At 42.6% G+C, this 133,260-nt stretch overlaps 2 protein-coding genes across 5 annotated transcripts; one reads left to right on the top strand and one right to left on the bottom strand.

Annotated features, from left to right (window-relative positions):
- The first annotated feature begins 15,570 nt into the window (after positions 1-15,570).
- On the top strand, positions 15,571-52,805 carry LOC143815037 (interferon-induced GTP-binding protein Mx2-like). 2 transcript variants are annotated; one of them, XM_077293839.1, is made up of 16 exons: positions 15,571-15,869; positions 16,709-16,863; positions 28,467-28,700; positions 28,792-28,826; positions 32,480-32,675; positions 35,793-35,930; positions 39,639-39,793; positions 40,601-40,739; positions 45,832-46,030; positions 46,183-46,261; positions 46,487-46,609; positions 46,752-46,893; positions 47,459-47,617; positions 49,139-49,215; positions 49,913-50,137; positions 52,334-52,805. In XM_077293839.1, the coding sequence occupies exons 1-16, from the start codon at positions 15,847-15,849 to the stop codon at positions 52,562-52,564; spliced, it is 2,310 nt and encodes a 769-aa protein (XP_077149954.1). In that variant the 5' UTR covers positions 15,571-15,846; the 3' UTR covers positions 52,565-52,805. The 2 variants fall into 2 exon arrangements, with proteins under 2 accessions (XP_077149954.1, XP_077149955.1); XM_077293840.1 differs by having other exon boundaries at positions 15,618-15,869; positions 16,790-16,863.
- A 4,738-nt stretch (positions 52,806-57,543) lies between these two features.
- TMPRSS2 (transmembrane serine protease 2) lies at positions 57,544-102,176 on the bottom strand. 3 transcript variants are annotated; one of them, XM_077293842.1, is made up of 14 exons: positions 101,885-102,176; positions 84,320-84,391; positions 83,281-83,482; positions 78,185-78,262; positions 76,522-76,632; positions 74,156-74,285; positions 73,599-73,709; positions 73,127-73,170; positions 72,661-72,832; positions 71,696-71,862; positions 71,020-71,118; positions 67,750-67,892; positions 60,616-60,768; positions 57,544-59,243 (listed from the first exon to the last, which is right to left on the bottom strand). In XM_077293842.1, exons 2-14 carry the CDS (start codon positions 84,326-84,328, stop codon positions 59,232-59,234), a joined length of 1,431 nt encoding a protein of 476 aa, XP_077149957.1. In that variant the 5' UTR covers positions 84,329-84,391; positions 101,885-102,176; the 3' UTR covers positions 57,544-59,231. The 3 variants fall into 3 exon arrangements, with proteins under 3 accessions (XP_077149957.1, XP_077149959.1, XP_077149956.1); XM_077293844.1 differs by having other exon boundaries at positions 57,774-59,243; positions 101,890-101,997; XM_077293841.1 differs by lacking the exons at positions 84,320-84,391; positions 101,885-102,176 and adding an exon at positions 83,602-83,932 and having other exon boundaries at positions 57,774-59,243.
- Positions 102,177-133,260: the final 31,084 nt, after the last annotated feature.

Raw genomic sequence — 133,260 nt, 5'->3', positions numbered from 1 at the left:
CTGTCTTGTACATGCAATAAAGAATTTTTCTATATATTTTTGGGATCGTCTGGTCGTAAATGTGGTTTCCACACCCCCGTTGTACAGGGAGGGACTAGGTAGAAGGTGTGGGTGGAGAGAGTGGCAGTTGTGAGGCGTCAACAAGAGGGAGGAGTTATTGAGTCAGAGAGAGGAGGGAGGAGTGAGAGGAAGCGTTTGAGAGAAGCTCCTGAGAGAAGGAAGAAAGGAAGGGGTTCTAGGGGCCAGGGAAGTGAGGATTCCACCCTGGGCGCCCGAATCCACGCAGACCGTCGTCAGGTGGAAGGACCAGGTTGCAGTGGGGGAACCGGCCCACAGACTAGTGGAGGAACTACAAGGTTCAGCTAGCAAGCCGGAGGCTGTGGTATCTGTATGTGCCACAGTCACATCCACACACACTTGCTGAAAAGCTAGCCACATAGGGTCAAGGGGACCAATTTCACTTTTATTGGATATAAAATCCCAATAATTGAGATATCTTCTCAGCATGCTCTATTAGTAAATACCAATAACTAAAATGTTTTGTAATTTTTCTACCTGGAGTGTTAGTTAGTGCTTACCTGCTATTATTGTGATTTTTTGCGCTTACCTGCCATTATTGTTATTTTTCTGCGGTTCAGAGGCATTATTTTAAATTATATGTGTAATGTTTGTATTAATAAAGTTATAACTTTTTAAACAAAAAAAGAAACAACACTTTTTTTGATTTAGCGCGCAGTTAAATAATTGCATAGTTGGTCAGTATGTTTATAGATTTAGTAGAGTGTTACCCATCCCAAGTGTGAGGTAATGGGTCTGGGTTATAGGTTTACATGTAAAAAAGATAATAGTAGAATAAAAATACAAGGGAGACCTCAACGGATGAGAAAAATAACTGGATAAGCTTAAAGCAAATGAGGTGTTTCAGTGCTCTGGGCGTGACAGAGCACTTAAGAGTCTGCATCACAAACTTTGTTTCCCAGCTCCAGTCGCTTTAGTTTAATGTATAGCTCAGGTGCGAGGAAATCAGACAGAAAGCTATCAATCAGGCTGAAGCACTTAACTGGGGAAATGCATATCATAAGAAGTTCAGGGAGCAGTAAACATGGTCAGTTAAATCTATCTGATAACACTGACTCGGACTTAACAAAAGTTAACTCATTAGGTCCCAAATACTTTGATTGCTAATATTTCAGCATCAGAGAGATGGAATTAAAAAAACAAACAAACATTTTATTCCTCTATGAGAACATTATTTCATTGTGTGTCCAGTTCAACATGAAATATTTGTTGAAAGGTTCTCCTTAAGATTGCCAATTGTATGTGATGCCGATACTACGCGTGGGCTGTTTTTGCATTATTCTTTTTTGGGGGGACGCTTTGTGTACCAGACCTAGCATTTTTGGTTGAGAAGTCCCGGAGACTGCAGTCAACAACTGAGCAGGTCAAGGCGTATGGAGCAAGCCAGAGTCTTAGCAACACTGAAGTCTTCAAGACACAGATGTGTGTCCTGGTGAGCCTTATATAGACCCAGGTGGATACTCGCATATGATCACATCGGCCATCTGCAAATTCCTTCGTGGACACAACAGAGTTCAGAGGACTGAGATGAGGGGAGCAAAGCACGGATCCAGGACAAGTGCGTAACAAAAACGAGTTGTGGTTGTGTCTACAAACGGTGGTTGTGTTCTTCACAGCTGGTATCTACCAATGTATGCTCACTGTATGGTGGTAATATCATGGTTTTTGTACAGTAACAGCATGGTCATCTGCTTAAGATCCCCAGTACCCAGTATGAATAGAGTACACCACCGTACTTGACTACATGGTTACCTATGTTTGAAGCCCACTCAGATGTTTCATCTTACTCTGTGCTGAACCAGTAGCTACGTCTCGGGCCCCAGCATTTACAAGCCAGAAACTGCATGTATAATGCCAGTCCTCATTATCAGTGCAGTATCTGAAGTTGGATGACCACTCTGTGAAAGTATGGTGGAAAAAAAGAATCCAATGATCTGGAATTCTCCTGTAGCCATACACTCATCACAACAGACCGTAGGGCACAGATCAGAAGTTCAAAGTTGGACATTTTTCCATTTATTTTGAAAAAATAATCTCAGTTAGAAATTGATGGCAGTAAAACATCTATAAAAAAGTTGTGCTCAGTCCTTGTCCACCATTGTGAAGCATCTCCTCTTCTTCTTACAACACTCGTATAAACATTTGGAAGTGAGGAGATAATTTCTGGAGCTTTGGCACAGGAACATTGTCCCGTTTTTGTCTGATGTAGGATTCTCGCTGCTCCACAGTCGGAGGACTTTCGCGAAGTTTTTATTTCACATTGCGACAAATGTTTTCTATTGGTGAAAGGTCCAGACTGCAGGCGGCAGGTTCATCACTCAAACTCTTTTGTGAAGCCATGCTGTAGGATTGGAGGCAGTATGTCTTGCTGAAATATGCAATGTCTGCTCTGAAATAAATGGTGTCTGGATGGAGCAGATGTTCTAAGACCTCTATATAATGCTCAGCACTGATGGCGCCTTTCATGTGTGTGCTGCCCCTGCCATAGACATTATTATCCCCTGTACCATCAGAGATTCAGGAATTGTGCGCTGATAACAAGCTGGCGGGTCCCTCTCCTCTTGAGTTCGCAGGACACGGCATCCATGGCTTACATAAAGAATTTCACATTTTGATTTCTCTGACCACAGAACACTTTTCCATTTTGCTTTAGTCTATTATGAGTAATCTTTGGCCCAGGGAAGACAGCAGCTTTTCTGTATTATACTGATACTTGGCTTCTTTCCATGATGGAGCTGTATTCTGCATTTGTGAATTGCACGGTGAACTGAGTTCACAGACAATGATTTCTGAAAGTATTCCTGAGCCCATGCAGTGACTTGTAGGGTTGACGTATGCCTGTGTTTAATGTGGTGCTGCCTAGATCAAAATCATCCAATACTGAGCACCGGCCTTGTCCATTGCACACATGGATTTCTCCAGAATCTCTGAACCTTCTGATGACATTATGTGCTATAGATAGTGAGACATTCAAAGTCTTTACAATTTTACGTTGAGGAACATTTTTCTGAAATTGTTTCACAATTTTAGTACCAGTCGTTCACAGATCAGTGACCTCTGACCATCTTTACTTCTGAGAGACTCTGCCTCTCTAACGTGATCTTTTTATACAGTCATGTGGCATAGTTGAAAATTGACCCTCCCGCTATTTTTTATTAGTACCTCTTTTTTTCGGCCTTCTCTGACCCCTCTCCTATCTCTTTTTGAGGTGTGTTGCTGCCATCAATTTCCCAATTACTTAATTTTTTTTTTAAATATAATGGAAAAATGTAGAATGTTCACCTTCTGATCTGTTCTATGTTCTTTTGTAAGTGAAATATGGTGATAAGAGATTTCCAAATCATTGCATTCTTGTTTTATGTACATTTTACACAGCGCCCCTACTTTTTGGGAATAAGGGTTGTATGTAACATGTATTGTGTGTGTGTACATGTGTGTGTGTAACATGCAGGCACACATTCACACTAGAGAGTTTATTGGCAATTACCAAAGAAACTAGAAGAATGATGTTCATTCATCGGGCGATTGGGTCATTTATGTCTGAATGTTTTTGTGTGATGGTACAATATGTTAGCAACTGGGTCTCACTTTTAATTTTTGCCCAGGGCCACGCTTTGTCTAGGACCTCTCTTGCCTAGGACCCGACAGCTCCTGTTCTCTCCCGACACCCAGTGAACAAATGACCGCTTTGTCCGAAGGAGGAGGCACTTCCTATTAAATGTAGACACAAGCGCTTGTTCAGCCTTGTATATACAGTGATAGAGAAGGCAGCGACCGTAATAAACCATCTCTGCCCTCACTATGGGGAGTCCGGCTGTGGTTAACAGCCGGCTCCATGCTCCCACAGCTGTTCTACTTTCCATTGATGTTTTTGAACGTCGCTGCAGGGTAAATCGAGGAGTGTCAAGAAATTTATAGTCTATGGGCTTTTCAGAAATATTTAAACAAGCCGTCCCTGGCACGCGAATATTTATGGATATTCTTTTTTTTTACCACTCAGACACTATCGGGAACGTGAATATTGCATTTTGTCACTACTTTCTTTATTTCATTATTATCTTTTGCTAAAAAGATTATATTTATTACTCCTTTCAGGAAATGTTCCTTCCTATCTGCAGTTTGTTATATACAGTTGTGCTCAAAAGTTTACATACCCCGGCAGAATTTTTGTTTTCTTGGCCTTTTTTCAGAGAATATGAATGATAACACCAAAAACTTTTTCTCCACTCATGGTTAGTGAATAATCAAGGTTTATTCCAAAATTTATGGAACGGTACTTTGGGATATTTGCACTTTAGATTGAGTTGAAAGCTCATTGTTAACAATAATATTTATTGCTTGCCGTGAAAGTTGTTGCATACACTCGCTGCCATATAGTCAGTAAATTTTTGTGGACTTTAAAATCAGCCTCCAACTTTTCAGTATCGTTTTTTCCTGTATTTGAAATGATTTTACTGATGAATTAATAATTTCAATATTTTATATCTATTTTGTTGTCACTTTTAAAAAAAATTTTGGTTCCTCAAAACATCAGTCAGGTAAACGAAAAAATATAAATTAACAGTCTGAAAAAACATGGGAAAAAACGTCTATTCATAAAATCCACAAACACAACCTCAATGTGAGTATAGAGGTACGATGATGAGTATTGAAGATTAAAAAATGAAATTTTTATTGACATCAGGAAAATTTCTAAAATATAATAGAATGAAGTGAAATCAAGCTTCTGGAACATACGAGGAGTGCGGGAGCATCGGGACACAAAATGAATAGCTGCACAAAGGATATTGCACTATATAAAATGAGAAAAAGGAATTCCCATACAAAAAAATTGAGACATGAAAACAGTTCCAAATCATAGATATCATGTAAATCTCAAATATAAAGCGCCCGCTTTTTCCCTTTAATGAGGCATCGCATCCAATCATCACTTCATTATACCGGAGGTATTTAAGACACTACATCATGGCCATGTTACACACGCCCCCATAGAAGAAGCATAATGCGAAACGGCACTGTCGGGGTGAGAGCGCCAGGCAGCAGGGACTTTTTCTCATCCAGCACTTCATAGCTATTGTACTGCGTATAACATTATGAGCTATACACTATATTTGATATAGCCTATATTTGAGATTAGGCTAAGCCCATGCACAGTTCATGATAAATGTTAACATTTGCACTAGGCACTATGCACTTTACATGATATCTACGAATTGGAACTGTTTTCATGTCTCAAATTTTTTTGTATGGTGGCACGGTTCATCATCCCCACCACTCACACGAATTTGTCATGAACCGGGGTTGTTTGGTTGCTGAGTTCTTTTCTGAAGGGGATTTATCTATATCCCACTTCCGGTTTGGAACTTGCAGCTCTCTGACACCCCCCCTTACCCTCAGGTCAGAACGGGTACTGCACCGAGGATAATTAGTCGTCAGAAAGGCTGACTTAAAGGGAACCTGTCACCTGAATTTGGCGGGACCGGCTTTGGGTCATAGGGGCGGGGTTTTTGGGTGTTTGATTCACCCTTTCCTTACCCGCTGGCTGCAATATTGTTTTGAAGTTCATTCTCTGTCCTCCAGAGTACACGCCTGCACAAGGCAATATTGTGTGTACTCCGGAGGACAGAGAATGAACTTCAAAACAATATTGCGGCCAGCATGCAGCCAGCGGGTAAGGAAAGGGTGAATCAAACACCCGAAAACCCCGCCCATATGACCCAAAACCAGTCCCGCCAAATTCAGGTGACAGGTTCCCTTTAATTTGTACTGGCTAATGGGCACACTGCAGCGAGAGCGATATAACTACTCCCACTCAGGCATGAACAATAATTATCAACGCCGCCAGTCGCTACAAAGCCTCACAAACGCACAGGACAACTCCGCTGCCACCAGCTCGGATTTCTTACGTAGTAACGGGTCCAGAGCCAACCCAAATTAGTAGCGTAATTCACTTCAGAGGACATGACAGTTCGTTATAGAGCAAGGAGAGACAAAGCTAGCAATTTTATATATTTTACTCCAAAAAAGGTAGGTAGTGTTTACAGAAGTATAAAAAGATATTATGAAGAAGACAAGTCTGTCATGATCTCTGCAGACAGAGATCATAGCAAGCCTATAGAGGGACAAGCTCTCGGAAGATGGAACTATACTGACCATGAACTAAGCCTGCCGCGCAACTAGAAATAGCCAGGTAGCATTTCCTATTAATCGCTAGATGCCCAGCTCTGGCCTAAGACCTAAATAGCTAGCAGAGGGAAATATAAGACCTGGCTCACCTCTAGAGAAATATTCCAAAGAAGACAGTAGCCCCCCACATATAATGACGGTGAGTTCAGATGAAACAACAAACGCAGCAGGAAAATAGTCTTAGCAAATTTGAGGTCCGCTTACTAGATAGCAGAAGACAGATAGTATACTTTCATGGTCAGCAGAAAAACACTAACAAAACACCATCCAGAGATTACCTTAAACTCTGGCATTAACTCATAACGCCAGAGTAGCAATCCCTGATCAACGAGAGCTTTCCAGACACAGTAACAAAACTTCAGCTGTGAACTGGAACAAATAGGCAAAACGAAACATGGACAAAAGTCCAACTTATCTAGTAGTTGTCTAGAAGCAGGAACAAGCACTGAGAGGCATCAGATAACATTGTTGACCGGCAAGAAACCACCAGAGAAATGAGCTTAAATAGCGACACCCACTACTGATGGAACCAGGTGAAACAGGAAAGAGGATGACAAGTCCAATTCCACAAGCGGCCACCGGGGGAGCCCAGAATCCAAATTCACAACAGTACCCCCCCCTCAAGGAGGGGGCACCGAACCCTCACCAGATCCACCAGGGCGACCAGGATGAGCCCTATGGAAGGCACGAACAAGATCAGAAGCATGAACATCAGATGCATTGACCCAAGAATTATCCTCCTGGCCGTAACCCTTCCAGTTGACCAGATACTGGAGTCTCCGTCTGGAAACACGAGAGTCCAAAATTTTCTCCACAACGTACTCCAACTCACCCTCAACCAACACCGGAGCAGGAGGCTCAACTGAAGGTACAACAGGTACCTCATACCTGCGCAATAACGACCGATGAAAAACGTTATGAATGGAAAAGGACGCAGGGAGGTCCAAACGGAAAGAAACAGGATTAAGAATCTCCAATATTCTATAAGGGCCGATGAACCGAGGTTTAAACTTAGGAGAAGAGACCCTCATAGGGACAAAACGAGAAGACAACCACACCAAATCTCCAACACAAAGCCGAGAACCAACACGACGATGACGGTTGGCAAAACGCTGAGTCTTCTCCTGGGACAACTTCAAATTGTCCATAACCTGCCCCCAGATGTGATGCAATCTCTCCACCACCGCATCCACTCCAGGACAATCCGAGGATTCCACCTGACCGGAGGAAAATCGAGGGTGAAACCCCGAATTACAGAAAAACGGGGACACCAAGGTGGAAGAGCTGGCCCGATTATTGAGGGCGAACTCTGCCAATGGCAAAAAAGCAACCCAATCATCCTGGTCAGCAGAGACAAAACACCTCAGATATGTCTCCAGGGTCTGATTAGTCCGCTCGGTCTGGCCATTAGTCTGAGGGTGAAAAGCAGATGAAAAAGACAAATCTATGCCCATCCTAGCACAGAATGCCCGCCAAAATCTAGACACAAATTGGGTACCTCTGTCAGAAACAATATTCTCAGGAATACCGTGCAATCGGACAACATTCTGAAAAAACAGAGGAACCAACTCAGAAGAAGAAGGCAACTTGGGCAGAGGAACCAAATGGACCATTTTAGAGAAACGGTCACAGACCACCCAGATGACAGACATCTTCTGGGAAACAGGCAGATCTGAAATAAAATCCATCGAGATGTGTGTCCAAGGCCTCTTAGGAATAGGCAAGGGCAACAGCAGTCCGCTAGCCCGAGAACTACAAGACTTGGCCCGAGCACAAACGTCACATGACTGCACAAAGACTCGCACATCTCGTGACAGGGAAGGCCACCAGAAGGATCTTGCCACCAAATCCCTGGTACCAAAAATTCCGGGATGACCTGCCAATGCAGAAGAATGTACCTCAGAGATGACTCTGCTGGTCCAATCATCCGGAACAAACAGTCTATCAGGCGGACAACGATCCGGTCTATCCGCCTGAAACTCTTGCAAGGACCGCCGCAGATCAGGAGAAACGGCCGACAAAATTACTCCCTCCCTAAGGATACCTGTGGGTTCAGAATTACCAGGAGAGTCCGGGTCAAAACTCCTAGAAAGGGCATCTGCCTTAACATTCTTAGAACCCGGTAGGTATGACACCACAAAATTAAAGCGAGAAAAAAATAAAGACCAGCGCGCCTGTCTAGGATTCAGGCGTCTGGCAGTCTCAAGATAAATCAAATTTTTGTGGTCAGTCAATACCACCACCTGATGCCTAGCCCCCTCGAGCCAATGGCGCCACTCCTCAAACGCCCACTTCATGGCCAAAAGCTCCCGATTCCCAACATCATAATTCCGCTCTGCGGGCGAAAATTTGCGAGAAAAGAAGGCACAAGGCCTAATGACGGAGCAGTCGGAACCTTTCTGCGACAACACTGCCCCAGCTCCGATCTCCGAAGCGTCAACCTCAACCTGAAAAGGCAGATTCACATCAGGCTGACGCAACACAGGGGCAGAGGCAAAACGGCGCTTAAGCTCCTGAAAGGCCTCTACAGCATGAGGGGACCAATTAGCAACATCAGCGCCTTGTCTGGTCAAATCAGTCAGTGGTTTAACGACATCCGAAAAACCAGCAATAAATCGGCGGTAAAAGTTGGCAAAGCCCAAAAATCTCTGAAGACCCTTAAGAGAGGAGGGCTGAGTCCAGTCACAAATAGCTTGCACCTTGACGGGATCCATCTCAATGGAAGAGGGAGAAAAAATATACCCCAAAAAGGAAATTTTCTGGACCCCAAAAACGCACTTAGACCCCTTCACACATAAAGAATTAGACCGCAGAACCTGAAAAACTCTCCTGACCTGCTGGACATGAGAGTCCCAGTCATCAGAAAAAATCAGAATATCATCCAGATATATTATCATAAATTTATCCAGAAAATCGCGGAAAATATCATGCATAAAAGACTGGAAAACTGAAGGGGCATTAGAAAGACCAAAAGGCATGACCAAATACTCAAAGTGGCCCTCGGGCGTATTAAATGCGGTCTTCCACTCATCCCCCTGCCTGATCCGCACCAAATTATACGCCCCACGAAGATCAATTTTAGAGAACCACTTAGCACCCTCTATACGAGCAAACAAATCAGTAAGCAATGGCAATGGGTATTGATACTTAACAGTGATCTTATTCAGAAGCCGATAATCAATACATGGTCTCAAAGAGCCGTCTTTTTTTGAGACAAAGAAAAACCCAGCTCCCAAGGGAGAAGAAGATGGACGAATATGTCCCTTTTCCAAAGACTCCTTTATATATTCCCGCATAGCAGCATGTTCCGGCACAGACAGATTAAACAAACGACCCTTTGGATATTTACAACCCGGTATCAAATCTATGGCACAATCGCACTCACGGTGCGGAGGTAACGACCCAAGCTTGGGTTCGTCAAAGACGTCTTGATAATCAGAGAGGAACTCAGGGACTTCAGAGGGAATGGACGACGAAATAGAAACCAAAGGTAAGTCCCCATGAATACCCTTACATCCCCAGCTCAACACAGACATTGCTCTCCAGTCCAAGACTGGGTTGTGAGACTGCAACCATGGCAATCCCAGTACCAAATCGTCATGTAAATTATACAGCACCAGGAAACGAATAATCTCCTGGTGATCCGGATTGATACGCATGGTTACTTGTGTCCAGTATTGTGGTTTATTATTAGCCAATGGGGTGGAGTCAATCCCCTTCAGAGGAATAAGAGTCTCCAAAGGCTCTAAATCAAAACCACAACGATTGGCAAAGGACCAATCCATAAGACTCAGAGCGGCGCCAGAGTCAACATAGGCGTCCGTGGCAATGGATGACAAAGAGCAAATCAGGGTTACAGACAAAATAAACTTAGACTGAATGGTGCCAATGGAAACAGACTTATCAAGCTTCTTTGTACGCCTAGAGCATGCTGATATAACATGAGTAGAATCCCCACAATAGAAACACAATCCATTCTTCCGTCTAAAATTCTGTCGCTCGCTCCTGGACAGAATTCTATCACACTGCATACTTTCTGGCGTCTTTTCCATAGACACCGCCAGATGGTGCACCGGTTTGCGCTCCCGCAGGCGCCTATCAATCTGAATAGCCATTGTCATGGACTCATTCAGACCTGCAGGCACAGGGAACCCCACCATAACATCCTTAACGGCATCAGAGAGACCTTCTCTGAAAGTTGCCGCCAAGGCGCACTCATTCCACTGAGTAAGCACAGACCATTTACGGAATTTTTGGCAGAAAACTTCAGCTTCGTCTTGCCCCTGAGATAGTGCCATCAAAGTTTTTTCTGCCTGAAGTTCCAAATGAGGTTCCTCATAAAGCAAGCCCAAGGCCAGAAAAAACGCATCCACATCGCGTAACGCAGGATCCCCTGCTGGCAATGAGAAGGCCCAATCTTGAGGGTCACCCCTGAGCAAGGAAATCACAATCCTAACCTGCTGAGCAGGGTCTCCAGCTGAACGAGACTTCAGGGACAAATAAAGCTTACAATTATTTCGGAAATTCTGGAAGCTAGCTCTATTCCCTGTGAAGAACTCCGGCAAAGGAATTCTCGGGTCAGATACCGGAGCATGTACCACAAAATCTTGTAAATTTTGTACTTTCGTGATGAGATTATTCAAACCCGCAGTTACACTCTGGAGATCCATTATTGTCAGGTGCACACAGAGCCATACAGAGATTAGGAGGAGAGAGAGAAAAAAGACTGCAGCAAGGCAGACTGGAGGGAAAAAAAAAAAAAAAAAAAAAATTTCCAGCAGACTTCTTATAACTCTCCTTTCTCAACCTGGGTCTTTAACACTTTACTGGCCGGTCAAGCTGTCATGATCTCTGCAGACAGAGATCATAGCAAGCCTATAGAGGGACAAGCTCTCGGAAGATGGAACTATACTGACCATGAACTAAGCCTGCCGCGCAACTAGAAATAGCCAGGTAGCATTTCCTATTAATCGCTAGATGCCCAGCTCTGGCCTAAGACCTAAATAGCTAGCAGAGGGAAATATAAGACCTGGCTCACCTCTAGAGAAATATTCCAAAGAAGACAGTAGCCCCCCACATATAATGACGGTGAGTTCAGATGAAACAACAAACGCAGCAGGAAAATAGTCTTAGCAAATTTGAGGTCCGCTTACTAGATAGCAGAAGACAGATAGTATACTTTCATGGTCAGCAGAAAAACACTAACAAAACACCATCCAGAGATTACCTTAAACTCTGGCATTAACTCATAACGCCAGAGTAGCAATCCCTGATCAACGAGAGCTTTCCAGACACAGTAACAAAACTTCAGCTGTGAACTGGAACAAATAGGCAAAACGAAACATGGACAAAAGTCCAACTTATCTAGTAGTTGTCTAGAAGCAGGAACAAGCACTGAGAGGCATCAGATAACATTGTTGACCGGCAAGAAACCACCAGAGAAATGAGCTTAAATAGCGACACCCACTACTGATGGAACCAGGTGAAACAGGAAAGAGGATGACAAGTCCAATTCCACAAGCGGCCACCGGGGGAGCCCAGAATCCAAATTCACAACACAAGTCATACATACAGTACAATTACAAATAAAATATGATTAAAGTTGAAAAACACTTACATTTCGTTCATATCATCTCATCTCATTGCTGACCATGTGCTGTGGGGGTTGGGCGAACATAAATCGAGATGCATATCACACATCTGTCTCGCAGCTGGACTCAGGACAAAAGACTAGGGATGACTGCTGTCTCACTGACTTATCTCCGTGCCCAAAACCAAGACACTCCCCCTGTGGTGACCTCACTCAGAGGCTGAATCTTCCCCTTTCTTAGAGTTATGACAAACCATTAATATACCTAACTCGCTAGATGAACCTCGTATGACAACGACAACATGATCAGGATGTTCACCACGTCAGGGGGGTTCTTTTAAATATAATCACGGCGTAGATACATGACCCGCTTATGGAGAAATCCACTCCTTGCAACTCGTTGGGTTTAGCTCCTAGCGATTTCAGTGAGCTATAGATCTCTCGATGGACATCTGAAATATACAATCCTTATATCTCTAGCCCGGATTGGTGCCAGTATACATAACTTGTAAGAACAATAGAGTCCCATACCCTTTGGAACAGGCTGTACCAGTTTTGGCTGGTATTAGGCGGGAGGAGGGAATGAGGGATTTAGGGAGAGCTGGGCTTTTCGCAGCACAGGGCCATATAAATTCTTCAGTAAAGCTGGCAGGCTGGTCTCAAATTACGGCTGTATAGCAGGGGGGAGAAAGAGTGGCTTAGAATACCAGCCTTGTGCTGGCAGGCAGAGGAAACTGCAGCTGAGAGCTCTGTATGTGTAACTGAAATAATCAGAACTTCTTTCTATTTCCTGACATATGGGAAGTCTTTTTTCTCATTTTATATAGTGCAATATCCTTTGTGCAGCTATTCATTTTGTGTCCCGATGCTCCCGCACTCCTCGTATGTTCCAGAAGCTTGATTTCACTTCTTTCTATTATATATAATTTTACCTGATGTCAATAAAAATTCAATTTTTTAATCTTCAATACTTTTGCAATTCATCGTCATACATCTATACTCACATTGAGGTTGTGTTTGTGGAAACAAAAAAAAATATGTTTTGATAAGTTATTTCAAGAAAGTGCCGCCTATGATTTATGGGCAAATTATATACAGTTTATAGACAATTGGTAGTATATATCCAATCATAACTAGGCAGCAACATACTAGAGAGAGAATACACCCCCACTATAGCTTCAGTTTCTCAGTGTGTGAGATCTGTAAGGACACGGCTCGGAACTCCTGGTCTCACCTCCTACACGATTAGACAGTGCTGGGCATAGAGCACAGATGACTCGCAACTTTCAGATAAGGTCCATGTGTAGCTGTGTAACATTGCAAACCCTTCGATCAGCTCTGCTGTACTGCCTTTCCCACCTAACTGCCTGTCCAGAGGGGAGAGCTGAACTTGTAAGCTCAGGATGAACATAGCCATAAATCCCAACCAGATAAACTGATGAAACACTACACAATGAAATTCATAACTGTAACCACAGAGGATAAATGGAATATGAATCTCCCCTGATACATAGCAATACAGGTGTCATTCTATTATTTTACGCCTGATATTCCATTTGTGAACCAGGAAGCTCAGGATTAGCATGTGTAAATCACAAGTAGTGTTTTGCTGACCGGCACAAGCAAGATTTTTGGATGGATTGAGTGTATGAAAAAAAAAAAAAAAAAATCGCAGCATGCAGTATTCTCTTCCAAATTTTGGTCTAAGGATGCGCAAAAAATACATTTTTTTCTGAATGAAAATCGAGCAATTTTCCAAATGCTCAATGGCACCCAACCTAAGCCTATGATCACACATTGCATTTTTGCAAATTAAAAGCTGCTTTTTACAGTACCAGCAAAAGCCATGAGATTTCAGAACTCTCCTGCACACGATTGTTTTATTTATTTTTTCCTGATAATTGGAAAACTGCAGGTTTTTTTTCGTAAAATCTGCAACACGTCAATTCTTTCAGTGTTTTTTTTTTCACCCATAGAAAGCAATGAGAAAGTGAAAAAACGCAATAGGGTTTTTTTGCTGTGTTTTTTTCAGTGAATAACAATTACTTTATTATTACACATGTTCTGTTGGTACATGTAATCTGTAGCCAAAAAATGCTGCAAAAAAAAAAAAGCGTCAAAAGATGAAAAATGGTCATTTTGAACGCAGTGTTTTTACTGCCAAGAGCAGATTTAAGCTGCAGAAAAAAATGAAAAAAAAAAGCTGAAAAAAAAAATCTGTTTCCTTGTTTTGAGAAGAGGGTTATTGGTATGTGTGCCCATGATGTCTTTTTTAGGCAGGTTTCGCTCGGAATCTACCTGAAGAAGCACCCCATAAAATGTGTGCCCATGATGTCTGTATCAGGGAGGTTTCGCCCAGAATCTACCTGAAGAAGCACCCCATAAAATATGTGCCCATGATGTCTGAATCAGGGTGGTTTCGCCCAGAATCCGCCTAAAGAAGCACCCCATAAAATATATGCCCATGATGTCTGTATCAGGGAGGTTTCACCCAGAATCCACCTGAAGAAGCACCCCATAAAATATATGCCCATGATGTCTGTATCAGGGAGGTTTCACCCAGAATCCACCTGAAGAAGCACCCCATAAAATATATGCCCATGATGTCTGTATCAGGGAGGTTTCACCCGGAATCTACCTGAAGAAGCACCCCATAAAATGAAGCAATGACACAATGGTACTTTGTACACATGTCCGTCTCATGTCGCTTATTTTAAACCTTCGGTGTTTGTAAAACCGGATTAGAAGAAGTCACATGGTCATTCTGCTCATTTTTCAGGCGGAAGTTGCCCCATCTCTGTATTTAATGGTATAGAGGAAGAAAAGCCGCAAAACGGCAATGAAGCGCCCCATTAAAACTACAGCCAGTGTTCTCCTAAAGTGGCTTCGCCTGGTGTCTAGAAGCTACGCTGGCATCTAGAAGACTTAGGCCTTGTTCACACATTCAGCATTTGGTCAGTATTTTACCTCAGTATTTGTAAGCTAAAACCAGGAGTGGAAAAATCAGATGAAAAGTATAAGGGTATGTTTCCACGTTCAGGAAACGCTGCGTTTTTGACGCTGCGTTTTTCCGCAGCGTCAAAAACGCAGCGTCCAGATGTTACAGCATAGTGGATGGGATTTCATGAAATCCAGACTCCACTATGCATTAAAAAACGCATGCGTTTTTGCCGCGAAAACGCATGCGTGGTGCGTTTTTCCGAAACGCAGCATGTTGCTACTATGAGCAAAACACGCAGGTACACCGCAGGTGACCTGCCAGTGACCTCAGGTGCAGTTTTGGTCAGGATTTTACCTGCATAAAATCCTGACCAAAGCCTGAAGCAAAACTGAACGTGGAAACATACCCTTAGGGTAAGTCTCCACGTTCAGGATTGCATCAGGATTTGGTCAGGATTTTCCATCAGTTTTTGTAAGCCAAAACCAGGAGTGGGTGATAAATACAGAAGTGGTGCATATGTTTCTATTATACTTTTCCTCTAATTGTTCCACTCCTGGTTTTGGCTACAAATACTGATGTAAAATCCTGACCAAATCCTGATGCAATCCTGAACGTGGAAACATACCCTAATAGAAACATATGCACCACTTCTGTATTTATCACCCACTCCTGGTTTTGGCTACAAATTCTGATGTAAAATACTGACCAAATACTGAACATGTGGACATGGCCTTAGAATCAGGAAACACAAGACCGCTTTCTCCCAGTAGCCAGTACCACACCCGTATACAGGTTTTACTGACGCTGAATATAGACTGCAGTGAAGCCGAGCAGCAATACCAGACACAACTAACGAGAAGGTGGGGCAGCCAGGGCCAGGCTTGGAGGTCCAGTGCCTAAGGGCGGCTCTTTTTATGAGGAGGTACCAAATAACAAGAGAAAAAAAAAAAGAACAGGAGGAAGAGGAAGGGGAAGAGCTATTTCCTCTTCCTTCTTTTACAACATAGCATAAGCACAAAGCTTCTGATGAGTTTTACTATGATGGGGAAACATGGCGGCTCAGCCCTGGCACAGGTAATGAGGTGTTACACCCTGGTAGCAGTCTCTGGCACTACGGTTTGGCTCTGCTATGGCGGAATTTATGATTGGCACAGTATACCCTGACTGGCACTGTTTATAGGGATTTGTTAATGAACGTGTGGGTGTTCTCCTCCCACTGATTCTGTGTTGCACAGGTTTACCACACTTCACCATTTCAAAGAGGTAGAGTCACCTGGGATGGCTGGAGAAGGAAAGCACAGAACTCCGAAAACTCAATAGCTAAAGGGATTTTTAGGGTCTTAAATATTTATGGTCTATTGTCTGGAAAGGTCATAGATATTGTATCGGTGGGGGTCCGACAACCGGCACCACCAGCAATCAGCTGCTGTTAGCTCTGGCAGTGTATGGCGCTGGGACATCTTGGCTCCTTACAGCATGTAGTGGCCATTCCTGGTACTGTAGCTTGGCTCCTATTGCAGTGAATATGAGCTAAGCCACTGTACAGTGTATATGACGTTGTGCTGTTCCAGCTCCACTCAGTGTACATCCATCATCCTTCCTCCACCAGGGCAGCACATGGGGCTGGCAGTCGGCCTCACTTATCCGATATTCATGGCCATTATGAAAGTTGTGGACTTGGAGGTCCCCTCCCCTCCTTTATTAGCTAAAAAATATCATAGTAAGATGACTGCAGATATTTGACTCCGCAGTTTAAACCGTATATACTATCAGATCCTCTGTGTTAGATGCCTTAGCCTACATTGTTTTATTTTTATGAGGTTTTGACTGTGAAGCAACAAAAATAAAAAAGTCATATGTAAATGTGTCATTAGGAAAAAATGACTAATGTGTGAATTCTTCCCAACGGTCAGGGCACAGAGGAGGCAGAGAAGGGGTTACAGAGGGATTAGTCACAGTTTCAGTTTCGTTTCCTATGAATTGAATCTCTGCAGATGGAGAGGAGTATATAAGCCCAGACACTGTGCAGATCTCCAGTCTCCTGGAGGACACCGAGCTCGTCACACCGGTAAGTGCCCGCACCTCCCTGTAACATTACACCTGGGGCGGCACAGCACCTTCATAGTGACCCTGCACTGCTGCTCTCCGTGCACACTTATGCTGTAGCATGACTGCGCAATATTTCTACACCGATGAATTAGCTGCATTCAGAACTTGTGATTACTTTAAAAAATATTATGTGGCGCTAACTGCACCTGCACTGTATGCAGCGAGGATATTGCTTGAAGTTGTGCACACGTCAGGATTTTGTCAGGATTTTTCCTCAGGTTTTGTAGCCAAAACCAGGAGTGGGTGATAAATGCAGAAGTGGTGCATATGTTTCTATTATACTTTTCCTCTAATTGTTCCACTCCTGGTTTTGGCTACAAATCCTGAGGAAAAATCCTGACCAAATCCTGACGTGTGCACATAGCCTACGAGGTTTTTTTTGTTTTTTTTTACACACTTTGCATCACTTGCATTGTTGTTTTTTTTTAAGTCCCTTATCTTTTTCATCATGTTGTTCACTGCTTTTTTTTTTTTGCGCCTATGGGTATGTGTCCACGGTCAGGTTTGCTTCAGGCTTTGGTCAGGGTTTTATGCAGGTAAAATCCTGACCAAAAATGCACCTGAGGTTACTGGCAGGTCACCTGCGGTGTTCCTGCGTGTTTTGCTCATTGTAGCAACATGCTGCGTTCTGAAAAAACGCACCGCATGTGCGTTTTTGTGGGAATAACGCATGTGTTTTTTAATGCACAGTGGAGACGGGATTTCATAAAATCCCCTCCACTATGCTGGAACATCTGGATGCTGCGTTTTTGACGCTGCGGCTCAGCGCTGCGTCAAAAACGCACGTTTCCTGAACGTGGACACATACCCTACGGGTATGTGTGCACGGTCAGGAAACGCTGCTTGTTTGACACTGCGCAGAGCTGCAGCGTCAAACACGCAGCATCCAGATGTTCCAGCATATTGGAGGGGATTTTATGAAATCCCGTGTCCACTATGCGTGGAAACACGCATCCGGCTTCCCTGCGACTACGGACATGCTGCGCGTCTTTTCAGATCGCAGCATGTCCATGTACCTTGCGGGGACGCTGCATCCCCGCAAGGCATAACACAGGGCCCTATGGGAGGGGTGCGATGATCCCGGATGTGTACAATGAACACATCCGGCATCATCGCGTCCCAGAAGGACGATACCGCCGGCCATCCTGATCGTGGACACATACCTTAAGTTTTCAAACCAGCGCACACAAATCCTACATTTTGGTAACTCAAGAATTTCTTTATTTTTGTCCGTTTTTTTTAATTCTTTTTTCTTTGCGATGCTTAAAGTTGCTCGTTGTGCGAAATGATGGTACAAATTTCTGACATATATAAAAAATAGAAAAAAAAGTCATCTGTGCAAAATTTTTTGTTTTCCCTGTAAAATTGCCCCCCCCCAAAACTAGGAGTAAAAACAACAAAAAATAGATTAAAAAAGGGCAATAATTGAATTTCTATTTTATGCATTTTCAAAATCTCCGATTGCTGTTAGTGAATAGGAAACTACCAGTGTTCATTCACAGGCCGAACACCTGAACATGAACGGATCTAAGAACTTCTCACAGCTGAGGGTTCGTCATTAAACAGCCTGGACCCCGCACTGATACCTGCTACCAGCATCAAAGTGGGCACCGAAGGGCGTTAGTGAAAGGGTTAAATGACTTTGGGTCTCTGATCTCGCTCAGATATTGATCCCCCTCATCAAACCCAGGTCCCTCCAGCTTGACCCAAATGGGTTATGGGCATCAGAATTGGCATCAATGTGGGCAAACAGCCAATTTTCACAGATTGTGATGTGAAATCAGTGGCCCAAAGTCATTTAACCCCTTAAACACCAGTTACTTATTCAAATCTGTGATAATTGGCTGTTTGCCCACTTTGATGCCAGTTCTGATGCCCAGAACCCATTTGGGCCAGGCTGGAGGGACCTGGGTTTGATGTGAGGCTCCCTGTTCTGTATGTCTGCAGTGTGATATCAGTGGCCCAAAGTAATTTTAACCCTTTGATTAACGCCCTTTGGTGCCCATTTTTGTAGCTGTTTTAAGTGTATTCACATCAGGGCTCCTCGCTGCATTGTCTTTTATTATTGTGATGATTATTTTTTGTTGTTAAACCTATAAAAAACAATTATACAATTACAATTATAAGAAAAAATTGGCGAATAAGAAACCAACTTCAGCCTCATCAAAGCTGTGATGTTCTGTAAGGAGGAGGACCAGACTGCAAGTACCTGTATTGGGCTGGGTCCGGAATAATGATGGGTCGTTTGTGACTGATCCGGTACAAAGAGCCGGCTCCATTCTGTGAATGATGGGAGCAGGCACCCCAGTGAGAGCCACTCAATTCTCTAATTGGCCCTCACTGGGCGTAAAATTCCGGTGTTTTGCGGATGTAACTCCGCCCACCTGTCCCAAACTCCACCCATATGATAGTAGCCGACATCCCAGTGAGAGCCACAGTGTGTGTGTGGCACTGCTGTGGACGGGATGCAGTGTGTGTGTGTGTGTGTGTGTGTGGCACTGCTGTGGACGGGATGCAGTGTGTGTGTGTGTGTGGCACTGCTGTGGACGGGATGCAGTGTGTGTGTGTGTGGCACTGCTGTGGACGGGGTGCAGTGTGTGTGTGTGTGTGTGTGTGGCACTGCTGTGGACGGGATGCAGTGTGTGTGTGTGTGTGGCACTGCTGTGGACGGGATGCAGTGTGTGTGTGTGTGGCACTGCTGTGGACGGGGTGCAGTGTGTGTGTGTGTGTGTGTGTGTGTGTGTGTGTGTGTGTGGCACTGCTGTGGACGGGGTGCAGTGTGTGTGTGTGTGTGTGTGTGTGTGTGTGTGTGGCACTGCTGTGGACGGGATGCAGTGTGTGTGGGCAGTGTTGTGTACAGGATGTGTGTGGTGTTTGTGGCACGGTTATATACTGTATACAGGGGGACAATATGAGAATTTTCCTTTCTTCATATGGAAGATAAGGATGCAAGGGGGGTGGCAATGCTGGGGAAGCGTCCATGTCATTCTCTGTGCTGTTTTACATGGAAAAGAGAATAAAAAGTGTTACACAGTTGGATCGCCCCCCAAGGGCCGTGGGGTACTCGGTACCGGGTCCGATGTTCACTGGGGGATGTCACGGTGGCTGACCTGGTCCGTGGCCCTGGGACGTCCAAATTAAAGGGAAAGGTCTTTAAAGGGATAAACTTTCTTAGTGACGCCACCTATGGTATTAGGTCAGGGTGACCGCTGCTTTAAGGGGTCCGCTGGGGGTGATGTTATGGCAGCTAGATGGTATACCTTCCCACAGGTGAAGTGTATCCTCCAGGGCTTCCCAGTATGTAGATGGTGGTATGCACCACCTACATGCAGTCCCTTTACCTTTACTGAAGACTTCAGAATCCACAGTCCAGGGCACCAGATCACAGGGCAGGCAGAGTCCGGCCAGTTTGGAGGCAAGTCCAGAGTTCCCTTGTCCAGGTGGAAATCAGTAGCCTTCCCTTGCGCTGCAGTGGTGTAGTCCCTTATTGCCTATGGCTTCACATAAGGCTGCCGTCACACATTTAGTATTTGGTCAGTATTTTACATCAGTATCTGTAAGCCAAAACCAGGAGTGGGTGATAAATACAGAAGTGGTGCATATGTTTCTATTATAGTTTTCGTCTATTTGTTCCATTCCTGGTTTTGGCTTACACATACTGATGTAAAATACTGACCAAATACTGCTAGAGTGACGGCAGCCTAAGGGTCTCACAGATGTGGTGTTTCGCTCTCTCTGTCCCCATATAGGATAGGACAATGCCCATATGACTGGTGACTTGATGCTGTTTATAGGGTCTCTTAGATAACCTGGCTCTGTAGGTGTCACCGTGCCTCCAGGGTGTAAGTGCGGACAGGTAACCTGCAATTAGCTGTCCTGCCGGTCTCTAAAATAAGGTGTAGAGGTCCTTACTCCCTCGGTGTTCTGGCTACCGGGATTCTGCGCCTCAGAAGGAGGCAGCCTGAGCGGGCGCTGGTCCCCTTCTGGTATCCTCTCCTTTGCTTCAACTTCCTTCACTCTCGCTGTAATGCAATTCTGCCTTTCAATGTCTTTCTGGGAGCTGCAGCTCTGAGGGCATGCACAGCTCCGATAACCTTCTGTCTTCCTCAGACTCTGGTCTGGAACTTACTGAGCTGAGCTCAGCCAGCGACTAACTACTGTCTGGAACTGACTAACTTTCCCTACAGACTACCATATACCATTTGTTAGGATAGAATATATATATTCTATCCTAATAAATAGGAGCAGAAGCTCCCCCTGGTGGCCTGCAGAATGAAATGCGTTGCATGTTTCTGATACCTGGATGCAGTTATCTTTTCCTGCCTCCAAACGTAGCATCACTGTCCCTGAGAGGAAAGCAATACCACTGATATATGCCGGGTGTTCACTTCTTGGGTGAAGTGTGTAGATTTCGGTTGGATTTTAGTGTAAGAACATTGTGTGACGGATGGAATGTGTCAGTCTTCGGTCACAGGTGTGAGAGTATTCTAGAAGGCTGGATTTTGGTTGGTAGCCATAACTGTGTTAGAAAGAGAACCGCATGGGACCGACTCAGATCGAGACAAGCTCAGTGGTTGGCTATGAAGCATATGGCCCAGTGTCTGGTGGGAAGGTGAACCGGACAAGCATTGTTCCTTGTTGCTAAAAGTTAGGCCGTGCTTCCCAGCCCAAGGTGCGTCATATGATGGCAAGTTCTGCCCGGAAAAATTCCTGTTGATAGTTATAGTATTGCATTGTTACTAAGAATAAGGCGGCCATATTGAAAGAGAACTATTGTAAATAAAGTTAACTTATTTTTAAGTTGCCTGGTGTCAAGACATCTTGTAGAGGGAACCCGACCCCTTCGGCCACAAGGGCGAGTGATCCTAAATGAGGAGCTGCGCCACGCGTTCCCAGTTCATATGAATATATGCTGCAAAAGCAAAGAGCCGATGACTTCTGGGCCGTAAACTGGAAAGACTGGTAGTGATCACCAGTAGTCATGTCATGGAGGCCTAACAGAAGAGGAAGGAAAATTGCTTCGATTAGAGAAAAAGCTTCTTGTAAGTGACTTGGTGTGATTGTTTATTGTCCCCGTGACTACAATGCATCAGTACGGGAATAAGGTCTGCAGTGATGATACTTGACGATTGTTCAGGCCATACTGAACATATAAGCTGTAGTTATACATTTATGTACTGATCTTATTATTGGTATTTTATCTATGTACTAAGCTTGGGCCTGTTGCTATGTACTGAGCATGGTACTAGTGCTGTATGTGTGTACTGATCCTGTAACTGGTGCTGTGTTTGTGTGCTAATTTTGGGGATGTTAGTATAAGCTGGTTGCCATTTCTTTGTAATGATCTTCATGCTGGTTCTGTATTTGTATACTGATCTTCTTACTGGCACTATATGTGTTGGGCTTGGTACTGGTGCTGTATTTATATACAAAGTTTTGGGTTCATTGCTTCATTCGCTAACAACAAGCGCAATTCTTAAGCACTGCTGCAGTTAATCGAGATTTCTCCTCCTCATAAATGTCTGTTGCTTGTTTGTCAGCTTTTCCAATTCATGTTGTTATACATGTGTATAATCCAAACCTACAGATATAGTACTACTTACGGTATATCTTAACCCGGGTGTAATCAGGAGAGCGCTAGAGCAAAGTCAGAAAAACTTCAACCACATACTAACTGTTGGAGGCATAACTACCGCGGTCACAGAGGTCGCCCGGTGGGTGAGGTGCCTGCTGGTGACAGCAAATACTTAAGATGGATGGGCATCCTCAGACGCACATTCAGTTGAAGTGTATTGTGGAGCACCAACACCTTGGGTCCATAAGCTTTAATACACGCTGCCAGCCAGTCAGTCCACCAGTTGACATTGGCGTGCATGTGACTGGGGGTGCTTGGCAGTGACGTCATGCGCTTCTGTCATTTGCGTGCTGCTAAAGTTGGCTGCTTGCTCCAGAAGAGGACTCCTCACGGCGGGTGAGTGGATTGGGCTGTGCATTATTATAAATGGATGACTATGGGCTGTGCATTATACTATATGGATGACTATGTGGGGCCCACTTTACCATATAGAGGACTATATAATTTATTTATTTATTTATTTTTTTTTTGGGGGGGGGGGTGAATTGGAACTTCTGATAAGGACCCAATGACTTCTATGAACACCACTGGTGAGTATAATGAGTCCACATTATAAAGCCACACAGCAGAAATCCATTTTTTTTTTTCTATGAAGTTACTGTAGGCCCAACTATCCGCTAGGAATCATTGTTGCTTCTATGCAACTAATTGGGTACTCGTTGGGTATGGTCATTACATCCCTGCTTACCGCAATGCATAAATAATGAAGAAAAAAAAGATTTTGTAGAATCAAAATCTCAAAATTATTATATTGAAATAATAAGAAAAATCATACATAAATGACCTTTTTTTTTTTTTTTGTATGGGAATTTTCAAAGTGAAAGCATAAAGAAATCAAAAACACAAAGTGTGTATACTCTACAGCAAATAAATGCATCTTTTACATAAACAGTATATACTAAAATCTATCTATCTATACAAGAACTACAAATGTAAAACCCATAAACAAAAATGTCCATAAACATAATACTGCTAGTCACAGGGTTCCTCCACCAGGATAGGAAATCCCATAGGAAGCATATAGGGGGTGTGGAAAGCTTACATTTACCCAATAGGATACAAAGTATCAGAACACACCACTCAGAAGATGGTATAAAAGAGTAACAATTTTTATTGAAATAACACATATACTAAAACAATTAATAATAAACAAAAGAAACAACAGTAAGAGGAAGGATGATACCCGAGTAAAGTGCACAACAACCAAAGAAATGAGGTAGAAGGATAATATTGCCGCAGGCTATGGGGATGAAGTAGATATCCATAATATATTGACTCAGTAATAACATGCATAAAGATTAGCCATCTTAGCCAAGATATAAAGTGCTAGTGCAAAAAGAGCCAATATGATTGTAAACACATACCCATAAAATCCGCCTGTCTGTCCTCAGCCTCAAGAGAGCCCCGACGCGCGTTTCGCGTACTTTGCTTTATCAAGGGGAGAGAAATTATGCGTGTCCTGTCTCCATTACAATCCCCAATTTATAATGTCCATTAATTACTGCACCTGCTACCGTTGCGTCGCGCATGGCACCGCTGCCCCCGGGTCCCAGGCATAACTGTTTCCGGCACTCACAGTCGGCGTGCGGGGAGGAAATCCTCCGTGACGTCATATCGGCACAGCCGATGGTAAAGAGGCCTTCGACAAAATGGTGGTTCCCGGGCGCGATGCGCATGCGCGTCGCCATTTTGTTAGAGTCAAATTTCAAACAGGTAAAATAACCAGCCGGTCATGCTAGCGTAACAACCCGGACCCCAGAGGTAAGGACCGCATCGTATAAAGGAAGGAACGAGGTAACACCACCACCATAAGAGACATTCTATTGTATAAATACTTTGAAAAACGTCCTATATCAAGAAAATCACATCGTAAGCAGTGAGAAACCACACATGACAGGGGAACAATGTTGTCATATCATCACAAAACAGAGCATATAAATATATATTCAAAAGGAGTCCTCATTCAAACTCTCCTTGTCTCCAAGTCATGATTTGTGCATGTTTCTCCAGGTTACCGAAAGATGCAGTGGTGTTCTCTTCCAATACAGAGCATTAAACCAATACGGATATCCTAGTATTGTGAAGTGGCAGATGCTTTAAGCCAGAGCATTTATTACTGAGCAATTTTCCAAACTTATTACTAAAACAAAAACATAAGGGAGAAAAAATAATAAGTTAAAGACAAAAACACAGAAATTTAAAAAGCAGAGATCTATAAAAATGGAGCGAAACTCAGTTTCTCGTTAAGCCCTACAGGGAACATAGTGCCGAGTTCCACAGTCCACCTCGTTTCTGTTTGTGCCAATAGCTGTTTTAAGTTGCCCCCTCTGATCTCTCCCCCCCCCCCCCCCCCCCATGAATCCTATCAATGCCTTTAACCTTAAGGCCTCGGGGGTCAGAATTGTGATATGATAAATGTTTGGGCAACGTTTTTAGCATAGACACATCCTCCACCTCTTTCGCAGCCAAAATGTCAGGGGCACTGTGCAAAGTATACAACATATGAGGTGGTGCAGGATATATAGTGGACAATATTGTATTCATGCGTCCCAGCAGCATTTTTAAAGGTCTTATCCCTCACAATGTTGGATAGATTACATGCCATGCAATTCCCACATGGGAAGCAGCCCCATCTCTGTTTGGAATTTACAAAAAAACTCTTGTGTGGAGCCACATAGTGACTTCTCACTAATTGGTCCTTCAAATTTTTGCTCCTTCTCGCAGTGATGAGGTCTTATAGAGATTTCTTTGTTTTAATATGGGGTCGGTTTGAAGAACAGGCCAATGTCTATTCAGAATCTGGCACATGGTGTCCCACTGACAGTTAAATGTTGATATAAATCTAACCTGGGTATCACCTTTGCCAGTCTGAACGCCCGAACTGCAGAGCAATTGTTGACGTGGGGTATATTTAGCACGGTGATAGCCGTGCTTGATGTATCTTTGACTATACCCTCTTTCTGAAAAACGATTGTTTAGATCCTTGGCCTGCGCTTAAAACCTATCCACCGTGGAGCAAGTGCGTTTTGCTCTCAGGAATTGGCCAATGGGGATAGCTTTAATAGTTGAATGAACGTGTCCTGAGGAGGCATGAAGAAAGGAATTGACAGATGTTTCTTTCCTGAAGATGTCAGTGTGCACGGACCCCAAGTCATCAACAGACAAGGCAATGTCTAAAAAATCGATCTTACGTTTATGCCATTTATATGAAAGCCTAATGTTATAGGCATTGTTGTTTAAAGATGACATGAACTTCTCCAGCTCAGGGACCGGTCCCTGCCAGATGATAAGAAGGTCATCAATATAACGAAACCAGCACTGCACATGGTCGGCGGCGCATGCCCCATCCACACCAAATACCTCCCTCTCCCAAAATCCGAGGAAGAGGTTAGCGTAGGCGGGCGCACATGCTGCCCCCATGGCAGTGCCACGCTTCTGCAGGTAGAACCGGTCCCTGAAAGTGAAGAAATTATGATGCAATACAAACTGTAATAGTTCCAATAAAAGATCGACAAAGGGTTTGTCTAAACTGCTCATCCCCAGAAAATACCGTACGGCCTCAAGACCATGTTGATGGTCAATACACGTGTAAAGGGACTCGACGTCTGCGGTGACAAAAAGCATATCTGATTCAAGATAAAGGCCATCCACCCTAACCAGGACATCCACAGAGTCCCTGACATAGGAGGGCAGCGTTTCGACCAAGGGTTTCAAATAATAATCGATGAATTTACACACAGGGTCACACAACCCTCCTATGCCAGAGACTATGGGACGCCCAGGCGGGTCGACCGGATCCTTGTGGACCTTAGGAAGGAGGTAAAAGGTAGGGACCTTAGGAAATTTTGTCATTAAACCATCCAGAATTTTTTTGAAACTGAGTTTCGCTCCATTTTTATAGATCTCTGCTTTTTAAATTTCTGTGTTTTTGTCTTTAACTTATTATTTTTTCTCCCTTATGTTTTTGTTTTAGTAATAAGTTTGGAAAATTGCTCAGTAATAAATGCTCTGGCTTAAAGCATCTGCCACTTCACAATACTAGGATATCCGTATTGGTTTAATGCTCTGTATTGGAAGAGAACACCACTGCATCTTTCGGTAACCTGGAGAAACATGCACAAATCATGACTTGGAGACAAGGAGAGTTGGAATGAGGACTCCTTTTGAATATATATTTATATGCTCTGTTTTGTGGTGATATGACAACATTGTTCCCCTGTCATGTGTGGTTTCTCACTGCTTACGATGTGATTTTTTTTGATATAGGACGTTTTTCAAAGTATTTATACAATAGAATGTCTCTTATGGTGGTGGTGTTACCTCGTTCCTTCCTTTATACGATGCGGTCCTTACCGCTGGGGTCCGGGTTGTTACGCTAGCACGAGCGGCTGGTTATTTTACCTGTTTGAAATTTGACTCTAACCAAATGGCGACGCGCATGCGCATCGCGCCCGGGAACCACCATTTTGTCGAAAGCCTCTTTACCAACGGCTGTGCGGATATGACGTCACGGAGGATTTCCTCCCCGCACGCCGACTGTGAGTGCCGGAAACAGTTATGCCTGGGACCCGGGGGCAGCGGTGCCATGCACGACGCAACGGTAGCAGGTGCAGTAATTAATGGACATTATAAATTGGGGATTGTAATGGAGACAGGACACGCATAATTTCTCTCCCCTTGATAAAGCAAAGTACGCGAAACGCGCGTCGGGGCTCTCTTTTGAGGCTGAGGACAGACAGGCGGATTTTATGGGTATGTGTTTACAATGATATTGGCTCTTTTTGCACTAGCACTTTATATCTTGGCTAAGATGGCTAATCTTTATGCATGTTATTACTGAGTTAATATATTATGGATATCTACTTCATCCCCATAGCCTGCGGCAATATTATCCTTCTACCTCATTTCTTTGGTTGTTGTGCACTTTACTCGGGTATCATCCTTCCTCTTACTGTTGTTTCTTTTGTTTATTATTAATTGTTTTAGTATATGTGTTATTTCAATAAAAATTGTTACTCTTTTATACCATCTTCTGAGTGGTGTGTTCTGATACTTTGTATCCTATTGGGTAAATGTAAAACCCATATATTAAATAAGGAAACGCAGAATAAAACAAACGCATACGTAAAAGAGGAAAAATATTGCTAACATAAAACATTGTGTGAGATCCACAACCGTTGAGTAACAAATAGTTTTTCTTTTCTATTCTCAGAGTAGGATGACCACTACCTCTACTAGCGCCTTTTTTTTTTTTTTTACATTCATGTCAATTATTCGTAGTATAAGTTCTAAAACATTTTATGTAACCACATTCCAGGTGGTGTCCATGACCAATACTGAACACCACCAGTAGATGGGGGGATGGCGCAGTTTCTGGCCTGAAAAAAAACAAAACAACGCTTTTTTTGTGGAAGTATGACCGATTGGGTCCTATTCCTGAAACACCTCTGCTCAAGATTTCGAAAACCTATAACTTTTTATATTTTTCCATCAAGCTATATTGATTCATGGGTTCTCACAGTCCTTTTGACTCTTGTGTACTCTGCACTTGATGTAAAATAGTGCTTGGCTATATCTGATGGTCCCCCTAGATATTTATTAAATAAAATAGTAGACTACCTTCCCATACAAATTGGGACACGTGACCCCCGTTCTCGGTATCGAGGACCCAATAGTGTAACAACATGAAATGATCTTGGTGCCGGTCAGAGCAGTGTATGGATATACGAGGATGGCGATGCTCCAGCCGAAACGCGTCACACAAGATTGTAAGAGATTATTTTAGATAACAGCCATTGATTATTGGTAACAGCGAGTGCCGCTCCTCCCTTACTTTTTGGTATTCTTCCCCACCCAACATGCAGAGTGCAGAATACCACTACTTAGATTTATTTGTGATCTTATTAAACTTTTCATGTTCCTACTAGACCGCAAAATGCAGACTAATGGCCCAACACCCGTCCTGCCTTTTGGTTCATCAAACATCGTTGGCGCATCACCTGCAAATCCGTCGGCAACTGGCTCAGTATTTGCCCAGTTGGTGCCAAATGTCTTTAGTGCATTCAAAGGCTTTAACGCTCCGCTCCCAACAGCTACACCGGCGATGGAGGAGTTATCAGCGGCTACCGGGACATTATCTCTGGAGCAGATGGCTAATGGAGGTAGATTTCATCACAGGTCATCTCTATGTATTGTTTCTGTTACTTATACGTTACATTTTAATGGATTTTTGCATTTTTCCTGCTGTTTTAGGTTCCTCTACTGGGGTGTTTGTATTTCAAGGCATGGTAAGTAGGGGAGCGTTTCCGATATGGAAATAGAGTGTAAAATCAAAGCAGGGTCTCACCTCAAGTTTTCAATATTGCAGAAGCTGCACCAAAATTCTAGTTACAGATGTCTTGACTTTGGAAAAATTTGCCCCCAAATTCACTCCTCAAATCTAAATATTCTTACATCTGTTCTGTTGTAGAAGAGACACAATCGGTACTGCCAACAGGTGGTAGGATTATTCAAGAACTGGGGTGAGGGGCTAGTGGGGCATAGGGCCAGGATACTTAGACTAAGGGCAACAAACGTAATATTTGTCTTTGGAGAAGGCTTACACAATGCTTCAGATGTCCAGGGACTCCTCATGGGAGGAGATTAACATTTCATTGGATGAGAAAACATTGTGGTCTTTCTTTTTCTCTCCTTTCTTCACCAGAATGGTGGGGTGGACTCCTGGACCAGCGCAAGTCCTCCCGATTATTCATCCCTATGTCCGTCACTGGTCTCTTGGTTTCCTCTTCCAGCAGGTGATGTCATGTGACGTCATAGTGGATAGGTGGCTTCTAATTACCTACAGCAGTCACATGATGTCCCCTGCCAGAAGAAGCCAGGAGACCGGTGCGGAGGAGCCACATTAGTCCTGGAAGTATTAATAATTTTTTTTTTTTTTTTTCTTATTACTCTTTTCAATTTTGAAGTTGTAACAGAAAGAAGGAAAATTTATGGAAATCGCAGGATTGATAGACGAGTTTATGATATGCAAACGTTCCACTGGTTCAGGATTTGAATATCACATCACAACTTTTCCTTCTTGGTGTTGCAATTTTAATGTTGAGGGGTGTATTATTTTTTTATTTTATTTTTCCACCACCCTTGGGCCAACAATTAGGTGTTGCAAATTAGTGGACATCCCCTTGAAGGGCATATGAGTGTTATTTATGGTTGACACTAAGTAGAAATTTTGGCGATGTATTTGGGATTCCTATGACCGGCGCTGTATCCGGGGGGTATGTTATGATTTGCATCCATATCTATAAATAAGGGTGGCGTTTATGCAAATATACCCACAGTGAGACGTTTATTGGTTTTGAGTGTTCTTGGAGGACTGGGATGGGACTTAAAGTCCTATAAAGATATTTTCCAGTGTTGTGATTTAAGGGCCGTTAGGGGCTTCGGGGGAAAAAAACCCTTTAGGCTGGGGTCACACATGCGTGTTTTACGGACGTAAGAGCGCAGAAACTACGTCCGTAAAACTCGCATTACATACGGCACAATTATTCTCAATGGGGCTGCTCCTATCAGCCGTATATTACGGATCTGTAATATACGGCTTTCTACGGCCGTACAAAATCGCAGCATGCTGCGTTTGTCAGCGTATTGCGCAAAAAAATCGCCAATGAAAGTCTATGGGGGCGAGAAAAATACGTATTCCACACGGTCCAGCAGTGTGACTTGCGAGAAATACGCAGCGGTGTTAGTGAAAAGTCGGTAATTCAATTGCCGGCTTTTCATTTCTCCTGCACAAACCCGACATGATATGAGACATGGTTTACATACAGTAAACCATCTCATATCCCCTTTTTTTTTGCATATTCCACACTACTAATGTTAGTAGTGTGTATGTGCAAAATTTCAGCGCTGTAGCTGCTAAAATAAAGGGTTAAATGGCGGAAAAAATTGGCGTGGGCTCCCGCGCAATTTTCTCCGCCAGAGTGGTAAAGTCAGTGACTGACGGCAGATATTAATAGCCAGGAGAGGGTCCATGGTTATTGGCCCCCCGTGGCTAAAAACATCTGCCCCCAGCCACCCCAGAAAAGGCACATCTGGAAGATGCGCCTATTCTGGCACTTGGCCACTCTCTTCCCACTCCCTGTAGCGGTGGGATATGGGGTAATGAAGGGTTAATGCCACCTTGCTATTGGAAGGTGACATTAAGCCAGATTAATAATGGAGAGGTGTCAATTATGACACCTATCCATTATTAATCCAATTGTCTGAAAGGGTTAAAAAACACACACACACATGATTTAAAAGTATTTTAATGAAATAAACACAGCGGTTGTTTTAATATTTTATTGCTCTCTCAATCCATCAGCAACACCCTCGCTTGGCAAAATAATAAACGCACAAGATACATACCCTCAGCTGAACCGTCATGTCCCATGAGGTAATCCATCTTAAGGGGTTAAAATATTTTACAGGCAGGAGCCCTGCAAATGCAGCTGTGCGCCGTGCCTGTAATCCCCGGCGAATGAATGAAATGTAGGTCATTGACCTACATTTCCTTCAGTCGCGGTGATGCGCCCCCTGGTGGATGTCCTCATATGACCTGGAGCGTGGGAAAAAGTTCCCAGGCTGCAGTTCATGAGAACATCCAGCAGGGGCGCATCACCGCGACTCAATGTAAGTACAGATCCAGCTTTCCTTTCAGCACCCGGGGATTACAGGCACGAGCGAGTGGTTTATCGCAGCTCCTGCCTGTAATATTAGTTAACCCCTTCAGATGGATTACTTCGTGGGACGTGATCTGACATCAGAAGGTATGTATCTTGTGCGTTTATTATTTTGCCAAGCGAGGGTGTTGCTGATGGATTGAGAGAACAATAAATTATTAAAACAACCGCTGTGTTTATTTCATTAAAATACTTTTAAATCATGTGTGTGTGTGTTTTTTAACTATTTCATACAATTGGATTAATAATCGATAGGTGTCATAATTGACGCCTCTCCATTATTAATCTGGCTTAATGTCACCTTACAATAGCAAGGTGGCATTAACCCTTCATTACCCCATATCCCACCGCTACAGGGAGTGGGAAGAGAGTGGCCAAGTGCCAGAATAGGCGCATCTTCCAGATGTGACTTTTCTGGGGTGGCTGGGGGCAGATGTTTTTAGCCACGGGGGGGCCAATAACCATGGACCCTCTCCTGGCTATTAATATCTGCCGTCAGTCACTGGCTTTACCACTCTGGCGGAGAAAATTGCGCGGGAGCCCACGCCAATTTTTTCCGCCATTTAACCCTTTATTTTAGCAGCTACAGCGCTGAAATTTTGCACATACACACTACTAACATTAGTAGTGTGGAATATGCAAAAAAAAGGGGGATATGAGATGGTTTACTGTATGAAAACCATGTCTCATATCCTGTCGGGTTTGTGCAGGAGAAATGAAAAGCCGGCAATTGAATTACCGACTTTTCACAGATATCGCGCTGAATGAAATCTAAATACAGAATATATATATATGTGTCTCAATGACATATATATATATATATATATATATATATATATATATATATATATATATATATATATATATATATATACTGTATATATGTTTTCCCGAACATTTGAGCACATAAATCCATTAGATGTCGGTTTTGCAAGCCTGCGCGAAAATCTCGCAGTACGGATGCCATACGGATTACATACGGAGGATGCCATGCGCAAAATACGCTGAAACACCCTGCCTACGGATCAATATTTTGGGAACATTTCTCCGTATTACGGCCGTAGTACGGACGTATAATACGTGGCGTATTGTCTTACGCCAAGTGTGACTCCAGCCTTAAGGGCCGGATGTAAATGCGATCTGTCAGAAATCCGGGAGGTCTCGTATAGGAAAGTGATACTCGTGAATTTCACAATTCTCCTTTTTGTTTTACGCTAAAGACTCAACCTGACAACGTCCTGGGACAGCAGTATGAATACAAGATCCGTCCGTGCATTGACCTGATTGACTCCCTGAGGTCCCTGGGGGTGGAGAAGGATTTAGGATTACCAGCGATCGCTGTGATCGGTGATCAGAGCTCTGGGAAAAGTTCAGTTCTGGAGGCCTTGTCGGGAGTCAATCTTCCCAGAGGCAGCGGTGAGAAGCGGATCACAGAATTGCATATGGATGTGGCTTTATAATAAATATATGTACATTGCTGGTAGAAGGAACGTTCTTATATCAGGTGCAAAGGTTGCAGTCGCTACTGGGACTTAGCACCCGTAAACCAATATTATAAATGTCACACGCTAGGTGGAAGTATTTATAAATTTTGCGTTGGGGCCCAAAAACTATAACTCGTAACTGTCACTCTACATTTTTTTTGTTTTTTTCCCTCCCATAAATCAATAGTTCACTTGAAAATAAGAAATGTTGTATTCTACCTCATCAGAGAAATCTGCTTCTTTCTCTTGGACTGATCATTTATTCTCAATTTAGGGGTAAAATGTGTAGATATTCCCATACTGAGATGGGAGATGACAGCGTTCATAAAGTTCTTTGGAGACTTGTAACTGTCGTTTCAGGAGAATTTACAGCAGATTTAGTGTAGGCCTCTAGCTCCTCCCTTCTGCATCGAAGTTTATACGCACCAACTATCGTCTATCACAGTAACGTTTGTCACCCATTCTAAGGGCTCTTTCACACATCCTGATATTTCTGGTACTGGAAAAACCACGATCGGAGATATGTGTACGTGTGTTTAATACATGTGGCAAGCCTGTGCCGCATCAATAACACATGCACCGGCACCTGGGAATCAGCTGTACTGTTCGCGCTGTTCCGCTCACGCTGTTCCCTGTGATGGATGCTGAAGACAGCTCTCATTGTTTTCCCCTGCTTTCACTGCAATAAGCGTGGACAGGGGACACTGTTGAGAGTTGCATTCAACTCATAACAGCTAGAGCAGGTGGCGGCTGATGGGACTGATGGTTCCCCACGCTGTGTTGTTTTTTTTTGTTTTTTTTTTTAAATTAATATTAAAAAAAAAAGGTAGCAAGTGGGGTTCATATTTATGGGGTTGATGTCGCCTTTGTATTGTCTGGTGACCTCAAGCCCACGGTTTAGTAATGAAGAGGTGTCTGTAAGACGCGTATCCATTACTATTGCCTATAGTTATATTCTAAATACACACAAAGCCAGAATACAATCCTTTATTATAAATAAAACAAAACACACATTTCCATTTTTATTTAAAAATAACAAACACAGTTATACTGACCTAACACGTAATTACACTGAATCCCTCGTCTCCTGTAATAAAACAAAAACAATAATCCTCACCTGTCCGTCGTTCTGTCCCACGCTGTAATACATGTCTGGGGATGAACTGTTTTGAACCTGGATGGTGCCAAGATGCGACTGTCCAGGCTGAGAACCACTGAGGAATGAGCTGCTGTGAGCGCAGCATCAGTGACTGGTGGTGATATCATCGAGGTTACTGCCAGTGACTGAGGCTGTATTTCCAGCTGAGCCCCTGAACTGCGTTGACCTCAGCACTGTAAAAAATAAAAAAAAGTCATTGAGTTCAGCTCAGTGACTTCACTTTGAGGGTATGTGCACACGTTGCGGATTTTGCTGCGGATCCGCAGCGTTTCTGCAGCTGCTGTTCCGCAGCAGTTTCCCATGAGTTTACAGTTCAATGTAAACCTATGGGAAACCGAAAACGCTGTGCACATGCTGCGGAAAAAAACGCGCGGGAACGCAGCGGTTTACAATCCGCAGCATGTCACGTCTTTGTGTGGAATCGCGGCGGTTCTGCACACATAGGAATGCATTGATCTGCTTACTTCCCTCATGGGGCTATGCCCACCATGCGGGAAGTAAGCAAATCATGTGCGGATGGCACCCGGGGTGGAGGAGAGGAGACTCTCCTCCAGGCCCTGGGAACCATATTTGTGTGTGTGTGTATATGTATATATATATATATATATATTACACACACACACACACACACACACACACACACACACACACACACACACACACACACACACACACACACACACACACACACACACACACACACACACACACACACACACACACACAATATATATTATACTCACCTTCTGATTGCCCCTGAAGTCCTCTCAGCGCTGCACGCAGCTGTCCGGTCACAGGGATGCTATGCAAGCAGGACCTGCGATGACATCACGGTCACATGACCGTGACGTCACGAAGGTCCTTCTCGCACAGCATCTTTGGAACCGGACCGCCGCGTGCAGCGCCGATGAGATCAGGATGTCGGAGGGTGAGTATAACCATTTTTTTTTATTATTTTTAACATTACTATTGATGCTGCATATGCAGCATCAGTAGTAAAACAAGTGCAGGAGTAAACCCGCAGCGGAAACCGCAAGACAAACCGCGATAAATCTGCAGGGAGAACCCGCAGAGGACCCTTCCTACGTGTGCACATAGCCTGAAAATGAGTTTATTTTGGACTTTGTCCATCCAGGAAAGATAAACTATAAAAATAGGTCTTCAAGATGTGCCTCCATTTGTTGACAAAATATTTCAGTAGGTGTGTTTGTATAATACTCTTACAGCCACATGAGAAAAGAGGCTGTAAGGCCCTTTTACAAAACCAAACTCGTAGTTTTTCTATTTTGCTAATTTTCTCAAACTGCCAATACACAAAAATTTAATTGAGCAGATTGGACATTTTCCTGCCAGGACCTTTTGATTACGAAAAAGGGAGCAAGAAGTGACCTCATTCAGCATCAACAACATCTATAACCGTAATTTCACTCCATATCATATAGTAATTATATGGATGGAGTTAGGCTACGTTCACATTTGCGGTCTGCGCCGCAGCGTCGCCGCATGCATCATGCGCCCCTATATTTAACATGGGGGCGCATGGACATGCGTCGCACTTGCGTTTTGCGTCGCTGCGGCGCCCGCGTCCGGGCGCAGAGGACGCAGCGAGTTGCATTTTTGCTGCGTCCAAAATCAATTAAAAAAAGGACGCATGCGGCGCAAAACGCAGCGTTGTGCATGCGTTTTGCTGCGTTTTTGTTTGCGTTGTGCGCTGTGGCGCCGACGCTGCGGCGCACAACGCAAATGTGAACGTAGCCTTACTGAGGGTCCTAGAGAAGTTTTCGCTGCCCAGAAAAGGAGATCACGAAGCGTGTTCTAAATTGGAAAACTATTGTCTTAGCCAAAAAGTGTATCTGCTAGTATTTATAAAATTTCTGATCTTTCATACAGGCATTGTAACAAGATGTCCTCTTGTACTCAAGTTGAAAAAATCCAAAAAGGATTCCCCTTGGAAAGCCAAAATAAGCTATCGAGACCAGGAAGTGGAGCCAAAAAATCCAGGGGAAGTGGAAAAGGAGATCCGGAAAGGTAATGAATTGGAGACAGCCATGAAATGTGTAAATGTATATCTGATATTCTTCAACCTATGATGTAGCGATAGTCACCCCTTCCCCCTTTGTCATAAGAGGGCCCTGGAGCCTCAGGTAAGTGTTAGGGCTGTTATACATTTTGAATTCGGTCACCAAAATATTAGGTTACTCCTTTTTGATTTTATGGAATCGGTAGTGAAAACTGACAACTCTCCAAAAAAGGACTTATTTTAGTCTGAAACGCATAGGACACTGCATCATTCTTGGATATATTGTGAGCGTCAATTATTGCGATATGGAACAAAAGTTTTTGATATATTTTAATAAAAAAATGTGCTGGAAAATCTTCCATTTATTTTACCTCTCCACACATCCCTTTTTATGGAGTAACATCTTGTTTTGATGGTGTATATCTTGAGGGAGTTCAAACAGTTCACGTTTACAGATCACAACTACAGATGTAGTAGAACAAAAAAACGAGTTTGATGGCTCATGTTAGGAGGCACAAAATGCTTGATGGTTTCACATCTTAGGTGAGACACAATCTTGGCAGTTTCAGTAACAAAGCAGAATGAAAAATAAATTACTTAAAAACAACTGTATATCCTTCTACCTAAGGGAAATGCTATTCCCAGGGGCCAAACCCCGAACTCGTACATAGTTTGGTCTTTTCTGTGGAAGCATACAGTTGTGAAACCTGGACGATAAAGCACAAGACAGAAAAATAATTGATGCCTTCGAAATGAGTTGCAGGAAAAGGATATTCTCCATACCATGGATGGCAAGACGAACAAACAAATACTTTTTTATTTAAGAAATCAAGCCAGACATGTCCCTCGACGCAAGGATCACCAAGTTACGACTTGCCTACTTTGGACACCTCATCCGAAAAGGGGCAATCACTGGAGAAGGACATCATGGTCGGAAGAATAGAAGAAACAAGGCAGAGTAAGACCAGCAGCCCGATGGCTTGATACAATGAAGATAATGGCAGAGAAGACCCTGGTGGATCTATCTAGGCTTGCACAAGATCGATCTTCCTACTGAGCGAATGTTCATCCATTGTCACCATGGTTCGTGATCAAGCCAACAGTCATTTTAAAGAGAACTGGGCTGTGACTTCACACAGACCTAAATCTGTCTGTAATTTACTAATGAGTACCAAGTGATTATATCTAAGGCCTCCTGGGCCCTACCCTCAAGACTTCTTTTCTTTGGTATCATTCTGTAAGGCCCTATTGTTACATCATGACCCTGTGCCCTAAGCCTTAATCTGAAGAGTCCTACCTGCCATGTCACCCTCTTAAATCCCTTACCTCAAGGTACTTTTCATTTTCGGGTGGGCACTGTCTCCTTTTCTACACCTTCTTCTAACCCTCAAGTATTATTATTAATTATTATAGCGCCATTTATTCCATGGCACTTTACATGTGAGGAGGGGTATACATAATAAAACAGGTTCAATAATGTTAATCAATACAAGTCACGACTGGTACAGGAGTAGAGAGGACCCTAACTGCGAGGGCTCACAATCTACAAGGGATGGGTGAGGATACAATAGGTGAGGGCAGAGCTGGTCATGTAGCGGTTTGGTGGATCGGTGGTTACTGCAGGTTGTAGGCTTGTCGGAAGAGGTATGTCTTCAGGTTCCTTTTGAAGGTTTGCCCAGTAGGCGAGAGTCTGATATGTTGAGGTAGAGAGTTCCAGAGTAGGGGTGATACGCGAGAGAAATCTTGTATGCGATTGTGGGAAAAAGAGATAAGAGGTGAGTCGAGAAGGAGATTTTGTGAGTATCGGAGGTTGCATGCTGGTAGGTAAGTACCGGGAGACGAGGTCACAGATGTATGGAGGAGACAGGTTGTGGATGGCTTTGTACGTTAGGGTTTTGTACTGGAGTCTCTGGGCAATGGGGAGCCAGTGGAGGGATTGACAGACGGGAGAGGCCGGGGAATAGTGGGGGGACAGGTGGATTAGTCGGGTAGCAGAGTTTAGAATAGATTGGAGGGGTGCAAGAGTGTTCGACGGGAGGCCACAAAGCAGGAGGTTGCAGTAGTCAAGGCAAGAGATGATGAGGGCATGGACTAGGGTTTTTGCAGATTCTTGGTTGAGGAATGAACGGATTCGTGAAATATTTTTGAGTTGAAGTCGGCAGAAAGTGGAAAGGGCTTGGATATGTGGTTTGAAGGAGAGATCAGCGTCAAGGATTACCCCGAGGCAGCAAGCTTGTGGGACTGGGGAGAGTGGGCAGCCATTTACTGTAATGGTTAGGTTCGTTGGGGGGGTCGCGTCAGATGGGGGAAAGATGATGAATTCTGTTTTGTCCATGTTAAGTTTCAGAAATCTAGCGGAGAAGAAGGATGAAATAGTGGACAGACATTGAGGGATTCTGGTTAGTAGGGAGGTGATATCTGGTCCAGAGATGTAGATCTGTGTGTCATCAGCATAGAGGTGATACTGGAAGCCATGAGATTCTATGAGCTGTCCCAGGCCAAAAGTGTAAATGGAGAAGAGCAGGGGCCCTAGGGCTGAACCTTTGCGGGACTCCGACAGATAGGGGGCGAGGTGAGGAGGTGGTGTGTGAGTGGGAGATGCTGAATGTCCGGTCTGTTAGGTATGATGGGATCCAAGATAGGGCTAAGTCTGTGATGCCAAGAGATGAGAGGGTCTGTAGTAATAGGGAGTGGTCCACTGTATCAAAGGCAGAAGACGGGTCCAGGAGAAGGAGGACAGAGTAGTGTCGCTTGGCTTTGGCAGTCAGCAGGTCATTGGTGACTTTAGTTAGGGCAGTTTCAGTAGAGTGATGCGGTAGAAAGCCAGATTGTAAGCTGTCGAAGAGGGAGCAGGAAGAGCGGTGGTAGGACAGTTCGAAATGGACATGTTTTTCCAGTAGTTTTGAGGCAGAGGGAAGAAGTGATATTGGACGATAGCTAGATACAGAGGATGGGTCAAGAGAGGACTTTTTGAGGATAGGTGTGATTGAGGCATGTTTGAAACATGAGAGGAAAACGCCAGTTGTTGATAGGTTGAAGAGATGCGTTAGAGTTGGGATGAAGACTGTGTTGAGAATCCCAGCACACTATCGCTCCCTTATCAAGGATGTCTCCATGGCACCAGACCTCCACTATAACTTGTGTACTTGCTACAGAACTGCTACTTATCACAGTCCTGACTGAATCCAGCTAGAGTCTCACCCAGGACTGAACTCATTCCTCCCTTGTACCCTATTAGGGACATTTCCGCCACAACACACTCCGTCCAAAGTTAGCCAAACCCAGACTGACAAAATACTCAACCAATCCCAATTCAGAGGTGGCCTGTACAGGACACTTGCAGACCACTTTTCTCTTTGGCAAACCTCCCTAATCCCCAATAATTATGCGTATTCATAATGAGCTCCTAATCTTTGCGAGGAAGACCCAAATACACGGCCGGAATGTCCATACCTCCTTCAGGCCAGCACCACATTTCCCAATCTCCAGCCATCCACCAATGCTCAGCAGTCATAGCACTCCAGCCCACAAATCACCACCGATCCCGATGTCCAGTCCAGTACTGATCTTCTCCACCATACAACTCCTTCCAGCTACTTTGACTCCACAAGTAAACCATCCACACTATGAATGTGTTCAATATGTTCATGCTATAGGGAAATGTTTTATGGTTGTATCCATTTTTGGTGCTTTACAAAGATCATATCTTCTTGTAGCCCAAGACTATATGGCAGGTGCTGGGAATGGAGTCAGCCAAGAGCTAATTACCCTTCAAGTGGAGTCTCCAAACGTGCCAGACCTGACACTGCTCGATCTTCCCGGAATAACAAGAGTTGCTTTACCTAACCAACCTCCAGATATTGGACAGCAGGTACACTGAGCATGTATTCATAAGACTTAACAACTTTGGAGAGTACAGTCACGCAGGTTTTTACGATTCTTTTGTCATCATTGTGTCCTGTTGTAAGTGCTGTTTTGGTTGATAGACTTGTCAACTCTTCTGAAGGCCATCTTTATTTCCAGGAGACTTGGAAAGTTGGGCTTAAGATATCTTAAGCTCCATAAGCCCAATGGATGACCTAAACCGAATATTCTAGCTGAGACACTCGTCATAATGTACTAAATACATCCTTTGCAATCAGAGTTAAACAATTTCCACCTTTTTTAAGCACTATGGGGCCTGTAGTGGATAGATCCCCCTGATAAACCCCAAGTTAGTGGTTCAGATGAATTGGGAGACCACAGTGAGTATAGTTGCATGGGGTAAGAATGGAGTCCATAATCATCATGGCTGGGTCTCTTAAATGAGGTCCTATTTTACCTTTCATTATAGGTCCCACACAAAAATCATTCGTCCTTCTTCACTCACAGCCATAGCTAAATGCAAATAGAGCTTCCCCTAGGGTCGAAAAAACTAACTCTGTGTTCAAGTAAGACGAAAATGGAAAACATTACTTAAAAATTGAGGATAGTCCAGACCATAGGGCCACCCATTATTACAATGCATGACCTAAGAGGGTGTCTATGTAACTAGTGTATTTGGGTCACGCTAATGATGGATGATGGGAGGAGAAAGATGGCACACTGGTCTCGCCTTGACTTTGGTAAATTTGATATATACTGTACATGTCTCAGTCCTAACTCTTCTGACATTCTTATCATTTCTACAATTTCATAGATCAAGAGGATGATCAGGAAGTACATAGAAAGACAGGAGACCATCAATTTGGCTGTGGTTCCTAGCAATGTGGACATTGCCACCACTGAAGCTCTAGAAATGGCTCGAGAAGTGGATCCTAGCGGAGAGCGGACACTTGGTAACTACAGTATAAGTGGCAGAGCTCCTATTAGTGTGGCCTACCATTTTTCTTATGACTAAGAAAGTAAAGTGGCTCATGATGATACTTACAAGACTCTTTTGGGACAGAAATGCATGGCCATAGAGGGCAAAATTCATTGGCAATCGTGAAAAAAATTGCTTTAGTTGGTGACTTTTTAGATGGGTCTTCCATGATGCAACCACTTTTCTTTGACAACCCAAGGAGAAAAAAAAAAAAAAAAGAAAATGAGCATATACCCTGTACCTTTAGTAAGCAAATGGTGGTAATATACTTAACCCCTTCATGACCCAGCCTATTTTGACCTTAATGACCTGGCCGTTTTTTGCAATTCTGACCAGTGTCCCTTTATGAGGTAATAACTCAGGAACGCTTCAATGGATCCTAGCGGTTCTGAGATTGTTTTTTCATGACATATTGGGCTTCATGGTATTGGTAAATGTAGGTTGATAATTTCTGAGTTTATTTGTGGAAAAAATGGAAATTTGGCGAAAATTTCTCAATTTTCACATTTTGAATTTTTATTCTGTTAAACCAGAGCGTTATGTGACACAAAATAGTTAATAAATAACATTTCTCACATGTCTATTTACATCAGCACAATTTTGGAAACAAATTTTTTTTTTGCTAGTTATAAGGGTTAAAATTTGACCAGTGATTTCTAATTTTTACAACAAAATTTACAAAACCATTTTTTTTAGGGACCACCTCACATTTGAAGTCAGTTTGAGGGGTCTATATGGCTGAAAATACCCAAAAGTGACACCATTCTAAAAACTGCACCCCTCAAGGTGCTCAAAACCACATTCAAGAAGTTTATTAACCCTTCAGGTGTTTCACAGCAGCAGAAGCAACATGGAAGGAAAAAATGAACATTTAACTTTTTAGTCACAAAAATGATCTTTCAGCAACAATTTTTTTTATTTTCCCAAGGATAAAAGGAGAAACTGGACCATGAACTTTGTTGTCCAATTTGTCCTGAGTACGCTGGTACTCCATATGTGGGGGTAAACCACTGTTTGGGCGCACGGCAGGGCTTGGAAGGGAAGGAGCTCCATTTGACTTTTTGAATGAAAAATTATCTCCATCGTTAGCGGACACCATGTCGCGTTTGGAAAGCCCCTGTGTGCCTAAACATTGGAGCTCTCCCACAAGTGACCCCATTTTGCAAACTAGACCCCCCAAGGAACTTATCTAGAAGCATAGTGAGCACTTTGAACCCTCAGGTGCTTCACAAATTGATCCGTAAAAATGAAAAAGTACTTTTTTTTTCGCACAAAATTTCTTTTAGCCTCAATTTTTTCATTTTCACATGGGCAACAGGATAAAATGGACCCTAAAATTTGTTGGGCAATTGCTCCTGAGTACGCGGATACCTCACATGTGGGAGTAAACCACTGTTTGGGTACACGGCAAGGCTCGAAAGGGAAGGCGCGCCATTTGACTTTTTGAATGGAAAATTAGCTCCAATCGTTAGCGGACACCATGTCGCGTTTGGAGAGCCCCTGTGTGCCTAAACATTGGAGCTCCCCTACAAGTGACCCCATTTGGGATACTAGACCCCCCAAGGAACTCATCTAGATGCATAGTGAGCACTTTAAACCCCCAGGTGCTTCACAGAAGTTTATAAAGCAGAGCTGTGAAAATAAAAAATAACTTTTCTTTCCTCAAAAATGATTTTTGGCCCGGAATTTTTTATTTTCCCAAGGGTAACAGGAGAAATTAGACCCCAAATGTTGTTGGGCAGTTTGTCCTGAGTACGCTGATACCCCATATGTGGGGGTAAACCACTGTTTGGGCGCTCGGCAGGGCTCGGAAGGGAAGGCATGCTTTTTGAATGGAAAATTAGCTCCAATCATTAGCGGACACCATATCGCGTTTGAAGAGCCCCTGTGTGCCTAAACATTGGAGCTCCCACACAAGTGACCCCATTTTGGAAACTAGACCTCCCAAAGAACTAATCTAGATGTGTGGTGAGCACTTTGAACCCCATAGTGCTTCACAGAAGTTTATAACGCAGAGCCGTGAAAATAATAAATGTGTTTTCTTTCCTCAAAAATATTTTTTTAGCCCAGAATTTTTTAATTTTCCCAAAGGTAACAAGAGAAATTTGACCCCAAATGTTGTTGTACAGTTTCTCCTGAGTACGCTGATACCCCATATGTGGGGGTAAACCACTGTTTGGGCACATGCCGGGGCTCGGAAGGGAAGTAGTGACGTTTTGGAATGCAGACTTTGATGGAATGGTCTGCGGGCATCATGTTACGTTTGCAGAGCCCCTGATGTGCCTAAACAGTAGAAACCCCCGCAAGTGACCACATTTTGGAAACTAGACCCCTCAAGGAACTTATCTAGATGTGTAGTGAGCACTTAGAACCCCCAAGTGCTTCATAGAAGTTTACAACGCAGAGCCGTGAAAATAAAAAATAATTTTTCATTCCTCTAAAATTATGTTTTAGCAAGCAATTTTTTATTTTCTCAAGGGTAACAGGAGAAATTGGACCCCAATAATTGTTGCACAGTTTGTCCTGAGTATGCTGGTACCCCATATGTGGGGGTAAACCACTGTTTAGGCGCACGTCGTGGCTCGGAAGGGACGGAGCACCATTTGACTTTTTGAACGCAAGATTGGCTGGAATCAATGGTGGCGCCATGTTGCGTTTGGAGACCCCCTGATGTGCCTAAACAGTGGAAACCCCTCAATTCTAACTCCAATACTAACCCCAACAAACCCCAAACCCTAATCCCAACTCTAGATATAACCCTAACCCCAACACACCCCTAACCACAACCCTAACCCTAATCCCAACCCTAACGACAAGCCTAATCTTAACCCTATTTCCAATCCTAGCCCTAATTCCAACCCTAACCCTAAGGCTATGTGCCCACATTGCGGATTCGTGTGAGATTTTTCCGCACCATTTTTGAAACATCCGCAGGTAAAAGGCACTGAGTTTTACCTGCGCATTTACTGCGGATTTCCAGTGTTTTTTGTGCGGATTTCACCTGCGGATTCCTGTTGAGGAGCAGGTGTAAAATTGACACTGTGCGGAAACACTGTGTTGTATTTTCCGCAGCATATTTTCCGCATCATGGGCACAGCGGATTTGGTTTTCAGTAGGTTTACATGGTACTGTAAACCTGATGGAAAACTGCTACGAATCCGCAGCGGCCAATCCGCTGCGGATCCACAGACAAATCCGCACCATGTGTGCACATAGTCTAATCTAACCCTAACTCTAGTTCTAACCCTAATTCTAACCCTAGCCCTAACCCTAACCCTAGTGGGGGAAGAAAAAAAAAATATATTTTCTTTATTTTTATTATTGTTCCTACCTATGGGGGTGATAAAGGGGGGTTCAATTACTATTTTTTTTATTTTGATCACTGTGATAGGTTTTATCAAAGTGATCAAAATGTACCTGGAACGAATCTGCCAGCTGGCAGATTCGGCGGGCGCACTGCGCATGCGCCCGCCATTTTGGAAGATGGCGGCGCCCATGAAGAAGATGGTCGGACACCGCGAGGCTCGGTAAGTATGAGGGGGGGAGATCGGAGCACGGGGAGGATCGGAGCATGGGGGGGTGGATCGAAGCACGGGGGGAGCGGACAGGAGGATGGGGGAGCGGACAGGAGGACGGAGGGGAGCGGACCACAGTACGGGGCAGAAAGGAGGGCTGGGGAGGCGATCGGTGGTGGGGGGGAGCAGATTAGGTTTTCCAGCCATGGCCGATGATATTGCAGCATTGGCCATGGCTGGATTGTAATATTTCACCATTTTCATAGGTGAAATATTACAAATCGCTCTGATTGGCTGTTGAAAGTGAAACAGCCAATCAGAGCGATCCTAGCCACTGGGGGGGTGAAGCCACTCCCCCCTGGGCTGAAGTACCACTCCCCCTGTCCCTGCAGATCAGGTGAAATTGGAGTTAACCCTTTCACCCGATCTGCAGGGACGCGATCATTCCATAACGCCACATAGGCATCACAGGTCAGATTGGCACCGACTTTCATGACGCCTACGTGGCGTCATGGGTCGGGAAGGGGTTAAATAGTATAGGGTATTTGGTTAACTCTATTTTGAGCCAAAAAGTGTAAAATGGTCCTATTATTTGAATGAAAAAAAAAACCAAAACGCTATGGTTTTACTAACAGTAATAAAAATTGTAAAAGAAAAATTGAATAACTCTGCATCCTGAAGGGTTTAAAGGAACTACATGTGCTTCTCACAAAATTAGAATATCCTCAAAAAGTAAATTTATTTCAGTTCTTCAATGCAAAAAGTGAAACTCATATATTATATAGTCATTACAAACAGTGATCTATTTCAAGTGTTTATTTCTGTTAATGTTGAGGATTTATGGCTTACAGCCAATGAAAACCCAAAAGTCATTATCTCAGTAAATTAGAATACTTTATAACACCAGCTTGAAAAATGATTTTAAAATCCGAAATGTTGGCCTACTGAAAAGTATGTTCAGTAAATGCACTGAATACTTGGTCGGGCTCCTTTTGCATCAATTACTGCATCAATGCAGCGTGGCATGGAGCGATCAGCCTGCGGCACTGCTGAGGGGTTATAGAAGCCCAGGTTGCTTTGATAGATTTTCATGATATTCTAAAAATTTTGAGAAGCACCTGTATCTCTATATTGGAGAGGCACTAGGGAAAAGTGATTGTCTGCCTGGGGATATGAAAAAGCTCTCAGTATAAAGTAACCGTTATCATTTCGGTCACTGCCTATGCAGAGCGTAGCTGCCAATGGCGCATTCATTTCGTCTGGCAACATCCTTGAATCCTGTGCACTACTTTGGCAACTTTTCTGAGAGGAGAGACTATGATCTGGTAAGAGAGTTATGGTTAGGGTAATTAAATAGTTTGAATAAAAGAGCCATAAAAACAAGACTTCGACTAAGTATAAGTCTAAATCTAAGACTTTGCCTGTGGCTGCAGCAAGGCGATGTGTTATCACTGAGACCTCATGTTGATCACATATAACGCAGGCAGGATGTAGATATCGGTGTGGATGATGATTCTCCATCCATAGATGACCCGTCACTGTCTTTCCCAGGGATCCTGACTAAGCCGGATTTAGTTGACAAAGGATCTGAACCAGATGTCGTAAGTGTCGTCCGGAATCTGGTGTACACTCTTAAGAAAGGCTACATGATCGTCAAGTGTCGGGGGCAGAGTGAGATCCAGAACAACACCTCCCTGGAGACCGCCCTACAAAATGAGCAAATCTTCTTTGAGGATCATGAACATTTCAGGTAAATGCAAAAAAAAAATAAATAAATAAATCTGCACCTATAATGATGGATGTTTTCTCTTTATGTTCCTTTTAAATTTTCACGTCTGAGATTAAATGTATTTTGTACAAATCATGGAACCACTTTTAATGTCGTCCATGTTCACTTTTCAGGGTTCTTCTAGAAGAGGGACGTGCCACAATTCCTTTGCTGGCAGAAAAACTTACGGTTGAACTCGTGGAACATATTTCTGTAAGTCTTACTCCTGAAAATAAGCCATTTTAGGTCTAATAGATGGGGGTCCTATCATGCTCCTCTTCAGAGACTGTAACCATGAAGTTTGCACCACTATGAGGGACTGTAACCACCAAGCTCTGTGCCCGTTAGTGTGAGAATTACATTTTCCTGTCTTAGAAGGTTGGCCCAGTGGATATTAGGGAGGTATTTGTAATAGATTCATTTCTTTGTATGTTTTAGAGAACTATACCCAGCCTGGAGAGTCAAATCAAGACCAAACTACAGGAGGTAGAGAAGAAAGTGAAGATGATCGGTGCCGGCGTCCCGGAGACTGAGACGGAGAAGCTGTTGTTTCTCATAGAGGTAAGATCCGTGTGAGCGGAGTTTATAAACTCCCATCACTTTACTGTATCGGTCGTCCTCGTGCCCATACAGTTATATATCCTATATACTCCGGATCTCACTGCCGATTTACCTTTTTGTTCAATTTCTATCGTCTCCACAGAAACTCAAGCATTTTGCCGACGGCATTACTCAAGTCATACAAGGGGAAGAGGAAGTCGCCGACAAACAGTTGAAAGCATTCACCAACATCCGAATAAAATTCTACAAATGGGAAAAAGATCTGAAGCGATCCGCCAATGAATGTAGGTATAGATCACAAAATGCAGAATTTAACATGCCCCACTCATGCCCCCAATTCTTTGATATCTGGGGGAAGTGTGACAACTATTGCTAACGGAACTCGTATGGAAGTGTAAGGCAAACTGTAGACCATTGAAACCACCGAGCACGTCGCCTCTCCTGTGACTAAAATCATGGAAAGTTATATCTGTAATGTCTGCTTTCTTATTGCCATCCCTTAGATTAGAAGCTCTCTACCCTCATGGGCTTTTACACCGTACTGTATATTTAATGTAGAGGGGGACACCACCCCACCCAACTATCCCTTACAGGATCCTAAGGGTGGGTTAGAGGTCTTCAACAAATTGGATCCAACCATCCATGGTGACCATAAAGATTGGTGTGCTGATCTCTACTTTGGCTTATACAAGCGGGATCTCAAGCCTTTTGACCACCTTTAATGAGGCAAAATGGAGAGCCACCATCAATCCATTTTTCATACGTAAAAACTAGATTTTTACTTTCTTGATAACTTTTTTTTTTTTTTTTTTTCTTTTTTAAATTGATAAACGACCCATTGCCTTCCAGTCCCCCAGGAATTAAGAAAGGACATTACTGTGTATGAGCAGAAACATCGTGGCCGGGAACTTACAGGGTTCGTCAACTACAAAACGTTTGAAAACATTGCAAAGAATCAAATCCAGACATTCGAGGAGCCAGCCGTGGACAATCTGAACGACGTCACAGGTAGGTCACAGACAAAATTGTCCGGACAACGGTGGACAAGAAAACCGAGAGGGATGACCATTGCCCTCTAATTATTGATCTGCTCAATTGACCTTGAACTACAAAATTTGAAGGTTTTTTTTTTATTGCGATAAGTGTGACTTGTGCTGTAGGGACAGAGTGTCTTTTACTTCTCTCAGGAAAAAATGACCTGTCTGCTTCTGCAACAAAAAAGCTTATATGTAGGATGTGGGGCTGGATCAAAAGAATAAACCTTTACATTTAATATGTCTGATCTGTCTGCCTCAATACTCGACACATTGGATTGTTGGTAGTTAAGGATAAAAATTCATTATTTCTTTTTCTAGGGGTCTCAACCTGCTTTCATTGTGCTCAGATAATGTCTCTATTTTTTTTATTTTTTTTTTCTTTCCCAGTCTTGCACCTCCTGTCAACAACCCTTCTTCCCTTCTTCCTTCAATCTTTCTTTTTTCTCTCCCTCCCTCAGTCTTGATTTCTACCTGCCTTTCTTCCTTCCCCTTTCCCTTTTCCCCTTCCTTCCTCTTTATCCTTCTTTCCTTTTCCTGCCTGTCTTCCTTTCACTTCCTACCTTTCTTCCTGCCTGCCCTTCTTCCACTTTCCCCTCCCTTCCTTCCTCTTTCCCCCTCCCTTCCTTCCTTACTTCCTGTCTTCCATCCTCTTTCCCCTTCTCCCCTCTGCCTTTCTTGCCTGCCCTTCTTCCACTTCCCCTCCCTTCCTTCCTCTTTCCCCTTCCTTCCTCTTTCCCCTTCTTCTTTCTCCTTCCTTCCTTCCTTCCGTCTGTCCTTCCTTCCTCTTTCCCCTTCTCCTCTCCCCTGCCTTTCTTGCCTGCCCTTCCTTCCCCTCCCTTCCTTCCTCCTTCCCCTCCCTTCCTCCTTCCCCTCCCTTCCTTCCTCCTTCCCCTCCCTTCCTTCCTCCTTCCCCTCCCTTCCTTCCCCTCCTTTCCTTCCTTCTTCCTCTTTCCCCTTCTTCTTTCTCCTTCCTTCCTTCCGTCTGTCTGTCCTTCCTTCCTCTTTCCCCTTCTCCTTTCCCCTCCCTTCCTTCCTCCTTCCCCTCCTTTCCTTCCTTCCTCTTTCCCCTTCTTCTTTCTCCTTCCTTCCTTCCTTCCGTCTGTCCTTCCTTCCTCTTTTCCCTTCTCCTTTCACCTGCCTTTCTTTCTGCCTGCCCTTCTTTCACTTTCCCCTTCCCGCCTTCCTACCTCTCTACCTCTTTCCACTTCTCCTTTCCCCTTCCTTCCTGCCTTCCTTCCTCTTCTCCTTTCCGCTGCCTTTCTGCCTGCCCTTCTTCCACCTTCCCCTTCCTGCGTTCCTACATCTTTCCCCTTCTCCTTTCCCCTCCATTCCTTCTTTCCATCTTTCTGTTTTGACACATCCCCCTTCCTTTTCCCCGCCCTCCATCTCTACAGGTAGTAAAGCTTCTGTGCAAACAAAATGGTATATGAGCCATTTTTCTTTTCTGACAGAAGCTCAGAATATGTTCTGACTGCAAATCTTCATTTTTCAGAACTCGTCAGATCGACTTTCAGTGAGATGGCGAAGAAGCACTTCAGCCATTATCTCAATCTTTACAGAAATGCAAAGGTAGGATTAGTATTGCGGTTTTATAATTTTGCAAGATCATATAAACTAATACAGTGCAATTCCATTATTTTGGTACCCATTGTATCAAATGAATTACACTTGGCCTCTATGATTTCATCTGGTCCCTGTTGCATCTTAAATTCCCAGATTTCATCCAACCAGATTGATGCAGTGTTGCACATTATATCTGGACTCCACTGTTCTTTGTCTAACCCTAATGATGCTCTCGGATACTACGTGTCATCAGTGTCCTGGAGTATAAGTCATGGAAAACTGAAGGCTGAAACCAACCAACCAACCAACCAACCGGGCTCTATAAAGGAGTCTGCTCTCCGTGAACCTGTCTGTTGCTGTGAATACACTTTACAACTAGTACTGAACTGATGGCAACTTGTAAAACTCTGTATGCAGCGAGCTCCCCCTAGTGGTAGCTACTGGAACCCATAATTCTACCATTTAAATCAATTTTATAATTCTATATATACTTTTTTATTTCTCCACCTTGTTAATTTCTCAGGATTGTGCAGATTATGTGGCATACTGATGGAATACACCATAAATGTTTAATGGATGGAAGTCCCCCTCACTAGAACAGGCCCCTGGCATGCAGTAAATATATGGCATTTCCTATCTGTACACCATAAATGTCTCGGGTGGAACAAACCCATTTATTAGTCTATTTGTTATATTTTTCAAGGGAAAGCTAGAAGATATTTGCATTGAGCAACAAAAGGCAGCTGAGAAGGCGATCCGTACACAATTTAAGATGGAACAGATCATCTACTGCCAGGACACGATTTATGGTGGATCTCTGAAGGACGTCCGGGCAGAGGCAACTAAAGAAACCAATTCTTTATCCCCACCGTCACAGATACAACTATCTGTCCAGGAGATGTCCCAACACATCCAGGCGTATTTCAAGGTTAGTTCTGTATAATGTGCTCAAATCTAGAGAAACGACTGATAAACTGCCCCCGCATGCAAGAATATTTGCCCCTATGTACAAGAATAGAACTACTATAATACTGCCCCTATGTACAAGAATATAACTACTATAATACTGCTCCCTATGTACAAGAATATAACTACTATAATACTGCCCCTATGTACAAGAATATAACTACTATAATACTGCTCCTATGTACAAGAATATAACTACTATAATACTGCTCCTATGTGCAAGAATATAACTACTATAATACTGCTCCTATGTACAGGAATATAACTACTATAATACTGCCCCTATGTACAAGAATATAACTACTATAATACTGCCCCCTATGTACAAGAATATAACTACTATAATACTGCTCCTATGTACAAGAATATAACTACTATAATACTGCTCCTATGTACAAGAATATAACTACTATAATACTGCCCCTATGTACAAGAATATAACTACTATAATACTGCCCCTATGTACAAGAATATAACTACTATAATACTGCTCCTATGTACAAGAATATATATCTACTATAATAGTGCCCTTATGTACAAGAATATAACTACTATAATACTGCCCCTATGTACAAGAATATAACTACTATAATACTGCTCCTATGTACAAGAATATAACTACTATAATACTGCTCCTATGTACAAGAATATATATCTACTATAATAGTGCCCTTATGTACAAGAATATAACTACTATAATACTGCCCCTATGTACAAGAATATAACTACTATAATACTGCTCCTATGTACAAGAATATAACTACTATAATACTGCTCCTATGTACAAGAATATAACTACTATAATACTGCCCCTATGTACAAGAATATAACTACTATAATACTGCTCCTATGTACAAGAATATAACTACTATAATACCGCCCCTATATACAAGAATATAACTACTATAATACTGTCCCTATGTACAAGAATATAACTACTATAATACTGCCCCTATGTACAAGAATATAACTACTATAATACCGCTCCTATGTACAAGAATATAACTACTATAATACCGCCCCTATATACAAGAATATAACTACTATAATACTGCTCCTATGTACAAGAATATAACTACTATAATACTGTCCCTATGTACAAGAATATAACTACTATAATACTGCCCCTATGTACAAGAATATAACTACTATAATACCGCTCCTATGTACAAGAATATAACTACTATAATACCGCCCCTATATACAAGAATATAACTACTATAATACTGCTCCTATGTACAAGAATATAACTACTATAATACCGCCCCTATATACAAGAATATAACTACTATAATACTGCCCTCTATGTACAAGAATATAACTACTATAATACTACCCCTATGTACAACAATATATCTACTATAATACTGCCCCTATATACAAGAATATAACTACTATAATACCGCCCCTATGTACAAGAATATAACTACTATAATACTGCCCCTATGTACAGGAATATAACTACTATAATACTGCCTCCTATGTACAAGAATATAATTACTATAATACTGCTCCTATGTACAAGAATATAACTACTATAATACCGCCCCTATATACAAGAATATAACTACTATAATACTGCCCTCTATGTACAAGAATATACCTACTATAATACTGCCCCTATGTACAAGAATATAACTACTATAATACTACCCCTATGTACAACAATATAACTACTATAATACTGCTCCTATATACAAGAATAGAACTACTATAATACCGCCCCTATGTACAAGAATATAACTACTATAATACCGCTCCTATGTACAAGAATATAACTACTATAATACTACCCCTATGTACAACAATATATCTACTATAATACTGCCCCTATATACAAGAATATAACTACTATAATACCGCCCCTATGTACAAGAATATAACTACTATAATACTGCCCCTATGTACAGGAATATAACTACTATAATACTGCCTCCTATGTACAAGAATATAATTACTATAATACTGCTCCTATGTACAAGAATATAACTACTATAATACCGCTCCTATGTACAGGAATATAACTACTATAATACCGCTCCTATGTACAGGAATATAACTACTATAATACCGCTCCTATGTACAAGAATATAATTATGTACCACAGTATGATATGGAGATAGACCCATTAATATTCGGCTTCGTATATTTCTTCTAGAATACGACCGCCCGTTTGTCAAACCAGATCCCCCTGATCATTCTGCACTACATGCTCCATGAATTTGCTGACAAGCTGCAATCACAAATGTTGTCTCTGCTCCAGGACAAGGAGAACCTCGGTGTGTTAATGATGGAGAATGACAGTCTGGCGCGGGAGCGGAAGGATTTACATGAGCAGATGAAGCGGCTCCGAGCCGCCCAACAGAGATTGGCCAAGTTCCCCGGCTAGAAATTCTCACTAAAATTGTATATACTGTGCATGTTGTTAGAAGCAGTGGTACCCTTGGTGGGTCTCTACCTGATCCCCTTACTTTTTGGCCACTTTTGTACTTTTTTTTTTTTTTATTTTATTTGTCTGTCCTCACAATTTCCTGATCCTAGTTTCAATACAACCCCCCACCATGCTTTCTCGTTATAATTATACCTCCTGTGCTCTTATTTATCTTATTATAAGGATAATGATTCCCCAATGTCTCTCTTTATTATAATGCCCCCCTCTATAATTGAAATCACAGGACCCCTTTCCAGCAGTCCTAGCACGGCATATAGGCTCAGGTACAGGACAGAATTCCCAACTTTAAGACACCAAGAGGGATATGTGTTTTAGCACTTAGTTATTTACCCCCCCCCCACCGAAGCCCCCTTGTGTTCTCGCCCGCTGTGATACCCCTTCCATGGCCCCCATGGAGTTTGATGCCCCAATACGGAATAATCTCCCATTCCTCCTCCTACACAGTATGATTATCACCCTAGCCCCCCACACGCAGTATAATATCCACCACAGTCTCCTACAATCTGACTGTCACGCAGCAGAACCCTACATAGAATGTCCACTGTAGCCTCCCCACATAGTATGATGGTCCCCCCCCCTACATAGTATTGTAAGGGTCAGACCGGGCTGTAGTCATGGCCGGGAACAGTTGAGCCTTTAGGTACAGGCCTCTCTTTACAGGAAAATGGTGTATCTTAGTCAGCATACCTGTGCCCTCAGGTTCCGTTCTTTCTGCTGCTTCCCTGCACTGAGGGATGTGAGAAACTGAGACAGTCTTTGTCAACTTCAACATCATCAACTTTACTTGTAACATTACACAGCTCATCCATGGGTTCCACATGCTTTACAACTGACTTCTCGATACATTGTTCATGTTCACTCCTTGCAGTACTCTTCTGTTCACTAAGCACGCACGTGGGTCGGACCGTTCCGGACAATTCCCCGACACACTCTCCCGTTACGGTTACACATCCCTTGATCTGTTTCGCCCCAGACTCAAGATCATAAATTACCGTAGCGGACGGTCTCTGCAAGGGGGTACTGTCCTTCTGTCCTTTGCTCTGCAACTGCACCGTGCTTCCACTTTCCGAACTCACTGCATCTAGGGGTTTCCCAGACCGCTTCGCACCGGTCCTAAGGGTTTCTGCCCATACAATGAGTTGCCCTTCAATCTGTACTGTACCGCTACTGTATTATATTTGTGGATGGTTGAGGTTCCTTACACTTGGTGGCTGGTGTAGCGTCCTGGGCTTAAAGCCCATGTGGCCTCTTTGGGCGTCCCTCCCTCGCCCTCTGCCTCTCTACAGGAAAACATTCCTGACTTTTCCCACAGCAGCCCCTCCTACCAGTTAGGCTACGTTCACATTTGCGTTGTGGGCCGCTGCGTCGGCGATTCAACGCACAACGCAAACAAAACTGCAACAAAACGCACGCTAAAACGCTGTGTTTTGCGACGCATGCGTCCTTTTTTGCCGAAAGTTGGATGCAAAAAAATGCAACTTGTTGCGTTCTCTGCACCCAACGCTTGCGGCCATGCGTCGCAAAACGCAGCACAACGCATGTCCATGCGCCCCCATGTTAAATATAGGGGCGCATGACGCATGCGGCGCCCGACGCTAATGTGAATGTAGACTATGCCGTTTATTCTACCATACACTAGCTGGAGGCCCATGAACTATGATGCTCCCCATCTAGTGGCCAGCTGTGAACATTACATTTTAACACCCTATTAAGTACAACTTATAGAACATGGTAACACACCTGTATAGTGTGGCAATACCATGATTTGTAAGTGGTAATACAAGTAGCAGTACCGCAACATAACAGTAAATACACGATAACTTACATTATAACAATAACGGACAGCACCGGGACTGAAGAGGGAGGAAGGGTAAAGCAGTAATAACATTCCATCCCCCTACAGTATGAGGGTCCCCCACTGACCCCTATGAATGGTAGTATTAGGGTTCCCTACAACCTTCTATGGTGTATGATGGTTCCTCCACGCAGTATTATCAGAGCCCCAAAAAAACCAGCCTTCGCGTCCACCACAGCTGCTTTCTCCTCTTCAATCCAGTCTTGCAGTGACGTCTTCATGCTCCACAAGGTCATTGACAAGGCACCGGCCTACAGAAGGTCGTGGGCTGGACACGGCCTGTCGGAGTAAGTGATGGAGCATGGATCCAGCGACTGTTCTCCACTTCAGCTGTTAACAATACCGGCATCCTGACCACTCGAATACTTTTAACAGTTGCGATTGATGTGGCCCATGGCCGGAGGTAGGGGGAGGGAGTGTCTGATACCACTAAAAATGGGAATGGTTCAGTGGCTCCAGTATAGTCGGCTCTTGTCTTCTATACCAGATTTACACCTCAGAAGTCTGTATCAGAAGCGGTCAAGGTCGGCCTAAGGGCGCAGTCAGATGGCTGTATACACAACAAGCGCATAGCAACACTCAGAATGGCTGTTGGCTCTCCTGACCTGACATGTATTTCTACGCAGCCATCAAGCTTGAGTCAGAAGAGCCAACGGCCAGTCCATGTTATACGGCCATCTGACTAGGCCCGCAGAGTATTCTGGCTCTGCTCACTTCCACAACGAAAAAGTGCATGATATCTGCTGATCATGCACGTGACTGTTACACTCCGAACCATAGAATGTCAGTAGTATTACATCTAAGCTCCAGGCTGGACGGGAGTTGTGGGTTTCTCCCTGTAATACTGGCTGGATGTGAGGTCTGTGTGTCTCTCCCAGTAATATAGGCTGGATGGGAGGTCTGTGTGTCCTCTCCCAGTAATATAGGCTGGATGGGAGATCTGTGTCTCTTCCGGTAATATAGGCTGGATGTGAGGTCTCTGTGTCTCTCCCAGTAATGTAGGCTGGATGTGAGGTCTGTGTGTCCTCTCCCAGTAATATAGGCTGGATGTGAGGTCTGTGTGTCTCCCAGTAATATAGGCTGGATGTGAGGTCTCTGTGTCTCTCCCAGTAATATAGGCTGGATGTGAGGTCTCTGTGTCTCTCCCAGTAATATAGGTTGGATGTGAGGTCTGTGTGTCTCTCCCAGTAATATAGGCTGGATGGGAGGTCTGTGTGTCCTCTCCCAGTAATATAGGCTGGATGGAAGATCTGTGTCTCTTCCGGTAATATAGGCTGGATGTGAGGTCTCTGTGTCTCTCCCAGTAATGTAGGCTGGATGTGGGGTCTGTGTGTCCTCTCCCAGTAATATAGGCTGGATGTGAGGTCTGTGTGTCCTCTTCCGGTAATATAGGCTGGATGTGAGCTCTGTGTGTCTCTCCCAGTAATATAGACTGGATGTGAGCTCTGTGTGTCTCACTGTAATATAGGCTGGATGTGAGCTCTGTGTGTCTCTCCCAGTAATATAGGCTGGATGGGAGATCTGTGTGTCTCTCCCAGTAATATAGGCTGGATGTGAGCTCTGTGTGTCTCACTGTAATATAGGCTGGATGTGAGCTCTGTGTGTCTCTCCCAGTAATATAGGCTGGATGGGAGATCTGTGTGTCTCTCCCAGTAATATAGACTGGATGTGAGCTCTGTGTGTCTCACTGTAATATAGGCTGGATGTGAGCTCTGTGTGTCTCTCCCAGTAATATAGGCTGGATGGGAGATCTGTGTCTCTTCCGGTAATATAGGCTGGATGTGAGATCTGTGTGTCTCTCCCAGTAATATAGGCTGGATGTGAGGTCTGTGTATCTCTCCCAGTAATATAGGCTGGATGTGAGGTCTGTGTATCTCTCCCAGTAATATAGGCTGGATGTGAGGTCTGTGTGTCTCTCCCAGTAATATAGGTTGAATGTGAGGTTTGTGTATATCCAGAATGCTGAAGTCTTCACTTATTTCCTCCCCACCGTCTTCCCTCCTTTTCCCATAGCCTTTGGGTTTCCTCCAAGGTATTTTCCCTGCTCTCCTCTCTGTGTTAGAGATAGCAGCAGAAGTCCTGATGGATTTGTTACATTTTTGCAGATCTCTCTGGTAGATGAAGGACCTATAGACACTCTGCAATAGCAACATGGTAGATTTTTTAATTAACTTTTTCAGAAGGAATAATTAAAATATACTTTATGAATCAACAAACACTCATATGAAAAGTTTTTATGTATGTATTGTGAAATAAAAGTGCACCCACCAATACATGAGCCTTGTGTGATCCTTTTCTTTATCTTACTGTATCTTGTCATACATTATACAGTGTCAATGTTTTCCAGCATCTTGAAATTCCAAGATAAACAATCCTTGTGTGTCCTGCTTAGAGGAAGGGGTACAGGGTGTCATCTCACCCCTTTGGGCAGAACACCATTTATCTGGTCTCATCGCGGACTTGCCCATACGGATGGCCAAACAGGTCCCTCGGAACATCGACGTTTTACATGATAAATGTATCAGTTCCATCACATTAACTGCTGGCGTCCAAAAATTAGACACCAATTTAGCATTTTTCAGCATTTGTCTATATAGAAATGTGATTTTTTTTTTTTTTTTTCCATGAAATGCAAAATTAAAGATGTATAATGAACTTCTGCCAAATTCATCATTATTACTTGAAGGCCCTGCACACTGATCAATACTTCAAATTCTTATACCCATTGGCCAGTCCGCCGCCTTCATCTTGTGCATACAGCACCTGGGCTGACTTAGGGGTTTCCATAGTTACAGACTACAAAACTCCCTGTAGTCAGACCCTGCAGTCAAGTGTGATTGTGCTCCTCCATCTTTCCCCAATCAGTTGGGTAGAAGGAGTTTAATGTATTTGTTTGTTTGTTTTTTCAGCTCATAAGCATTATAGAAGAGAATGTAAAAGTATACTTAACCTTTAAAAAAACAAAACTGATTTGTGATGGCTTTATTCAAAGCATCCAAAACTAACAGAGCCCTGACAGACTCCATTATAGTCAATGGGATCAAGTCTATAAGTATGGCAAGATCTTCACTACAATATTTACCACTAGGTGGAGCTGTGGAGAAAATTCTTAGGATTTGAACTTTTGATACATTAAGTACAAAACGTTGTTCCCCTGTAACAGCGCACCAAGTGGTCACACTCCAGTACTGCAACTAAAATCTACTGATTTCAAGGGATATTCCATGGATACATCTGCCCATTCAAGTAGGAAAAATACAATGTAGGATCTAATTTTGCACCTTTGTAATAGAAGCAGTGAGGCAGTGGTTGTGAAAATTTGCTTTACTTTTTTTTCTACCATCTTTTTCAGCAAAGCCACTCAACCGCCAAACATAGGTTTAAAAGTTAAATATGTCCGATCCTGAACATTTAAATTACTAACAAGCTCCAATCCTGGTGATTAACCCCCGTAGATGCCACAGTAAAGACCATAGCATCTAAACGGTTAGAAGAAAGGAGCTGCCTCTACCGATACTCACAGATTGCATTTGTGCATTGCCTGCGGTGTTTATCATGGCGTCCAATGATGCCGACGGGCATAAAACATTGCTATACAGAAGGATTGGAAATAATGCCATTGTTTGAGTACTTGAGAAATTAATCAATGGAAAGTTATATAAAAACAAAAAGGGACAAAAGTTTGATTTATGCAAATAAACACACTTAAAAGTAACTTGTAATGACCCGTACTTTAAAAGTCATAGTAAATACAGAAATAAAATAAATAAATTAAAAAAATCTCTGATAGAATTGCTGTTTTTTTGTTCATTCTGACTCTAAAAATTTTTTTAAAGTGATAAAATATGTTCTAAGAATCCTCTTGTGACAAACCTATATACAATGTGACTATTAAAGGAATATGGTACAATATGGCGGCTCCAGGGGAATCTGGATTGGGAGGGGGATGTTATGTGCGGACCTTTTATGCTACATGAAATTAACCGGCCCATCTGTCCAGCAGTCGGGCTAATGACCGTATCTTTACACTGTAACCGCCATCACAGCAAAAATGAAGAGCGCAAAGAAATAAAATACATATAAATGGAAAAGTCTCAGACTTGCCACAACCGTAAGTCATCGTTAGTGTCTGCTCAAGATAAGCAAATAAAAAAAAAAAAAAAAAACAACAGCGCCACCTCTATCTGCAGGTGGAGTCTGGTATTGCAACTCTGGTTTATTGAAGTGACTGGTGCGGAGTTGCAATGCCGCACATGTCCTGTAGATGGCGGTCTGTTTCAATAGAAGCAAAATTTTTTTATTTTTCTGATTTCAGACACAAGGTGACTTTGCTACCAATAAAGAAATGTAGGTGTAACCACGTCTTGGTGTTCCCGCCTGGATTTACCAACATTGGCACATAGCGATATATAAAAAAAACAACACAAACATTGTAAAACAACGGAATACAAGGAGTGTACCCAGCTCCTGCTTTTACATTAGGCCAGTGCAGAGTCTGTACATGTCAGCTTGGAGATGGCGCATTACATCCAACAGCGCAGACATCATTTACAACCAGGCGGAAGAAAAGTCTGGATTGGCCACGAGATGGCGCCGATGTGACATTAATCAGTCATACAGCAGAGGCAGGTGGTGGCCGTCAGTCACTGTGTGCAGATAACGCCCCAATACCCGTATAGACACAAAAGGGGTCACACGTCCCTCATAGTACAAAACATACAATCAGGGCGTCCTCAGTGTCCTGCTCCGTCATGTGTACGTCTGCAAGGGAAGGAGAAGAAGTGACCGTTTTAGGAAACATTCCGTATATTCACTTAAAAGCAAATCACAATTTGTCAATACCCCATTATTAATGAGAAGAAAACAATTTACTGAATTTTCGCTCCTGCTGCTCCCTCTTATGAGATGAGGATCTGAAATGTATACTCCAGAGCTGCACTCACTATTCTGCTGGTGCAGTCACTGTATACATACATTACATTACTGATCCTGAGTTACATCCTGTATTATACCCCAGAGCTGCACTCACTATTCTGCTGGTGCAGTCACTGTGTACATACATTACATTACTGATCCTGAGTTACATCCTGTATTATACCCCAGAGCTGCACTCACTATTCTGCTGGTGCAGTCACTGTGTACATACATTACATTACTGATCCTGAGTTACCTCCTGTATTATATCCCAGAGCTGCACTCACTATTCTGCTGGTGCAGTCACTGTGTACATACATTACATTACTGATCCTGAGTTACATCCAGTATTATACTCCAGAGCTGCACTCACTATTCTGCTGGTGCAGTCACTGTATACATACATTACATTACTGATCCTGAGTTACATCCAGTATTATACTCCAGAGCTGCACTCACTATTCTGCTGGTGTAGTCACTGTGTACATACATTACATTACTGATCCTGAGTTACCTCCTGTATTATACCCCAGAGCTGCACTCACTATTCTGCTGGTGCAGTCACTGTATACATACATTACATTACTGATCCTGAGTTACATCCAGTATTATACTCCAGAGCTGCACTCACTATTCTGCTGGTGCAGTCACTGTGTACATACATTACATCACTGATCCTGAGTTACCTCCTGTATTATACCCCAGAGCTACACTCACTATTCTGCCTCCTCCAGAGCTGAAATTAGTATTTGCTCTGGTGATTTGCATTGTGTAAATGTTATAATGAGTCTTTCAGAGATATCAGACCGATCCTTCAGCACAAGGGACAGGTTAATATTACTCATGTACATTTGGTTAGAAAGCACTCGATAAACTTCTGCAGGGTAACAAACCCTCAGCTGTGAGCAGGACTGGATCAGAAACTCCTTCAACACCTTGCTGTCAGCAAACAGAGATCTTGAAAACAGTTGCAGAACTTACTAAACAACGATTAGAAGAATTAGATAACATGGCTGCCTTCTCCTAAAAAGAGCGCCACCCCAGGTTACAGGTTGTGTCTGGTATTGCAGCTCAGGTTTATAACTTGTAGTGTAACTGCAATACCAGACACGACCCATGGACCTGTGTGGCGCGGTTTCTGGACGTTTTTATAAAGCTTTTTATTCCATCCGCACGTCATATCCAGACTGTGCTCAGACTCCGAAAAGAACCGGCTCACCTGCATCTGATGGTAGATCCACTCCAGGAACACGGTCACATTCCCATACACTCCCGGCTTGTTACGCTGGGCACAACCAGCCCCCCAGCTCGTGTCCCCGACAAGCCACCAGAAATTGTTTGTCTTTGTGACTAGGGGGCCGCCGCTGTCACCCTGCAGAGGCAGAAAAAACAGTAAGAATCAAACACAGGAAAGTAATAATAAAGCAAAACTCTGAAAGTTCTAATGTATCTGTAAAAACGATTGTGGTTCCATAGAGTCACCACTAGGGGGAGCTAATGGCATATGGATGTATACAGTGCTGACTACAGGTGGAATCCTATGGACAGTGATACATTACGTCCATTTCAGAGGCGTAGCTAGGGTTTCACCTTAGGGGGGGCGAAGCATCTGAGTGGGCCCCTAACCAGCTAACCCTGATTACAGCTACGGTTGCGCACTCTAGTTGTGAATATAGTGGAACCTCAGAATATGACCGCTGTGTTATTGAAAATAAATCTATATACAAAAGCCAACATAGACTTTACCGCCATATTGTGACCATATGCAACTTTGATGGTCACAATACTCTGCGTGCCCCTATAACAATAATGCTTAAGTGCCCACTTAACATTTAATAATGTCCCCTAAGTTCCCCCATGTACTGCTCCATTATACACAGTATGGTGAGCTCAAAGCTTCCCTATACACAGTCTAAGGCCCCCACAGCTCCCCTATACACAGTATGGTGATTCTATAACTCCCCGATACACCGTATGATGTTCTCACTGCTCCCCTATACACAGTATAATGCTGACAGAACTCCACTATAGAAAGTATAATGCCCCCCAGAGCTCCCCTATATACAGTGTAATGGGCCAACAGCTCCCATATGCACAATATGCCTTCACAGTTCCCTTATACACAGTATGATGGGCCCGCAGCTCCCTTATACACAGTATGATGGGTCCACAGCTCCCGTATACACAGTATGATGGGCCCGCAGCTCCCTTATACACAGTATGATGGACCCACAGCTCCCTTATACACAGTATGATGGGCCCACAGCTCCCTTATACACAGTATGATGGGCCCGCAGCTCCCTTATACACAGTATGATGGACCCACAGCTCCCTTATACACAGTATGATGGGCCCACAGCTCCCTTATACACAGTATGATTGGCCCGCAGCTCCCGTATACACAGTATGATGGACTCACAGCTCCCTTATACACAGTATGATGGACTCACAGCTCCCTTATACACAGTATGATGGGCCCGCAGCTCCCTTATACACAGTATGATGGGCCTACAGCTCCCAATACACAGTATGATGGGCCCGCAGCTCCCTTATACACAGTATGATGTGTGCACAGCTCCCGTATACACAGTATGATGGGCCCGCAGCTCCCTTATACACAGTATGATGTGTGCACAGCTCCCTTATACACAGTATGATGGGCCCGCAGCTCCCTTATACACAGTATGATGGGCCCACAGCTCCCTTATACACAGTATGATGGGCCCACAGCTCCCGTATACACAGTATGATGGGCCCGCAGCTCCCTTATACAGTATGATGGACCCACAGCTCCCTTATACACTGTATGATGGACCCACAGCTCCCTTATACACAGTATGATTGGCCCGCAGCTCCCGTATACACAGTATGATGGACTCACAGCTCCCTTATACACAGTATGATGGACTCACAGCTCCCTTATACACAGTATGATGGGCCCGCAGCTCCCTTATACACAGTATGATGGGCCTACAGCTCCCAATACACAGTATGATGGGCCCGCAGCTCCCTTATACACAGTATGATGGGCCCACAGCTCCCTTATACAGTATGATGGACCCACAGCTCCCTTATACACTGTATGATGGACCCACAGCTCCCTTATACACAGTATGATTGGCCCGCAGCTCCCGTATACACAGTATGATGGACTCACAGCTCCCTTATACACAGTATGATGGACTCACAGCTCCCTTATACACAGTATGATGGGCCCGCAGCTCCCTTATACACAGTATGATGGGCCTACAGCTCCCAATACACAGTATGATGGGCCCGCAGCTCCCTTATACACAGTATGATGTGTGCACAGCTCCCGTATACACAGTATGATGGGCCCGCAGCTCCCTTATACACAGTATGATGTGTGCACAGCTCACTTATACACAGTATGATGGGCCCGCAGCTCCCTTATACACAGTATGATGGGCCCACAGCTCCCTTATACACAGTATGATGGGCCCACAGCTCCCGTATACACAGTATGATGGGCCCGCAGCTCCCTTATACAGTATGATGGACCCACAGCTCCCGTATTCACAGTATGATGGGCCCGCAGCTCCCTTATACACAGTATGATGGGCCCACAGCTCCCTTATACACAGTATGATGGGCTCGCAGCTCCCTTATACACAGTATGATGGGCCCACAGCTCCCTTATACACAGTATGATGGGCCCACAGCTCCCTTATACACAGTATGATGGGCCCGCAGCTCCCTTATACACAGTATGATGGGCCCACAGCTCCCTTATACACAGTATGATGGGCCCACAGCTCCCGTATACACAGTATGATGGGCCCGCAGCTCCCTTATACAGTATGATGGACCCACAGCTCCCGTATACACAGTATGATGGGCCCGCAGCTCCCTTATACACAGTATGATGGGCCCACAGCTCCCTTATACACAGTATGATGGGCTCGCAGCTCCCTTATACACAGTATGATGGACCCCCAGCTCCCGTATACACAGTATGATGGGCCCGCAGCTCCCTTATACAGTATGATGGACCCACAGCTCCCGTATACACAGTATGATGGGCCCGCAGCTCCCTTATACACAGTATGATGGGCCCGCAGCTCCCTTATACACAGTATGATGGGCCCGCAGCTCCCTTATACACAGTATGATGGGCCTACAGCTCCCTTATACACAGTATGATGGGCTCGCAGCTCCCTTATACACAGTATGATGGGCCCACAGCTCCCTTATACACAGTATGATGGGCCACAGCTCCCTTATACACAGTATGATGGGCCCGCAGCTCCCTTATACACAGTATGATGGGCCTACAGCTCCCTTATACACAGTATGATGGGCTCGCAGCTCCCTTATACACAGTATGATGGGCCCACAGCTCCCTTATACACAGTATGATGGGCCACAGCTCCCTTATACACAGTATGATGGGCCCGCAGCTCCCGTATACACAGTATGATGGACCCGCAGCTCCCTTATACACAGTATGATGGGCCCACAGCTCCCTTATACACAGTATGATGGGCCCGCAGCTCCCTTATACACAGTATGATGGACCCGCAGCTCCCTTATACACAGTATGATGCACCCACAGCTCCCTTATACACAGTATGATGGGCCCGTAGCTCCCGTATACACAGTATGATGGGCCCGCAGCTCCCATATACACAGTATGATGGACTCACAGCTCCCATATACACAGTATGATGGGCCCACAGCTCCCGTATACACAGTATGATGGGCCCGCAGTTCCCTATACACAGTATGATGGGCCCGCAGCTCCCATATACACAGTATGATGGACTCACAGCTCCCATATACACAGTATGATGGGCCCACAGCTCCCGTATACACAGTATGATGGGCCCGCAGTTCCCTATACACAGTATGATGGACCCGCAGCTCCCTTATACACAGTATGATGGGCCCGCAGCTCCCATATACACAGTATGATGGACTCACAGCTCCCGTATACACAGTATGATGGGCCCGCAGCTTCCTTATACACAGTATGATGGGCCCGCAGTTCCCTATACACAGTATGGTGGACCCGCAGCTCCCTTATACACAGTATGATGGACCCGCAGCTCCCGTATACACAGTATGATGGGCCCGCAGCTCCCGTATACACAGTATGATGGGCCCACAGCTCCCTTATACACAGTATGATGGGCCCACAGCTCCCTTATACACAGTATGATGGGCCCGCAGCTTCCTTATACACAGTATGATGGACCCGCAGCTCCCTTATACACAGTATGATGGGCCCGCAGCTCTCTTATACACAGTATGATGGGCCCGCAGCTTCCTTATACACAGTATGATGGGCCCGCAGCTCCCTTATACACAGTATGATGGGCCCACAGCTCCCTTATACACAGTATGATGGGCCCGCAGGTCCCTTATACACAGTATGATGGGCCCGCAGCTCCCATATACACAGTATGATGGACCCGCAGCTCCCGTATACACAGTATGATGGGCCCGCAGCTCCCTTATACACAGTATGATGTGTGCACAGCTTCCTTATACACAGTATGATGGGCCCGCAGCTCCCGTATACACAGTATGATGGGCCTGCAGCTTCCTTATACACAGTATGATGGACCCGCAGCTCTCTTATACACAGTATGATGGGCCCGCAGCTTCCTTATACACAGTATGATGGGCCCGCAGCTCCCTTATACACAGTATGATGGGCCCGCAGCTCTCTTATACACAGTATGATGGACTCACAGCTCCCTTATACACAGTATGATGGGCCCGCAGCTCCCTTATACACAGTATGATGTGTGCACAGCTTCCTTATACACAGTATGATGGGCCCGCAGCTCCCGTATACACAGTATGATGGGCCTGCAGCTTCCTTATACACAGTATGATGGACCCGCAGCTCTCTTATACACAGTATGATGGGCCCGCAGCTTCCTTATACACAGTATGATGGGCCCGCAGCTCCCTTATACACAGTATGATGGGCCCGCAGCTCTCTTATACACAGTATGATGGACTCACAGCTCCCTTATACACAGTATGATGGGCCCGCAGCTCCCTTATACACAGTATGATGGGCCCGCAGCTCCCATATACACAGTATGATGGACTCACAGCTCCCTGTCATGATTTGGATGCCCCGGTCATTTACTCATCCTCCGGCGTATTCACTATTTTGTGGCACTGCTGCAGTCCCACGGCTCAAACTTGTGAGCGCAGCTTCTGACAGGCCAGAAGTTAGAAGCTATGTCACAAGCGCTCAATGTAAGACTATGAGGCTATGTGCACTTGTCGTGGATTGGTGTGCGGATTTACCGCGGATTTCCTGTGTTTTTTGTGCAGATTTCACCTGCGAAATCCTATACAGGAACAGGTGTAAAACGCTGCGGAATCCGCAAAAAGAATTGACATGCTACGGAAAATACAATGCAGCATTTCCGTGCTGTATTTTCCGCAGGATGTGCACTGCGGATTTGGTTTTCCATAGGTTTACATGGCACTGTAAACCAGATGGAAAACTGCTGCGAATCAGCAGCGGCCAATCTGCACCGTGTGCACACAGCCTGAGAGTGAGAGAGAGGCCAGAACGAGGCTCCCACAGACTCACATTGATTAGTGACCTCTGCGCTGCTCCATAAAACACTAGAGCCTCGGACAGGCCACAAACTGCAGGAGACGGAGCCGAGCGGAGACTAAAACAGATGAAAACGCCAGAAGGTGAGTATCAGACAGGGGGCAGGGGACGCGGATTGTCAGCACCGCTCCAGCAATGAAATAAAAATAATGCTGGAGTGGTGCTGTAAATGTGATGCAGCTCTTGGTTACTGTATGGGGGCTCCTTATAGGCTACGTTCACATTTGTGTTGTTGGGCATTGCGTCGGTGACGCAATGCACAATGCATGCAAAACGCATTGTTTTGTGACGCATGCGTCCATTTTTGGCTTGATTTTTGGTGCAAAAAAAATGCAACATGCAGCGTCCTCTGCGCCCTGACGCTTGCGCCAAAAATGACGCATGCGTCACAAAACGCAACACAACGCATATCCATGCGCCCCCCCATGTCAAATATAGGGGCGCATGACGCATGCGTCGCCGAACCTGCGCTCGACGCAACGCAAATGTGAACGTAGCCATACTAAGGCTACGTTCACATTTGCGTTGCGTCGGGCGCAGCCGCGGCGACGCATGCGTCATGCTCCCCTATATTTAACAGGGGGGGCGCATGGACATGCGTTGTGTTGCGTTTTGTGACGCATGTGTTTTTTTGGCGCAAGCGTCAGGGCGCAGAGGACGCTGCATGTTGCATTTTTTTTGCGCTAAAAAAAGAACGCATGCATCACAAAACGCCGCGTTTTGCATGTGTTTTGCGTGCGTTGTGTCGCCGACGCAGCACACAACAACGCAAATGTGAACGTAGCCTAATACTCATAAAAGACCCAGGTGGTACGTATCAAAAGCCTCCTACCCTCCCCCATCTCCAGTCTCCCCAGACAGCAAATATTACATGTGATGGATCACATATAATATCATAACAAAACATTATAATATTCAGCCCCCAGTGACCTGTCTCCCCTCCCCCACTTCAGCCCCAATGCCCCCATAAACTCACGTCCACCCCCTCAGTGCCCTGTCCCACCTCACCCACCTTCTGCCACCTTATGCGGTGTTCTGCCTCGTCACAGAAGTGAGCCTGGCTCCCAGTGGGCCCCTTCATGTGACAGGGCCCGGGGCGATGGCCCCCTCTGCCCCCCAGTAGCTACGCTACTGGTCCATTTAGAAGCAAACTTGCTATGGAAAATCTGCAGATTCCACTCCTTGAAAAGGGTTAATAGGTTTCTTTCCTGTCATAAACTTTCTTCACGTGTACGGGTTTTATACATAAACTGTGCTTTACTTAATCTCCCCCGGTCCAGCACTGTCTATTAGCCGCTGCCCCCTCATATTTGCTTGGACTGTACTAAATTTCAGAAAAAAAAACACAGACTTATTCTTCCAAAGTTTTAATTAATTCCGCCCAAAAGTGGACGATGTTGCTAAAAAACAAAAAAAACCCGTTTTGTGTACACAGCTCCGGTGCAGACTCATATCTGCCAACAACCAGCAAACCCTGCACAGTCTGACCCTGCGTCACATCCTGCTCCTGATGACCGACAGTAAAGGAATGAGAGACACGATCGCTGGATCAGGCTACACAGGGTTTAGTCTGTATCCATGGAAACATATAGGTCCGTGTAGGAGCTGCAGACTCAGAGGAGGACTCTGCACAAAGTTGCTGTATTTTTATTCTAAAAGTAACGGATTGCAAAAGTTTAAGGCTTCTCAAATTCTTTAAGTCTCCACTGACTCTTTTTTCTCTGTTCCTCAACGAGATCTTACCTGACAGGTATCGACGCCTCCAGAGAGGACACCGGCGCAGATCATGGTGGACGTGATGACTCCATTGTAAACAGAAGGGGTATTACAGACGGAAGAGCTGATTAGTGGGATGTCAGCTGCCATCAGGACACTGGATGTGGACCCTGTGGAGTAAAACACAGATCAAGCCGCACCTCATAAGTGTATCTTATCATGAGCGACACAGCAGAGACTGAAAATGGTGCAAATAGCAAAAAAGTTATCACTCTGGGGCACAAGAAATTATACCCCAGGGCTGCACTCACTATTCTGCTGGTGCAGTCACTGTGTACATACATTACATTACTGATCCTGAGTTACATCCTGTATTATACTCCAGAGCTGCACTCACTATTCTGCTGGTGCAGTCATTGTGTACATACATTACATTACTGATCCTGAGTTACATCCTGTATTATACTCCAGAGCTGCACTCCCTATTCTGCTGGTGCAGTCATTGTGTACATACATTACATTACTGATCCTGAATGACATCCTCATTATACTCCAGAGCTGCACTCACTATTCTGCTGGTGCAGTCACTGTGTACATACATTACATTACTGATCCTGAGTTACATCCTGTATTATACCCCAGAGCTGCACTCCCTATTCTGCTGGTGCAGTCATTGTGTACATACATTACATTACTGATCCTGAGTTACATCCTGTATTATACTCCAGAGCTGCACTCCCTATTCTGCTGGTGCAGTCACTGTGTACATACATTACATTACTGATCCTGAGTTACATCCTGTATTATACCCCAGAGCTGCACTCACTATTCTGCTGGTGCAGTCACTGTGTACATACATTACATTACTGATCCTGAGTTACCTCCTGTATTATACCCCAGAGCTGCACTCACTATTCTGCTGGTGCAGTCATTGTGTACATACATTACATTACTGATCCTGAGTTACATCCTGTATTATACTCCAGAGCTGCACTCCCTATTCTGCTGGTGCAGTCATTGTGTACATACATTACATTACTGATCCTGAATGACATCCTCATTATACTCCAGAGCTGCACTCACTATTCTGCTGGTGCAGTCATTGTGTACATACATTACATTACTGATCCTGAGTTACATCCTGTATTATACTCCAGAGCTGCACTCCCTATTCTGCTGGTGCAGTCATTGTGTACATACATTACATTACTGATCCTGAATGACATCCTCATTATACTCCAGAGCTGCACTCACTATTCTGCTGGTGCAGTCACTGTGTACATACATTACATTACTGATCCTGAGTTACATCCTGTATTATACCCCAGAGCTGCACTCCCTATTCTGCTGGTGCAGTCATTGTGTACATACATTACATTACTGATCCTGAGTTACATCCTGTATTATACTCCAGAGCTGCACTCCCTATTCTGCTGGTGCAGTCACTGTGTACATACATTACATTACTGATCCTGAGTTACATCCTGTATTATACCCCAGAGCTGCACTCACTATTCTGCTGGTGCAGTCACTGTGTACATACATTACATTACTGATCCTGAGTTACCTCCTGTATTATACCCCAGAGCTGCACTCACTATTCTGCTGGTGCAGTCATTGTGTACATACATTACATTACTGATCCTGAGTTACATCCTGTATTATACTCCAGAGCTGCACTCCCTATTCTGCTGGTGCAGTCATTGTGTACATACATTACATTACTGATCCTGAATGACATCCTCATTATACTCCAGAGCTGCACTCACTATTCTGCTGGTGCAGTCATTGTGTACATACATTACATTACTGATCCTGAGTTACATCCTGTATTATACTCCAGAGCTGCACTCCCTATTCTGCTGGTGCAGTCATTGTGTACATACATTACATTACTGATCCTGAATGACATCCTCATTATACTCCAGAGCTGCACTCACTATTCTGCTGGTGCAGTCACTGTGTACATACATTACATTACTGATCCTGAGTTACATCCTGTATTATACTCCAGAGCTGCACTCACTATTCTGCTGGTGCAGTCACTGTGTACATACATTACATTACTGATCCTGAATGACATCCTCATTATACTCCAGAGCTGCACTCACTATTCTGCTGGTGCAGTCACTGTGTACATACATTACATTACTGATCCTGAGTTACCTCCTGTATTATACCCCAGAGCTGCACTCACTATTCTGCTGGTGCAGTCATTGTGTACATACATTACATTACTGATCCTGAGTTACATCCTGTATTATACTCCAGAGCTGCACTCCCTATTCTGCTGGTGCAGTCATTGTGTACATACATTACATTACTGATCCTGAATGACATCCTCATTATACTCCAGAGCTGCACTCACTATTCTGCTGGTGCAGTCACTGTGTACATACATTACATTACTGATCCTGAGTTACATCCTGTATTATACTCCAGAGCTGCACTCACTATTCTGCTGGTGCAGTCACTGTGTACATACATTACATTACTGATCCTGAATGACATCCTCATTATACTCCAGAGCTGCACTCACTATTCTGCTGGTGCAGTCACTGTGTACATACATTACATTACTGATCCTGAGTTACCTCCTGTATTATACCCCAGAGCTGCACTCACTATTCTGCTGGTGCAGTCATTGTGTACATACATTACATTACTGATCCTGAGTTACATCCTGTATTATACTCCAGAGCTGCACTCCCTATTCTGCTGGTGCAGTCATTGTGTACATACATTACATTACTGATCCTGAATGACATCCTCATTATACTCCAGAGCTGCACTCACTATTCTGCTGGTGCAGTCACTGTGTACATACATTACATTACTGATCCTGAGTTACATCCTGTATTATACTCCAGAGCTGCACTCACTATTCTGCTGGTGCAGTCACTGTGTACATACATTACATTACTGATCCTGAATGACATCCTCATTATACTCCAGAGCTGAAATCTTTCAGCTTGATCTAGATGTTTAGAGCTTGTTTTAGCCATTTCCGTTCTGCTTTCCGCTTACTATATGTCACTTTTGCTGTGATTGACCACACTCATCACCAATATCCCCCTCATCTGATATGTTTTCTCTGTGCAGCTTGGAGGAATCACTGCTCTGCAGGATATATTTATATCTATAGAATTCATCTTTTATTTGTAAAATGTTTGCAAAAAAAAAAATAATTATATATATATATACACACACACACACACAACATGACTGTTGCATGCTGTGTACGAGGCATTAATGTCGCACCATCATTGTACACATTTACACATTTAGGTCTCTTACCTCCCTGGTAGGTGTAACCCCATCCCGAGATCCAGCAAGGCTGAGTTTGGGTCCATGGCATTCCAGCATTGGGTAAACATACCGGCTTTATATTACTATCTGCAAGGAAAAGAAGGATTTTTTGCATTTTAAGGGGCTGGCCATATTTAAACATTGTGTCACACCCCCCACCCCCCCACCCCCAAGAAAAAAAAAAAAGTCTAAATGTTGTGTCTGCAATGGCAGCTCGGCTATGTGGCGGTGACTGGAAATAAAGTGCAGCTAAGATAAAAAACATTTAGTCTGGTTTAGAAGTGTCCTGTGAATTTGTATCTAAACATTTAGTCGTCTCCATGGCAACAGACTACAAACGAACCGTGTGTAGTCTGACTCTGCAGTCCTACTTCTTATCCATCTGTTACTAATTTATTGTAACCACCCGAATGTACATCAGCAAGAAGGTGACAAATGGGAGGGATTAGAACTGCGGGATCAGACTACACAGGATTTGCTTGTAGTCTGTTGCCATGGAAACACAGATCTGCCTAGAAGCTTAAGACATACATAGTTGGTGTTCTTCTGTTATTGCTTTACTAAATTTGCCTAAGTTTGAAGGTGTGGGGATTCTTAATAGGTCTGTAGGAACATTTATTGAAAAAAAAAAGTATGTGCCCCCCCAACCTCCTCAGCCACTTACTAGTAAGTGATAAGCTTGTCTTTAGTTTCATGAGGGCGATGTCATTATTCTTTGTTTCAGAGTCGTAATTGGGGTGAGAAATGACCCTCTCCACAGAATATGGGACACCTCCAGATTTTAGGATGGATCCAGCATAGACCATCCACACCCGAGCGGAAGCGTAATTCCTAAAACGCAAAAAAAGAGGAATGGAAGATCTTAAAGGGACCAGCACTTGTAACATCCACCTTCTTTATATCTTCTCAGTGGAAACTTTGTGATAATTGCTCAGTTGCTGCTGACGGATCTCTCTCTCTCTCTATATATATATATATATATATATATATATATATATATATATATATATATATATATATATATATATATATATTTGTGTCCTTGCACCATTTGATGCCTGGATTAATACTTTTATTAGCGCTATGTAGTCTGAACTACAGGATAGGACACAATTTTTGATGGTCATGTCGACATCTCAGAGTAACAAGGGCTGCAGGAACACAATGAAAATACCAATTTGTAAGAAAAAAAAATTCCAGTAATTTCCTTTTCTGGTGTTTCATGCCCACACCATTTAATATTATCTTATATCCATTTCATTTATTTAAAAGAGGATTCGTCACTTGCCATAAACATGCAATTTATGCACCAGGTGTGAAAGCCGCTGTTCTCCGGAATCCGGCGATGTTTTTCTATTTTTCCTGCGCCTCTCCATTCCCGAGATAAGACTCCATCTTCCCTGTATGGAAATCTAGTGCTGTTATACAACTGGGCGTGATTCTGATGACCACGCCCACTTGCTTAAGAGGACTAAATTTGCAAGCTGGGAAGAAAGGGCCGTATCTCAGGAACAGAGAGGCGCAGGAACACAAGAAAAACATCGCCGGATTCAGGAGAACAGCGGCTTTCACATCAGGTACAAAAACGACATATTTATGTGAAGTGACAGATCTGTTTTAAGGACTTACCCCTCGACACAATGCGCTGCTGTGACTATCCAGTCAGGAGTGACGATAGACCCTCCGCAGACATGAGACTGCCCGATCTGCAGACTCACTTGCCATGGCCAATCTCCATTTTTAGCCGCCGTTCCCCCCACTATCCTGCCAGACGTTGTCTGCTTGGTTGATTGACCGCAATCTGTAGGTGAAGGAAAACCAACAATTAATATAGAACCAACAGTTGTAGAGTTTTATTATTTAATGCAAAATTCACAAAAAAAAAAAAAAAGGAAGGGATTGGAGTTGCCAAATCGTGGGCTTAGAATGTGTAATAATCCAAGCAAGAGTAAAAGTCAGGGAAGGAAGACGATAGGAGTGACATACAGCAACAAGATCATCGGAAAGGGATAAAGGAGATGGAAAGTCAAAGGAAATGTCCACAGAGGGTGACAACAGAATAGCCGGTGCCAGACATGGTAATAGCTGGGCTTACCTATGCACCTCAGCGAGATCACCTTCCTAGAGGGGCAGTAATCCCTGCAAAGCAAAAAGAAAATCAATAATGCAAGAAAAAGAAAAATTCTCTACTACCGCTTTAGGTTTACAGCTCCTAGGCAGATCGATATGTTTCTACACAGTAGCTGCAAGAAAGTAACAAATGACTGCATGGTCAGACTATATGCGGCGTATATTTATAGTATGTAACCATGGAGCACAAAGGTCTGCATGAGAGCTGTATATATACACAAGGTGATATGACAATCGATAAATAGATAAATATGGGGATAGATAATACAGATGGATAGATAGATCTATAGATAGATAATAGTTAGATAATAGATAGATAATATATTGATAGATAGATCATAGATAGATAGATAATAGATAGATAATTGATAATAAATAATAGACAGATAATAGACAGATAATAGACAGATAATAGACAGATAACAGACTGATCCTACCTTGTCCTAATACTTGTATATAACTTGGTGAAGGACACACTGGTATTCACACTGGCAAAACCATCTAACTCCGAAGTGACCGGTTCCAGAAGGCTTCCATTGTAACTGGACCTGGGAGAGATTATACGGTGAGATATCTGGTATTATGAAGGGACCGGGCCGGACATTCCGGGCTCCTCATGGAGATGTGGGCCGGGCAGACGGACGCTGTAGTTCTCCACATGGGACACTGAGGACAATATTTATGGTGGCTCATGTCCCTGATAACGGGGATCGGTCCCTGTTGTGGGGTCAGTATTCTACAGCTGTCTGTCTGTCAGAGTTGTAGGGAGATGTCTGGCAGGAGGACAGCGTCAGTGACTGGAGAGTCGCGGTGTGTCTGTGACTGTCAGTGGTCGGAGCACCAGAGCCGGCGCTGTTGTACTGGTGGCACAGTTGGGCCCCCCCAGTGGCACCATGACACCTGGCATTATTTAGGGCGCAGGTGTTGGATTTAGCAGGTTTCCTCTAGTGACACAGCATCGCAGTGACCGCGGATCCATGGCGCCACCACTTACCTCTTGTAGCCCATAGATTGGCAGACCATCGGTCCATAGACCTGATTCCAGTCATCGAAGCAAACACTCAGCCACTCGGACCTTGTCGGAGAATAGGCTTGTAATACAAAAGATTTGCCGTACAGCCGCACTGGAAAGAAGGAATAAACACATCAATGATGAATAAGACATGTTATAGATAAACTTTAAAATATGCTAAAATTAAGATCATCTCGTCTTCTGTAAATAAAACTTACCATTTTCAAAATCTCTGCTTGCTGTTACTAAATTTCAAAAAGCTCCGTATGCATAAAACATCCGTACAATGCAGCCAAAGCCTAATTAATACCACCATACAATGCCTACATAATACCTCCACACAGCATCCCAATATTCCCACATAACACGGTCACATCTTCCCACACGGTACAGCCATTTAATATCCAAAGAGAACGGCTAGGGTTCAGATTGTGTCTAATACCATCATACAGCACAAATAATACCACCAGATAATGACACAATATTCCCTGGATAGTGCTTCTTATTTAGCTACAGCCCATATAATACTGCCTTATAGGTTCCACAAAATACTACACAAAGAGGCCCAAAGCCAAACAATACAGCTAACCAATGCCTAAATAATATTTCCATAAAGTAAGCGCATAATACTACTATACACTGCCAGTGCCCAGATTACAGTTATATATTTCACACACAACACTGCCATGTAATGCCCAAAGAAAACTGCTAGTGTCCAAATACTGCCATACAATGGCTAAATAATACATTGATACAGCGCCCACACACTAAAAAGTTGTATCCTTATAAAACTTGCTTTAAAGATCTCACATAATACGGTCTTATAGTTGCCACATAATGCTGCCATATGGCACCTAGATAAAACTGTCATATACCTCCTACATATAGTTTTCACATACAATATTTATCAAATAATATGCCATAGAGTTCCAAAATACTGCCACATCGTTCTCACATAATACTCCAATTTAGTCCCTACATATAACTGCCATGTACTTCCTACATAATACTGCTATACAGTACCCACATATTGCCACCATATCTCACTTAGATAAAACCGTCATATACTTCCTACATAATGCTGCCATATAGTTTCCACATACTACTACCATATACAATAGTTCTGACATGATATGACCATGGAGTTTCAAACACTACCAAGTAGTAATACTTTCATATATTTCCCTCATATTACTGCCATACAGTCTCCATATTATACTGCCATATGGTCTCCACATAATACTGCCATATAATTAGCATATAATATTAACATGTACTTCCTATATAATACTGTGCTATAGTTTCCATATATTACTGTACTACCGTATACAATAGTTATATAATATGGCCATGTACTTCCAATACTAACCATATGTTTCCTATATATTACTGCATTACAGTTCCCATATAAATACTACCAGCATACAATTCTCATGTAATACTGCCATATTTCCCACATAATACTGCCATATAGAACTCACATATTGCTGCAATATAGCACCCAGATTAAATATACATAATATTGTTATATAATTTCTACATATTTCCATCATATACAATAATACAGCAATATAGTTCTGGCATAATACTGCCATATGGTTCCCATATAATACTGCCATGTACTTCCTATGTAATACTGTCATATAGTTTCCACATACAACCATAAACAATAGTACTGACATAATATGATCATACAGTTCTTAAATAATACTACCAAGTAGTTATGACATAATACTTCCCCACATATTACTTTCATACATTCCCCATATAATACTGCAATGTACTTTCTACATAATACTGTTATATAGTTTCCATATACTACTACCGCATACAATAATCATATAATATGGCCGTGTACTTACAAAATAATACTGCCATATGCTTCCCACATATTGCTGCATTACAGTCCCCACGTAATACTGCCATATGGTTCCACATAATACAACCATACAGTTCCTAAATACTACTATCATATACAGAATTTCTTACATAATTATTATGTGGGAGCTATATCACATTGTTATTATTTATTTATTTTTATTGTTGAGCAAAAACATTTTTTTACATTTATTTTACCCTTATGACAGTTTTTTTTTTTTTTTTTTTTTTTTCCGATCCCTAAAGAAAATTTGGGGTCGAAAACCACAAACTAAATAAATAAATATATAAAATAAATAAATCAAATAAATCTCAGAGTACCATCAGATGCAAGCTGTATCCTTACAGCAGCCACTAGAGGGCGATCACTACATGGGAGTTTTACTACTGTTGATGGCAGTGATACCTACTCCCCCCTGTGGTGGTAGGTGGTATTACAGCCCATAACTGGTAGTTTTCTTCCTACATACCACAATATGTCTCATCCTCCCCATTGGGGCAGTCATCTGCACCATCACACCACTGAGACGATCGGACACACGTCGACGAGGCGCCACATTTCTTTTCACACCTTGAAGTCACTACACAAAGAAAATAAGAGGAAGAATAAATCACATGACTTTATATTTTTGCATTCGTTAACCCCTTAACGACCAGGGGTATTTCAGTTTTTGCTCCACCTTCTTCCCAGAGCCATAACTTTTTTTTTTTTTTTTTCTGCCAATATGGCCATGTGAGGACTTGTTTTTTGCGGGACGAGTTGTACTTTTGAACGACATCATTGGTTTTACCATGTCGAGTACTGAAAAATGGGGAAACAAATTCCAAGTGCGATTAAATTGCAAAAAAAGTGCAGTCCCACACTTGTTTTTTGTTTGGTCTTTTTTCTAGGTTCACTAAATTATAAAGCTGACCTGATATTACGATTCTCCAGGTCATTATTAGTTCGTAGACACCAAATGCGTCTAGGTTTTTTTTTTTTATCTACCGTAAGTGGTGGAAAAAAAATTCCAAAGTTTGTTAAAAAAAAAAAAAAAATCAAGCCTTATTCCGATGCCTGTAGTGTCTCCATTTTTCATTATCTGGGGTCAAGTGAGGGCTTATTTTTTGCGCGCCGAGCAGATGTTTTTAATGATACCATTTTGGTGCAGATACGATCTTTTGATCGCCCGCTATCGCATTTTAATGCAATATTACGGCGACCAAAAAAACGTATTTCTGGCGTATGTACTTTTTTTCCTCGCTATGCCGTTTAGGGATCAGGTTAATTCTTTTTAAATTGATAGATCGGGCGATTCTGAACGCGGCGATACCAAATATGTGTATGTTTGATTTTTAATTGTTTTATTTTGAATTGGGTGAAAGGGGGGTGATTAGAACTTTCTATTTTTTTTTTATTTTTTTAATATATATATTTTTTTAAATCTTTACTTTTTGCATGCTTCAATAGTCTCCATGAGAGACTAGACACTGTAGTACTTTGGTTGGCTCTGCTACATACAGGCGATGACCAGATCAATTGATATGAGTGCCGACCACTGGGCGACGCTCATAGCAATCTGGCTATGACAACCATAGAGGGCTACTGGAGACCTATGGTTGTCATGCCGACCCACGGGTGACCTGCGATTATGTGACGGGGTCACCGATGGGCACCATTAGTGACGCACTTCTGGTTAGCGTGAGTTATATGCTGCTATCAGAAATTGATAGCGGCATTTAACTAGTTAACAGCCGAGGTTGGATCGCTATTCCACCCGCGGCTGTTGAGGCCACATGTCAGCTGTAGAGATCAGCTGTCAGGTGCCTGGAAAGAAGCGGGCTCAGCGCTGGAGCCCGCACCAAACAGGGGGAGCCCGACGTGGGCATTTTATTATTATTATTACGCCCAATGTTGGAAAGGGTTAAATATATGAATTGGTGTAAGATTTATTAGATTAATTTAAAAATATATATATCTTAAATGAAAAAAAATAAAACAGGTGCTCTGCAGTCACCAATAGAGGGAGCTCACCGAGACGGATTTTTGTAACTCGAAATGTTGCTGCCTCTAGTGGCCATCAGCATTAACACGGTTGGGGATGTTTTTGCCCCCATAAAATGTAAAAAGTTTAGCTATAAATACAAACTTACAAAAATACCAGCAGAGAACTGCAGCAATAATAATCAGGATGATGATAGCTGCGACTAAGAAGATTATCTTTTGCCTACCTGAAAGATAAAAGCACAGAGCAAAATATGTTAATTCAATAGTTATATTCTTGTTCATAGGAGCAGTATTATAGTAGTTATATTCTTGTTCATAGGAGCAGTATTATAGTAGTTATATTCTTGTACATAGGGGGCAGTATTATAGTAATTATATTCTTGTACATAGGGGGCAGTATTATAGTAATTATATTCTTGTACATAGGGGCAGTATTATAGTAGTTATATTCTTGTACATAGGGGCAGTATTACAGTAGTTATATTCTTATACATAGGGGCAGTATTATAGTAGTTATATTCTTGTACATAGAGGGCAGTATTATAGTAGTTATATTCTTGTACATAGGGGCAGTATTATAGTAGTTATATTCTTGTACATAGGGGCAGTATTACAGTAGTTATATTCTTGTACATAGGGGCAGTATTACAGTAGTTATATTCTTGTACATAGGGGCAGTATTATAGTAGTTATATTCTTGTACATAGGAGCAGTATTATAGTAGTTATATTCTTGTACATAGGAGCAGTATTATAGTAGTTATATTCTTGTACATAGGAGCAGTATTATAGTAGTTATATTCTTGTACATAGGGGCAGTATTACAGTAGTTATATTCTTATACATAGGGGCAGTATTATAGTAGTTATATTCTTGTACATAGAGGACAGTATTATAGTAGTTATATTCTTGTACATAGGGGCAGTATTATAGTAGTTATATTCTTGTACATAGGAGCAGTATTATAGTAGTTATATTCTTGTACATAGGAGCAGTATTATAGTAGTTATATTCTTATACATAGGGGCAGTATTATAGTAGTTATATTCTTGTACATAGAGGGCAGTATTATAGTAGTTATATTCTTGTACATAGGGGCAGTATTATAGTAGTTATATTCTTGTACATAGGAGCAGTATTATAGTAGTTATATTCTTGTACATAGGGGCAGTATTATAGTACCGTAGTTATATTATTGTACATAGGGGCAGCATTATAATAGTTATATTCTTGTACATAGGGGCAGTATTATAGTAGTTATATTCTTGTACATAGGGGCAGTATTACAGTAGTTATATTCTTGTACATAGGAGCAGTATTATAGTAGTTATATTCTTGTACATAGGAGCAGTATTATAGTAGTTATATTCTTGTACATAGAGGGCAGTATTATAGTAGTTATATTCTTGTACATAGGGGCAGTATTATAGTAGTTATATTCTTGTACATAGGAGCAGTATTATAGTAGTTATATTCTTGTACATAGGAGCAGTATTATAGTAGTTATATTCTTGTACATAGGAGCAGTATTATAGTAGTTATATTCTTGTACATAGGGGCAGTATTATAGTAGATATATTCTTGTACATAGGAGCAGTATTATAGTAGTTATATTCTTGTACATAGAGGGCAGTATTATAGTAGTTATATTGTTGTACACAGGGGCAGTATTATAGTAGTTGTATTCTTGTACATGGGGCAGTATTATAGTAGTTATATTCTTGTACATAGGAGCAGTATTATAGTAGTTATATTCTTGTACATAGGGGCAGTATTATAGTAGTTATATTCTTGTACATAGGGGCAGTATTATAGTAGTTATATTCTTGTACATAGGGGCAGTATTATAGTAGTTATATTCTTGTACATAGGGGGCAGTATTATAGTAGTTATATTCTTGTACATAGGAGCAGTATTATAGTAGTTATTGTCTTGTACATAAGGGCAGTATTATAGTAGTTATATTCTTGTACATAGAGGGCAGTATTATAGTAGTTATATTCTTGTACATAGAGGGCAGTATTATAGTAGTTATATTCTTGTACATAGGGGCAGTATTACAGTAGTTATATTCTTGTACATAGGAGCAGTATTATAGTAGTTATATTCTTGTACATAGGAGCAGTATTATAGTAGTTATATTCTTGTACATAGGAGCAGTATTATAGTAGTTATATTCTTGTACATAGGGGGCAGTATTATAGTAGTTATATTCTTGTACATAGGGAGCAGTATTATAGTAGTTATATTCTTGTACATAGGGGGCAGTATTATAGTAGTTATATTCTTGTACATAGGAGCAGTATTATAGTAGTTATTGTCTTGTACATAAGGGCAGTATTATAGTAGTTATATTCTTGTACATAGAGGGCAGTATTATAGTAGTTATATTCTTGTACATAGAGGGCAGTATTATAGTAGTTATATTCTTGTACATAGGAGCAGTATTATAGTAGTTATATTCTTGTACATAGGGGCAGTATTATAGTAGTTATATTCTTGTACATAGGAGCAGTATTATAGTAGTTATATTCTTATACATAGGGGCAGTATTATAGTAGTTATATTCTTGTACATAGAGGGCAGTATTATAGTAGTTATATTCTTGTACATAGGGGCAGTATTATAGTAGTTATATTCTTGTACATAGGGGCAGTATTATAGTACCGTAGTTATATTATTGTACATAGGGGCAGTATTATAGTAGTTATATTCTTGTACATAGGAGCAGTATTATAGTAGTTATATTCTTGTACATAGGAGCAGTATTATAGTAGTTATATTCTTGTACATAGAGGGCAGTATTATAGTGGTTATATTCTTGTACATAGGGAGCAGTATTACAGTAGTTATATTCTTGTACATAGGGGGCAGTATTATAGTAGTTATATTCTTGTACATAGGGAGCAGTATTATAGTAGTTATATTCTTGTACATAGGGGGTAGTATTATAGTAGTTATATTCTTGTACATAGGAGCAGTATTATAGTAGTTATTGTCTTGTACATAAGGGCAGTATTATAGTAGTTATATTCTTGTACATAGAGGGCAGTATTATAGTAGTTATATTCTTGTACATAGAGGGCAGTATTATAGTAGTTATATTCTTGTACATAGAGGGCAGTATTATAGTAGTTATATTCTTGTACATAGGGGCAGTATTATAGTAGTTATATTCTTGTACATAGGAGCAGTATTATAGTAGTTATATTCTTGTACATAGGAGCAGTATTATAGTAGTTATATTCTTGTACATAGGGGCAGTATTATAGTAGTTATATTCTTGTACATAGGAGCAGTATTATAGTAGTTATATTCTTATACATAGGGGCAGTATTATAGTAGTTATATTCTTGTACATAGAGGGCAGTATTATAGTAGTTATATTCTTGTACATAGGGGCAGTATTATAGTAGTTATATTCTTGTACATAGGAGCAGTATTATAGTAGTTATATTCTTGTACATAGGGGCAGTATTATAGTACCGTAGTTATATTATTGTACATAGGGGCAGTATTATAGTAGTTATATTCTTGTACATAGGAGCAGTATTATAGTAGTTATATTCTTGTACATAGGAGCAGTATTATAGTAGTTATATTCTTGTACATAGAGGGCAGTATTATAGTAGTTATATTCTTGTACATAGGGAGCAGTATTATAGTAGTTATATTCTTGTACATAGGGGGCAGTATTATAGTAGTTATATTCTTGTACATAGGGAGCAGTATTATAGTAGTTATATTCTTGTACATAGGGGGCAGTATTATAGTAGTTATATTCTTGTACATAGGAGCAGTATTATAGTAGTTATTGTCTTGTACATAAGGGCAGTATTATAGTAGTTATATTCTTGTACATAGAGGGCAGTATTATAGTAGTTATATTCTTGTACATAGAGGGCAGTATTATAGTAGTTATATTCTTGTACATAGAGGGCAGTATTATAGTAGTTATATTCTTGTACATAGGGGCAGTATTATAGTAGTTATATTCTTGTACATAGGAGCAGTATTATAGTAGTTATATTCTTGTACATAGGAGCAGTATTATAGTAGTTATATTCTTGTACATAGGGGCAGTATTATAGTAGATATATTCTTGTACATAGGAGCAGTATTATAGTAGTTATATTCTTGTACATAGAGGGCAGTATTATAGTAGTTATATTGTTGTACACAGGGGCAGTATTATAGTAGTTGTATTCTTGTACATGGGGCAGTATTATAGTAGTTATATTCTTGTACATAGGAGCAGTATTATAGTAGTTATATTCTTGTACATAGGGGCAGTATTATAGTAGTTATATTCTTGTACATAGGGGCAGTATTATAGTAGTTATATTCTTGTACATAGGGGCAGTATTATAGTAGTTATATTCTTGTACATAGGGGGCAGTATTATAGTAGTTATATTCTTGTACATAGGAGCAGTATTATAGTAGTTATTGTCTTGTACATAAGGGCAGTATTATAGTAGTTATATTCTTGTACATAGAGGGCAGTATTATAGTAGTTATATTCTTGTACATAGAGGGCAGTATTATAGTAGTTATATTCTTGTACATAGGGGCAGTATTATAGTAGTTATATTCTTGTACATAGGAGCAGTATTATAGTAGTTATATTCTTGTACATAGGGGCAGTATTATAGTAGATATATTCTTGTACATAGGAGCAGTATTATAGTAGTTATATTCTTGTACATAGAGGGCAGTATTATAGTAGTTATATTGTTGTACACAGGGGCAGTATTATAGTAGTTGTATTCTTGTACATGGGGCAGTATTATAGTAGTTATATTCTTGTACATAGGAGCAGTATTATAGTAGTTATATTCTTGTACATAGGGGCAGTATTATAGTAGTTATATTCTTGTACATAGGGGCAGTATTATAGTAGTTATATTCTTGTACATAGGGGGCAGTATTATAGTAGTTATATTATTGTACATAGGAGCAGTATTATAGTAGTTATATTCTTGTACATAGGGGCAGTATTATAGTAGTTATATTCTTGTACATAGGGGCAGTATTATAGTAGTTATATTCTTGTACATAGGGGCAGTATTATAGTAGTTATATTCTTGTACATAGGGGCAGTATTATAGTAGTTATATTGTTGCACATAGGGGCAGTATTATAGGAGTTATATTCTTGTGCATAGGAGACAGTGTAGAAACACGTATATATTATTCAGCCTCTTAGGAGAACCACATGTATGTTTGCCGTTCGATCACTTACTTGGCGAGCACCATGTTTTGGATTTTGCCTGCTGATTTGCTGCCACAGACTGATGAGGAGTCACTTGAGGTAAATACTGTGGCACCGGGGAGACATTTGGTGGAGGAATAGGATACGGTTGATATATATTGTAAGGACTTCGGTTATCGTAGATGTTATGTTCCGGTTGGTACCCGTTATTGTCATAATAGGGGGGCCGATTCTGTAAGAAACAGAGAAGCTTTTACTTCATTCTTGTGGACGGCGACATAATGCTTCTATAGAACGCTACACGACCAGATCAGTGATCCTCCATCCGGCATTTCTCTCCTCTTTTTTCACCCTACACCAGTTAAAATAATTTGGCCCCAATGGGGATCCATGAGGATCTGCACAGGACGTCTCCAATAAACCTCCAGATCTTCCAGGACTGACACATTTTCGGGCTCGGTCGCCATATCTGCCTGTTACTTTAACGCTCAGTTTCATGTTTGCCGACGCTGTGATTTGTTCGCTCTTCATTCCAGGAGATTACTCATTAATCGCAAAATAAACGGAAAGAGCAATAATTAGCCGGACATGAGCGTGGGATTAAGATATAATGGCCTTTGCCTTGCCTGAGGTGCACATTTTACACACCGCAAACACCGACTACTTAAAGGGGAATTACCAATTCAGGAAATAAAGCTGGACTGTTCTACAACGCTCTGGCATTTTTTCACCATACTTTTTCACCCCGGTAAGAAGAGTCCCAACTCCCAATAATAAGTGGTTCATGGATTTTAAACCCAATAATAAACAATTGCAGTGATGTTCCCTTATAGATTAATTCCCTACAGCACCTCCGCAGGAGAAGTGAGGTATTACACGTTGTCCATTTTAATCAATGAACTAGAGGGATTTCCAGAGCAGGAAGAGTCTTGAAATTCAGGGTCTTCTGTAAATTTGGAATTTTGGCATTATGGATATTACAAACTTGAAATCCATCTATATTTTTCTTAATTTTATTTTTTGGGGTGGAAAATCTCTACAATTTCTTTTGATAAATTCCATCACGTACCGGATACATTTCTGCAATTATCTTTTAAGAAGAATCAAGTACAGAGTCCAACGTCTTCACTTCATATGAGCCCTGAAAGAGAAAGTTCATTATTATTAGAGGTCATGCTGAGGTGTAGGCATAGGGATATGTAAGGGTAGCCCTGCCATGGAGGAGGCTTCACGTGATATTTTGAGCCTCTTACTGAGATCCCTGAGGATCTACTTTTCCACTTTTAGGGACATTTATATTTTTTCCTCAATTAAATGCATGTATTTTCATCTAAAAATAAATTTTACATTTGGGTTTCATTAAAAAAGGTTCACGGTTTGCCTTTTTACAGCCTCTAAACTGGACTGCCTATTGCCAGCTGCAGAATGAGTTAGCTGAGAATCCATCAGTGAGATCTGTCTGATCAGACTGGAAGTTCTAACTCCTATCTGCCTTTTCTGAGCTTCTCTCTGCTGATTTATGACCACATGAAAGTTGAACAAAGAACCAGTAAAAGTCAAAGGGTGCAAAAGTTTTTATGAAACGGAATGACAAAAATTATTTTTTTTGCCCAAAATGATTGCATTTAAAAGGGGTATTCCCACCTCCAAGATCCTATCCTAATATGTAGTAGGTGTACTATTATTACCAAATACCTCCAATTAGAAATGTAGTATAGTTCTTCTGATTCGCTATGTTTCTTTGCTCATGTGCAGGCATTGCAGGACCTTAGGTATCTATGGTTATGACAACTAGCATTCTAACTGTCACTATATCAGTGATTGTAACCATGGATACTTAAGGTCCTGCAATGCCTGCACAGGAGGAAAGGGACATAGCAAATCAGAAAAACTATACATTTCTAATTGAAGGTATTTGCTAATATTATTAAACCTACTACATATTGGGATAGGATCTTGGAGACGGGAATACCCCTTTAAATGCAAAAAAAAAGTCACTTCCTTGTGTTTTGTTTTTAAATATATTGGTGCTGTAAGGGGGTCCTGAGTGGGTCCATAAATTCATGTAGTTGAAATGGTCGCATAGCTGATATTTTGGAACATGTCCTACAGCTCATAAGAGGAGTCCTCAGGGACTACTGCCACATGTAATGAGATGAGGACTGTGTTTCGGGGTAGATTAAAGCTGGCCACAGATCTAGACATGAAATGTGTCTGGAGTGGGGTGTAACAAGTAAACTTGTGGCCCCAAGACCATTTTTATTGGCTCTTACTGGAGACATCTACTCTGCAAGTCAAGAAGACCATGGACTAAAACCAAGTAGACAGTTCTTGTCTTTCTGGAGGAGAGCTAATTTGCATACTCTTTCACCATTCATCTTTACTTTTTGCTGTTTTTGGAGGGAAGCAGCCATGTTTTTCAACTCCTAAACAACGCCTTTAAGTACTTAGATTTATTGAGGGTTAATTTAATTGTTTGGAAGAAGGGCAAAGGTAAATGTAACAGCCTCACAGTTATTGATTTCTTTCCTTACATTGCTGCTTATAAAGAAGAGTGTCCTCATACAGAGCTGCAGGTTTGAGCTTTGTTGTTTCAGTCAATAATGAACGGCTGTTTTGCATAAAATGCTCAATAAATAACCAATTACCTAAATGACCTGGAAAATGAGGTAGTGAAGCAGCAACACAAACACTCAGACATTCTGCACCCAAAGCATAAGCGGGGGCGAGGTATACACAACCAAAAATGGGAGGAAAAAAAATAAAAAAAGAAGGTAATAGAAAATACAACAATCAAACAAAAAATAAGCAAAATTGTAAAAAAACAAAACAAACCAAAACACTGGAGAGCTAAATACATAGATAAAAGTCTTCACATAACTTAGCGGATAGTTGTGTCACAGTGTAACTTTGCTTTCTACTGGAGGGAATAGTCAAAATCAGAAATGCCGACCTTCAACTTATCACATGGTTTTTGAAGGTGCCTGGATTTGCCAAGAAGATAAAAATACTTAGTTGCACATGGTAGGTTTGGGGCATAGATTTGGCCAGAGGATCCATGAGATCCAAGTTATGTAGTAATTGAAATCATGTATTTTATAATCACCCAAATTAATAGGCTTCATGTAAAAAAATATTTAATGGGACAGAAAAGTCCATTTCTGCACAGCAGCCATTATTAATAGCTCTAGAATAGAAAAAGTGAAGTCTCGGATTATGTATCTCCACGGTAACAGACTACAAACAAATCCTGCGTAGTCTGTTGCTGTGGTCTCATTCTATCAATCTGTTTCCTATTTCTTGGCAACTTTCCAAATGTGGTCAGGAGCGATTATTGTAGGGAAAATGTTCCCACATTATGATCTCAAGATGCTGTCTATCCCCCTCCATATACTGGGGGTCAGTTCACTGAGACCACCAATGATAACAAAAAATGATCCTAAGATCGGGGCTCTGGAACCAGAAGAGTGTGGCTTTGCAGCCCCATCCTGAATGTTCATCAACAGGACTGTTCGAGCATATTAGAATTGCAAGATGATGTATAAAATAAGAAATGATCAATTAAATTAAGTTATCCCTTCTCTGTTTTGCGGGTACCAGCGATAGGGCCCCAAAATTAATAATAAAAACGATCCCAAGATTGGGGCTCTGAAACCGTGAGAAAAGGGCTCTGTAGCCCTGAATATATATATTTGGCCTCTGCTCCATTTGTTGTCAACGGGACTTTTCAAGCTATTGTCATCAGCCCCTGGAGAAAATAAATAAAGTAGAGGCCAAGTATGAGCACCTCCCCTCTATTAAAGATTGGGCTTCAGAACCCCATTACCAGCACATGGACCCCAACGATCAGCGGGCTATAGAGAAAAACTTGATTTTCTTGAGAATATCCTTTTAAAATACCCAAAATTTTGATGGAACTGGTTGACTCCGCCATATTCCTTTGTTGTCAGGTGAAAGAAGGATCCGGTGTGTTGAATTTAACCCCTTGAACCATTTTTCGACCCTAGAAGCCACAACTAGAAGAGAGTCATAGTTGTCAACTGTCCAAATTTTTGAGACTATCCCAATTTTTCAGTTACAATCCGGCAAATTCAAAGCTTTCCCGAGCAGAGAAGGCGGCGCAGATTATGTCGGGGCATTCCCAGGTGGGGGCTACTGAATGTATCGGGGCACCTTTCATTCTGGATAGATGTAGTCACTTCTCGCTGACACAGTCGTATGTGCGGGAAAGAGGAATTACTCGTTATTTGACAAAGGAAACAATTGGAGACGCGTACACAAAACAAAGCAAACAGAAAACCCCAAATCCGCCTGCAGCAAATGTATTGTTTTCTCGGAATGCAAAGTAGAAGAAAATGTCCCGTCACCGACATGTACATTCATATTGGAGCAACATTTAGGAAAATGGAGAATAAAGCCGAGTCGCCTATTTACAGATGGAGGAAGTTTACTGTAGAAGACTCAAAGGGAATTTACATGTTCCGATTCCGAAAGGAAGTAATCGGGGGAGACCTCGTCACCTTAGAACCTGCCCAAATAAAAATGGACAATACACGTAACTTTCATTCAGAAGCTGTCCTGTGCTGGTGACATCATTTTCTTATAATCATTTCTTACATAGGACCTGTCAAAAGTGTCCATCTTTTGCTTTTATTTTATTCCCGCCGCTCCCCTAAATTTTTTTTTTTTTTAACATTTCGCCATACGGTTCCAGAGAAAAGGACCTTTTTTATTTGGTGCAAATTTTTACAGTGTTTACCTAGGGGGCGGTGCTTATAGAATGTTCGGGGGCGTGTTTGTAGGCTTCTCTGCATAATTAACCTACTAACCGCACCTCTTTGTCAAAGATCGTACAGAATTGCAGTAAATATGAAAGGACCATATCTCGGGAACCGTATGGCAGATTTGAAAAAAACTAAAAGTGGAATATTTAAGGGAGTAACGGGAGTAAAGTAAGAGAAAGCACTAAATACTTTTAACCTGGTAACATGTTCTCTTTAAGTGGAAAAAAAATACCATAAGGCTACCCCATGGGGTCAGTGGAGAAAGGAAGGCTCCTACTTTAGGTTTGCCCCATTCCCACTCACCTACGTGTTCAGCCTGCATAGGGCTCCCTCTCTCCGTGGGCTCCATGTTGGCAAGCAAGCGTGGAAGCAGCAACTGTGGGCCCCCTTGTTTCCCCCAAGTAACGCACCCTACGGTCAAGAAATTCTCAGGAAGCGGCAACATACAATTCGGTGTCAGAAAACCAGGCAATAATGTAAAAGGAGATAATATAAATATAACTACACCACAGTATCTGAGTACTGCCCCTATGACGGCAGTCGGAGGTTCAAATCCCATAGTGGAATCAAAAAAGCTTAAAAATAAAAATTAATAAAAAATAAACAAACAAACGTTGAATTCGCCACTTTCTTTGTCGTTCTCCAAATTTGGAAAAAAAAAAAAACACATTTAGTATTGCAAAATTAAAAAGTAATAAAAAGCATTAATAATGTCATATATACAACGGAATGGTACCAGTAAAAAAAATGAAATAATCTGCCCGAAACAAGACCTCACACAGCTCAATAGGCAGGAAAAAAAAAAAAGAAAAAAAGTCTGAAAATGACCACACAATGCAATTTAATTGCATTGATTTAACAAACGAAAAAAAAAGGCCAAAATTAAAATTCAGTATCGCTGTAATCGCCATAAAGAGAACAAAACCCAAGCAACCACAATGGAATGGATTTCCTCATTTTGTTCAAAAAGATTTTTTTTGCCCCCCTCTCCCTCCGATTCTTTAGTATAATAGATTGCTGCACTCAAAATTATAACTCGTCCTGCAAAAACTGAAAAAATAAAAAACACATGGGGAATGAATGATAGAACGTTAGAGCTCAAAAATGTCATAGATGGCAGAAGCAACGACAGACCCGTGTCTGCACTGTTATCACCAAGAAACTGGAAGGCGAATATTATTTCCTGTGACGTTAATTGCTTTACTGCAGGAGCGCCGGTATTTAACGCTTTATTGCGGGGGGTTTATAGACGTTGCATCTCTGGGTGAGAAATTTCTAGGTAACTAGGATGGAAATTGAGAACCAGCGCGAGGTCACACGTGGCGATAATGTTGGAATGTTTTATTTGTTTGGACAGTTAAGCGCCAATACCAAATATGTTTTTTTTTTATATTTTATTTTTTAGGAACTTTAACAATTTTTCATTTTTCTCTTTTTAAATATTGAAGGCAGCATAAAAAAGAAGTGCTTTGATCAGAGTAGCTGAGATCTCCACCGTATGGCAGAGGGTGCAGATTTTGTATTGGGGTGCAGGCGCTTCATGTTACTCCCCGGACTGCAGCCTACGTGGACATTCAGTGTGCACAGCGAGTGATTTATCGATCGGCAGATTTATCAGCAGATGTCAGGGCCTCAGACCGCGCCGGCTCCTTAATCTACTGTGACTATAGCAAAACCCATTTGTCTTAATAATCAATTCATCAACGTGGATCACAAAAGGTTAATGCTCAAATAATGGGCAATGTATCACCCACCCGGGATACAATATGGACCAATGGTCAAAATTCTGCCATGACTGTAATTTTTTCTCGGCACCCAGAGTTGTCTGGCACTTGCTTATTATCCTCCATCTGTCGCATTTCCTAGGACTGTCAATAGATTGTGCATTGTGTGGGGTGTCTGGAGGATTACTGGTTGACCAAACAAGAATTTGGCACCCAGCTTTATAAAGTGACCACTCTTAAGTCTCCGCTTACACATTAGACTAAAGCCGGCCAAACGCACCGATATCAATGGGTTCGGTCGATAGTTTGATGTGTATGGGAGCACCGGCCTACCGATTATTGGGAGAGATGTCAATTGGACATGTCCGGCTTCGGACTCCTGATTGCATGGCTCTTCCAGAAATAAGCCGCTTTTATAAAAGAGAAGAGTATGGGAGAGCCAGCAGAGGTGGCCGACGCATCGTCCGACTGACAGCCATCTAATGTGTATGGCCGTCTTAAGGTTGGTTTCACTGGAGTATAAAATGACCAAGACAAAATTTTATGCCATACCATCACACCGCCCAGGAATACTTACAAGAAACACTTTGGAACATATTTGCATAATCCCTTCCAATCTGATGGTTTTGGTGTTAGACATGAGCAAATGTCCGGATATTCGAATTCTAGAGATTCACATGAATTCATTAGGGTAAATATGATTCGCCTCAAATTAATTCAATGTAAATGGAGCGTGGCCTTGATTGCCATTAAAAGAGGTTTATTAAGCTCTCCAAACCCTAAAGTATAACAAACAGGTGGCCGGAAAGGGGTTAAAAAAATATATATACTCAACCCTACCTTTACCGGCTGTCCTGCCGACTCAGCGCCTCGTCTGCCGCCTCGCTCACTCGCTCAGCCTTCTGGCACATCCCATGCCGATGAGGCCGCACACACGTCGTTGTCGCCCCTCCTGTGAGCTTCCAGTGCAGGACAGGTGAGGGGCGAGGCAAGTAATATTTTATTATTTTTTAACCCCTTCTCAGCTCTATAAACGAATCCAGATAAAGGATTGCCATTAGTGTAATCGAGCAAATTGATTAACACATTCCAGCCAATCCAATTTTTTTTCTAATGAAATCTGTAGTGAATTTGATTCGCTCACTTCTACTTGGTGGTTTGGACCAAAACAAACTTTATCAGAATTTTTTAGGATTTGCAGAAAAAAAAAGAAAAAGAAAAGAAAAGCCGACAACAGATGGACGCTCTTTGGATGACAAGATAGTTTTGCTTCTAGGGGAAGCTGACTCTCAGTACTACCCAAAGTGAGGACATAGCAGGCTCCCAACGTTTTATGGCTGACTGCTAGGACAATAAATGCTCATGTTGTACCGCAGATAAATTCTCGCTCACGTCACGCAGATGTATATTTCACATTGTGTTCCAGAGATAACGGAGCACACAAACTATAGTCAGAGGAAATGCATATTTCCGGGAGTGACTTGTATCTGGTATTTTCATGCCGTGCCTACGACGTTCTTAAGTCATTGCCTATAGATCGCATGCAGACGTCAGCGGCTAATGACGGCGCAGGAGCGGCCTATCAGGAGCGGCCGATATCACTCACATCTATGGATGAAAAGGTCTCCAGATCTGTGACATAATAGGGGGCAAATCTAGGAAAGCGGCTTCTCCGTGCAGCAGGTGACCCCACCCTGCAGACCTGTAACGCACGCTCACGTCACGTGCACGCTCACACTACAATAGGGGCTGCGCAATTCCGGCTTGATATTGTTTTTCTATTTGCACATCATAGTAGTGGTATGGCAGTATTATTAAGCCTTATGTTGGTATTCAATCTCTGTATGTTGAGATTACTTAAACACTGCCATACTGTGCTCAACTACATAAAGCACAATGCATTGTTATTTCTATATGGGGACACTGCTAGAAAACGCTATAGAAGATTTGACTAGTACAAATGAAAATAAGCCACTATGTAATATATCTTGTCAGAATTATTTTTTTTCATTCTCCTCCAGGACTGATCTTTCACTTAATTTAGGGTTAAAAACCTTTATTCAGTGAAAACATTTGCCCATTACTGAAATTGATGACAGTTGGTGCTTTAAATTCTATGGAGGGGAGGAGCTAGAGGCAGATAGACATTCTATGGAGGGGAGGAGCTAGAGGAACACAGACATTCTATGGAGGGGAGGAGCTAGAGGAACATAGATATTCTATGGAGGGGAGGAGCTAGAGGGACGCACAGATATTCTATGGAGGGGAGGAGCTAGAGGGACGCACAGATATTCTATGGAGGGGAGGAGCTAGAGGGACGCACAGATATTCTATGGAGGGGAGGAGCTAGAGGAACACAGACATTCTATGGAGGGGAGGAGCTAGAGGAACACACAGACATTCTATGGAGGGGAGGAGCTAGAGGAACACACAGACATTCTATGGAGGGGAGGAGCTAGAGGAACACAGACATTCTATGGAGGGGAGGAGCTAGAGGAACACAGACATTCAATGGAGGGGAGGAGCTAGAGGAACACAGACATTCTATGGAGGGGAGGAGCTGGAGGAACACAGATATTCTATGGAGAGGAGGAGCTAGAGGAACACAGACATTCTATGGAGGGGAGGAGCTAGAGGAACACACAAACATTCTATGGAGGGGAGGAGCTGGAGGAACACACAAACATTCTATGGAGGGGAGGAGCTGGAGGAACACAGACATTCTATGGAGGGGAGGAGCTAGAGGAACACAGACATTCAATGGAGGGGAGGAGCTAGAGGAACACAGACATTCTATGGAGGGGAGGAGCTGGAGGAACACAGATATTCTATGGAGAGGAGGAGCTAGAGGAACACACAGACATTCTATGGAGGGGAGGAGCTAGAGGAACACACAGACATTCTATGGAGGGGAGGACCTAGAGGAACACACAGACATTCTATGGAGGGGAGGAGCTAGAGGAGCACACAGACATTCTATGGAGGGGAGGACCTAGAGGAACACACAGACATTCTATGGAGGGGAGGACCTAGAGGAACACACAGACATTGTATGGAGAGGAGGAGCTAGAGGAGCACACAGACATTCTGTAGAGGGGAGGAGCACATAGACATTCTATGGAGGGGAGGAGCTAGAGGAACACAGACATTCTATGGAGGGGAGGAGCTGGAGGAACACTGACATTCTATGGAGGGGAGGAGCTAGAAGAACACAGACATTTTATGGGGAGGAGGAGCTAGAGGAACACATTCTATTGCAAGCTCCATAGAATTTATGAGCACCAACAGTCATCTCAGTAATGGGAAAGTCTTTACTCCCTGTAGACAGATTTTACCGGTGAACTAAAAATTTTAAGAATGAAAGATCAGCTCAGGAGAAAGAATCGTATTTCTCTGATAAAATATATTGCAAAGTTTCTTATTTTCATGTTTACTATTGATTTATGATATAAAAATTAATAAAACATAATGAAATAAAACCTTAAAGCATAACTGCTGTTTTAGGATTAGGCTAAGAGAAAATTCGGATGACATTATAGCGGTTATATTTTCTCGTCCATATTGCAACCACAAGAAGTAACAGTATCTCAGACATACTATATACTGTATGATGCTAATAGTTCGGGTCTTAAAAATTGCTGCTGGGCCAGAACTTACAACCACATTATGGATGAGAACATACAACCGCTATATACTGTGTATGTAATTAGTGCCAAATTTACAGATCACGCGCCAGTAATTACTCTTCGGGTCTTGGACAAAACAGTGAATGCTATGAATTGAGTCTATGAACACAATACAGCCATACACTGCAGTCACAAACACGCTGCTCACGTCTACACAATTATCTTCTTGTTAGGTGTAATATTCCCTAAAATAAAAGGGGCCACTAGATATTTTGTACACACAACAAGATTCGAATGGTCAACCACACACAGATAATAGAATCCTTATATTTAGTAGTATCGAAGGAGGAATTTAAATCCCCTGACAGCTCATTACATGGTGGATGCTGAATGACAAGACCGAAGTATCTGACTGTACACAACATAATGACGTCCTCTGGGGTCAGCGGGACAAGTACAGAAAACCGTCACAGGCGAGATTTACTAATGAGTCTGCCTGTTCCTGTATCATCAAAGGAGACACTGCCCAAATAATACAGGGAGCTGCAGAGAGAAGTATATACAGCACACAGAGCGCAAACCACAGCTGCTTACAACAACGTATGATACGTAAGATCCACAGTAAGATAGCAGTTATACTCCTATATAGAAGCAGTATTATAGTAGTTATAGTCTTGTACATAGGGGCAGTATTATAGTAGTTATATTCTTGTACATAGGAGTAGTATTATAGTAGTTATATTCTTGTATATAGGAGCAGTATTATAGTAGTTATATTCTTGTACATAGGAGCAGTATTATAGTAGTTATATTCTTGTACATAGGGGCAGTATTATAGTAGTTATATTCTTGTACATAGGGGCAGTATTATAGTAGTTATATTCTTGTACATAGGGGCAGTATTATAGTAGTTATAGTCTTGTACATAGGGGCAGTATTATAGTAGTTATATTCTTGTACATAGGAGTAGTATTATAGTAGTTATATTCTTGTATATAGGAGCAGTATTATAGTAGTTATATTCTTGTACATAGGAGCAGTATTATAGTAGTTATATTCTTGTACATAGGGGCAGTATTATAGTAGTTATATTCTTGTACATAGGGGCAGTATTATAGTAGTTATATTCTTGTACATAGGAGCAGTATTATAGTAGTTATATTCTTGTACATAGGGGCAGTATTATAGTAGTTATATTCTTGCATATAGGGGCAGTATTATAGTAGTTATATTCTTGTACATAGGGGCAGTATTATAGTAGTTATATTCTTGTACATAGGGGCAGTATTATAGTAGTTATATTCTTGTACATAGGGGCAGTATTATAGTAGTTATATTCTTGCATATAGGGGCAGTATTATAGTAGTTATATTCTTGTACATAGGGGCAGTATTATAGTAGATATATTCTTGCATATAGGAGCAGTATTATAGTAGTTATATTCTTGTACATAGAGGCAGTATTATAGTAGTTATATTCTTGTACATAGGAGCAGTATTATAGTAGTTATATTCTTGTACATAGGAGCAGTATTATAGTAGTTATATTCTTGTACATAGGAGCAGTATTATAGTAGTTATATTCTTGTACATAGGGGGCAGTATTATAGTAGTGATATTCTTGTACATAGGGACAGTATTATAGTAGTTATATTCTTGTACATAGGAGCAGTATTACAGTAGTTATATTCTTGTACATAGGAGCAGTATTATAGTAGTTATATTCTTGTACAGATTGGACAGCATTATAGTTATTATTTATTTATGTCTATTACGTTAGTCTGGGCGTAGATTATCTTTACTTGAAAACAAACATGAGTCACGGATCTGACAATATAACTCTCTGTTCAATGTTCCGTTGTGTTGTACGTAAAGGAGTTCTGAACTCTTATTAATCTGATGAAAAAAAAATATCATACAGCCTAGAGGGCGTTTACCTCTGAAATAAGAAAAAGTAAAACACAAAATAATATCATGCTAAATAAGTTGAGTTCTAGCTTAGTTTTGTTATCTCAGTGCTGAATAGAAAATTCACTGAAATAATCTCAGGTCGTTTTCTGCAGAACTATCGCACCTCAGTCACATCCAATGTTGCCTAAAATTATGTTCTGTGACTTTGGTAACCAGAAAAAAATTTGAAGGCAGCTCTGGATGTGAATGGAGTACAGTTTAAATCATACCTGTAGATTCAGGTGACCTCTCCTGTGAGAGTGTGTAAGGCATAACACTATTTCTGGACTTTATTTGATTCGTATCCTGCATTTTTCACCAGGTTTCCCCTTTGTTATTTCTGATTTTCAGTTGTCTCTGAGCTGCTGGTTGGAGACTATCTGCCATGATGACTGCCATACACAGCGCACACACAGACATGAGGGATTCCTGCTCTCCTGTCTGTATGTAGCACATGTTCAGTAGAGGCAGCAGCATGGAGAACATTATACAGCAATACTGAGCCGTGTAACTGTGAATCCATCTCTGGGATTAGCTTAAACACTTATTAGAAATCAGCATTATATGCCTGTGTGTCATGGCTCGGCCTCTCTTTCGCTGTGCCCCTTCTGTCCTCTCCATCGACTCCAGTGGCTAAGCAGTAAATGATAGGATCAGGTGGCAGAGGGGGAGAAGTGTCTCATAGGTGGAGAAAGAAGCGAACTCCTCTAATAAGATATACTATAAAGTTGGAAAGTTGCTCTCTTTGTACCTGTGCATTCTCCTGCATGGAGAACAATTGGATGCACTAGATATCCAGTTAGTGGCGTATACACTGGGGCGGATGGCATCTATGTCATGTGCACATACCAGAGAGAGGAGGTGCCACACCTTCTATATAATATATGTAAACAGGAGCCAAAGGTCCTAAGGTCATGCACACTTTTATAAGGGGGGCTTTGAAATGTCCCGTTAGAAGGTACAATGTTCCGACAGGAATAGGAGTATTCCACAGGTAGAAATGACAGACTGTGACGCATTCTGTATGATTGTTCTTGTGCCTGCACTGTATATGGGGGAGAAGACTGGAGCGCTACCAGTCGGTATGCTACGACACGGGTCTGGCACTTTGCCCGGTAGGACACGTGTCACTTTTTATAGCTGGGCCTATGGCACGGCAGGGTGCGATTTTAGTACATTTAATCCAGAAATTGCAGAGAAAATCCAACCAGAGCCTCCATGAAAAATGAATTAATGGTTTGGATTTAAAAGTAGACCTCTCATTTCCCATAGATATGTAATTTTATTACCTGGTGTAAAAGCCGCTGTTCTCCTGAATCCGGCGATGTTTTTCTTTTGTCCCTGCGCCTCTCCGTTCCCAAGATACGGCCTCCTTCATCCTGGTCTATAAATCTAGTCTTTTTAGCCAAGTGGGCATGATTCCCAGCTCTTCGTGGGCATGTCATCACGAGGACCACACCCAGTTGGCTAAGATTTATATACAAGGAAAAGAAGCCATATCTTAGGAACGGAAAGGCGCAGGAAAAAGAGAAAAATTACACCGAATTTAGGAGAACAGCGGCATTTACACCAGGTAAAAAAAATATATATATATTTTTACAGTCCACTTTAAATCCTCAGGTGGCAGATTTGTTATGGAGTTACACAATAAACCCCAACTATCGAATCCACAGCAGAAAATGTCCTAAAAGTGTGCAGGTAGCTTTATCCCAAAACCGTCACAATAATCCATTAACTCCTTAGTGCAATATCACATGCATGAATGTAAAGGGGATCGCATGTAGAGGGGGCTAAAGAGCAGAGCGCCCCCTATGTGCGCCTGATGGTAAATAGCTAAACTGTGGCGGCGCCTGTCAACCATGTAAAATTCTCTATCAATCACCGACAGCAGCGTTTCTATGAATCTCAGAGAGCGGTTGGTTCTTGTGCACACCGGCTCACATCGCGGGGCACCGATGGGTCACTATGATGGCCAGAGGCCTGCGGAAAGCCCCTGTGGCAGCCATCTTGGTCCTCCTCTGAAGCTTATCTGTACACTGAGCGAAGACCACAATTTTCACTATATATATTGGAATACTAGTATAAGAGATTAAATGTATAAAATAATATTAAAGTTGGAAAAATACAGAAATAAAAAAAAAAATTTTTATATCACCGCGTTCATAATAATGCAATCAAAATATAGAATTAAAACTAAAACTTTATAGAGACGGAAAAGTAGAAAAGCTATGGTTCTTAGAGGAAAAAAAGAAAGTGCAAAAATCAAAATTGGCTGCGGAGGCGAGGGGTTAAAAGGTGTTTTTTCTCAAAGGCATGAGCTATAAATTCAGGTATGAAGTTACAACAGGAGAGAGTTACCAGGGGTTCAGGTTACATTAGGGACAATTATCGCGCACGCGGAACAAGCGGAGAACTAAAACACCAAATTAACAGTTGATTGTATCTTTAAAGCTTTGTGGACGCGGCCATACCTGTTCTACCGATCCGAAATAAGGCAACTATGGAAGCATTTCCAGGTATTGCCCTCAGAAATCATTACCAGGGACCAAGGGGGCTGCTCATAGATGTATTATGAAGGGAACACAGAGGCGCCTTCATTGCACTGACCCATGGGATACCTATAAAGCCAGACCCCCCACTGGGGACAGTAACTATATCCTGCTGGAGTAAGGTACACGAGAAGTATCAAGAGGTGTACTCTTATAAATAGCTCCCAGCTTTCCATGACGATCAGATCAAAATCCATTCATAATGTTCACCTTTGTGCACTCAGAGTACTTAGTAGTCATAAATTCTGACTACTAAGTACTCCGAGTGCACAAGGGTGTAACGTTCTGAATGGATTCTGATCAGCAGTTAAGCTGAAAAGATGCATCAAGTTTATTTAGAAGAGTGCACCTGTTGATACATTTTGTGTAACTTACTGCAGCAGGACAAAGGTTGCTGTTCCCAGTTCTTCATTTGGTTACGCCTCATTATCAAATGAAGAACAGGGAGCAGCAACCTTTGTCCTGCTGCAGCAAGGTACACAAAATGCATCAGGAGGTATAGTCTTCTAAATAAACTTGATGCATCTTTTCAGCTTTCCGTGCTGATCAGATCCAAATCCATTCAGAACATTACACCTTTGTGCACTCAGAGTACTTAGTAGTCACAATCAAGTGAAGACCTGAGAACTGCAACCTTTGTCCTGCTGGAGTAAGGTACTCAAAATGTACAGAGGTTCAGGCTTCTCTATAAATTTGATGCATGTATTTGGCTTTCTGTGCCAATTAGATACAAATCTATTCAGAACACTACACCCTTGTGCACTTGGCGTACTAAGTAGTTATAATCAATTGAAAACAAAGCTTCAATAATAGTAATAATAATAATAATAATAGGTTCAAATCCCACCAAGGACAACATCTGCCAGGAGTTTGTATGTTCTCTCCGTGTTTGCCTGGGTCTCCTCTGGGTTCTCTGCTTTCCTCCCACACTCCAAACACTTACTGATAGTGAATCTAGAGTGTGAGCCCCAATGGGGACAGTGATGATGATGTCTGCGGAATTAATGCCGCTATATAAGTGAGTAAAATAAATGAATAAATAGTATAATGCCAAGAATGGTGCAAATTGGGAAGTTCCTCCTCTAAGTAAGTGCATTCTTTTATCTGCAGGACACATTTGGATGCATCATAAATCCAAACGAGGCACCAAACTTTTTACATAAAGTATTTTTACCTTTTGTGACTTCAGGTTCAAGGGTATGCACACTTTTACAACTAGACCCTACCCCTCTGGAGAGAGTCGTCATATGTGGAGCAGTAAATGTACGTCATTGGGGCAGTTCAGGAACTCAGAACTCTTCTGCACATATTTGGGGCCATAAAGATGCAACTACCTTTGCTTCATTTTATTTTTTTATTATAGCTTTTAGGCTAAAGTTCACATTTACGCCACATCTCATAGCAGCTTCAGAGGAGGGTGTGACAGATCTTTCCTAGCCAGGGGACACCCGACGTGCGACCTAGATGTAATGTGAACTCGGCTTTAGCCAGATCTGTTACTTTTCCCCTTAGATTTTGAGGGATAATATGGAGGTTTTAATGGAATTATTAAATTTATTAAATATTATTATCTCTTTCTGATAGAAATGGGAAAAAGAAGCAATAGAAACATTTTCTTCCCTCTTATTTTTGTTTACTGCTTTTATTCTTTTTTTTTTGTGGAATGGATTTTTGTTTCTTTTATTCTTTAATATACCTAATTTTGACTTTTTCTTCCTCCCTTTTCCTCGCCCTCTCCCCAGAGATTTGTAGCAACGATCATCTGATTACTTCTATAATGCGTCTAGACTCCTGGTATTTTAGAGGAATATTGCTAATACATCGACAGGGAAAATATTATACTAGGCAGGAGTTCTACAACAAACTGGTGGTCCTTTATAAGGTCCTTGGCTGCTATAGTAAAGCATCGACCCACCCAGATGATTGTGCTACAGACGGGCTGATGAGCCGACAGGGGGAACCCTCTAAGGGGTTAAACAGTTGGAGACCATTTTTATAGACCACCGATCAATGGCAGATGCCGAAAGTTGCTGGCAAAGTCCAGGTCATAGGGTTCTTCATAGAGGGTTCTCTACAGTTACAGCAGTGAAACTCTACCCTGAGATCTAGTACTAGGATGGCATTTCAAGAAGGGCAAGGCTATGACTAACGGCATAGGAAGGTGTTTAGAATACACGGCAATGATAAATGATGCTCGATAGATCCAAAGAAAACATTTCATGGTCCGTCGGGTGAGCAAAGAATCTCAAAAATTGGCTACTATTACACAAGGAGGGGCCGGTTGTTGTGGCTTCTTCCTGATCAAAGAGAAAGAACCTGGGATCGGCAGAACTTGACTGACAAGTGTCTCTTCTCATGTACAAAATGTATCATTAGGGCTCAGTTCACACTCAAATCAAGCATCACATTCCACAAACCAGTCCCCCAAATATCTGCCATCGCCTTGCGTTACAGTCTATGCCAAGGACAGGGGCGCGTCTAGCCATTCTGCAGTGGTATTGTCAATGTCCAATGCGCCAAAGATCGAATTTAGGAACATGACTCATCTCCGCGCAGATGCCAATGTATCCGAAATTAGTGCCCGCATCAATCCACGTATATAGTGCTGCCCACCGCTGCTACAAAAGTGAGCGTCCTACGCACACGCAAGTGAGATGAAAACGCTGCTGCGATGATCAAGTTGTGTGATGACAGAACTATACACAACATGGATGTACACCCAAATTCTTTACTGCGTGAGCAGTGAGGCAACGGATTATTTACTGTAAGAGCAGTGAGACTATGGATTCTTCACTGTAAGAGCAGTGAGACTATGGATTCTTTACTGTAAGAGCAGTGAGACTGTGGATTCTTTACTGTAAGAGCAGTGAGACTGTGGATTCTTTACTGTAAGAGCAGTGAGACTATGGATTCTTTACTGTAAGAGCAGTGAGACTATGGATTCTTTACTGTAAGAGCAGAGAGACTGTGGATTCTTTACTGTAAGAGCAGTGAGACTGGATTCTTTACTGTAAGAGCAGTGAGACTTTGGATTCTTTACTGTAAGAGCAGTGAGACTTTGGATTCTTTACTGTAAGAGCAGTGAGACAATGGATTATTTACTGTAAGGGCAGTGAGACTATGGATTCTTTACTGCACAAACAGCAAGACTATGGATTCTTTACTGCATGAGCAGTGAGACTATGGATTCTTTACTGTAAGAGCAGTGAGACTATGGATTCTTTACTGTATGAGCAGTGAGACTATTGATTCTTTACTGTAAGAGCAGTGAGACTGTGGATTCTTTACTGTAAGAGCAGTGAGACTGTGGATTCTTTACTGTAAGAGCTGTGAGACTATGGATTCTTTACTGTAAGAGCAGTGAGACTATGGATTCTTTACTGTATGAGCAGTGAGACTATTGATTCTTTACTGTATGAGCTGTGAGACTATTGATTCTTTACTGTAAGAGCAGTGAGACTGTGGAACTCTCTTCCATGATTTCACAATTATTGATTCACTAGAAAAAGTTGAAGAAGGGCTTTGATGTTTTTCTTGAAAAATATCATCTTCTAGGTTATGGGCACTAGATCCTATGATGGGACATCAATCCAGAGAACTGGTCTGATCGCCGCATGTAGAGTCAAGAAGTAATATTACCCTTAATATGCGGCTATTGATGTCTGCCCCATGAGGCTTTTGCCTTCCTCTATATCCACGTTATGTTATAACTGGAACTCAGTTGGCTTAAGTCTACCTTAAAGACTATAAAATAGCAATGATTACACCCCTGCCTTGGGGTGAAAAAATAAATGTCATCCTTAGTTATAATCACGAACCAAAGTACACCAAAATGTAAATGAAAAAGAAAACAAATATATATTATTATAAAAAACAGTCACAAATAAAGAACAGAAACAAAATAAAATACAAATACTGCATGAGCTAATAATATAAAAACAATCTAAAATAAAATGATAATATAATAATACAATAAAATGAAATATATATATATATATATACCGTACGGGGCAGGAATGAGCCCGCAGCTGACAGCAGTGATTTCTTTCCCGTCCTCTGCAGTGTGGCAGCCGCTGTCACTCCGGATCACTGCTGCAGAACCTCCTGTCTGGTCAGCACAGATCTGTATGGGGAACCAGTTACCTATTGACACAGGTGTAGAGAACTCCTCCCCAAACCTACAGCTCACACCTCCTCCCCAGGATTCCTGGGGTTAACCCTTTCAGGGTTGGACTTTCTGGTAAGGTTGTGACATGTAGCGCACACCTGAGCTCATTCCGACCCTGGGGAGATTGCAAAAAAAAAACGTGTTGCTCAGGTGAAGGCTGCGAAAACCCGGCCCCCAGGGTGATTCCAGTGTGTGCTCATCGCTAAGGCGTGTGACATGACGCGGCACATACAGGAATGATACGGATTCAGGTGCGCCTGTATGTTTTTGGGGAGGGCCATCATGCATGCTCAACGTGGAGAACCAGCAGATCCGCGGGCTCAGGTCTTCAGCTTGCAGCACATTGAGTTTTTCGAGGAGGATTTCTAGTGGAAACTCTCCAAATCTCAAAACTTTTCCAAAAACTTTCTGCTTAGTTTTTGCTCCAAAAACTCAGGAAAAAGTCACCGTGTGCACACCGCCTTAGGAGAACTTCAAAAACACCAATATTCGCCTTAGGTTCTTTACAGAAAACCCATTTTGGGTTAACCCTAACATGGTCATGAGACTACATAAAATAGTTTTTTTTTTAACAAATGATTCATTATCCTCTTGTTGCCCCAATGTTTAGGATCAGAGAAAAACAAATGGAGGTTTTCTTTCAGCCCAGTTCCATATTAGTAATTCTGAGCTGCCATACCACACACAACCTGTGAGCAGGAGTGGCGCTGTTCTTGTAATTTATTTATTTCTTTTTTAAATAGTCATGTTTTTATTAATTCTTCATTTTACATCAAAAGGGTAAAAATGTCCAAAAAGGATTAAACTGCCATTGTGATGTGACATGAATTTTCAAAGCAAGTACACCAGCTTCATCAAGTTTGAGACCTATTTAATGATGTCGACAGTGCGTATTGTGAAATCTGGTGTCGGATCATCTTTAATGGCTGCTCATTGTGCTTTTTAGCCCCTTCACATGGCAGGTGATGGCGCCTATCAGCAACGATCAGGATTGGCTCTGATCATTGCTGTGTGAACATTTATATGATGCTATCAACCTGCGTCACCCATCGCCCCCCACCACTTGCTGCATGACTTACTCACTAGCCCCCCTTTGACTACTGAAGGCCATCTTTGCTGCCGCCTTAATCCTCCTATTAAGCCCAGCTTTCATATTGCAGTCTATACTACAAGCAACCAAACAATTGCAGATTCAATTTAACCAAAGGCGTAAAAACATGGAAAACATATTTTTTTAAGGTAAATTCACCAAACCCCCCCCATAAAATAAATAACAATAATAATAATGATGATGATGAAAAATAAATACATAAATAATAAAAAAATAACGCAAATATTAACAAAACAAATAACGATAATTATGATTAATAATTAATCATAATAATTGTAAAAATGATAATGGTAATTCTACTAATAATTCATAAATAATAAAAAATACACAAATAATAATGATTAATATCAACAAAACAAATAATAATTATTATTAATAATTAATAATGATACTGATTGTAAAAATGATAATGGTAATTCTACTAATAATACATAAATAATAATTAATGATAATGATGATACTACTACAATAATAATAATAATAATAATAATGATAATAAAAAGTCTATTCCGCATTGTTTTGTCTGCAAAAATTCAATCAATATAAAATGAAACTAGTAAATGCTGTAACGAAAGAAAAATAAAATGTCTAGATTGGCCATTTTTCTATCAAGGCCCCTCTCCCAAAAAATGCAATAAAAGCGAACAAAATATTACATATACCAATAAAAAAAAAAACTTAAAAAAAAACATTCCCGGCATGTCTTCGTTATCAGAGAAATAAAAAGTTTTAGTGCAAACAAAATTTTTATTTTTTTTACAAAGTTCTGAAAAAATTTTAAAACAGAAAATAAGCCCCATCAAGGAAGGATTAATACTTTTGGAGGAGGGGGATGAAGCTGCAGATTTCCTTTTCGGAAATAGAAGGACCTGGTGCTCCTCTGCTGTCCGAGGCTTCGTTCATTCTTCATCATAGGCCAGGTGTGCCCTCAGTGCTGCCAAAAATGACACCTGGAGTTAGGTGTGGCCTGCAGATGACTCCACATACAAGCACTTTCATTGTTAATGGCCGGGCCGTGTAACCGCAAGACTAGTAAGACATTGAAAGCGCCGATCTCCATGTTGGCAGAGGTTTTGTGACCTCATGTGAACATCACCCAAACCGTGAGTGCTGCCAACTGGAGAGAAGACGGTAGTCTTACGTGAGTTCCCTCTAGTTGGACGCCCTTGGCCCCCGTACACACTGGATGCAACTAAAACCAACAGGACCAAGGATGAACCAATCGACTCTAAACTCGCTTCTTGAATTATCTATTTTCTCCTCACCTGGGCATCTGGTGCCAACTAGGCCCCGACGTACGTTATGACATCATGAGACAGGTTAATTCCAGGCAGAGGGTGAAGCAAGGACCTGACCCAGAGCAGAGGACCTGACCCAGAGCAGAGGACCAGTGGGACAGGTAAGGGGCTAGATGAGTATGATAAATGCTCACTTTTCACATCAGCAGTTTAGCTCCACCTCTATGTTATAATAATGAGATTTAAAGGGTTTTTTCCCACATCTTCGTAAATGGTATGGTCAGTTAGAGCTTGTTGTCAGTACAAGCGTTTTTGCAATTTCTTGCATGTTAATATTTTCAACCGTGCTTGAGATATTAACATCTTTCTTTTGTTTCCAGTTCGTTACCTTGGAGACCGACCACTACTGCCAGACAGCAGAACATGAGCAGTACTTACAATTCCTTTTCTTGCTAAGCATGTAAGCACTGATCTGAAGCTGGCTGGGATCGCTGGGATCACCGTTACCTGGAGGGCAGCGCTCAACGGTTTCCTAGGCAACGAGCTGTAAACAAACTAAAAGTGTTTAATATCTCAAGAACGGCAAAACATTTTGAGAAGGAGTAAATTGTAAAAGTGCTTGTTTTTATGTGTACTATCTGACAAAATCGATCTTGAAAAATGAAAGTAACCCTTTAAATCACCCACAATGCACTGCTTCTGCTCTTCGGTAACATGAAATCGGCTGAATTCCGAACCTGGTTACATTCAGGGATAATGGATTTGCGCTTTATTATTGCGCTTGTTCCACTTTATTGCTGCTTTACTGTTTTTTTTAGAACTACGTGAGCAATTTTGCAATGTCATATCGATTTAGGTTGATTTTATAGATAAATATGCAAACATGAAATGATGCGAGAAACAGGATTTAGTCCATGAGTGACCTGGTGAACAGGTCTTTCGGCTTTCACTCAGCACAGGACAGGTCAGCGGATTAAGGAACAGAGAACTTGTTTACTATAAACCTTTTTTGTAACCATGAGATGGTGAAGGGCAGGTGGAGGTCTATGGAAAATCATTGTTTTAAAGGGGTTCTCCATTTTGGAAACTCTTCACTATTAGGCCGGAGACACACTGGTGCGAGATACGGCCGAGTCTCGCTGGTTAAAAGCAAGCTGTGGCACCTGCACTCCGGAGCGGAGTGTGCGGCTCCATGTATTGCTATGCAGCTGCACGCTCCGCTCCGGAGTGCAGGTGCCACAGCTTGCTTTTAACCAGCGAGACTCGGCCGTATCTCGCACCAGTGTGTCTCCGGCCTTAGAAGGGTCCTCTGACCTTAAGCTGATGAAAGTGATGGTGGAATCCTTAGCAATCAGCTGGAATCTGGGGAGGAAGCTAACAGCAAGAGTTTCACCTTCCTGCAGCGCCTCCGCAGGACAAATGTGATACTACACAATTTACATTGTAATCAATACATTCATCTCTTCAGAATCAGAACAGGTTTAAAGGGAATCTGTCAAAGGAAAATGATAATTTATTGTTCAAATTAAATAAAAAATTTTGTGTTACATGTAATTTTGTTTAAGATTTTGGCATTTTTTTTTCATAGCTTTATCATGAAAATAAAATTAGTAGTCTTGTAATTCTCACACTATCTATTGGGGCTATTTTAGACTTTTCAGACTACCTGTCCTTTCAGGAATAGTTTTCAGCAGCCTCATTATAATGAGAGGCAGGATTACAGGATCCACCATTCATAGATGATGTCACAGCTCACCTCCTCCTCCTGTACAATGACTGATAGCACCTCTATATACAGTAGATAACACAGGATCCACCATTCACAATAGGTGATGTCACAGCTCACCTCCTCCTGTACAATGACTGATAACACCTCTATATACAGTAGATAACACAGGATCCATCATTCACAATAGGTGATATCACAGCTCACCTCCTCCTCCTGTACAATGACTGATAACACCTCTATATACAGTAGATAACACAGGATCCACCATTCACAATAGATATCACAGCTCACCTCCTCCTCCTGTACAATGACTGATAACACCTCTGTATACAGTAGATAACACAGGATCCACCATTCACAATAGGTGATGTCACAGCTCACCTCCTACTCCTCCTGTACAATGACTGATAGCACCTCTATATACAGTAGATAACACAGGATCCACCATTCACAATAGGTGATGTCACAGCTCACCTCCTCCTCCTGTACAATGACTGATAACACCTCTATATATAGTAGATAACACAGGATCCACCATTCACAATAGGTGATGTCACAGCTCACCTCCTCCTCCTCCTGTACAATGACTGATAACACCTCTATATACAGTAGCTAACACAGGATCCACCATTCACAATAGGTGATGTCACAGCTCACCTCCACCTCCTCCTGTACAATGACTGATAACATCTCTATATACAGTAGATAACACAGGATCCACCATTCACAATAGGTGATGTCCCAGCTCACCTCCTCCTCCTGTACAATGACTGATAACACCTCTATATACAGTAGATAACACAGGATCCACCGTTCACAATAGGTGATGTCACAGCTCACCTCCTCCTCCTGTACAATGACTGATAACACCTCTATATACAGTAGATAACACAGGATCCACCATTCACTTTCTTTCAACGTTCTTTTTATTGAAAAGCATGTTTATACAAACAAAACAATGAAAACATATTAATATAAGATAATTTTAGCATATAGAATAGAATTACAGAATTACAGGGGTTACTCATTCTTTAAGCGCCACTGACTAGTAGATATGAACACACATACCTACATAGTAAAATTTAGAAATAATAGAATAAACTGCATTCTTGGCGCACATTTGATAAACAGTTCTGATTTAAGGAGAAATCAACCTGTATATTAGAAGGAAGAAGAGCGGAAGAAGCAAAGGAGTGAAAATTAGGGTCAAAAGAGTAGGTATGGGAGAGGAGGACGGGGAGGGAGGGGGAGACCACGGCACCTGTGATATCAATGAGTAAGTTTATGATGTTGTTTCTGTTATTTCAGAAATAAAGGGTTGTTGCGTTCTGTAGAGAGTCCAAGGTTTCCAGACGCGGTTAAAGTTTTCTAGATTATGATTGACTTTGGCAGCCAATTCTTCGATGTGATATAATTGTTCTATTTTAAGAAGTAGTTGGGTATTAGTGGGTATTGTTTTGGAGTTCCAGTGTTGAGGAATCAAGGATTTCCCAGCTGCTATAATAAATTGAGCTAATTTGTCGGTTGCTTTGTCTTTTGTCACAGTTGGTAAGTGGAGGAATATATTTTCTGGTCCACACTTAATGCGTTTATTTAATAGATTGCATAATAATGAATTAACATCTTTCCAGAGGGGGGCTAATGCCGAGCAGGACCACCATATGTGTAGATAAGTTCCTTCCTCCACTCCACATCTCCAACAGTCTATAGACGCAGCAGGATTCCATTTTTGGATTTGTTCGGGCGTGATATACCATCTAGTGAGTAGTTTAAAAGAATTTTCTTGGATTCTCACACATTTTGAGTGACCATGTGAGTTCCTATAAATGTGTTTGATTTGTGGGTCAGAAAGGGAGCAACCTAGATCTCTCTCCCATCTGGCTAAGTAGGCGCGTTTCATCGTTGTGTCAATTTTGATTAATGATTGATATATGGTTGACAATATTTTGGTAGGGGGCCTCAGTTCAGCACATAATCTTTCATAAGCGGTTAATGATCTATTAAGATCGGTCTGACAGGCATATTGATTAATTATATGGGAAAGTTTTCTGTGTTGTAGAAATGTGAGGCCTGAGAGACCCGAAATATTGTGCAATTTTTCTAATGTTATAAGGGCACCGTCCTCAAGTATGTGCTCCAATGAGATTTGTGTAGCTTGTTTTGGGAGGGAATCTAGCAAGTCTGCAACTGTTGCCAAGGGAGATATAGGAGGAGCCAAATTATGGCGATATTTTTCCCATACCTTAATTGTGGCTGAGGTGTGAATATTTTGTATTTTTGTTGGGTACTGAACAGCGTTTTGTCCTAGTAATATAGAACGTAGAGGAAGAGGTGACATTTCCTGTTCTATATTTAACCATTGTTTGTTTTCAGTATTTCTGATCCAATGAATTGTTCTAGAGATGTGTGTTGCATGATAATATTTTATTATGTCCGGAGCGTTCATCCCTCCCATCTCCTTTGGTAGTGTTAGAGTTTTTGAGTTTATTCGTGGCTTATTTTTTCTCCAAATATAACCGAAAAAGAGCGAATGCACTTTAGAGAGGAAGGAGGTAGGGACTTGGATTGGGAGCATGTTAAATACATAAAGAAATTTTGGCAGAACTATGCACTTTAGTATATTTTTCCTGCCCACCCACGACAAATGTGCGTCCTTCCAGGAGTGGAGGGTTCTCGTTGTATTCTTTAATAGCTGATTGAAATTAAGCTCAAATAAGTCCTTTTCCGACGCACTTAATTGTATACCCAAGTATTTAAGGCTTCCGGCTTGCCAAGGGAATGAGTACCTTTGTTTAAGCATATTTTCTACATGTGTGGGGAGGCCTAGATTTAAGAATTCTGACTTTGTTTCATTTATTTTGAAATTTGATAATTTGCTAAACTTTTCTAAAATTGCTAGTATGGCTGGAATAGTCCTCAATGGTCTAGTGATTATCAACAAGAGGTCGTCCGCAAACGCTACAGTTTTGTAGTGGGCTCCCTGGATCTGTAGGCCTGTTATTTCAGTGCATTGCTGGATGGCTTGTATTAGAGGTTCGATCGACAATACAAATAATAGCGGGGATAGGGGGCATCCCTGCCTCGTGCCGTTGTGTATCTGAAATGAGTCTGTCAAAGAACCATTTAGTTTAATTCTAGCTGAGGGGCATGAGTACATTCCCATGATGGCCGTAATTACTGATAAGGGGAAGCCGAATTGTGACAATGTTTCTTGTAAGAAAATCCAGTCGACCCTGTCGAACGCCTTTTCAGCGTCAATGCCCATTAGTGCCATTGGTAATTTTCTCCATTTAGCGAATTGTATCAAATGTAAAACTTTGTAAGTGTTGTCCTTCCCCTCTCTTCCCTTTACAAACCCAGATTGGTTTAAGGAAATTAATTGGGGGAGCACCGCCGCAACTCTATCCGCCATCATTCTCGCATATATCTTCAGATCTGTATTCAGCAATGATATGGGTCTATAACTGCCACATTGCTCTGGATCTTTACCTTCTTTGTATATCAAAGAGATTCTGGCTTCAAGTAACTGCCGCGGCGCCACCCCTCCCTCACGGAGACCATTACACATGTTAAGCAGATGAGGAAGTAATAACTCAGAATTGGTGTTGTAATAATGAGTCGAAAAGCCGTCTGGGCCTGGAGCTTTCCCTTTAGGACATTTCGACAGGGTCGACCGGAGTTCCGCCATAGTAAACGGCTTAAGTAATCGTTCTTGTTGGGGTTTAGATAGGGTTGGGAGCTTTAAGTGTTTTAGAAAAGATTGTATATCCTGTCTCTTTTGGCTCTTTTCATTTTCACCTTCTGCAGGGCGCAATTGATATAAGGACTTATAGTAGGACAAGAATTCTTTCTCTATTTCAGAGTAATTTTGGGTCTTTAAACCTGACTTTGTTTTAATAACATGAATGAACGTGCGGGCTTGTCTTTTTTTTATTAATGACATAGTTAGCTTTGAAGCCTTATCTCCATGGACATACAATCTGTTTTTAAGTGAGGCAAAAAACTTAACTGATTGCTCTCTCAGAATATCTTTTAGTCTCTGCCTCTTGGTTGTGAGTTCTAACAGGACCTGGGATAGTAGAGTTTTCTTGTGTTGTGACTCTAAGAGCTTTATCTCTTCATAAAGAGAGTCAAGGATCCACCATTCACAATAGGTGATGTCACAGCTCACCTCCTCCTCCTGTACAATGACTGATAACACCTCTGTATACAGTAGATAACACAGGATCCACCATTCACAATAGGTGATGTCACAGCTCACCTCCTCCTCCTGTACAATGACTGATAACACCTCTATATACAGTAGATAACACAGGATCCATCATTCACAATAGGTGATGTCACAGCTCACCTCCTCTTCCTGTACAATGACAGATAACACCTCTATATACAGTACATAACACAGGATCCACTATTCACAATAGGTGATATCACAGCTCACCTCCTCCTTCTGTACAATGACTGATAACACCTCTATATACAGTAGATAACACAGGATCCATCATTCACAATAGGTGATATCACAGCTCACCTCCTCCTCCTGTACAATGACTGATAACACCTCTATATACAGTAGATAACACAGGATCCATCATTCACAATAGGTGATGTCACAGCTCACCTCCTCCTCCTGTACAATGACTGATAACACCTCTATATACAGTAGATAACACAGGATCCATCATTCACAATAGGTGATGTCACAGCTCACCTCCTCCTCCTGTACAATGACTGATAACACCTCTGTATACAGTATATAACACAGGATCCACCATTCACAATAGGTGATATCACAGCTCCCCTCCTCCTCCTGTACAATGACTGATAACACCTCTATATACAGTAGATAACACAGGATCCATCATTCACAATAGGTGATGTCACAGCTCCCCTCCTCCTCCTGTACAATGACTGATAACACCTCTATATACAGTAGATAACACAGGATCCATCATTCACAATAGGTGATGTCACAGCTCACCTCCTCTTCCTGTACAATGACAGATAACACCTCTATATACAGTACATAACACAGGATCCACTATTCACAATAGGTGATATCACAGCTCACCTCCTCCTCCTGTACAATGACTGATAACACCTCTATATACAGTAGATAACACAGGATCCATCATTCACAATAGGTGATATCACAACTCACCTCCTCCTCCTGTACAATGACTGATAACACCTCTATATACAGTAGATAACACAGGATCCATCATTCACAATAGGTGATGTCACAGCTCACCTCCTCCTCCTGTACAATGACTGATAACACCTCTATATACAGTAGATAACACAGGATCCATCATTCACAATAGGTGATGTCACAGCTCACCTCCTCCTCCTGTACAATGACTGATAACACCTCTATATACAGTAGATAACACAGGATCCACCATTCACAATAGGTGATGTCACAGCTCACCTCCTCCTCCTGTACAATGACTGATAACACCGCTATATACAGTAGATAACACAGGGTCCACCATTCACAATAGGTGATATCACAGCTCACCTCCTCCTGTACAATGACTGATAACACCTCTATATACAGTAGATAACACAGGATCCATCATTCACAATAGGTGATGTCACAGCTCACCTCCTCCTGTACAATGACTGATAACACCACTATATACAGTAGATAACACAGGATCCACCATTCACAATAGATGTCACAGCTCACCTTCTCCTCCTGTACAATGACTGATAACACCACTATATACAGTAGATAACACAGGATCCACCATTCACAATAGCTGATGTCACAGCTCACCTCCTCCTCCTGTACAATGACTGATAACACCTCTATATTCAGTAGATAACACAGGATCCACCATTCACAATAGGTGATGTCACAGCTCACCTCCTCCTCCTGTACAATGACTGATAACACCTCTATACACAGTAGATAACACAGGATCCACCATTCACAATAGATGTCACAGCTCACCTCCTCCTCCTGTACAATGACTGATAACACCTCTATATACAGTAGATAACACAGGATCCACCATTCACAATAGATGATGTCACAGCTCACCTCCTCCTCCTGTACAATGACTGATAACACCTCTATATACAGTAGATAACACAGGATCCACCATTCACAATAGGTGATGTCACAGCTCACCTCCTCCTCCTGTACAATGACTGATAACACCTCTATACACAGTAGATAACACAGGATCCACCATTCACAATAGATGTCACAGCTCACCTCCTCCTCCTGTACAATGACTGATAACACCTCTATATACAGTAGATAACACAGGATCCACCATTCACAATAGATGATGTCACAGCTCACCTCCTCCTCCTGTACAATGACTGATAACACCTCTATATACAGTAGATAACAGGATCCATCATTCACAATAGGTGATGTCACAGCTCACCTCCTCCTCCTCCTGTACAATGACTGATAACACCTCTATATAGAGTAGATACCATTCATAACGTCCTTTGCACATTCTCATTAGATGCTTTAACACAACAAAAAGGGTCGTGGTCAGTTCATTGCTTCTAATCTACATGTGCATTTAATGACAAAACAGAAAATAGCCCCAGTGGCCGGTGTGAGAATTGCAAAATGTCTGCTTTTATTTTTAATACAGATTGTGATATGGAATAATAAAAAAAAAAATCACAGAAAAACCTGATCTAAAGAAAAACTCTTTTTCTGATGACATATTTCCTAGGTTGAATAGTGGAGACCACAGGAAACTGTCCTTTCTGATCACCCAAATAACCTGTCCTTGAATGAGCGTCATCTTAACTTTTTGGCGGGAAGCTCCATGAAGTGAAGTTGGTTATAGTGACAACTTCTAAGTGACTGGGCAGATTCAGGAGAAGAGGAGAGCTGGTGATATTCACTGGTGGGTTCTGGAGGTCTCGGTGGCCCACATTGTAGCACCAGAGGGCGGATCTTACCTACATGTCATCACTGACTTAGGTAGGAAAACCCCAAAAAGATCAAAATCAGAGGAGGAAGAAGACGAGAAAACTGGTTGTTCCACATTCTGCATTCTCAATATCTGCAGAGAATTTCCTGAAATAACGATCCTGCTGAAGAGCATAGACATGGGCAGAAGGTCAATGCATGGGGCCACGACTGAACACCCAATCCTATAGTAATTGGAGCAATCTGCTTAACAAGACCATGCTGTATGTTTTACTGGTTGCAAATGAGGTGACAGGATGCTTTCATTCTCATTCTCATTTTCAGAAAACCAGTGCGTTTCACTCCCCAGTGATGCCACTTCTGGGGCTCTTCTGCAACACGGGCTTTCCAACAGGCTGGTCCATTGCTGCGCATGGCTTTGACCTAGAAGTAGCCATTGCAAATTGCATCATACACAGTATGTTTCACCCCCCGGTGATGCCACTTCTGGGGCTCTTCTGTACATTGAGCTTTCCAACCACATGATCCATTGCTGCAAATGGCTTTCACCTAGAAGTAGCCATTGCAAATTGCTTGATATACACTCCCCAGTAATACCACTGTTTCACTCCTCAGTGATTCCACCTCTGGGGCTCTTCTGCACATTGGGCTTTCCAACCACCTGATCCATTGCTGCGAATGGCTTTGACCTAGAAGTAGCCAGTGCAATTTGCATCATATACAGTATAAAGGGTAGAATAACTGCAGCTACAGCGCTAGGCTTTGTATGTTGGGTGGAGTCTTTGTAAGTTGGGTGGCTGTAATATTTGGCCATACAATGGATCCAATAATGCCTCGCTAATCTGCATGAATTTCACAGCATGTGCAACAAGCCTGAAAATAAACGATCCCTAAGCCTAAAAGCAAAGAATCCCTAAGCCTAAAAATAAACATTCCCTAAGCCTAAAAATTAGTCATCAACCGATATTCACTACTCAATGGACTCGTTTAGGGTCTTTGCCCAGACCAGGGTCACGGCTGTAGGCTTAGGGTTCGTAGAGGAAGCATTTGGCATCTGGACTACAATCCCCGAAGCAGCTCAAAGTGACGCCAATGATAGAACAAGGCCAGGAAGTCACCGCGGTGGTGGTGGATTTCGGGAACTTTCTCTCAGTATTCATTTTCAGAGTTTTCATTTTCCCCTTCTCATTGTCAGTTTTCCTCCGGGGCAAGAAAATAATCCAATTAGAGTCATTATCATCGGGGTTTACTCAGTCATAGTAACAATTAGCTAAATTGGATTTTAACACTGATCTCTTAATGGAAAGACGCCTAGGTGTCGGAAACGTATTGGATCCACTGGTGTCGGGTCAGGGGGGTGGAATGGAGCAACAGGGATATTTACACATGAAATTGAGCTGCACCCTAAGCCATGCCACGTCCAGGGTCTGTACGGGGATACGCAGGGGTTAAAACGCGTCACAACAAAGGACAGAAAGATTGATCTTCTCATGGATTCAAACCAAAAACGCATTATAGGCCCAAATATGTAATTATTTTGGAAAAGTGGTGCGGTTCCTCCATTGCAGACTATGGAAGGACTATATAGCTCAGCACTATTTGTGGGGGGTAATCTGGGTTGCTGTTTATAAAAGTAGTCCCTAGCTTTGTTAATAGAGGAAGTCACTGTATGATAACATATAGCGGTCATCTTATGGTGCTATTCGGTAATGATATGGTAGTATAATAGTATTATTTATTAATATCAAGGCGGTATTATTAAGTAATAGCATAGTGATAGAATTCTGTAAGAGCATGGTGGTGTTATTCAGTACTAGAATTCCAGTATTATTCAGTAATATCATGACAATATTGGTGGTGGTATTTGGTGATTAGTCAATAATATCATGGTGGTATTATAAAGAAATATAATGGCAGTATTATTTAGTAATATTATGGCTGTACAATTCAGTAATAGTTGTGGTATTCATTAATATAACGGCGGTATTATTCAGTAATAGTATGGCGGAATTATTCTGTAATAGTGTGGTGGTAGTATTCATTAATATAACGGCGGTATTATTCAGTAATAGTATGGCGGAATTATTCTGTAATAGTGTGGTGGTAGTATTCATTAATATAACGGCGGTATTATTCAGTAATAGTATGGCGGAATTATTCTGTAATAGTGTGGTGGTATTTGGTGATTATTCAATAATAGCATGGTGGTGTTATTCATTAATATAATGGCAGCATTATTTAGTAATAGTATGGCGGAATTATTCTGTAATAGTGTGGTGGTATTATTCAGTAATATAGTGGTATTATTCTGTAATAGTGTGGTCGTATTTGGTGATTATTCAATAACATCAGGGTGGTGTTATTCATTAATATAATGGCGGTATTATTTAGTAATAGTATGACATTATTATTCAGTAATAGTATGACGGAATTATTCTGTAATAGTGTGGCGGTATTATTCAGTAATATAGTGGTATTATTCAGTAATAGTGTGGTGGTATTTGGTGATTATTCAATAACAGCATGGTGGTGTTATTCAGTAATATTATGGTGGTATTATTAAGTAATAGTATGACAGTATTTTTCTTTAATAGTATGGCGGTATTATTCTGTAATAGTGTGGTGGTATTATTTGGTGATAGTATGGGGGCATTATTCAGTATTAGCATAGTGGTATTATTCAGTAAAAGCTTGGCTGAATTTTTTCAGTAGTAGTAATAATATGGAGGTATTCTTCAGTAATGGTATGGTTATAATATTCATTCGTACTATTGTAGTATAAGTCTTGTTATGCAGAAATTTGTTTTGTTTTTCCAGAAATATCAAAATAGTATTATTTAGGGCTCGTTCACCCAACCTATAAGGTTTAAAAAAAAATAATAAAAAACAGCTTACAAATCTTTATCATATTGTCTGATTTCATCTAACAATATTCCACATTCCTCTCCCATGACTGTGTATGTTTATGTCTTTAGCCAGTTATTACCTGATTGGTGAAGCTGTAATGTCTCTGGCTTCGGGATTAATTGAGAATCAGTTTGCAAAAATGACCGGAGGTTGGTGTAAGAAAACACTACCATGTATAAAAGTAAGAGCGCACATGCTGCAAGGTGAAAGACTCAAAATGTGTAGCAGAATCGCTGCTTTGTTTTTTTCCATTTTCCCCAGAAAGAGGCAATAAAATGTGATCAAAAAGTTAGATGTGCTGGTGTGAGCAGGGGGACCTTGTGTGCCCTGCAGGATTTGAATCCATGACGGCGTAGTCTGATTGAGACTGTGGTCCCAGCTCTATTCAGGTCATTGACCAGATCCTCTCGTGTAGTTCTGGCCTGATTCTGGACCTTTCTCGGAATCATCCTTACCCCAAGAGATGAGATCTTGCATGAAGCCCCAGACCAAGGAAGATTGTCAGTCATCTTGTGTTTTTTCCATTTTCTAATAATTGCGCCAACACTCGTTGCCTTCTCACCAAGCTGCTTGTCTATTGTCCTGTATCCCATTCCAGCCTTGTGCAGATCTACAATTTTGTCCCTGGTGTCCTTAGACAGCTCTTTGGTCTTGGCCATGGTGAAGAGGTTGGAGTGTGATTGAGTGTGTGGACAGGTGTCTTTTATACAGGTAACGAGTTCAAACAGGAGCAATTAATACAGGTAATAAGTGCAGAGTAGGAGGCTTCTTACAGAAAAACTAACAGGTCTGTGAGAGCCAGAATTCCTGCTGGTTGGTCGGTGATCAAATACTTATTACATGCAATAAAATTAATTAAGCAAAAATCATACAATGTGATTTTCTGGATTTTATTTTTAGATTGTCTATCACAATGTACCTACGTTAAAAATTACAGATCCCTCCATTCTTTGTAGGTGGGAAAACTTGCAAAATTGGCAGTTTATCAAATACTAATTTTCCTCACTGTACATCACAGTAGACATGGAGGCTGCTGTATATACATCGCAGTAGACATGGGGGTTGTGGTATATACCGTACAGACCAAAAGTTTGGACACACCTTCTTATTTAAAGATTTTTCTGTATTTTCATGACTATGAAAATTGTACATTCACACTGAAGGCATCAAAAACTATGAATTAACACATGTGGAATTATATACTTAACAAAAAAGTGTGAAACAACTGAAAGTATCTCTTATATTCTAGGTTCTACAAAGTAGCCACCTTTTGCTTTGATGACTGCTTTGCACACTCTTGGCATTCTCTTCATGAGCTTCAAGAGGTAGTCACTGGGAATGGTTTTCACTTCACAGGTGTGCGCTGTCAGGTTTAATAAGTGGGATTTCTTGCCAACCATCAGTTGTGTTGCATTGGCAAAAACCATCAAGCGCTACAAGAAACTGGCTCACATGAGGACCGCCCCAGGAAAGGAAGACCAAGAGTCACCTCTGCTCCTGAGGATAAGTTTATCCGAGTCACCAGCCTCAGAAATCGCAGGTTAACAGCAGCTCAGATTAGAGACCAGGTCAATGCCACACAGAGTTCTAGCAGTAGACACATCTCTACAACAACTGTTAAGAGGAGACTTTGTGCAGCAGGCCTTCATGGTAAAATAGCTGCTAGGAAACCACTGCTAAGGACAGGCAACAAGCAGAAGAGACTTGTTTGGGCTAAAGAACACAAGGAATGGACATTAGACCAGTGGAAATCTGTGCTTTGGTCTGATGAGTCCAAATTTGAGATCTTTGATTCCAACCACCGTGTCTTTGTGCGACGCAGAAAAGGTGAACGGATGGACCCTACATGCCTGGTTCCCACCGTGAAGCATGGAGGAGGAGGTGTGATGGTGTGGGGGGGCTTTGCTGGTGACACTGTTGGGGATTTATTCAAAATTGAAGGCATACTGAACCAGCATGGCTACCACAGCATCTTGCAGCGGCATGCTATTCCATCCGGTTTGCGTTTAGTTGGACCATCATTTATTTTTCAACAGGACAATGACCCCAAACACACCTCCATGCTGTGTAAGGGCTATTTGACCAAGAAAGAGAGTGATAGGGTGCTACGTCAGGTGACCTGGCCTCCACAGTCACCAGACCTGAACCCAGTCGAGATGGTTTGGGGTGAGCTGAACCGCAGAGTGAAGGCAGAAGGGCCAACAAGTGCTAAGCATCTCTGGGAACTCCTTCAAGATTGTTGGAAGACCATTCCTGGTGACTACCTCTTGAAGCTCATCAAGAGAATGCCAAGAGTGTGCAAGGCAGTCATCAAAGCAAAAGGTGGCTACTTTGAAGAACCTAGAATATAAGACATATTTTCAGTTTCACACTTTTTTGTTAAGTATATAATTCCACATGTGTTAATTCATAGTTTTGATGCCTTCAGTGTGAATGTACAATTTTCATAGTCATGAAAATACAGAAAAATCTTTAAATGAGAAAGTGTGTCCAACCTTTGGTCTGTACTGTACATCACAGTAGACGTGAGGGCTGTGGTATATACATCGCAGTAGACATGAGGGCTGCAATATATACATCACAGTAGACATGGGAGCTGCAGTATATACATTGCAGAAGACATGGGGCTGCGGTATATACATGACAGTAGACATGGGGCTGTGGTATTTACATCACAGGAGACATGGGAGCTGCGGTATATACATCACAGTAGACATGGGAGCTGCGGTATATACATCACAGTAGACATGGGAGCTGCAGTATATACATTACAGGAGACATGGGGGCTGCGGTATATACATCACAGTAGACATGGGAGCTGCGGTATATACATCGCAGTAGACATGGGAGCTGCGGTACAAACAGCACAGAAGACATGGGGCTGCGGTATATACTGTTGTGAATTCCGTTCTCGAACTCCCTCCTGTGGTCATGAATGGTACTTCTGTGAGTTCTGTCAGTGGACTCCCTCTGGTGGCTGTAAGTGGAGCTACTGGTTCTTGAAGTTCTTCCTCAGCTGCCCTCGTTTAGGGCTAGGCTGGCTTCTCTATTTAACTCCACTCAGATCGTTACTTGATGCCAGCTGTCAATATCTCAGTACTGGTTCAGATCTCTCTTGGATCTTTCTGATGACCTGTCTACTCCAGCAGAAGCTAAGTCCCTGCTAGTTCATTTGTTGTTCATTGTGTACTGAATATATTTCTTAGTACTTGCTAAGTTCTAGTCCAGCTTGCTATCATGATATTGTCTTGCTAGCTGGAAGCTCTGGGGGGGCAGAGTGGCACCTCCGCACCGTGAGTCAGTGCGGGGGTCTTTTTGCACACTCTGCGTGGTTTTTTGTAGTTTTTTGTGCTGACCACAAAGATCCCTTTTCTATCTTCTGACTATTTAGTAAGACTGGCCTCCTTTGCTGAAACCTGTTTCATTCCTGTGTTTGTGACTTTCCTCTTAACTCACAGTCAATATTTGTGGGGGGCTGCCTTTTCCTTTGGGGAATTTCTCTGAGGCTAGGTAAGGCTTTATTTCCTATTTTTAGGGGTAGTTAGCTCTTAGGCTGTGAAGAGGCGTCTAGGCAGAGTTAGGTACGCTCCACGGCTATTTCTAGTGTGTGTGATAGGATTAGGGTTTGCGGTCAGCAGAGCTCCCACTTCCCAGAGCTTGTCCTGTTTTATAGTTTGACCATCAGGTCATTCCGGGTGCTTCTAACCACCAGGTCCATAACAGTACAGCTGGCCCACTGTTATGATCCTTGTGGCTTAGGATCACAAATCTGACCAGCTAAGTAGGAACATAGAACGAGCTCTGGGGATGTGGTAGCTAGACTGACCGCAATGCTGATCCTAACCGCACACACTATAAGCACCCGTGGAACGTACCTAGAAATCCTAGACGTCTCTTCACAGCCTGAGAAACTAACTACCCCTAAAGGGAAACAAAGCCTCACTTGCCTCAGAGAAATAATCCCAAAGTATAGAACAGCCCCCCACAAATAATAACGGTGAGTAAAGGAGAAGGCACAAACGCAGTAATGAAAACAGATTCAGCAAAGGAGGCCCGCTAATCACTAGATAGACAGAGGACAGCAAAGAGTCTATGCGGTCAGTAAAAAACCCTATCCAAAAATATCCACGCTGAGGATGCAAGTACCCCCACACCAACTAACGATGTGGGGGGAGCACCTCAGCACCCCAGAACTAACCAGCGAGCAAAAAATCACATAAAAGCAAGCTGGACTGAACTCATAATATACTGAGAAACATTTTCAAGGAAATCATGAGCAAATAAATAAGCAAACTTAGCTTCTCCTAGCAGAAGACTGGTCACAAGGAATATTCAGGAGAGCAATGAATCAGGACTGAATACACCAACAGCAGGCAACAAGTAAAGGTCCAACTGGCTTAAATAGGCCCCTCTTAGCAGCAAAAATGAAACAGCTGAACCCAGCCAAGACCAGCCATAAAGCTAAAGGCCACCAGAGGGAGCCCAAGAACAAATTCACAACAGAGCCCAAGAACAAATTCACAACAGCCCACAAAGTGTTAATGCATCTTAATAGAGGGATAAGAGAAGTTCTGAGACCATTTTTTTTTCTCTGCAGTGTGTTTTGTCTTTCATTTCCCCTTAACCTCTGGGTGGTTCAGGACTCAGGTGTAGATATGGACATTCAGGGTCTGTCCTCTTGTGTGGATCAACTCGCTGCAAAGGTGCAAAGCATTCAAGATTATGTAGTTCGGAATCCGATGTTAGAGCCTAGAATTCCAATTCCTGATTTGTTTTCTGGGGATAGATCTAAGTTTCTGAATTTCAAAAATAATTGTAGACTGTTTCATGCTTTGAAACCCCGCTCCTCTGGTGACCCCATTCAGCAAGTAAAAATCATTATTTCTTTGTTACGTGGCAACCCTCAAGATGGGCATTCTCCCTTGCGCCAGGAGATCCTGCATTGCTTAATGTGGATGCGTTTTTTCTGGCGCTGGGATTGCTTTATGACGAACCTAATTCTGTGGATCAGGCAGAGAAAATCTTGCTGGCTTTGTGTCAGGGTCAGGATGAAGTGGAGGTATATTGCCAGAAGTTTAGAAAGTGGTCTGTGCTTACTCAATGGAATGAGTGTGCCCTGGCAGCAATTTTCAGAAAGGGTCTTTCTGAAGCCCTTAAGGATGTTATGGTGGGGTTCCCCACGCCTGCTGGTCTGAATGAATCAATGTCCTTGGCCATTCAGATCGATCGGCGCTTGCGTGAGCGCAAAGTTGTGCACCATTTGGCGGTATCCTCTGAGCAGAGGCCTGAGCCTATGCAATGTGGTAGGACTTTGACCAGAGCTGAACGACAAGAACACAGACGTCAGAAAGGGCTGTGTTTTTACTGTGGTGACTCCACTCATGCTGTCTCTGATTGTCCTAAGCGCACTAGGCGGTTCGCTAGGTCTGTCACCATTGGTACTGTACAGCCTAAATTTCTTTTGTCCGTTACTCTGATTTGCTCTTTGTCGTCCTACTCTGTTATGGCATTTGTGGATTCAGGCGCTACCCTGAATTTGATGGACTTGGAGTTTGCCAGGCGCTGTGGTTTTTTCTTGGAGCCCTTGCAGTATCCTATCCCATTAAGAGGAATTGATGCTACGCCTTTGGCCAAGAATAAGCCTCAGTACTGGACTCAGTTGACCATGTGCATGGCTCCTGCACATCAGGAAGATATTCGCTTTTTGGTGTTGCTTAATTTGCATGATGTGGTCGTGTTGGGTTTGCCATGGCTACAGGTCCATAATCCAGTATTGGATTGGAAATCAATGTCTGTGTCCAGTTGGGGTTGTCAAGGGGTACATGGGGATGCTTCATTATTGTCAGTTTCTTCCTCCACTCCTTCTGAAGTCCCTGAGTTTTTGTCGGATTACCGGGATGTATTTGATGAGCCCAAATCCAGTGCCCTACCTCCTCATAGGGATTGTGATTGTGCTATTAATTTGATTCCTGGTAGTAAGTTTCCTAAGGGCCGACTTTTCAATTTATCTGTGCCAGAACACGCCGCTATGCGGAGTTATATAAAGGAGTCCTTGGAGAAAGGGCATATTCGCCCGTCGTCGTCACCCTTGGGAGCAGGGTTCTTTTTTGTGGCCAAGAAGGATAGTTCTCTGAGACCTTGTATAGATTACCGCCTTCTCAATAAAATCACGGTCAAATTTCAGTACCCTTTGCCTCTGCTGTCTGATTTGTTTGCTCGGATTAAGGGGGCTAGTTGGTTCACCAAGATAGATCTTCGAGGGGCGTATAATCTTGTGCGTATTAAACAGGGCGATGAATGGAAAACAGCATTTAATACGCCCGAGGGCCATTTTGAGTACCTGGTGATGCCATTAGGGCTTTCTAATGCCCCATCTGTGTTTCAGTCCTTTATGCATGACATCTTCCGAAAGTATCTGGATAGATTCATGATTGTATATTTGGATGATATTTTGGTCTTTTCGGATGACTGGGAGTCTCATGTGAAGCAGGTCAGAATGGTGTTCCAGGTCCTTCGTGCTAATTCCTTGTTCGTGAAGGGGTCCAAATGTCTCTTCGGAGTTCAGAAGGTTTCCTTTTTGGGCTTCATTTTTTCCCCTTCTACTATCGAGATGGATCCTGTTAAAGTTCAGGCCATTTATGATTGGACTCAGCCTACATCTGTGAAGAGCCTTCAGAAATTCCTGGGCTTTGCTAATTTTTACCGTCGCTTCATCGCTAATTTTTCTAGTGTTGTTAAACCGTTGACTGATTTGACCAAGAAAGGTGCAGATGTGGTGAATTGGTCCTCTGCGGCCGTTGAGGCTTTTCAGGAGTTGAAACGCCCCTGTGTTGTGTCAGCCAGATGTTTCGCTCCCTTTTCAGGTCGAGGTTGATGCTTCTGAGATTGGAGCAGGGGCTGTTTTGTCTCAAAGAAGTTCTGATGGCTCTGTGATGAAGCCATGTGCTTTCTTTTCTAGAAAGTTTTCGCCTGCTGAGCGTAATTATGATGTTGGCAATCGGAAGTTGTTGGCTATGAAGTGGGCATTCGAGGAGTGGCGACATTGGCTTGAAGGAGCTAAGCATCGCGTGGTGGTCTTAACGGATCACAAGAATCTGACTTATCTCGAGTCTGCCAAGCGGTTGAGTCCTAGACAGGCTCGATGGTCGCTGTTTTTCTCCCGTTTTGATTTTGTGGTTTCATACCTTCCGGGTTCTAAGAATGTGAAGGCTGATGCCCTTTCAAGGAGTTTTGTGCCTGATTCTCTGGGACTTCCTGAGCCGGCTGGTATTCTCAAAGAGGGGGTAATTCTGTCTGCCATCTCCCCTGATTTGCGGCGGGTGCTGCAGGAGTTTCAGGCTGATAGACCTGACCGTTGTCCTGCGGAGAAACTGTTTGTCCCTGATAGATGGACTAGTAGAGTTATCTCTGAGGTTCATTGTTCGGTGTTGGCCGGTCATCCTGGGATTTTTGGTACCAGAGATTTGGTGGCTAGATCCTTTTGGTGGCCTTCCTTGTCACGGGATGTGCGTTCTTTTGTGCAGTCCTCTGGGACTTGTGCTTGGGCCAAGCCCTGCTGTTCTCGTGCCAGTGGGTTACTTTTGCCAATGCCGGTCCCGAAAAGGCCCTGGACGCATGTTTCCATGGATTTTATTTCAGATCTCCCTGTCTCTCAAAGGATGTCGGTCAGCTGGGTGGTTTGCGATCGCTTCTCTAAGATGGTCCATTTGGTACCCTTGCCTAAATTACCTTCCTCCTCTGATTTGGTTCCATTGTTTTTCCAGCATGTGGTTCGTTTGCATGGCATTCCGGAGAACATTGTGTCGGACAGAGGTTCCCAGTTTGTTTCAAGGTTTTGGCGGTCCTTTTGCGCTAAGATGGGCATTGATTTGTCTTTTTCTTCGGCTTTCCATCCTCAGACAAATGGCCAAACCGAACGAAGCAATCAGACTTTGGAAACCTATCTGAGATGGTTTGTTTCTGCTGATCAGGATGATTGGGTGACTTTCTTGACATTGGCTGAGTTCGCCCTTAATAATCGGGCCAGTTCGGCTACTTTGGTTTCTCCTTTTTTTTGTAATTCTTGTTTTCATCCTCGTTTTTCTTCAGGGCAGGTTGAGCTTTCGGACTGTCCTGGTGTAGATTCTGTGGTGGACAGGTTGCAGCAAATTTGGACTCACGTAGTGGACAATTTGACATTGTCCCAGGAGAAGGTGCAACGTTTCGCTAACCGCCGTCGCTGTGTTGGTCCCCGACTTCGTGTTGGGGATTTGGTTTGGTTGTCATCTCGTTATGTTCCTATGAAGGTTTCTTCTCCCAAGTTTAAGCCTCGTTTCACTGGTCCTTATAAGATTTCTGAAATCCTCAATCCTGTGTCATTTCGTTTGGCCCTTCTTGCTTCTTTTGCCATCCATAATGTGTTCCATAGGTCGTTGTTGCGGAGATATGTGGCGCCTATGGTTCCCTCCATTGACCCTCCTGCTCCGGTGTTGGTCGAGGGGGAATTGGAGTATGTGGTGGAGAAGATTTTAGATTCTCGTATTTCGAGATGGAAACTTCAGTACCTGGTCAAATGGAAGGGCTATGGTCAGGAGGATAATTCCTGGGTTGTTGCCTCCGATGTCCATGCTGCCGATTTAGTTCGTGCCTTTCATTTGGCTCGTCCTGATCGGCCTGGGGGCTCTGGTGAGGGTTCGGTGACCCCTCCTCAAAGGGGGGGTACTGTTGTGAATTCCGTTCTCGAACTCCCTCCTGTGGTCATGAATGGTACTTCTGTGAGTTCTGTCCGTGGACTCCCTCTGGTGGCTGTAAGTGGAGCTACTGGTTCTTGAAGTTCTTCCTCAGCTGCCCTCGTTTAGGGCTAGGCTGGCTTCTCTATTTAACTCCGCTCAGATCGTTACTTGATGCCAGCTGTCAATGTCTCAGTACTGGTTAAGATCTCTCTTGGATCTTTCTGATGACCTGTTTACTCCAGCAGAAGCTATGTCCCTGCTAGTTCATTTGTTGTTCATTGTGTACTGAATATATTTCTTAGTACTTGCTAAGTTCTAGTCCAGCTTGCTATCATGATATTGTCTTGCTAGCTGGAAGCTCTGGGGGGCAGAGTGGCACCTCCGCACCGTGAGTCGGTGCGGGGGTCTTTTTGCACACTCTGCGTGGTTTTTTGTAGTTTTTTGTGCTGACCGCAAAGATCCCTTTTCTATCTTCTGACTATTTAGTAAGACTGGCCTCCTTTGCTGAAACCTGTTTCATTCCTGTGTTTGTGACTTTCCTCTTAACTCACAGTCAATATTTGTGGGGGGCTGCCTTTTCCTTTGGAGAATTTCTCTGAGGCTAGGTAAGGCTTTATTTCCTATCTTTAGGGGTAGTTAGCTCTTAGGCTGTGAAGAGGCGTCAGGCAGAGTTAGGTACGCTCCACGGCTATTTCTAGTGTGTGTGATAGGATTAGGGTTTGCGGTCAGCAGAGCTCCCACTTCCCAGAGCTTGTCCTGTTTTATAGTTTGACCATCAGGTCATTCCGGGTGCTCCTAACCACCAGGTCCATAACAATATACATCACAGTAGACATGGAGGCTGTGGTATATACATCACAGGAGACATGTGAGCTGCGGTATATATATCACAGTAGACATGGGAGCTGCAGTATATACATCACAGTAGACATGGGAGCTGCGGTATATACATCGCAGTAGACATGGGAGCTGCGGTACAAACAGCACAGAAGACATGGGGCTGCGGTATATACATCACAGTAGACATGGAGGCTGTGGTATATACATCACAGGAGACATGGGAGCTGCGGTATATACATCACAGTAGACATGGGAGCTGCAATATATACATCACAGGAGACATGGGGGCTGCGGTATATACATCACAGTAGACATGGGAGCTGCGGTATATACATCGCAGTAGACATGGGAGCTGCGGTATATACATCACAGTAGACATTGAGGCTGCGGTATATACATCACAGTAGACATGGAGGCTGCGGTATATACATCACAGTAGACATGAAGGCTGCGGTATATATATCACAGTAGACATGGGAGCTGCGGTACAAACAGCACAGAAGACGCTGGGTAAGTGGTATGAACATTACAGGAGACACTGGGTCAGTGGTATAAACATTACAGGAGACGCTGGGTCAGTGGAATAAACATTACAGGAGACACTGTCTTCTGTGGGACAGGAACACATCGTAAGCTAACTCTGTCCACAAATTAAGTCCTGACACTGCCAGTGTGGCGCCCCAGGGTCCTAGTCATCACAGTAGCATTGCTTTCCTCATGAGGAGAGTGATGTTACATTTGGAAGCGGTGAAGGATATCTTTTATCAGGTAACCACCATGCATACAACATGTTCACACTCCAGGCCACAAGGGGGAGCTTTTGATCCTATTTACTAGGTGACTTCCTTATATATATTGTGGTTTGGAGGGAAAGTGAGTTCAGTTTCAGTCAGATTGTCAGAGATACCGAAGGGAGCAGACCGACCTAGAGGGTCAGAAGGTCTGAAGGGGCCGTGTAGTCTGAAATACTGCAGCTCCTGGAAAGAGACACACAGAAAGCCGAACACTGTTCAGTGAGAGTGAAGGAAAGCAAAGCACAGGAGAGTGATATCAGGGGAGACCAGCTGAGAGCAGGCTGCCTCCCTCTGAGGCGCAGATAACCGGTAGCCGGACCAACGAGGTTGTAAGGAACTCTACGACTTACATCAGAGACCGGCAGGACAGCTGAACTGCAAGTTACCTGTCCGCCACACACACCTGAGACACAGTAACACATAGAGCCTGGGGCGTGATAGAGTCCCTGTAAAAAGGCTCAAGTTACGCAGGTATTGTCCTATCCTTTATGGGGGACAGAGAGAAGAACTGTGAGGACCTTATCTGAAGCCATAGGCTGTAAGGGACTACAACACCACCGCGCTAGAGGAAGGCTTTTAACTCCCACCTGGTAAAGGGGACTCTGGATACATTTCCAAGCAGCCGGACCCTGCCTGCCCTGTGATCTGGTGCCCTGGACTGTGGCTGCCTGAAGTCTTCAGTAAACCAGGTAAAGAGACTGTAAACCTGTGTCCTTGTTCTTTACTGCACCATTCACCATTTTCACCTACATACCGGGAGCCCTGGGGATACACTTCACCTGTGGGAAGTTATACCATCTAGCTGCCATAACATCACCCCAGAGGACCCCTCTAAGCAGCGTCGGTCCCCACTGACTGAATACCACAGGTGGTGTCACGAACATAAACTCTATTCACCAAATCCCTTTTAAAGACTTTCCCCTCTTACATGGGCGCCATGGCCACGGACCGGGTCGCCACCATGACATCCCCCTGTGAACACCAGACTCGGTACCGGGAACCCCACAGCCCTGGCGGGCGACTCACCAGCGTGAGGAGGTAATCTTCCATTGCACTGTGGTCCCCGGGAATCTGCCAGGAGGACCAGAGAAAATGTCATCGGGCTGTGAATGACTCGTGGGCCTGAGGTCCTCCACCCCTGCTGCAGAGACACAAAGACTCTGCCCACGTCCTGTAATCCCTTGTGGCTGGCACATTGGAGTGATTTGTTGGGGTTGAGACAACTTTAATTTAGAATAAACCTATTTGCAGATTATTTATCACATCTATCTAAGTTCCCGAACGTCCATTGACCATTTAATGAGTTCATTAATTTGCATCACCAACCTCATAAAAAATTGCACAACCCAAGAAACTATTCTTTTATTTGATCTCCGCAGAAGTTCTGACTCCTTTGCATGCAATGCGGAATATTCAGCGTTCAGCCCGGCAGGTGACGGATGTGTTGCCTCTTGTCAGTAACGTTTCCTGCTCTTGGCGTTCCTCATTCATTTATTTATTTTTTAATTATTATTATTTATTTATTTTTACTTTTCTTCCTTGATTCTCTTAAAACAATGCAAGAATTTAGTCTTGGCCAATATAACTAGAAGAATTGTAGGTATGAAAGAGGAAAAAAAAAAAAAATTCCGTTAGTGCTTTTTGTGCCTTGTTTTAACACCATTCATTGTGCAGTAAAAATGACCTGCAAACATCAGTGCCCCGATCAGTAAAACTACAGGGATAGCAAATTTGCATCGATTAAATTTCTGTTTAAGTTATAAAAAAATTCTGAATTTTGAAACAAAGAAAAGTTTTGCTTTGTGTCACCATTTTTCAAGTTACGCAACATTTTTATTTCACCATCGATTGAGCTGTGTGATGGGTTTTTTTGCATGGTAAGCTGACGTTTTTATTGATACGAGTTTGGGGTTCAATAAATGTTTTGATCTCTTTTTATTTTTTCATTTCTTTAAGGATTTGAGGTGACCGACCAAAAAAAAATTCAGATTTTTTTTTGTCCATTTGCGGTGTTTATTATATGGGTTAGATATTGAAATTGTCTCTTCAGAGAGGAAGAGGACTTGAACTCTAGCGCCACCTATTGGAAGTAGTAATCCTAATAGTCAATATCGACCCTTTAAGGAGTCTTGCCATATGACTTACACATTGTAGAGTGTAAGCTCTTATGGTCAGTGGGGTCCTCTCTCCTGTAGAGTGTAAGCTCTTATGGTCAGTGGGGTCCTCTCTCTCCTGTAGAGTGTAAGCTCTTATGGTCAGTGGGGTCCTCTCCCTCCTGTAGAGTGTAAGCTCTTATGGTCAGCGGGGTCCTCTCTCTCCTGTAGAGTGTAAGCTCTTATGGTCAGTGGGGTCCTCTCCCTCCTGTAGAGTGTAAGCTCTTATGGTCAGCGGGGTCCTCTCTCTCCTGTAGAGTGTAAGCTCTTATGGTCAGTGGGCTCCCCTCTCTCTCCTGTAGAGTGTAAGCTCTTATGGTCAGTGGGGTCCTCTCTCTCCTGTAGAGTGTAAGCTCTTATGGTCAGTGGGGTCCTCTCCCTCCTGTAGAGTGTAAGCTCTTATGGTCAGCGGGGTCCTCTCTCTCCTGTAGAGTGTAAGCTCTTATGGTCAGTGGGGTCCTCTCTCTCCTGTAGAGTGTAAGCTCTTATGGTCAGCGGGGTCCTCTCTCTCCTGTAGAGTGTAAGCTCTTATGGTCAGTGAGGTCCTCTCTCTCCTGTAGAGTGTAAGCTCTTATGGTCAGTGGGGTCCTCTCTCCTGTAGAGCATAAGCTCTTATGGTCAGTGGGGTCCTCTCTCTCCTGTAGAGTGTAAGCTCTTATGGTCAGTGGGGTCCTCTCTCCTGTAGAGCATAAGCTCTTATGGTCAGTGGGGTCCTCTCTCTCCTGTAGAGTGTAAGCTCTTATGGTCAGTGGGGTCCTCTCTCTCCTGTAGAGTGTAAGCTCTTATGGTCAGTGGGGTCCTCTCTCTTCTGTAGAGTGTAAGCTCTTATGGTCAGTGGGGTCCTCTCTCTCCTGTAGAGTGTAAGCTCTTATGGTCAGTGGGGTCCTCTCTCCTGTAGAGCATAAGCTCTTATGGTCAGTGGGGTCCTCTCTCTCCTGTAGAGTGTAAGCTCTTATGATCAGTGGGGTCCTCTCTCCTGTAGAGCATAAGCTCTTATGGTCAGTGGGGTCCTCTCTCTCCTGTAGAGTGTAAGCTCTTATGGTCAGTGGGGTCCTCTCTCTCTCTCCTGTAGAGTGTAAGCTCTTATGGTCAGCGGGGTCCTCTCTCTTCTGTAGAGTGTAAGCTCTTATGGTCAGTGGGGTCCTCTCTCTCCTGTAGAGTGTAAGCTCTTATGGTCAGTGGGGTCCTCTCTCTCTCCTGTAGAGTGTAAGCTCTTATGGTCAGCAGGGTCCTCTCCCTCCTGTAGAGTGTAAGCTCTTATGGTCAGTGGGGTCCTCTCCCTCCTGTAGAGTGTAAGCTCTTATGGTCAATGGGGTCCTCTCTCTCCTGTAGAGTGTAAGCTCTTATGGTCAGTGGGGTCCTCTCTCTCTCCTGTAGAGTGTAAGCTCGTATGGTCAGTGGGGTCCTCTCTCTCCTGTAGAGTGTAAGCTCTTATGGTCAGCGGGGTCCTCTCTCTCTCCTCTCCCCACGTCTATTTTATGAACAATTGCAATCTTTTCACTGCAAGTCAAATTTTGTGAAAAATTCTGTGAAGCCGGCAAATTCGAATTTCAAAAGATCGGTTAGTCTCTACCCAGCGTGGAGCTGGGATCGGACTGGTTCCTGTTCCACCATTGTATTCAACTGTGGCCCTGACTTTAATCAAAATCGTGACTGCCTTACGAGATCTGGGACTTTTGGGACCTACAGTGTATGGGTATTGTCTTTATGATAAGATCATAAGTGCCCATTGGGATTACCATAATGCTGGCGCTCCAAGCATAACTGTGAGTAGGGTCTTCAACATTTGACCATAATTGATGGAAGACTACTATGAATTTCTTAATTCCTTTTCTTCATATAGGTCATTAGAGATGTTGGGTGGTGGTCGTCAGTCTGTGATAGTCTCACACACGGACTGGGCTTCATTTTTACAAATTGTAAGAAACGTATTCTCAAAGGACAAACATGCAAACCTGGAGGTGATCCAGTTCTTTGGGGCAGCAAACAGGTTCAGCCCAGATCGCATTTAAAGAAACAGACCCCTATTATATTTTAATAAAAAAATACAACTTTATCCAGATGAGAGCAGGGCTAGCCATGTGCAGAGTTACTGCCTCTGAATATAAAGGAGAAACTGATAGCAAAGTAATATATTAAAAAAGTGTGAAAAATTTAAGCAAACAGGCCCAATTCATCAACACTGGTGTTTTCTATGCCAGTCTTGATTAAGTGTGCGCCTAATTTCTGAATGTTACCCATCTTTTAGCCGCTGAGGACCATCGCAAGAACTGCACGGCACTCATGGGTTAGAGAACATTTCTGACGCATTTTGCTTTGCTCCGGATTCAGACTCTGTCCGAGAAAACTCACGCAGTATAGTGCAACCCTCACCAGTGGGTGCAGGAAAGGTTGTGCTCACAGCGTAGCACCTCAGTACGGCAGCGCGGGCACCACCAAGTGGTGAGAGAGTTGTCAGATGAGCCGGGTTAGGAACGGTCAGGAAACGCAGTACCAGAGGAAAGTCAGATGTCAAGCCGGGTCAGATACCAGAGGTCACAGCACGGGGAATAAAACACTCAGACAAGCGGGGTAGCAGGAATGGGAAGACACAGGAACTGAGCAAATGGGCAGAGGACAAATCAGGGAGTAACGGGGTCAGCCACTCGAGCCTGGGCAGGAACTATAACTGACACTGCCTGAAGACAACAACAGGCTGAAATAGCCAAACAGATCCCAAAATGAGGCAAAGATTAACCCTGACATGACCAGACCAGGAAGAGAATAGCAAGAAACAAACCCCAGCCTGGATCATGACACGATCAACATTGGATTACTAGTCAACAGTTGGAATTCAGCAGAGCTGGCATAGGCAAGGAGTTTGCATGTTTCCTCCACGTTTTCATCATGTTCCTCTTGGTTATCCTCCTGTAAGGAGCTGGGACCAGGGCTGCAGTCATGGCCAACAGTAACCCCTGTATCACCCCCTTCCAGCACACAATCATGTTTCCTTCCCTGATTACCTCGGTGCTGCTTCTCTGCGTCATCTGGAATCTCCCAGTACGGGAATGTATTCTCTACAGACGGTTCCTGTCATGATTCCCCAATGGCATGGGAACATCAGAAACACAAAAATAACAGACTAGCTCTCGGGTGATGGAAACTCGAGCTGACCGTGACCTAAATCTACCACACAACTAACAGTAGCCAGGAAGCATTCCTACGGCTGCCTAGATGCCATGCGCCAGCCGGAGAACTAACTACGCCTGGAAGAGGAAGGAACAGACCTGGCTTACCTCTAGAGAAATTCCCTAAAGATGATAGTAGCCCCCACGTATATTAACGGTGAGTTCAGAGGAAAAGACATACACAGTATGAAGGTAGATTTAGCAAAGCGAGGTCCACTTACTAGATAGAGGAAGGATACAAAAGAGGACTTCACGGTCAGCTGAAAAACCCTTTCAAAAACCCATCCTGAAATTACTTTAAGACTCCTGTGTCAACTCATGACACAGGAGTGGCAATTTCAGTCCACAAGAGCTTCCAGTAACAGGAAATGACAAAACTGTAAACTGGACAAGAAAAACAAAACAATAAGGACAAGAGTCCACTTAGCTGATCAGCAGACTAGTAGCAGGAACATGCAACTGAATGACTCAGGTTACAATGATGACCGGCAAGGAAGTGACTGGAGAGCAAGGCTAAATAGGGAACTCCCAAAACTGATGGAAGCAGGTGAGCTGAGGCAGAAAAGCACACACAAGTCTCCAGTACCACCAGCCACCACCAGGGGAGCCAAAAAGCGGATCACAACAGTACCCCCCCCTTAAGGAGGGGGCACCGAACCCTCACAAGAACCGCCAGGGCGACCTGGATGAGCCCTATGAAAGGCACGAACCAAATCCGAGGCATGAACATCAGAGGCAGTTACCCAAGAATTATCTTCCTGACCATAGCCCTTCCATTTAACCAGGTACTGGAGTCTCCGCCTGGAAATACGGGAGTCCAAGATCTTCTCTATAACGTACTCCAATTCACCCTCAACCAGCACAGGAGCAGGAGGCCCAGCAGAAGGAACCACCGGCACCTCGTATCTCCGCAACAACGACCGATGGAACACATTATGGATAGCGAAAGATGCCGGAAGGTCCAAACGAAAGGAAACAGGGTTAATAATCTCCAAAATCCTATAGGGACCGATGAACCGAGGCTTAAATTTAGGAGAAGAAACCCTCATTGGGACAAAACGGGAAGACAACCACACCAAGTCCCCAACACGAAGGCGAGGACCAACCCGACGCTGGCGGTTAGCAAACCGCTGAGTCCTCTCCTGGGACAAATTCAAATTGTCCACCACTTGTTCCCAAATCCGATACAACCGATCCACCACAGCATCCACTCCAGGACAATCCGAAGACTCCACCTGACCAGAAGAAAAACGGGGATGAAACCCCGAATTGCAAAAGAAAGGGGAAACCAAAGTGGCAGAACTGGCCCGATTATTAAGAGCAAACTCCGCCAACGGCAAAAAGGCAACCCAATCATCCTGATCCGCAGACACAAAACACCTCAAATACGTCTCCAAAGTTTGATTAGTTCGCTCCGTCTGGCCATTAGTCTGAGGATGGAAGGCAGACGAAAAAGACAAATCAATGCCCAACCTGGCACAGAATGCCCGCCAAAATCTAGAAACGAACTGGGTACCCCTATCAGAAACGATATTTTCAGGTATACCATGCAAGCGAACCACATTTTGAAAAAACAAAGGAACCAACTCAGACGAGGAAGGCAACTTCGGCAATGGCACCAAATGAACCATCTTAGAAAAACGGTCACAC

This window comes from Ranitomeya variabilis, chromosome 3, assembly GCF_051348905.1.
Source record: "Ranitomeya variabilis isolate aRanVar5 chromosome 3, aRanVar5.hap1, whole genome shotgun sequence".
NCBI classification, from domain to species: domain Eukaryota; kingdom Metazoa; phylum Chordata; class Amphibia; order Anura; family Dendrobatidae; genus Ranitomeya; species Ranitomeya variabilis.
Note: the sequence above shows the minus strand (reverse complement) of the source record. Positions and strands in the feature narration are given on the sequence as shown.

Excerpts from the sequence above, each read along its gene's own strand:
- LOC143815037 (XM_077293839.1), top strand. The coding sequence starts at position 15,847 with ATGGCGGCTCAGCCCTGGCACAG. Across the intron at positions 32,676-35,792 it reads CAATCTTCCCAGAGGCAGCG|GCATTGTAACAAGATGTCCT; the intron begins GTGAGAAGCGGA and ends TCTTTCATACAG. Across the intron at positions 49,216-49,912 it reads ATCTTTACAGAAATGCAAAG|GGAAAGCTAGAAGATATTTG; the intron begins GTAGGATTAGTA and ends ATATTTTTCAAG.
- TMPRSS2 (XM_077293841.1), bottom strand. The coding sequence starts at position 83,781 with ATGAAGAGCGAACAAATCACAGCGTCGGCAAACATGAAACTGAGCGTT. Across the intron at positions 83,483-83,601 it reads ATTATTTTAACTGGTGTAGG|AATCGGCCCCCCTATTATGA; the intron begins GTGAAAAAAGAG and ends TGTTTCTTACAG. Across the intron at positions 60,769-67,749 it reads GAGGCGTCGATACCTGTCAG|GGTGACAGCGGCGGCCCCCT; the intron begins GTAAGATCTCGT and ends CTGCCTCTGCAG.